General features: G+C 43.6%; 2 protein-coding genes across 3 annotated transcripts; both read left to right on the plus strand.

Annotated features, from left to right (window-relative positions):
- Positions 1–14,251: 14,251 nt before the first annotated feature.
- On the plus strand, positions 14,252–19,766 carry LOC147434277 (uncharacterized). Its single transcript, XM_086490828.1, has 8 exons — positions 14,252–14,418; positions 14,504–14,654; positions 14,738–14,784; positions 18,401–18,490; positions 18,764–18,922; positions 19,012–19,062; positions 19,146–19,227; positions 19,378–19,766. The coding sequence occupies exons 1-8, from the start codon at positions 14,338–14,340 to the stop codon at positions 19,467–19,469; spliced, it is 753 nt and encodes a 250-aa protein (XP_086346954.1). The 5' UTR covers positions 14,252–14,337; the 3' UTR covers positions 19,470–19,766.
- A 22,868-nt stretch (positions 19,767–42,634) lies between these two features.
- On the plus strand, positions 42,635–113,671 carry LOC147434278 (rRNA biogenesis RRP36-like protein). 2 transcript variants are annotated; one of them, XM_086490830.1, is made up of 9 exons: positions 42,644–43,029; positions 43,122–43,249; positions 43,362–43,428; positions 43,643–43,695; positions 78,408–78,462; positions 78,606–78,680; positions 112,774–112,891; positions 112,995–113,041; positions 113,123–113,671. In XM_086490830.1, exons 1-9 carry the CDS (start codon positions 42,970–42,972, stop codon positions 113,234–113,236), a joined length of 717 nt encoding a protein of 238 aa, XP_086346956.1. In that variant the 5' UTR covers positions 42,644–42,969; the 3' UTR covers positions 113,237–113,671. The 2 variants fall into 2 exon arrangements, with proteins under 2 accessions (XP_086346958.1, XP_086346956.1); XM_086490832.1 differs by lacking the exon at positions 78,606–78,680 and having other exon boundaries at positions 42,635–43,029.
- Positions 113,672–130,188: the final 16,517 nt, after the last annotated feature.

Here is a 130,188-nt window from a genome sequence, read left to right on the forward strand (position 1 = left end):
CTCAGAACGTTGCATTTTACCCAGAATACAGCCTTCACAAACATGTTTGACAGGTGCTTCAAGAGGCGGCAAAGAAGCAAGCAATCAGATTTCTGCAAACGCAGCAAACTAGCAAAATTCAGATGACCCAAATGTGCATGCCAAAGTTTTGCATCTAAAATAGCCCTGGAATCTACAACAGCATTTGCAAAATTTTGTCCACACTTGTCATACAAAGTGAGCTTATACAGCCCACGGCACAAAAGCCTAGATGCAACAATTTCATCACCAAAACTGAGATCCATAAATTTGACTACAAGTCCAAGTCTAGCAAGTGCGGATACAGACAAGAGATTCTTCTTCATCCCAGGTACATAAAGTGCATCAACAAGTGTGAAGGAGCTACCATTAGCAGCAGTGACCACCATCTGTCCAACTCCCTGAACTGGATAAGAGGCGTTGTTGGCACAAGTGACTGAATTCCCATGAGGGACAGACTCGAGAGAGGTAAACAATTCACGATGTGAGGTAATGTGCTTTGTAGCACCACTGTCGAAATACCACACATGTGAATCTGCAGCAACTGACAAGCATGCATCATGGACAACAAGATTGTAAGTGCACTCTGCGCTAAAAGCCCATTTTGCATCAACATCAGCAACACAGTCTCCTTTCACAGAAGACTCAACAATGGCTGCATTTGTAGTGGAACCAGCATTTGCAATGGAACCACCCTCTTTCTTCTTAGCCTCTTTGGCCTTCAACTTAGGACACAACTTGATCAAGTGATCATTGGCTTTACAATAATGGCAACGCATCTTCTTTTTGCCCTTATCACCAGAATTGCCTGACGAAGTGCTGCCAGCAAAATCATTAGGAATAGAATTTTTGCCACTCGCAGCAGAACCATAAGAAGTGGCTGCATTACTGTTACCACCCTTTCTTTGAGAAGCAATAAAAATCTGTTCAACTGCATGCTGCCTAGTCCTGTTTTTTCTAGAAAGTGACTCTTGCAATAGCAATGTGCATAATGCATCAAACTTGACAACTTCTGGATTTCGTTGGGTCATCAGTCTCCAAGTACTAGCAAAAGTCTGGTAGGAATCTGGTAAGGCATCAAGAACAGTCTGCACAAGTGAACTGTTTGAAATGACTTCACCTGCAGAAATAAGCTGCTCATTGATATCCTTGACACTAGCAAGGAAAGTGTCCATATCATCTTCCTCATGCATAATCTTCGACTCCAGCTCTTTACGCAGCAAAGCAATTTTAGCCTCATTGCGGCTTGCATAAAGACCTGCTAGAATATCCCAAGTCTGTTTTGCAGATTTTTCTTAATGGATGTGAGGAACAATGGTGCGCTTCACAGACAACGCAATCAATGCATGTGCGTGCGCATCCTTAACATCCCAACGAGCTTATTCTACAGTAGGTAAAACAACTCTAACAGCTGCAATCCTTGCAGCAAGACCTGCAACATCCTCAACATCGCCTACATCCTCAGAACCAGGACGTACATCAATGCCCTGCACAATGTTCCAGACACCCTTTGACACAAGAACATGTTGCATCATATAATCCCACATAGGGTAGTTGTCCCCATCCAACGTGTCCTCAGCAACAAACATCTTGAACACATCTGTGTTGTTGTTGTCAGCCATGGTAAATGCTGCACCTGATGTGAAAACTACCCGAAAATAGGAGAAGTTGAGCGGGAACAACCTGTGCTATATAGCACAGACCGTAGAAGACTATAAGGCACCTGTTATGCAGAAAACGACATTGACAGAAATTCTACACAAAATGAAAAAATAGCCTGTGCAATACTGCCTGTAGTCGAAACGGAGGCCGAAATGAGCCCAAATCAAAAGCTCACTGAAATCGGAGAAAGTGAGCAGCCGTGTGCTGGAGCAGCTGGCGACTAAGCCCAGGAGGACGTGACCTTCTCTGATACCAATTGTTGGAATTAGGGTTGCAGAGAAACACACACAGCTTGGAGAAGACGAAGGAAGCTCAAGGCACACAATAGAGAGTGTGTTACTTAGTGTGCAATGGAAAGATAGATAGCCCTAGAGTGATGGGCGTATATACAATGATCGGGGGAAAAAACCTCCTAAAGAGGGGAAAAATGCCCCAGCGGTCCTAGTGTGTTCACACACATCACTACCACATGTATATGGTAACAAAAAATACCTTATGGATCAGTTTCTTCTAGCAAGTCAGGCTTTCAAAACTTTGAGTCAATTGCTGACCCAAACAAAACCTTTAGGGAGACACCCAGAAAAGCAAAGAAATTTTAGCCCAAGTACTGAAGAAAGCAAAAGATAGTCAAGCAAGTGTTCGTTCCGAGCAGTTTAGTCAAAGTCAGTGATCCAGTTTGGATTAAAGACGGGAAATCAACACAAAAAGACAAACACATGGGATGCATAGCATCAGAATGGAGCTTAAAAGAACATGAGTACTATAGAGGTAAGAGACAAATATGGGTACCAAAACCGCAGGTAAGGGAACATGAAGTAATGTCAAGACCCTCCCAAGAAAGAAGGTCCACTAGGTATCAACCTCGACAATATCCTAGGATACCCAACAAGTAGGTCTACAACAAAATGACATCAGCTGCTATAGTCTACCACAACTCTCAAGAGGATACAAAACAAAGAGTGATCTCAAAGAATCTTCCTCTTAGACAAGGATTCTACAAAGGCTATACAAAGATTTGGCAACTAGTCAGCCAAAGACCAACTGCAAATACAACAGAACTGAATGAAGATCTCAAGAGCTCAACAAGACATAGTGCCAAGCAAAGTCAACAAAGAAGCTATGAAGGTAATGGAGAGATTTGGATTCCTAAGTCTTCCAATGATTTGAGTCAAAAGTCAAATGAATACAATCAACATAGGCCTACAACAACCTCAAAGACTCCTTACAATAATAGGCCAGATTGGAGAACCAAGCAGACAATGGAGTCTTCACAGTCCAAGAAGGACAATGATCGACAAAGCTGTAGATTCCAAGATAAAACAGGTATGGCAAAAGAAACCTTTAATGCCAACTTGGTCCTTCAATAATCCTCTTTTTGAAGATTCAAGCTTACTTTTACTTGAGTAAATGTTCGTAGTAGTAAGCTCAAGAATGTGAAAAGTCAAGTCGCCAGGGTGCAAAAAACACTCTTTGGCATAGTCAGAGTCGAATTGCTAAGCCACAAAATGAGCAAAGTGTTAGTCCCAAAGCTTCAAGTCTTATTAAACTCTATGCTAAGAGTCATAGTTATTAGGATTACGCTCAAGCTGGCTCGCTCATGCTGGATGAGATGAGCATAAGAGTCGAAGTCTATTAACTTAATCATGGTGGAGTGACGTTGAGAGCAATTATCCTCGACAACAAAAACCCTTCTTAAACGGGTGCCAGCTTGTAAATCCAATTCATATGATTTTATAGCTACACCTTCTTTCTGAAGAACCCCTCAAAAGTTTTTCATGCACATCATATTGTTTTCAATGAATTTTTGTGTATGCATATAAAGGATGTTCGATCATTGGACATATGCATTAGACACTCTTTTTTGCTTCCACCTATGCACCTTGAGTGGACTACAGTAGGCAAACACATGTTTCATCATGCCACCCACATATTTGCTACCCCTTTAATTGTATATCCCTCAGCAAATAATCTCTTTGGTACTTTATTAATATTTCCCATGCTAATAAGTACTCCAATAATGTGCGTATCTCCAAGGCACTTTTTTTCCATTGGATTTTTTCCCTTTGTTCATCCAGGTGTTAGACCCTAATTTAGATCCTCATCAGTCTACTTCTCTTGTACATACTCTTAATAAATAAACAAAGCCTCGCCATATGCTGCTACAATGGACAAATGCGACATCATCTCTCACATCAGAGACAAACTTGGACTAATGAAGATGTTACTGTGAAATGAACCTCATCAACAAATTCAACAACAAATGAAGACATCCCATCATCAGCCAATCAAAAACGTTCCACAGCCTCCACGGACACTTTTCAACAATGCCCGAGGACGGACACTAAAATCGAAAAGAGGGAATGTTAACTGATTCGACGTCAGTTAATAGAAGCTGCTAAAGACTGAAGGTGTACAAATGCACATCAAAGATGAATACAGAGAAGCAGTGAAGATTGGGTTACACAATTTTTTACACTTTCCCAAGCTGTAAAGAATAGGTCAGTTAGTGTGCCTAGATTGCAGATTCAGTAAGTGGTGGAGCCCTAAAGGCCATGGACGCTCGAACATTGCATATTTTTACCTTAGGTATTTAAGGCAGTGTGTAAATGAAATTAGGGTTCTCAGTCTCATTTGTTGAGACCACTCTTTGGTGAGAGCTCATGAGGTGTGTGGCTATGGAGTCCTTGATGCTCATGTGATGATTAACACTAATCAAGGCTTAATTCTCTTTTACCATGCCTCTCTCATACTTTTTATGATTGTTAATGATGCTTTGATTAGCTAGATTGTAACTTATTAGTGGCTAATCTCACTCTAATCTTGTGTGATTTCCCTCTAATCTTCATGTGTGTATGTTGGTTTGAATGGAGTGTAGACTCGATATATCTATGTGTGTGCACTTGTGATTAGTGTGTTGCATGATAGGATTAGTGTTGTGTGCGTCTTGCAATCGTTAGTGTGTGTGATTGGGTTGATTTGAGGTGAAGATAAGTGGATGTGGGGATTGCCAAACATTGTGGCTTAGCTCCTCCATAGGCACTGAAGCCCACTTCATAGAGCTACCGTTTGTGTTTCCATGATTAGCTCACTAATCAATGAGTCTTTCCATTCTCTAGCCGGGTAGCCATCCCTCCGGATTGACAATTATTGTTGGTCATTGGATCTATGCTACGATGGAACCCCCAATGTTTCTTCTTCCTCCCCCTTGTATCTCCCAACTGGTTGCCATTTATGCAAGAGGATCAATGGCAAACCGCACTTGCGTGTGGTCCGATCTCATGCAATTACAAGGATCATATCGCTTGGTGATATAAACATGGTTGAAAACCTACTAGACAAATTCCTGTCAAAGGTCAACATCATCCTAGGGTCAGAAGTGGTGGCATGGAAAAGGCTCAATCCCATCTCCAATTATGGGATATAGAGCAGGAGGGCAAATTCACCTCACAAAACTACAATAAGCTCGAAAAGCCAAGCTGGATATATGTGATGTGGATATGACCAACTCCTTCTCCAAAATGAAATACAAGCCAACATACACCTCTTTTTGTTAAGTCATTATCTCATATCCATCACTATTGATAAGGATTCCAAGGTCAAGAATCAATGGTTCCATATTAGTTCCTACCCTCTTTAACCTCTCAATAGTTCAAGAGGAAGTCCAAAAAATTTGATATGAGGCATTTTGCAAATCACAACTCCAAATCGCCCGCCACTAAAGCTTGATCCATAGATGTCTCTACCACTTTTTCTTCCCTCATCCACCCTCAAAAGGCAAGTTACAAATATTAGAAAGACGAGAATAGATACCTTAAATGACGACCTGGTTGCCTTGGAATCCAATGCCCAAAACTAGCAATTTCTAGCTAAAGGTTGTCAAGCTGAGAGCTCAGTTCATACTAGATAAAGATCTCACCCTAAAACACTCCACTGCCTTTTTCATACAGTGCTGGGAGGGAAGATTAACATACTGAGAAAAAATCTAGAGAAAGAATCCCTCTATTTAAATCAAAGGAATCCCTCATATTTTTTGAGAGCTAGAATTTTGATTATTTCTCAGGATTTTGTAAGGATCACTTTGAAAATATGTTTAGGCCCCTTGAATGATGATAGAGTTTGGGCGAGAAGGGAAGACCTACAAAACAAAACCGAAGTGGGTGGCATTGGCTGATCTCCCCTTTTCCATAGCTGACATCACTTGGCCACTAACTTGAATAAAACTCCTAGCTTTGATGGGCTTCCTGCATAATTTTTCCATACCTTCAAGGACCTACATGATCCTTTACTCCTCTTGGTTTGGGAGGACTTATTGACTCACAAGGCTCTCCTGTTTGCCATCAACATTGGGGTCATCAAATTTTGCACAAGAGAGGACCTAAGGAAAACCTTCCCAATTGGAGATGCTAAATAGCGCCTATAAAATTTTTGCAGGGGTAGTTGCCAACATGATCTATATTCATCTAATGAAATGGATAGCTGTGGAGCTAAACAGATTCATGAAAGGAAGGAAGATTATTGAAGTAGCCATCTCATGTTGGTTGGGAAAGGATTGAGTGCACCCAAGAATTATACCAAGGTCATGTTTTTGTGAAAGTAGAGTTTGACAAGACATATGATAGGTTTGAGTGGTCCTTCATATTAAGAAGCTTGGAGGATATGGGCTTTGTTCCTAGCATTTTATCTTATGTACATACCGTGTTTGGCAATGCCAGAGCTAGAGTGTCCCTTAATGGTTAGTTTTTTGAGGGGCATTTACTCTCCACGTGTCAGTAAGACAAAAGGTTGCTCCTTAACACCTCTCTTGTTTGCAATAGCTGCCAACGGCCTCAAATGTATGGTCAAGGATAGGATGAGCCGAGGGTTCATAAAGGGCATCAATCTTTTAACTTTCTAGAAGCTGCAATGCTTATCCCTATTCGATGTCTCGCTTTACGTTCTAGGATCAATCAATCTAAAATTGGAGTATCCTCTTAAAAAGCATTACTTGAATGTATAACAAAAGCTAACTACAAGGTTCTAAAGGAAGGCTAGATATTTAGACTATTGGGCATCCTTACAAGATTTGTTATCTCACTCAAATAGTGTTGGGATTGCTTCTGCGAGAAGTTTAGAGCAAAGTTAAATAGATGGATTTCTAAAGCTCACTAGCTGGGAGGTTCAATCATCAACCATTTCCTCAAGCCTATCTTTTTCTTTTTCTTGTCTTGTTGAAGACCTCTTGAATCTCATCTCCAACAAACCATTAAGATATGCATAATTTTTTGTGGGCAGGGGACACTTTCACCCCAATAAATCCTCTAAAATCAACTACCATATATGATGTCTACCTAAGAGTGAGGGGGCTCTGGGCATTAGAAACCTCAAGCTTACAAATAAAAAACTTATTGTGAAGCTCATCATCTCAGTCCTATCCTCTCCCAATGATGAGTGGGCCTTGCTTCTTCTTTGGAACATCAACATATTCAAGCTCAATGATAGTAGGGGCTAGTCAAACCTCCCCCTCCCCACTCTCCTTGCTGGTAAATTCAAGGTTACAAGTTGCTGGGTCTCTTTGGCATGCTTGGGATCACAGCAATAAGATATTCAATTCAAAGGAGATTCCAAGTTGAGATACCTAATTCCACCTCTTGCCTCAGTGTGGTGACCATCCTTGCCATCCTGGTCCCTTTGCCTTCCTTCTTGCATTGGGATTCTTCATAACAAGGAATAAGGAGCTAGCCTACCCATGGGATGCTATCAATCATGACTGGTTGTCTCCCCTAGACCTTTCACTCAAGTATAGGATCAAAATGTGGGAAATTATGTTGATCCGTCAAAGAATTAGACTCTTTCCCCAAGAGCTCTAATGGACACTTCGGTAGGCTAGAACTCTTGCTAGAAGAGAGGGTTCAAACTCACACCCCCCCACCCCACCACCACCATCACCTTCACATCACCCTCATGGAAGGTTGACCTGAGTAAAAAAATGGGACTTCAACTTATTTTCTCTATGGCCCAAGACGTCCCTCCAAACAATTTGTTTTACTTTGGTTTATTCCACACAATGCTATTTAGACTAGAAAGAAGACTAACAAGGTGGGGATCAGTGCAAAAGTCTGCTCTTGTTGTCATAGAAAGCTGAAGATTTATGTCTTTTGTTTCTTTCTTTCCCAGCTAACATGCTTAAAGTTCTAGGCTTTACTCCCTCTTGGAACCATTTGTTGATGGGAGATTACTCGGGTTTTTTCTCCAACTTTTGGAACAAAGTTAGAGTTTAATTTTTTTGGGTCATGTGGAGAATTGAGGGACCTTACCATACTCCAAATTTGAGTGCTTTTTTTTAATGATATTCACTTGCAGGACATTGCTATTGTGAAAGGAGATGTCATTCTCCAAAAGAAAAGAATGGCAATGCTCAAAGATCTAGATTGACATGACCAACATCTAGTTCACATCAGGCATGCAACTAACCTCAACATTGGAGGCATGGGAGATTGAATTAAAGATAGGGTTACAAAGTAAAAAATATAGGAGAGCCGAGAGTTTTTGGCCAAGGTCCAAGCTGATGCTCTCCTTGCTTGACTATAGAATCTATATGATGCCTACTACTATGGTTGGCCTAGTGATTTGTGTTTTGGTTGAGGACCTCGGATGAAAGTGCTTTTTTTGGTAATTATATATATATATATATATATATAGATATTCCATACTCATAATTGTGAGTGGAGATGTTATATCGACTCATAAAAGAACATACAATCAGTCTCAAGCATTACATGTGCCTTGACTGGGCATCATTTCCAAAGGGGGGCCTATATTACCACTCTAGTAGTCGATGCAACTAATGCATGTTTTTGCAAATGGTAATTGTATATATTCTATCATCCTTCCTAGGGTGCTTGGATGTTACTTTTGACCTTTTGTAATATATACACACCGCTTAATTATTTAATTTTATGTCTGCATTAAGCCTTTGTCGTCTTTGTACCTCGCCTATGTCTCACACGGACATGGGAGGAGATGGGATTTATGGTGGGATGATTGAGCATCATAGTTCTCAGGCTTTTGTGGACAATGTATTAATGGAAATGGCCTATATACTTTGAGAATAACGGAATTAAGAGAATTAGAGTGAGCATTTTTATGAGATTACTTTGAGAACATAGAGGGTGAACTTAATTGATGGTAGCAACATAAACATAGTACTTAATTAACTTGGCATGAACAATACTTTTGCAAGAGAGAGAGCATTAGAGAACATGAAAATAGTTGAGGACCAGATTTACTTGGAGTTGGTCCCCCCTCCAAAAGGCGTTTGACTTGCATCAAGAGAGACTTGATACAATACAATCTTTGTGTTCCTTGTGACCTAGGTGATGCAATCAAGATGGAAATCTTCATGCATTAAAAGTATAACATAAAATTTGCAAAAAGCATTAACTATCCCAAGCCTCAGTCCTTCCCAAGGCCTCAAACACCTTTGAAGGTGAAGAGAGCTAGCGGGGAATGAGGGTAGGGAAGAGGAAGAAAAATCATCCGTAGGAGAAGGAAATAGTTCCTCACTTATCATCACTCTTCTTGATTAGCATAGCATAATAGCATAGTAATGAAGATAAAGAAGATGACAAGCTTAAGCATTGAAGCATGGCTCTTGGTTGGATTTGCATTCCATAGCCAAGAGTGTTGGTGTAGGCTCTCTCTCAACAAGCTTGGAGAAGGAGATGGAGCTCTTGCACTTTGCACTCTACACAATGAGAGTATGTGTGTGTATGTGTGTGTGTGGGAGAGTATACCCCCTTTCATGCTTGGTCCACACCTCTCTCTCTCTCTCTCTCTCTCTCTCTCTCTCTCTCTCTCTTTTGTATTATTTAATTATAACATTCGGACATGTGTCCTCTTTTTCCTCTTTGAGAGAAAGAGCTTAATTATTTATTTTTATGCATCTAAATTCTCATTGGACCCCTTTAAAGCCTATCCATTAGGATTCAAGCACATCATGAGGGCCACATGGGGAGGATCTTGACATGTGTCTTTTATGCTTCTTAAGATATCATGTTTGAGTTGAACACTTTAAGCACCTAGTCATTTAAGCATGGAAACCGTTTATGCCTCTTGAGAGTTTATGTTTGAATTGAACACTTCAAAAACCTTAGTCATTTAAACATGAGAAGCACCTCAAGCTTGGGAAAGATTCCCACAAACACTTTAAACACTATATTAGCAATCACGACAAGCTTCTCATGCTTGGGTAGGATTCCCACCTCAAGGTCAGGCGTAAGGTCAAAGGCACTAACCTTTGGAGGTCTTTAATGAAGCGAACCCTAAGGTCTTTTAAGCTCCATTAGATGCACATTGCTCTTTGATAGACTACGTCCTTTTGGACCCCTATTGAGATGAAACCATCTCTCCTCTTGGTCCCTTGTTGAGGTAAATCTAAAAGCACTTATTGCGCGTTGCTCTTTGGTAGACCGTCTCGTTTTGGACCCCTATTGAGATGCAACCATTTCTCCTTTTGATCCCCTGTTGAGATAGGTTTAGAAGCACATATCTATATCCTAACTCTTGCTCCCCTTTTATCTTTCCATATTAATGTGACAAAATCATTTGGTAAAGTTAGATATTATATTTTATGACATTACCTCTCTCTTGAAATCATAGTCATCCTCGATTATGAGGTAGAGAAGATAAATCCTAGTCATTAGTCCATGTTTTTTACCCTACGACATCATTCCAGAATGGATGACTAATTCATTTGTCTGCTCTTTAGTCCATATCATACTTCCAAAGTAGAGTGACAAGGTCTACTTGGTGTTTGGGAGACGCCGTCATCAGCACAAATATGATCCTAATCATGCATACTTCTTAAATTTTGTGCACAATAAAAGAAAGAGGATGAGTCTTATAAGACAAAAACATTGCTCATTTAAAATGCTCTAGTGTAGCATTGTAAGCATTGACAAGGTTCATATTATCCTTAAGCTAGGTTCCTTGCATCCATCTAGCATCTTTAAAAGGATAATTATTAAACTTAACAAGATATCATTGGATAACGTTACCGTTTCTTAGTACCTTGTCTTCGTGTCAAAGAATCAATTTGGGTTGCAACACCTCTTCTTGATCTTCGATCTCTGGCGGGTCCTCCATTATTGATACTTTTGGTGGCTCTCCTTTGTAAGGCTTCAGTAGGCTCACATGGTTAGCATTGTAAATGAGCCAATGGTTAGGCAACTTCAACTAATAAGCCATCTCATTGATTGGCTTAAGAATTTTAAAAGAAAGGACCATAGTATCTTTTTGCTAGTTTAGCATAATACTCTTGGGGTGGCTCGTAGGATTGTTGCCCGTAGTATGCCTTAGTTAAGCCTTGAGAAACTTTAGCAAGACCCAATCATTTTTCTTTGATGATAAGGCTCTTCTGTGCTTATTAGCAGCATCCCTTTTTGCCTTTGCTGTGAAATGGATATAACCTTTTTAATCTTTGAAAAAGATTCTTGTAAGTCTCGGCTATATTCATCAACAACGAAGATCTTCCCATATACTTTAAGTAGTAAGGGACTTTTGGATCTTTCCTCTTTATCCTTGAAAGGTACTTTCTCCATAGAAGTATGTACAATGTCATTGTACGTATACTCTATAAGAGGTAGGTACTTCTCTCATTGAGAATGTTGATCTACTTTTATGACATAGGCTTTTAGTAGATCAAGAATCGTTAGATTAGTTATTTCACTTTGGTCATCCGTTTGTGGATAGGCCAAAAGAGAAATTTAATCTAATTCCTAGATTCTCAAAGAGACTCTTCCAGAAATTATTGGTCATTCTAGGATCTTTGTCCAACACTATGGATGTTGGCAAGCCATGATACTTGAAAATTTGAGATCTGAAGAGGGTTGCCATTTGATGTGCCTTAATAGTCTTTTTGACGGGAATAGAGTGTGTTTTCTTGCTAATCCTGTCGATTGAAACAATCCAAGTTGCTTCCCTCATTGACTTTTGGCAGACCATGCATTTTGAAATATACTCTTCATGATATGTTTACTTTTCATGGTAGGCCAACAGAAATACATTTTTAGATTATGGAATCCTTCTTTACCCCGCATAATGAGAAGCATGGAATTCATACTTGACTTTCTTATTGTATGGGTGAGTAAACATAGCCTATTTCCGTTTGGAAGATAACCATCCTCCAAGGTGAATGGTTCTTTTTTTCCTTCCCTAATGCAAAGGCTGTAGTTACGTACTTAAAGTCTCAGACATTAGCACACTCATCTATCATAAAAGATAGATCATTGTGAGTTTCTATAGACACCACATTTACCCTTGGTTGTCGTGAAAGTGCATCAACCACTTGATTGTGCTTGCTAGCAATGTGAGCAACATGAAATTTAAATTGCAAAAGAAAATTTGTCCACCTCATTTGTTTGTCGGAGAGCTTGGTTTGCATCATGAAGTTTTTGAGGCTTTGTGATCCATTCGTAGGATGAATGGAGTCCCCAATAGATAGTGCTTCCATGTGTCTAGGGCATGTAGAACAACTAAAGCTCTTTTTCCTATATGCCCAAGACCCGTTCATCGGCATTGAGCCTTCGGCTCTCATATGCTATGGCATGTCCTTCTTGAAGCAAAACTGCTCCAAGGCAATCACCACAAGTATCACATTGGACCTCAAATGGCTTTAAGAGAACCGGAAGCATAAGGACTAGTTGGGAGATAAGCTTCTCTTTGAGCTTGTCAAAGCACTTCGTTCTTTAGCAATCCATGAGTACTTAACGTTCTTCTTTTTTAAGTCATGCAATGGTCTTGCTATTTGATAAAATTTTTCTATGAAGCATGCACACATACCAATAAAGCTTCTTAGCTCATGTAGATTCCTTGGATTAGGCCATGCTTTTATTACCTCCAACTTCGATGGATCCATACGGATACCATCTTGAGAGATAATGTGACCTAAATATTGAATCTCTTGTAGGAAAAATTCACTTTTCTTTTGATTAATGAAAACCTTATTCTCTCTCATAACTTGAAAGATTACCTAGAGGTTGTCACTTGTACTCCTTAAGAGAATTTGAGAGGCCTAAAGATTATTGTCTATCGTGAGTTTGAATGCGGATGGAGCATTTGTCAGGCCAAAACTTGTAACTTATCAAATAGATCTTCTATCCGCGGTACGGAAAATCTTTCTTTTTATACTGATCCTATTTAGTGCTCTATAATCGACACACATGTGATATGTGTCATCTTTCTTTTGCACTAAAAGTACTGGTGAACCGAATGGAGAGGAGCTAGGCCTCACCATCCTTTTCCACTAATTCATGCACTTGCCTCATGATCTCCTCTTGGTGAGCTTATGAAACTCTGTGTGTGTATGTGTGTGGGAGAGTATACCCCCTCTCATGCTTGGTCCACCTCTCTCTCTCTCTCTCTCTTTCTCTCTCTCTCTCTCTCTCTCTTTTGTATTATTTAATTATATCATTGGACATGTGTCCTCTTTTTCCTCTTTGAGAGAAAGAGCTTATTTATTTATTTTTATGCCTCTTAATTCTCATTGGACCTTTAAAGCCTATCCATAGGATTCAAACGCATCATGAGGGTCACATGGGGATGATTTTGACATGTGTCTTTTATGCTTCTTAATTTGTCATGTTTGAACTGAACACTTTAAGCACCTAGTCATTTAAGCATGGAAACCGTTTATGCCTCTTAAAAGTTTATGCTCGAATTGAACACTTTAAGAACCTTAGTCATTTAAGCACGAGAAGCACCTCAAAGTTGGGAAAGATTTCCACAAACACTTTACACACTTTAGTTAGCAAGCACGATAAGCACCTCATGCTTGGGTATGATTCCCACCTCAAGGTGAGCGCTAGCTTGCCTAAGGTCAAATGACTTTTTAACACTAACCTTTGGAGGTCTTTAACGAAACTAACCTTAAGGTCTTTTAAGTTCCATTAGATATACGTTGCTCTTTGATAGACTACCTTCTTTTGGACCCCTATTGAAATGTAACCATCTCTCCTCTTGGTCCCTTGCTGAGGTAAATGTAGAAGCACTTATTACACATTGCTCTTTGGTAGACCGTCTCCTTTTGGACCCCTATTGAGACGCAACCATTCCTCCTTTTGGTCCCCTGTTGAGATAGGTTTAGAAGCACATATCTATATCTTAACTCTTGTTCCCCTTTTATCTTCCCATATTAAATGATCAATTTAATATGAGAAAATTATTTGGTAAAGGTAGATATTGTATTTTATGACAATGTAAACTCGGGTACAGTGAAAACTTTGATCCTCGAGTTTATCATCCGCCCCTCGAAAGGCTTGAACCCACAACTTGGGATATGAGAGCCATTTGGCCTAACCACATCGCTCGCTCACATCATTTGTAGAATGTAGATGTTTTTATGGAGTTTTGATGTGCAAATGTTTCGGGGCAAGAAAAAGTAAACTCGAGTATTCGAAATTACGAAAATATCCCAGTTTACTTTGACGACAAGATCTACGACGGACGTCTAATGTCGGGGTCCAAAATTGATGGGAGCATCTCTCGCGTCCGTGTTAGCTGTACCCATGCCCGTGTTAGCTGTACCCATGCCCGTGTTAGATATAGCTCAGGGTCACTCTTGAAGTGTCAGTCTGAATAACAGTTTAGTTTAAGTCAGTGATCCAATCCAGTGAGCGAGACATGGCGGCGTTGGACGACGCCATTACCTTCTTGGATACTCTCATCTCTCGCCTGCGAACATCCACTCCTTCTAGCGCACGGGTTATTCTCTGCTTCTCCATTGTTAGAGAGAGAGAGAGAGAGAGAGAGCGCATGCATGCACACATGCTCACATATTTTTATTCAGAAATCTGTAGCCGAGAAGACTCTAACTGCCTTATCGAACAAAATCTCTGCTCCATCCGAAGCACCGAGTGGGGAAGCTTTTGCAGAGAAGAACCAAGCTGTCTCATCAGACAATCTCTCTGTTCCATATCAGTCAACGTCCCCTTCAGAAGGTAATCTTCCTATTTAATGCACCCAACAAACCATTTGTGACTTACTGTGATTTGAGAGTTCATTTTTTGTATGTGCATCCCAGTTGACAGGTCGGATTCTGTAGAAGATTTCGATAAAGCTTTTCTTCAGGTTGGTACATCTTGTGTCGTTGAATACAGTTTATCCTTTGAGTTTAAAAGTTGTCAATGCTTGCACTAAAATTATAAAAAGGTTAGGCAAAGCTTAAGCAAAGTTTTTCCGAACCAAAATCTCATGGGAGTGTGATGGATTGTAGTGCAACTTTTCTTTCAGGCATTTGGGTTTGCTTTAGCAAGAATCTAGTGATATGGTGCTATTGAAAATATGCCATTGCTATAGGTGCCTTGTGTTAAAGTTATGCATCTCAAGTGAATGCCCAATGTGATCTTATTTATTTATTTTGTCATATTTAGGTATTTTTTTACTTATTTGACATGAGACAATTCAGTTTTCTCTACATCGTCGACTTTGACATGGTATTAGAGTTGTTCCCACGCTCAAAGGGACAGCACTTTAACCCTTTTTGAATTGGAGCTCTTCAGCGCAATCTCGAACCCTGAATGGCCTGCGGTTCAAATGCCAACGACAAACTCATCGGAGACAACTATGCTCATTGGAAATTGATCATGTATGTGTGGTTTCTATGAAAAGACTTATGGGACATTGTCGATGGTGTGGAGACAAGACCCATGAGGTCTGGCAACAATAGGTGGACTTGACTTTAGGATGATGAGTTTATTCAATCATGGGTTGATTGGGATGCGAGTGATGCGAAGGCCATGTTAGCCATTGTTCAGGCACTCACGAAGGAAAATTTTCCCACGGTATAGACTTTGCAAATTGCGAGTGAAATATTGTCAAATCTAGGAGATATGTTTGATTGAGACTCTAGAATGTGAGTAATTACTCTTCTTGGACAATCATTTTCATAAAATTAGAGGCCGAGACTTCTTTGCAGTCATTTTTTATGAAGGCAAAGGTCGTCCATGATCAACTCTCAGCTATGGAAAATGCATCTACTAGTCACTTAGCTGCCTTGGTACTTACGAAGTTGTTTGAGGAGCACGAGATCATTATGGTTGCAAATCATGAAGGAAAGGTGAATTTTGATAATATGAGCTCTTTTCATATTGACTAGGAAGCTGTCTTACTCCCTCAAGGTAAGGTTTGAGTTTTGAAAAAGTGATATATCGTTAGCAACAAAAATTGAGTTTTAAAGCTGATGTTACAACTGTGGAAAGCGTGGTCTTTTGTCACAGGATAGTACATTCAAAGGCAAAGGCAAGAGCTCTCAAAAGGAACCACTGACTCAACCGAGTGTGGTGGTGTGGTACATACTACATTGTTAATAGCTCCAAGTTTCTAGTTCATTGGTGGGTGCCAAGAGATGCTTCAGCCAAAGTGGCACGCGAGCGACAAGTAATGCTCCTGACACTTGATTTGGAAAACGTGTTGGAGGTCATTTGTATATGGAGCAGTGTGTCGGAGTTTAAAACAGATAGTATTTTGAAGGGTATATAAGAGATCCAAGATGGGTATATAAGAATCCCCCTCCCCCCATTGCAAGATTCATATAATTCATTACTAAGTTGGTTCAAGCATTCTCTCTCTATCTCTACGCTTCCGCATTGTCTACTTTGACAGCTTCCTAGGTTGCATGTCATCATTCATGGTTGTATGGCTAGATTGGATGTTTGTATGCATTTGAGTCCATTTTGGTTCCTTATTATTGCCTTGGGCCTTTTATTAGTCAATTGACCCTTTGTTGGCTCAATCCATCCCACTGACAATGTGCACCACAATTATCATCAAATAGGAAGAAACAACATGAAACAACGTAACTCACACACGTCAAGCAAAGAAAGCAAAAATCAACAAAACACAATCAACCGGGAAAGATGGAAGCAACAGAAAGCAAAACAAAAACAAACAAGCAATGTAAGGTGCAACGGAATTGAAATGGTGAAAAGATCTAGACTTCACACTTCCACAAATCTTTACTTTTTTCCTTGCTTGAATGTGTGCTACTTGCACGAATGATGGTTCCTTTTAGAAAGAGAATGAGAGAGGTAGAGATGTGTAGAGGGGGGAGAGAGAGAGAGAGAGAGAAAAGGAGAATGGCACTTGATAAGGTCTCACCAACCCTCTCAAAGTCCCCCCTACACCGTTGCTGATGTGGTATTAGCTTTTGATTGCGTAAAGGAATGTACAGACATGTAACACCTCAAATGCAGATTCTACTGAATTGAAGGGGGAATGTCGCCGTTGTAACTCTTTAAAATGAAGCACTTCCGAGGTTGATTTGATACACCTTTGGATCAGTTCCGATGAGGGGTTACCGATGGTCATCAAGGGGTAGATATGGGGCTGATTTGCACTCCTGATGTGAGAGGAATGAAGGGCTAAAGGCTGGCTGCAAAAACGCAGCCGATCTGACGCGTTAAGCAGAGCGGAAAATGAATTTGATGATGGACAATGATGGGAGCACTCGATGCGGCAAGGGAACAGTCGAGAAGAGGCTCAATGGGTTGCCGAAGGTCTGAGGTGTAGCAGAGAGTTTAGCCTTAGCGGATCCAACATGTCCAGTGAGGAAAGGGGGTGAAAACTGAAAACACTAAGGATGCTGGGCTGATCTGGCTCGTACTTGCGTGGTGAGCAAAAACGTCAAGCTGTAGCTCAAAAAAACCATGGGTTGATTTGCTAGCGTTTGCTGAAAATGATGAAAAAAATGTTAGCATGATACTTCGTTATATTGACTTTTGAGGGGCAAGTTGGGAAAATTGTGCCAGGTCAGAAAAATGTGTAAATGTGTGCACATGGAAGTTTTCAATGGGCTCGTCCTGCTATAAGAGGTCGAAACGGTTCCTTGCGGGAACCCATTGGTGTTGGGGTGTAGGTCAACCACTAGGGTCGCCAAATTGACGTGGTGGTCCTTGGCGACGTCGACCATGGACCTACTGCTAGCCTCCTCTGTCTGGGCACTAGTCTCTGAGGAAGAGCCTCCTTGAGTTCCCTGTGTCTCTGTCTGCTGGGTCTGGCCAGCCTTAGGAATCTGGGTCTTGGTCTGTGCCGCGGCCTCCTCCGTGGACAAGCCTTCGCAAGATGGCCCATCTGTCAACAAATGAAGCATTGATTCAGAAGGCCCAGATACTCCACATTCTGATAGAGCCAACCACCACTCACCCGAGGTAGTAAAGCGACCTTCGGGAGGGTGTGGGTGTCTCAAACGAGAATGCGTACTGTAGGTATGCCTTCTGCCTTGGCAACAACAAAAGTGCCGTGCGAGATGTCTCTAAGACAGTCCCAATCTCTGAACCTATTCTGAAAAGGAGTGGGATGTACTCTCTCCTCAGGCGAGGGAAGCAGACTGAGATGGGTTAAGTCTTCCTCCTCGACAAGAGCATTGGTAGCCGGATCAAAGCCATGGTGCCATTGTCATCTTAAATTGTGTAACCAGAAAGATTTGGGCATGGTTTTGTCATAAATCTTTGCAAAGGTGTTATTAGTGGCATAAAGCTTCAGAAACACATATAAGCCAAGGTGACAAGCAAGGGCAGTGGAAGCAACTTGAGGTTGACAATAAAGTGCACCGACAGCTCTATTCTACTCTTTGAGCGTTTTCAATTTACATAGGACAGGCCGTCTTAGTTGCATAAATTGTTGTTTTCTAGTAAGATCTTTTTTTTATTCCAGCTTTTTGATATTGAAACCTGGTTTTTGGATCTAGGTAGGACAGGTGGTTTCAGTCGAAGATCATCCTGTTGCTGATAAACTTTATGTTTGCAAAGTCGAGATTGCCCAAGATCAGTCCAAGCAGGTATATAAGCTCTGACATTGAATGTTTAATAAGGCCATCTCGTCTGAGCTAGGGGAGTATTAGTTAGTTTTGTAGTTACCCAAAAACACTTGATGAGCTGAAGTTGTGTCAATTGAATGTACGAAGAAGTTTAACGTGCTACTTGAACACTGATTTTATAAATCTCAATGTTTTGCCCCTTTTATCTTTTGTTTTGTATTCACCAATATTCTGGCTGAAAATGTTTATTGAATTGGAAAAATGGGGCTGAAAGCATGGCTGTTTTGTGAACAGGTTGTAGCAGGTTTAAAGAAATTTCTCCCATCATCAGAGTTGCTGGGGAAGAAAGTCTGTCTCGTTCTGAACTTGAAACCTGCGAAATTAGCTGGGCAACTAAGTGAAGCAATGATTCTGGCAGGGGAAGCGGAAATTGATGGGTCCTTGAATGTGAAGGTGCATAGTTTTCTAATGTCTCAGGCTTGACTATTTGAGCAACCACTACAACAAACTAACTTGCTTGCCTTTTCTCATCCTTTATGCAGATTTTGCAACCTCCCCCTAATGCTTCTGTAGGTGACCGCATTTATATGGAGGCAAGTAATTTTGATACTTAACAATCAGGATACAAATTTCAGCAATGCAAGTTGTCTGATATCTCCGTGGTTAAACATTCTAGGGTTCAGCTCCATCTGCAAAACCAGCCAAACAGTTGAGCTCAAAGATATGGGAGAAGCTACTTCCTCTTCTACATGTTCAAGGTGAATGGGAGAGAAAAGTCGTGGAGTGATACATGAAGTGGTTAATTTTGCTTGAGGAAATAGCTCATTTGAAGTGCTTTTCCATGACAAAAAAATGTGATCATGAGGGTCAATTGCTAGTGCTTATCTTGAGTACATCTTGCTGTGCAGGTGGAATGGCAAAATTCAATGAGAGGTGTTTGGTAACACTTTCGGGTGCAGTGACTGCTCTCGACTTACCTGATGGATCCAGCATTCATTAAAGTTAACATGCCTGCGCACACAATGTGGTGGATATTGATGGAAGTTTACCATTAAGCTATCCAGCTTCAGTCTATACAAGCACAAGCACTCCTGGTGAGATTTTTGTTATTGAGAAAAGACAATTTGGAGATGTTTTGGGCAATTTTTAACCAGGAAAAAAGCACAGACAATCGGAATTTTTTTTGTTTCTGCGTAATATTCTTTGACTTTGCAGTTTGTACCTGAGTAACGTGTATACAAAGCCGGAACCTAGTTGAGGGTTTAAGTTTCCTTAACATATATGGACTCTTTTCATCTTTTTTTTTTGTCAGTTTAAAAGGTTGTTGATTTTGTTTTAGAGTTTGGAGCTATGATGAAGGCTTAGGGCTAGTTATAGGAGGGTTTTGATGATGTGATTGAAGAAGGTGGAGAACTAGCTATTCAATGATGTACAGGCTAACAACAAGAGAGCAGGGAATGGCTTCGGATTTAAATAGAACGTGGAATTTTTGCCTTGCCAATCGATACATCAAGTTTTTGTAAAGCATTTTGACTTATTGCCTCTACTGATTTATTTTTGCATATCTTTTCATAGAAGCTGCACGTGTTGTAAATAACAAGCTAGATCGTGCTTTTTCCTTCCTTTAGGATTAAGTTCTTGTAGGTGAAACACCATCAGAGATTGCTTTCCCGTTTTGAGATGTAGAGATACATGCGAATGACATGTTCAGGAAGGGTTTTGGACCACTTTCCAGAGTTATGGGATACTAGGATCACAGATGCTTAGGTCTGTTCTTGCTTGCGTTGACGATACATGGAGATTTCTTGTTGAGGCGACCAGAGCGAGAAGACTGAACGGTAGGTTACAGATTATTTCATGCCAGCCATTACCACTAGACAGCTAGAGAGACAAGTTTTGCGGCAGCGTTCGGATCCCACCTCCACTAGAGGCACACTGATTGACCGTGCGCTGGACCTAGGGAGATCCAAACGTCCACGACTACAGAGGAGGGCTTTTAAGCATAGACGGAGATTACAGAGGAGGATTCGGATTATTTTGGCGTACCACGCATGATACCTAGTTAGGTTTTTGACCATGGAGAACATTAAGGAGATCCAATACAGACCGATGTTGGATTTACTATGAGCTGGATGATTATCCCCTTCTTAGTGGCTTAAGTTTCTTGCATCTCTCATTATTTTGTATTTTTGTATTGACTAGAGAGTCTCTAGTATTTTCCCCACTTTCACTTTCATTACAACATTTTGTTTAGGATGTTACTATCAGCACACAAACTTTGTATTAGATTCACCAAATTGTAACTTGTGGGTCTCATAGGTCATTTTGGTCTTTTGTAGATGTTACTATACCATTTTTATTTCATCTCTCTCTTTCTCCAAGTTTGAAAAGTTGTCCACTTGCAAAGCGAGAGATCTTCAAGGTATAAGTCGGAAAGGAATAAATGGATGGGAGATTTATCACATTGTTGGATGTGTGATATGCTCAACCTTGTACTTAACATGGTATGCTTTGTAATTGGGGCACTAATTGGGTCAAACTTTTTCATAAAGGAGGGAATGTAAACGTGTAAATAACTACCGGGTTTTAATGATTAGATCGTTTATGGCAAAATTGTTTGGGCTCATAATCGAAATAATTTAGTAATCCGGGTTTTCGACAATGTTATAGCATTATTGACTATCTTACACTCTTCATAGTGTCACAGAGGAAAATTGAGTGAAAGGCAAGTGAGTGTATTGTTGTTTTGTGGACTTTAAGAATATTTGATATGATTTTACGTAATAATTTGTGGAGAAAGATGAAACAATTCAAAGTTTCAAGTGAATTTATGCTTGCATTTTCTCAAATCCTATGAGGTGGTATGCTCAATTGTGCATGGGAAGAGAATTTTTTTTGCAAGCACTATTGGGATTAAACAAGGATGATGATGGAGTGCTACTATCATACACTTTAGAGGATGCTCAAAAGCTTATGGTTGTCTTTGAGAACTTTTGCTTGCATAGTGGATTGATTGTGAACGAGCCTAAAACAAAGGTTATGCTTGTGAAAACCATCCAGAAGGAGAAGCCATTGGTTAAGAGCTTTAATTACCTTGACCTCAAGGTTTCGGCCTATCATAAGTGGCATGAATGTGCTATGCATCGTTTGGAAGCTAAGAGAAAGCGTACTATGCATTTGAGAACATGTGTAATGTAGGGATGCAAAACAATGGGTTTTCAAGAAGTAGCTTTTTGACATATTGTTGACACCGGTTCTTCCTTATAAATTGAATATGGGGAGAGAGATGCACCTCAAAATTTACTTGGAAAGAGTTTGAGAATATTCCAAAGCGTTTTCTTACAAAATTTTTGCAAGTTAAGACAAAAAACACAAAATATGCTTTCACTTGAGCCGGGATCTCTTGCAATTGAGGTTATGGGCATGAAAAGGGTTGTGAAGTACATGAAAAAGATGTTTCCAAATTCCTTACATTGATTTTCTAAAATTGCATGGGAAGCAAAAAAGAAAGTTTAAAAGATACATAAAAGCAAGCCTTGAGCATGGGATGGATGCAAGACATAAAGATGGATTTGGGAGATGAGATGTATTGCACTTGCTACATGACTTCCAAGTGACTGAAACTTTTCTACAATTCCAATGTCTTATGGCTTGGGAGGAATATGGTGGGTCACATTTCATACATTACACCACCCATATTGCCCCTAACTACAAATCTATGTTCTTTTTTGAAAGAGAAAACCGTACTAACTCTTATATGCTTGAGGCTATCTCCTTTATCGGTGATCTGCACTATCGTAACCATTTGGCTTAGCTTCCATTCTCTTCGATGTGAAACATGGTGTTAGGGCAATGGAGAAGAGTTTGTACATTATGCTCGCTGCAAGTTCGAGAGTCTGGGTACTATATACTATGAGAGTGCTCAGTGTTTTCTCACATCCAAACTTGTTTCCCTCACATGTTCAGCCATGACTTAGATCTATACACTTTCCTCTCTCAGCCATAGTGTGGAATCTTCACTACGATTCTTATCAACACAATCTTGGAGCATCGAGAATCATTTATCAACCCCGTACATTGTACATTACATGTATCTTTGGTCCCATAGGTCATATTTGACCTCCGAGGACGATAATATAATCTCTCTCACTTTAGAGATTATCCCACTAGGGAACCTTCTCTATGTCTATCGACTTACCTAAGGAGCGATGTTATTAGTCTTACATCTGGCTTCAACAGCCATGTGTTGTTTGTGTTTCATATTATCTTGATTGTGTAGTGTTTCATTTGCATCTTGATTATCTAGTGTATTGTCTCTATTAGGCTCCTTGACTCTCATTTCCAACTTAGTATCAAAGTTGAAGGTTAACACTTAGGATTAGTGTTTCATTGATTGGCATCTTGATTATCTATTGTATTATCTCTAATAGACTCCTTGACTCTCATTTCCAACTTAGTTCAAAGTTGAAGGTTAACAATTGGATTAGTAATTAGATGAGTGATTAATCCATGGCTTAGCATTGACAATAGGCCTTTTTATACTAATTTCATCAAAAACCTAATTATCCTCGCTCTTGCATTAGAGAAATTAGGGTTTGCATCATCAATTATAAACGCTCATGGTTAATAATTGATGTAATCATTTAGCTTCATTAAGTCATATTCTGTTATAAGCTTTTGTAAATCAAATAATGAAAACTCACCTTGTGAAGTGAGACTTTAGGATATGCTAGTTTAGAGCTAGGATGTACTATCGAGAGTAGCATTCATGGTGTGTGTGTGTGTGTGTGTGTGTGTGTGTGTGTGTGTGTGTGTATTGGAGAGAGAGAGAGAGAGAGAGAGAGAGAGAGAGAGAGAGAGAGATCAAACAAAGCAAGATACAGAATGTAGACTCTAAATGAATTCAATATTATGCATTCGAAAAAAGAGATTACAAGCCTCTTATATAGGCATACAAAGAGGGTGACATCATAGGGTCAAATCTCACCATATACATCATCATCGTAAGTGGAAAGCTACACATGCTAACACATGGATTCATATAACATGGCTTATGCTACACAGGCCGTAAATGGACAAGGGATGATTCAGACCATGAGAGTTCGTGCACAGGACAAAGCCCATGCCCAAAAGACCTCCCCTTTGGATTTGGACAATTTTGACCAATTGCAATGAGACAACACTGCCACCTAAGTTAATCAAGTCACATAGACTATGCATGCCACAAAGGCTCTACAATGTCTCATAGAGTGAAGATCCCTTCCCTCAAACAAAAGAATCATGTAGCACCAAGCTAGCACAACTAACCAAAAAAGACTCCAATAATCAGGTCGATGATCGCCCATATCCGTTGCAAGCTGTCATTAGTCCCTTCATTGCTTCTTCGATTGGCAGCAACACCTCCGTTGCTCCATGTATTCGTATGCTGCTCTCAAAAGTCGGCCAAGATAGCTCCAGTTTTTATTCTCCTTTGAAGGTATTTCTCATGCATAGCATCATGTGACCTCTATACATTGATTTCGAGATTATATGTGTGTACTTCATTGTTGCCAGACTGTGTGAAAACCCTATTACACACCCCAATTTTAATGGCTTTTTTGTGTGTGAATGCCCACTAAAGTTACAATGTTTTCCAAAAATATTTGATATTTGGGTTGTGAAAATGTGCCCAATATGTGTAAATAACCTCTTATTCCAATTACAAAAAAAAGGCTTGAAAATATTATCTTTATTATGTCAACTTATGAGCGCTATGATTGCAAATGACTTGCAATCGTAGAATTACAAAAAATATGTTTAATGTGTGTGAATAGCCTCTTATTCTAATTACAAAAAAAAAGGCTTGAGAAATTTATATTTATTAAGTAAAATCATGAGCATTATTAAGTAAGGCCAAAAACAAGCAAGGCATGAGAGGTGCCAAAAAAGTTGAAGACTGTGCAATAAGAGTGCACATTCCCATGTGGAATCACTTTTGTTATTGTGATGGACGCATGTAGTCACTTAGGTCTAGTGGATGAGCGCCATGTCAAAGAAGCTCTAGGGTAAAGGGGCCAAGACGAGGCCACCTAAGAAAAAAATAGTAAATTGGAGGGGGGGGGGAGGGGGGAGGGAGGCCTTGTCTATAAAGACCACGGGGTCGAGTGAAGGGATCAATGGCCCCCCGTTTAATCCACCATTGATCGGATCTCCATTGGGTAAAAAGATTAGGGTCTCCATCATCACGCTTGAGACTCGAGCTCCCGATCTGCTCCTCCACAATCCCACGCCTTATCCAACCCACTTATCACGCGTCTGTGCAAGTAATGCGACTCTTGTTGTATAAAAACAAGTGAGGACACCTAAGGGAGATTCCAAGCATATTCCTAATTTTAGTCTCTCTTTTGGGGGTAGGTTCATCCACCTTTTGGGGGACGTCCACTTATTGGCCCCTTTACCCTAGGTTAGGATCCAAAATGAGGCCCCCAACTTTGAGCTATTTTCATGCCAAAATAAAGTGAGGGCAAAGAAGCTCTGAACTATTTCTATCGATGTAACAAGAGGGAATCTACAAGAGATGCAACCTTTTTGGCAATGCACTCTATACTGGTACATATTTGGGTCTAAACACCATTTCATTAATTAATTAATCAATCAGATTCGCTTTCGCCCTAACATTTTGGGTGCTCCCTGGTTCACACGCAACGACATGCTCGCACTTCACAGACCATGCACCCCCATCCACAGACCACCCCCCCCCCCCCCCCCCCTCCCCCTTTCACCGCCATGGCGACCTCGGCCCTAAGCCATGCTCCCTCTGGCGTGAAGGCGCTGAACCATTTATGCGATTCTAGGTAGAGATTGTGGGTTGCACTCAACATTTGCGTGCGGTGTTCTCTGCAGGTGGGAGATTTGTGCGTGTGTATGCATCGATACCGCACAGTGTGGGCTTGGTGATTAGCTCACAGTTTGACAGGCGTACAATTATCTTGGCACACTCACAGGAGTGAATATTGTGATGTATGCTTGTGTGGCTACGAGCTAGGTAGCCGGATTCGAGTCATATTGACTTGTGATTTTGTGCAAGGTTTTGCACGGTTATTGGTGCAAAATTTTGCATCAGATTTTAAGCCATATTTGCAGACTTTTGTTGATGCGATTCGAGCCAGTTTAGGGCTGATTTGGTTGACATTTGCTACTTATTGTTTGTTGCTCTTTTGCGAGCATTAGCTGATTTTTCATTTGACTTCCAGCGTTATGGTCTGACACAGTTTGATGGTGCAGATTTTGTTGCTTGGAAGGAGCATATGCTTGTTGCATTGGCGGATTTGGGGCAAGATAAACCCTTGCGTGGTTTATCGGCGAAGCCCAAGTCTATGCCTGATGATGATTGGCAGGATCTTGATGAGTTAGCGATGTCTACGATTCATTTGCTTCTGGTTGAGTCTGTTTACTGGCAGGTCTCAAGGGAGACTACAACTCATGCTTTATGGCAGAGTTTACATGCTATGTACGCGACATCCATGTCTGCAGGGGAGTCTAGTCCCACTTCTATGTCCATGGGAGAGATTGGTCCCACACTCAAGTCTCGACGACATAGAGACTTGACATGTTGGCATTGTGGACATAGAGGGCACATTAGGCGTCGATGTTTCAGGCGTTTGAGACAACGGAGGCGACAAATGCGTGATGCAGATTTGGGCATGACAGATGCTAGTGAGATCAGTACGGTGGTTACTGAGTATGCTTGTGACGGCGATGTCACATTTACATCTAGCTTGTCTTCAAACGATCTTATGTCTACGGATTGCATATCGAATTGCACATTGTCTTCACATTGGTTACTAGATTCATATGCTACTTTCCATGTCACGTCGCATCGTGAGTGGTTTAACACGTTTTCTAGTGGGAGACTTGGTTGTGTGCACATGGATGATGGTGTTGTGTATGACATTGAGGGTGCAGGAGACGTATGTTTGTCCTTGCCCAATGGTATGAGATTTACCTTGCGTCATGTGCGTTATGTGCCAGATCTGAGACGGGATTTGATCTCAGTCAGACAGTTACGGGATAGTGGATGTCGGGTATCGCTGCTTGAGCGATCTTTTGCGTGGCATTTGGGTTCGCTAGTGATTGTGAGAGGTGCTAGAGTTGGCACATGGTACCCATTGCACGTAGTACTAGTGCGAGATGGTCGAGTCTCAATCTTGTTACAGCCATGCAGAGAGCGAGAGACCCGGACAGTCTCTTTTGCTCATGGGTTGCAGGGTGCTTTGCATGGAGTGCAGAGTAGTGAGCTCGTTGTGCACACAGTTGGGGCACGACTTGAGCAATCACACAGAGAGGTGACAGAGTCAGACATGCATGCTTTGCTAGTGACTGAGCAAAGCAGAGAGTCAGTTGTGCGAGATACTTCTATGCAGGATAGACAGGTAGAGCGGTCTTGTTCTAGTGAGTCACGACAGGAGGACGTTGTGCAAGAGTCTATGCATACGGAGTTAGAGCATGAGAGCTCTAGTGAGTCACATCAGATTGAGTGGTCATGTTTGCAATGGATGATTGCAGAGGAAGCTGAGATGTTAGCGATTATGCAGTCATTCCTTTCTATGCTCGACAGTGAGCATGGGGATATAGTTGTGCAGGATATGTCTTCCAGCAGATACCTAGAGCAGCTGGTTTGCTCTGAGGTTGCACGACAAGTTGATGCGTCTTTTGCGGACAGTCAGGAGATGCATGTGGCTGATACGCCTTGTCAGTCAGAGATGCCTATTGCCAGGGATATATATGTTGATGCATGCTCCGTAGAGCTAGCAGGGCCCGCTAGCATTGCATTGGCATTCGGTGGTCTCATGTATGAGATGTTGATCTTGAGACCGGATATCGCAGCTGCTGCAGTGGGAGCATTTGCAGTTGGGGTTGTCAGTTGTTTGTTGACTGATGATGGCATAGTGCACGAGGGAGATATGCAGGTATTGCGTACATACTTGTAGTTTGTGTGCGGTACGTCTGGTGGTGTATGCACTTACACGGGAGCAGGGCAGCCGGATGCACACGATCACAGCTAGCCAGTGGGCATTGGTTGAGAGCGATTTTCTCTTGCTTTTTGTAGTCTTTAGACTAGGTTCCCCTGCTTAAAGGCATAGTCGCCTTTAAGTGGGAGGTTGTTGGGGTATAGGTGCCTGTGCCTTGCCCGGCCGCCCAGAGTCTAGGCGCCCACTGACTTGTATACCTTATACATAGCATTAGTGTATAGGGGGCTACTCGCTCTTTGAGTCTCCCCACCCATATCTGTGTGTCGTGTGTCTCCTTCTCTCTCTCACTCTCCATCTGTGGTGCTCTCCGATCCCCTTCAACGGCCGCGGATAGAGAGAGAGAGAGAGAGAGAGAGGCAGAGCCCAGAGGGCTCAACTCCCTTGCATTGCGACAGAGCCCCGTCCAGCTGCGCTCTGGCTCAACTGCACGCCCCACCTGTGCGATACCGTGTTAAAAAAAAATCGCTGCCTCTGATCAAGCGCCTGCGGGGACACGCGGCATCTCTCTCTCTCTCTCTCTCTCTCTCTCTCTCTCTCTCTCTCTCTCTCTCTCTCTCTCTCTCCTTTTGCTTTACTTTCCGGAGAGTATCTCAAGAGATACCCTCTAACTTGACCTGCTGCCAAAATGGCGGCGACATACTTGAGTATTTTTAAGCATGCAAGGGTTTTTGACAATATCTGAAGCATCCTACTTAACACAGCTTTCCTTGATATGTATGCCAAATGGAATGGAGTTCAAGGGAACAAGGTGAAGACTGGAAACAATTTATGGATGCTATTCCTACTGAACAAAACGGCCAAGCAGTGGTGCTAGTGCATACACGATTACCATAGGTCGTTCCATGTCAAGCTTGTGTTTGTATTTGTAAGGAGCGAGTTTATTACCATAGGTTGTTCCATGTCAAGCTTGTGTTTGTATTTGTAAGGAGCGAGTTTTGAGTGACTTCTCTCTCTCTCTCTCTCTCTCTCTCTCTCTCTCTCTCTCTCTCTCTCTCTCTCTCTCTCTCTCTCTCTCTCTCTCTCTCTCTCTCTCATGGTGGCAAACTCCTCCACCAAGTTGCCACCACTAAGTTCCAGCTCCGCTCTCCACCATCGGCCCAACTTTGCATACCCCCCCCCTCCCCCCCTTCACTAATTGACATACCCCTAGGGAGGTGGGACCAATGGCCCACAGTAGGCGTCGCGAGGCGGGTGCAATCCGGGCCATCCGATTGTTTTTTGAACTAGGTGTGAACTAAGAGTGAACTCATGAGGTATGTGCACCACACCAAATTTGGTGTGAACTCGTCGTGAACTTGAGGTGAACTAAGTGTGAGCTTGGTGTGAACTTGGGAGGGTATGCACACCACACCAAATTTAATGTGAACTCAATGTGAACTAAATGTGAACTAGGTGTAAACTTATCCGCGACGACGTGATGCATAAACTTAACACACATGCACCTTTCAATGAGCGCATGATAGCTTAGCAGTTAGAGTCGATTCCAAGGGGGAGAGAAGAAACGTGTCAAACCTCGGATCCAAAAACGTGGGAATCTTTTGCATTCCCTAGGCAATCCAATGGGCACGATCAACTAGCGACCGTGAGCCGTGGATCCCACATCCCAAAAGGAGGCGTCAATTAGTGACCAGGCCACCCTCCCCCAAACCAAAAATAAAATAAAATAAAAAAATCTTCCATGGGATACCTTTAGGGCACAGACTCCAAAATTTACTATCCCTTAGTTGTCCCTGCACCCCTCTACGCCCCCCCCCAACGAGTTGCAATATTTGCTCTTTTTTCTCACACACATCCCTACTTTGCATCCCCCGCTTGACCAAACTCACCCCCTCTCCTGCTACTCCCTCAACTCGGAAACCTTGTCCCACATCCCTCCTCTCACCTAAGGCACCCCCTTTTTTTGGAGTGTATCAGAGATCGGAGAGGGCCTTTGGCTATGAGAGATGTGCAAAAGGGAAGTAGAAACAGAGAAAATATGATGCAAATTTATATATTCTAGTGCTACCTACAACAGATAAAGAGAAATTTAGACCGATTTGAGAGATAAGAGAGAACTAATGTGTACTTTAATGAGAATCATAGTGGACAACTGAGAAACATGACAGAATTTAAACCCTTCCAACAATTAATGATTCTTGAGGGGGGGGAAAAAAATAGACCCTAGATTTGATGGAGTTCTCTGCTCTGCTTCTTCCTCATCTCCTTTCATCAAGCAGAAGCAAAATACTTTTTGATAGTGATCAAAACTGCCCAAGCATAAACAATATACCCCAAATCTCCGCTAAGCATGAAAAATAATCCTTTGTCTTCTCTTTCATTTTTAGGAAGAAGATTAAGAAAAAGAGCTTACCATATGAGCTCCCATTCCCCTTCTTCTTCCTCGCCCCTCTACTCCTTGACACTCCTTCTACTCCCCACATTTTTGAGAGCAAAAAACCTCCACCACTCATAAAAATCCACTCCATTGCATGCACTCCTGCCACCAACCACGTGCCAATACTGGCCACTAGCAAGCTCATTAGTGGGGCCCGTGTGCACTTCCTCTTGCATGAAAGGGAGCCAATGGGCCTCACACAGTGGAAAAAGCCCCAGAGGGGTTCCAGAACTGTTTGTCAAAGGCACACAATAGTCTATCAAAGGCAAGTTGCCACACCGCCAACAACTAGCCGTGCCCCCTGGCATTACCCCACATATGTTTGTGCGACCAAAGTTGGTCGATGCTTAAAGATGTGCTCCACAATACTAAGGATGTTGATAGGTGAGGGGTAAAGGGCTAAAGCAAGTATGAGCATGCAGGTGGAAGCAAAAATGTATGCATGATGTGGTTTCTTAGGCCAAAAAAGCGCTCCATGAAAAAGAGCCAATTGGGGTCGTGGCTCCATGTATTCAGAGTGCTGAATTTATGCTTGGGAATGTAGTGTTTGAAGTGCTCTAGAAGTCGGTTTAGACGGCTCCCCAATCTGAGCTCCCGTGTCAAAGTTATGATGATTTCAATGTGGAAGGTTTGGAGATGCCCGACGGATGGGGCAGATGAGGATAGGTGGCCAGGGCTGGTTTAAGTAGGTAAACATGAAGTGCTTGAGCTATGGAGCATGGGGGTCCTTTTGAATTAAGAAGCGGATCCCGATCGGGCAAGATATGGTCACTTGAAAGATTGTCGGGGGCCAGCTTGACTGCATTAGGAGGCAACGGCACATCAATCGGAGCCCGAAGTGTAAAGATAGAGCCAGTTGAACTTAAATGTTCATGATGACCATGAGTTTTTTCGTATTTTGGAGTGCTTGTGTTGAGGCCCTCAAGGAGGCAAAATGTGGGGCCAATTGGAGGGGATGAAGCCCGGTATACAGGCTATTGATGAGATTTTAGAGGGCATTGATAAGGCTATTGAGCATGAAATGGGGGGTGCTCAAATAGGTAGGAAATCAAGACTTTTTAGTGGATGAATTTTTGAAGGTTGAAGGCCAGGGCACCAAATGCTACCACGTGGCACCGTAAAAGTCCAATAGGTAGAATGGGGACCCGCGAGAGAACTCTATATATATTGGAGGTGGGAGGGCCATTAGGGATCACAAAGGGAGAGGGGAGCTCCCCTTGGAGCTCTCATGAGCTTGGCGATGGTTTGGAGCCGGCGCTGCACTTGGTGGTGGGCTTGGCCGGTGATTGTGCATTGGGCCAGTGTTGGCATGCCAGTGGCGTTTGTGGGCGGAGTTGACACTGTTGGTGGTGCTCGTTGGTGGTGATGTGGTAGTTGGTTGAAAGGGCGTTCCCAAAATGCCCTTGGGCGCACATTTTTTTATTGAGGAGGACATGCACCCAAGGGGTTGTCACGGGGCCGTGACCTCTCCCTAGGGCTCAAGAAGGAGATTCACATGCGGTATTGTGAGAGAGGGATGCCGATGTGTCCAAGTGGTGCCTTGAATGCTAAATGGGGATTGCCACAAGTGGATAAAAAGGATAGAAAAGGCTAAGAGAAGCTCTCTTGAGCTGCATGAGCAAAAACCCCCGACTGCTTTTTGTTTTTTTGAAAGTAGAACTCCCTATAAGAGGGTTTTTTTTCAAAGTTGTAAGGGCCTTTTGCCATTGCGAGTATGTAACGGGTGAAGAAGAGGAGCAAGAAGAGGATTGCTCTGCACAATTCATGGTGCTCTTGTAACCACGTTTTGAAGTGAAAGCTCGCCATTACCCCCCCTTTTTGTGTCAATTCCCCGTCCCCCCCTCTTTCTTCCATCTCATGTGCTTTTCTTGGTGTTGCCATTTTCGGTGTGTGTTGAAGCAAAGGAGACCACTCACGCCTCCAGATGGGCCAGCAAAAATAGTCTTTTTCTCACTCATTTACTTTCTGCCTAAGCTGGCGTTATAAATCCTGAACTCAAAAGAGTTGATTCTTTCTGAACTAGTTTTGTACTTAAAGAAGAGGCTAGATGCCAAAGCCCAAGACATTTTCCGAAATATTTATCTCTTTCTAGCCAAAAACCCAAATTTTCCACCTTAGCCATATAAGCTAAAATTTGTAATTATAAAAAAAGGTTGTTTTTACTTTGAAACTCACATAGTGAAGAGTATGCCTACGCTTGCGTGATCAATACTCTTTGTACGGGTAAGCATTGCTAATGAAACTTCTTGTGTTTCTTCCTCATGCTCTTGGCATCATGTACATGTTCAATGTGCTATGTTTGTGTGTGTGTGCAACACAATGAGCGGTTTTAGCTCTAAGTTGCTTAGTGTGTTTCAATGCTTGTTTTGTGTTGTTAATGGTGTTTTAAGTGAAACTAAGCATGGACAGAGGTAAGTAGGTCTTCAGAGGAGCCAAACGACCCCTCATTCGTCACTTTGGGGTGAAGTTGAGAGGTGACATCAATTGCGGTTGCTCATCTACCTGACTGTGGCTTTTGCAGGTTTTGGTGTTGGGAACCTATTGCCTATAGCCTAGATACCCCCAATCTCAAGTTTCATGTCTATTGGAGCTCATCTGACCCCTAAACGACCATTTGAGTGCAAGTTAGATTGCATGGGAGACTTATACATTTTTCACTTAGTTGCTTCCTTGCTTGAGAGTGACACCTCTCTCCTCAATGTTTTGGCATTCGGGCATTGCTTTCGATGTTTCCATGCACTAGTCGAGTTGCCTACGTCCTCAGATTGACATATTTATGTTGGTTTGAGTTTTCTCTAGGCTACATTGTCCGATCGCGGCAATCCACCAACATTGGCGCCGTTTGCCGGGGACGTAGGACTTACACTAGCGGAGGAGGTCACAGTGAGATTCTTCTTTACCCAGTGTCCAACTGTTACAGTTCATTACAATTACTTCTAGTTAGGCCCAATGTGAAACTTGAAAAGCGAAGGCTTGAAATGTATCAAAAAATTATTCAAACATGCCAAGCTTTGTTGGAACCAAGAGCAAATAAACCAGATCCTAGTCATAAGCGCGAACCCGAGCTCAAAGACCCAGCATTAGAACTTAGGATAGTATTGAATACTATGGATAACTCTTTTGAGAGATTTCACTTAGCTATACCTAAGGGTTGTAAAGACATAGAGGTTCTTGAAGAACTGTGAATACAAGTCAAAGAGGCCAATGAAACCAATGAGCTAAGCAAATAGGTAAACCAGACCAGTGACAAAAGAGGAGCGTTTCTTCCACCGATAGAGGAATTTGAGTATGGATCTCAAATGAATCTAGACATGCAACCATATTGGGGAGACCAAGAATCTGTACAATTTATGAACAACTAGTCCCAATCACTAAGAACACTATCGTTCTATATGGAGAGCACAAGGCCAAGTCAAATGTTGTGGCAGTCCCATCTCAAAGGCTCTCTTCCAAGAAAGTCATCGTTTAAGGGCTAATATACATATTATCAACACCTGTGACATGCACAATAATGCTAGCTGAGTTGCTATGGATACGACCAAACATGTGGATGATAGTAGGAAGTTTCCAGTGGAAAAGTTTGGTGTAAAAGATCCTTCATCAAGAATTGAAAAGGGGATCAAGGAACTCGAAAAGCCGCACCTCACTACCAGGCCGATACCATTGAAGAAAGTCGAAGAATATTGTGAAGGAGAAGATGGCAACATGACTCTTCTTGTGGAATTTCAAGGTGTCACCACCATGGGCAATTCTTGACAGTGGAGCTGGGGTATCCATTGCTACTAAAGAAACATAGAAAAAATGGGAAAAAATGGCTTTAAGAGCAACACGAATGAAACTGGAAAGAGATGGACTCAATTTTTGGCCTTTTAGCTCTAGTGAGAGAATGCTCCTTAGCCAATAGGAAGAAGGCTAACTTTACGTAGAAAAAGCTTTTTTTCTCATTTTGAAAATTTCCATGAAAACCATTTTGGTGAAATTGTCACTATCACTAGAAAAGTAAGGCGCTTGATAGTAACATCTTGCACAAGCACCGAGCGCCTTTTTATGACCCGATGTTGCTATCTTATCAAGTGAAGTACTTATATGTGTGCATCTCGCACAAGCATCAAACACCTTTTTATGAGCTACTCACAATTTAAATTCAAATGGATTGTACTTGACAACGATTGATAGGTGCTATTTAAGAGTATGAAGGGGTCATAACCGAGCAAATGGAGGCCCTTGAGGGATCTTTGGGGCCTCTATTCGCTTAGTTCTGACCTCATGAGGCCCTAGGCTTCTAGCTCAAGATATAATACTTCTAAGCCTAGGGACTCATGAGGTCAGAACTGAGCAAATAGAGGCCCGTGAGGGGTCTCTGGGGCCTCTATTCGCTTGGTTCTGACCTCATGAGGCCCTAGGATAAAAAATGCTATATCTTGAGCTAGAGATGTCAGATTTCAGCATTTTAAAGTGCTATCCTAAGGTTTTTGGATGTTTTTAATGCATCTGTGGTATCCTTTTTGTTTTTTTGAAAACATCTCTTATGTGTTTTCTCTCATCGTACATCACATCACTCATTAAGATTCACATACATGGATTCTTGTGTACACTTAAGTTGGACTCTCGAAAAGCATTACGAGCATGCATTTAAGTAATTGAACAAACTTATACATATATACTATGAGAAATAGAATTCCAAAAAACTACTTTAGTATTTTTCAAAATTACCTCTCTCTATGCTGCGCTGGCGTTTCTTACAAGGCCCAAAATTGAGTCGAAGTTTCTCCTAATGACAGCTTGCAGATGGGTATATGGAGAAACCCCCGGGGCTTCTAGAGAAAGTAAGTGTTACCTCTTGCACAATTGAATATGAGCATACATTTGCTATTATCGACTTTGGCAAGAAGAACAACTACGACATCATATTGGAAAGACCATTCATGAGGCAACTAAAAATGGTCCAGGATTGAGGTTCTGACCATATATACCTTGAGAAACATGGGAACAACAACCAATAACCTGAAGGACCACAGTTACAAGGATGTAACCAGAATACCGGTTGAGGAGTTTGACTTAGCTACATTAGCAGGATCAGAACTCCCATCATGGTTAGGTAAGTCCAAACAACTATGGATGTGCGGAGATTCAAAATGTGGAAGCTTAAAGCGCAAGGAGTGCATTTTAGAAAGGGTTTTAGAAGACAAAGATTACATTGTAGAGCTCTTTCCAAAAGAGAAATTAAAACCTCTAGTATGGGAACACATTTTGGCAGCATTAGATGTGTGTGCCATGGCTAATGGCCCCATAACCAAGTTTTGCAACAAAGACGGATATGATGTGATCCCATATTACGTGGTCAATGTAGTTGAGGAAGAAGAAGCAAACCAAACCCTGAAAGAACCCAAAATAGAAAAACAGAACCAAGAAGGGGAGAAAGAGTTGTTTTACGACTCTTCAAAGCCATTCAAGTATGAGAACGATGTGGATGACAAATTCTTTGACAACCTGAGCAACCAAGAAGAAACCATAGCTGATGTCAGGTTTTATTTTCCAATTAAAAAATCTAGACAGCAAAAATGGTACATAAAAAAAAGAGCCTTAAAGATGGCTAGAGGTAATCCAATGCCGAGAATAAGAGGGAAGCACAATTTCTAATGCTTGTAAAAGCAAAAGATTGTGTAAAAGACAAAATCTCACGTCAATTCACAAAAACACGCAACACAAGAACAAAAGAAAGTGCTAGGAGCTTGAGGAAGCAAGCTCAAAATACTGTAAAAGAAAAAAAAAACAAAAGAATTCGGGGCGGATGAATTTGGAGAGCCGAAATGGACCAAGGTCGAGCGTAAAAAGAAATACCAAGAACTCAAAAGAACCCCTGAAAGAAGTATGAACAACGGAGATAAAAAGTGAAGGAAGAGAAAGCATCGAGATGCAAAATAAGAACGTCCCTTCCCACTATAAAAAATTCACCATCCAGGATAGAAAAATAGTGATGACTTAACTAATCAGAGAGAAAATAGGAGATAATCCTATGATGGCTCAAAAAATGCAAAATGAATAAACCTAGTTGAACTTGAGAGGTTGAAAGACTACTCTACATAGCAAAATATTTGAGCGCAAAAGAGGAAGAGATGCTCATACAAATCCTCAAGGAGTATAGAGATGTTTTTGCATGGTCATACAAGGACCTCAAGGGGGTAGATCCATTGATGGAGCAAAAGACGTCGTGCGCACACTCACACACCCAGACAACTCAACACCACACAAGGAATTTAATTAAATTCCAACCCACAAACACCACCACTCAAGAGCTCAAAAAAAATACTACCCACAAGCTCAATTCAAACTCCAAATAGCTCGACCTACAAGCCCTTGCCTGCCCGCAGACACTACAAGGTGAGTCGAGTTAATCAACACTTGAAATCACACTTGATGGTGACCAAAATATACAAGAAAAACCATCAAAAACTCAAAAACTCCAGCCATAAAAGGCCTCTCTCAAACCATTGCAAAGCCTTCACCAAACTTCACTTTGTTGGACTCTTTGAAGTAGCGCCAACCCTAATGGCACCGATACAGGGTCACATAGTCTTGCAGAAAGCCGCACCTTCTTCCCTCAATTCCTTGCACACACACATCCATGGAAACCTTAGAACTTACATAGACTCTCCCAAGTGAGAAATTGAAGAGAGAAAGCTCTCATTCACTCTCCACGCACTCAAATACAGGACGTGAACGCAACAAGACTACACTAGACCACCTGTAGGAACCCTGATTTCTCCCACAAGAGAGAGGTGAAAGTGTTGAGCATTGGATTCAAAAAATTTTCTCAGCTTGAACACTCACGCCAACATGAATGATGTGGAAATTTGAAGCCTTTTCACATCTTTTTTTGACCTTTTGTGACCTTTTTTGGCCCAGTTTTGGCCAATTTTGATCCGCAGCGGGCATTTTTCGCGGGAAAAACCCCAAATGGACTCCGAAATTCACCAAATTTTGTAATCTTAATCCTTGATATCCAAATAAATTTTCCACATCCCCACATTCTATTTTTGATCACTTCTATGGCGGTGCACGCAGGGAAGAGGGAGAATGGATAACTGAATTTGGGCCTTGCTTCTTCTTGGCCACCGCAACGCACGGGTCACATACTAGTTAAAGATTAAATGTCCATATTAAAGCCTATAAATTCCATTTTTACCTAATCCTTGCAATAATTTGAGATATTGTGTTATTTTGGCATGTTATATGCCACACACAAGAAAAGATTGAAAAAAAGATTTTGTGATATTTGCGCACTTAGCTAAGCATAGTAGCCACATTCTAATTTTCAACTAACTTATTAATTTCTGGGTACCATATGTTATATTTATTTCCAAGTCATGTGCGGTTCAACTTTTAGAGCTGAACTTTTCAAGCAAGTTTGGGTATCTAATTAAAACTCCAAATGTGATTATTTTCTTATTTGTACTAGACACTGGTGCAAATATTGCTTTTAGATTCACCATGGTTAGGTTGCCTATAATCTTGTCACATCTCTCATAGATTTTCCTTTTTCTTACACAAATAAAGTTGTTGACATCTAAATTTGTCAGCTTGGTCTTGCCATGCCATTGCCGCTTTTTTTGACCTGAACATAAATTTTCTTTACCTTTATTGTATTTAAATTTGATTAAATAAATTGCATTTGATGATGCATAGATTTAAAGGTGATAAATTTATTGATAGTGTCATAGTATTTATGTAGACAATATAGGGAGCAACGGTTGGGGAAAATTTATGTTCACTAGATGAAGATCAATTTTTAAGGTATGCATAAACTTAAGGGACTTTTCTAATATCTCCCAAATAGTTTTTATATGCACAATTCTTGAGTAAACTATGCCTCCTCTTAAGAATATAATTGACATGTCTACATAGTACCAAGAGTGACAACATGTGTTCCTTGGCCTTTTCTTGGCAACACACTCCATAGCAGTGTTAGACTACCTAAAAATTAATGATGCCACAATCATTAGATTAAAGGTTTTATACAAAAATAATTGTAGATAATTAGGTAGATTAATCTATCTATGAATACTATTTGGCAATCGGGTAATAATTGCTAGATAATGCATGTACACATGTGTTGATATGAGAGAGAGAAAGAGGGGGGGGGGGGGGACAAGATATATGGACCCATTTCAAATAGCCCCACTATTTTAGAGCCCAAAAATTGCATTTTTTTGGGGGCTCCTTTACCCTATGTGGAGAACAATAACTTCTGGCCTTCAATCAACAATCGATAGAGTTTGACACTCTAGGCCCTAAGACAACATGTGAGCTTTGAAGTGGCACATCCTATCAAGCCACACACGTTTGCCAATAATTTGGTCCCAGTTCTTGGCCTAGTGTCTCAACCACATCACAACAACAAGAGTGTGTGTATATCATCATTGACATTCAAGAGACTACTAAATTGGCAAAAGACACCGGGGAGACCATTTCCAACATCCACGTCACAAGGACAAGGCAACTTCTAAGGCTACAAATGGTTGAAAGAAACCAAGCTACATGGACCTGCAAGCACAACTAGAGATTAGTAAGTTTTGTTTGTCTCAATAGCCAATTACTACCTAATTTTCCAAATTTGGTTTGTTTATATACATTATTTAGAGTAGATTTTGAAACTTTTTCTTGGCTTAGGGCTTGATAGTTCATATATCCTTCCCCTTAATGTTGGCAAAAGAACAACTTATAAGTGTCTTTTAGATTATTCTTTGAAAGTATCAAAAACATTTCCTTTATTTGTCCCTCATAATATCAAGCTATGATCCAATGTTCCTATCTCTTCCCACATAGTAGACCTCTACCATGACAACCTGGAAAGAGTTGTTTCTATGCAAGGTAGTGTCATTGGTCCTATCATGTGTTGATGGTCGATGCATTTTAAAGCCATATGTTGTGCCAAAGAAGGATCTTGAGATAATATGTTCATTAGTTTTTTCTTCTTTGGTGCTTGGATAGAGGTTTTGTTTATCGATAGTAGTTGGACTTTGTTATTTGGTTTCCAAACATACTTGTCTCTAGTGTCCCAAGGTTTTATGTCCATTTTGATTGCCATGTAATGAGCAAACTGGGAATAACTCTAATTTTCCATTCCTTGCAAATATTAATCTTAACATTGTCTGGCAAATACGTGAGGACAAAAGATACAAAAGTAAGTAACCATCTCTTTTGTATATTGCGAGGCTTTGCGGGTTTGTCTATTTCTTATGATCATGTAAAGAAATATGCTTATGAGATCTCAAACAAAAGGTTAGTAGCCATTCCATATCAAGCTATTGCTTGATAGCTCTAGCCTATTTTTGCTTGCAGGAATTATGCATGCATTCTTAACACTTCAAAGAATACACATTCGAATCAACCATATGCACATGCAAAGTGTAGAATAAACCATTGAGGAGATACATATTTCCCAAGGAGTCCTACCATACACCGAGCAAGATCTTCTGAGCAAAACTAAAGTCGAGAAAGTTTCAAAGAGTAGTGAAAGCATAGTTGTTGTGGCAAACCATCTATGGAAGTTCTCTTCTCAGGAATATCTTAGTTTGTCATTGTGGTTTCCTAAAGTGAATTGTCCATGAATTTTTGGCTCATCTTATAGCTATGCCACTTGGAACTTAATAATGTTGCTAGGATCTTCATAGAGATGGAGATCAATCATCAATGTCATAATGTTGAGGCCCATGCTAGACTTCATGTGATACTACCTAGGATTGATAAGCCCTTCCTTCTTGTTTTTTTAAGCCATTATTTGTATCCTACATTGGATATTGCATCCCAAGTACATCTTACTCATCGCCAATAGCAGCTCCCCACTAGGATTCCAACCTTATTTTTGTGCCTTTTTCATTATAACTTAGTAAGTTGAGGATTGTGACCATTTGGTCTCATAGGGCATTGTTGAATCGTAAAGTGCACTACTCTCTATGCTTTACATTAAGGTCTATGGGAGCATTTAAGGGTTGCCTAGGAGGAGGCACAAAGGGGCATGTGGAAGTTATAAAAGAGGGAAATGAATCATGGAATGAATGAATAATGTAAGAATTTGGTTGTCTCCCTCTCTTTTATATCTCTCCTTCTCTCTCTCTTCTCGTGACATCTCTCTAATAGCCGCCACCTCTCTCTATCTCTCCCCTACAACACTTTGGTGATCTTGTTGCTCGTCTTTTATCAGAGATGGGAACTAATTCTTGACATCGTGGGAGTTATGGTGAGGTAGTTAAGATGGAGTGCTGAAACATCTAAATGACAACGGGTTGAGTTCAAGTCTGTCTGCCTGCATAATGTTTGCCGAGTTTGCCTTTTGTGAAGGAAAAATTGAATTTCTCTGCACGCTCGGTCGAGCATTGAAACCACAATAGAAGGTCACATCCGCTTGGCTAACACCATCTCATGCTATGAAAAACTCATTTAGTGGTTGATAACCTGTACATTTTCAGTGAGTGCTGCATAACGGCGGCCAAATACAAGGAAACAATTGGCTACAATGTATCACCACTATAAAACACCCAAGTTGTTTACTGCCGCCCTTTATCGCGTTTGGAGGAGAGAGAGTGCAAAATGACCTTTCCAAAGAAGAGACAGAGGGCCACAATTGCCAGCATTTGTGAATTTAATATTATCGCGAATATTACCGTGAATATAATCGCTCATGTTACTGTAAATTAAAGTGATATTACCGCGCACCAAATATTACCACGCATACTGTTAATTTTAGCTTTGGCACTTAAACATTCAAATTTTTTCCTCTATTCTGGTTTTGCAAGAAGCATGAAAAACATGAATTTATTTTTAAAAAATAAAAAAGGAACTACCTTGCTCTTGTTGACAGCTTAATTAGCGCTAAAATATTCAGCTTTGAGTTTTTTTATTGCTAACAAAAAAACTATCATTAAATTAATCACATCCAGTATTACGTTTAAGGTTTTACTGAATTGATTAATAGAATCAGTTTCCACCATTTCACTTCTTCTAGAATCGGATTATGACTTTCTTGCACAAGCCATATCTTTGGTTGAGCATAAGTGCCTTCTTACTAAGGATGAATTCACGGCTCGGTATATCTAGTCCAGTGAGCATATGTTAAGATAAAGAACATATCCCTGTACTTTGACATTGCCCTCTTGAATCTTCTCCTTGACCCAGATCTATGGGTCAACCATATACCTATCAGGCACTTGTTGGGTTTGATGTTAAGGTATGACGGCTAAGAAGGTCCATCTAAAGACAATACAAGGAGAGAGAAGACTTAGTACACATATGAATAGCGCATTCTCATGGCGTCTAGACACATTTCCAAACCATTTGCACTCAAAGATGAAGGTATAAAAGGTTCTAAAAATCGACCTTTAGAATCCTTTTAATAGTCCCACAGTACCTGGCTTCATCACCATTTGGGTCAAAGTTACTCATGATGCCACAATCCATGGTGGTTCGACGCTCGTCTATGTCATGGGTACAAAAGTGTCAACCCCTTTGACCACATAGAGTTAAAGGAAAGACACTATAAAATAGAAAATTGAGTTATACTATCAATTACAAAAGGTAAAATTAAGAAAAAAACTATATGCAATATGATCGTAAACATATGTGTACTGTACCTTTGGCACGCAACCTCGTGCATACTCTCATTCTTTGTCGGTGATGTCCTCTCCACGCACCATAGCTTCGGTCATTCTCTCATGGATCCACTCGGCACTAATGAGTTCTGGGAAACATGCAAGGTGTTGAGGAACCGAGGGTGCCCTCCTGCCTCCATGAGCTTGCTTCCATACTTCCCTCTCTCCCAAACGCCTTGCCTTTGCTATCGTCCACAAGTCCACCCACTTGGTCATAACCTTAGTATTGAGGATGCTAAAATTGTCGATGATTTGGAGTATATCCATATCCATGTTGAGTAATTTTTCCCTTCCACTTGGCACTTCTGCCAACTCGTTCAACGCCTCACAGGTCCTGGCGGTCACACACACACACACACACACACACACACACACACACACACGCGCGTGCCTACTGTTTCTACACAGTAGTCGATGTTTCTTCAAGGTGCTTGGAGGTGGATTTCTTCTATTCATGCTCTCTCTCTCTCTCTTTGCAACACACAACACACACACATTGTGTTGCAATGACCTTTGAAATACCTTGCAGATGTTGTCACACCTTGCTATTCTCTGCGTCTCTCTCTCTCTCTCTCGTTTGTACTTCACGGAGCACTGGGACTCGGGAGTAGGTGCTAGGGAATATGAGCTTGCACTCTCTCTCTCTCTCTCTCTCAGTTGTAAGGTGCCAGGAAATACGAGCTTGCTCTCTCTCTCTCTCTCTCTCTCTCTCTCTGTTGTACTTCACGTAGCAGGTCTGAGGGCAGGCTGTTGTTGTGGGCAGGTCTGAGGGCAACAGATTACATCTACTGCAAAGAATTTGAATTTCGGCCGTCACCAAGCAACTAATGTATTTGAAAGCCTGGCAGAGCCACCACCAAGCGTCAGTATACTCATTCGAAGGCGCCGTTATAGTGAGCGTGTGCTCTTTCTTGCCAGCTCAATTTTTTTTTTGTCTCAAGCCTTCAGCTCGCATATAGCAACACGTGGCAAGGGTCTCAGAGGCGCCATATTATGTTAGTAGAGGAGGAGCATATTGGAATAGGTTTAATGATAATTTCAATAGCACTAAAAAGTGCAATGGCACTTTCAGACCTGCAGGAAACGACCGACGCAGCCCACCCCAACCACACCCCGTTCACCCACCCGCGAGAGAGAAAGAGGGCAACACGGAGAGAGAGAGAGAGAGAGAGAGAGAGAGAGAGAGAGAGAGAGAGGCGCCCTTGGAGGCAACCCATCCTCGCAGGCAGGCTCAGCGCACACCCCTTGCAGGCAGGAGTCTGCTGTGTTTGTGGAGAGAGAGAGAGAGAGAGAGAGAGAGAGAGAGAGAGAGAGAGAGAGCGCTTCGACACGCACCGAGCGAGGCAGAGAGAGAGAGAGAGAGAGAGAGAGAGAGGGGGGGGGTTTAGTGAAGGGCATTTCGGTAATTTATGTTTTGACCGACAACTCGACAACGTCAAAGACACTTTCAATTAAATTCCAACCTTGATGGCTCAACACGACAGTGAAGATGATCTTCCTTCAAGCGCCGAGGACGTTAGCGAGGAGGTACCTACCCATCATCCTTGTTGAGCGTTTTGTGTCTGTGTGTGTGTGTGGGTGTGGAGAGAGAGAGAGAGAGAGAGAGAGTCCCGCCACAGGAGGATATCCAGGGCCAGATTTCGGAAGTTCCTTTTGAGGAGCTTCAGAAGGCTCGTAGCAATGGCAGCTCCTCTTTTCGCCCCTTTCCTGCACAGAAGTCTGTCCCCAAACGTGCAAATAAGAATAGGTAAACTGTCCTTTTGTTTTGGTTTTCTGTGTGTGTGTGCTTGATTCTGGGGCTGTTTGATTAAGACAGTAAGAGTAAGGAATGTACTGCTGTACATGTTTTTGGCTTCTAGACCTGTTGAGATGTCAAGTAAAAAGCCCGTAGGCCGATTTCGGGAGGTGATTCAAGCCCCTAAACGTGTAAGTGCCTTGACATTCATGTTTTCGGTAGTTACTTGTTGTTACCTTTAATCGTTGCCATTAAGATCACTTATATTAGTGCTAAAATGTTTATTTGGTGTTTAATTGTTGTATTTGGAGCAGGGTTGAAACATCATTTTTTGTGGTTTTCTTGCCATTATACTAGTTATAATTGTGGATTTTAATTTTGTAAATCTTGCTGCTTCACAAATAGGTTTTGAGAGACCCAAGGTTCGAAAATTTGTGTGGCAGCTACGAGGAGTCTAAGTAAGTGCTGAGAGCTTTATCTTGTTCAGAGTTTTATTTCCAAGGTGTCACCTTTCTAAAGCCAGTTGGTGCTCCTAAGTTCTTCTTGGGACCTGCAAATCAATGTAGTAATTGCGACTTTGATTCATGTGCTAATCTAGGTGCAAGATTTGACTTTCGCTTGTAAGAATACGTTGTAGCAATGAAAGCTTGAGAATGATAAAGTAGTCTTCTAGGTGACATGCCTTCTCTGGCATAGCCCTTGTAGATAAGAGAGAGAAATTGGAAGCTTCCTTGTCCCTTTGAGCTTTTTGTAATTTTTCTCAAGTAATAGAAAGGGTTCATGAAACCGGCCTGTGGGGGGGTAGACTTTAGCTTTCACCCGATCTTTACTTAAATTTTACGACACAGAGGAACTTCACGAATAAACTTGTGAATGGAATTTAACACTTCAAACAAAAACACGGCTTGGCAGCTAGAGTGCTTCCAAGCGGACAACCACACCTTGTTGGCCGGCGCCCCTTATTCTTATCACACTTGATAAAAACCTGTAAGCTTCTACCGGTTGTCCCACCTTTATCGGGCTGAAATTTCCCTATTCTAACCCGATTTTGGCAACATAACCACATTAGAAGTCTCCACGGACAAAATCCCAAGTAAACAGTGACTTTCCACGTACTTCAGAGCACTTTACAAAACCTGACGAGAAATTACAGCACGCTGAATTCTCTGTTTTTGGCCTCCAAAATGCACCAAAACACCTGTTTGGTGATTCCTTGCTTCCCCAAAGCTCCTAGGACCTGTAGGCGTCAAAACTGCCCAAAACCCTAAACTTGCAAATTCACAGCAAGCTGTAATTCTTCGTTTTGCTCTCCGATTTGCGTTCCGATCACATATTGTAGCCCTTGAGCTCTCGCACCTTTAGGGTCACTTGCCCTTTGAATTAAACGAGATTCCTCATGGGAAATCTCTCTATATTGTCCTGTACAAGCACCCACGACTTTCCTAAGGCTCCCTTGGCGTTATAGGTGCGAAACCCTTAACCTGCAAAAAAAACACAGCAGGCTGTAATTTTATGTTTTGGATCGTTTTGGGTGGAGCGAACACGTCTACGCGTTAAGACGCTCCCGCACGCAATGGGATAGTTCCCCTTTGGAATGGACAAGTTTCCACGCGAGAAAATTCTCCGTTTTCGCGATTCTTTGCGATGGAACTGTGCAGACCTGTGGGGGATTAGCAATTAGCTAATCCTATACTGTTCAGAAGGCTCTTGCCTCGGCAAATGTGCATGAAACCCTCAGAATTGTACATGTTCAACTGAGAAGCCCAACTAGTGGGGCATTACCATATGTGCCAAAAAGGGGGAGATGCGCGAGAGCAAATCATCGCGCTACATGAGACAAGGGAGAAGACAAGCTTTCCATTAAAGCTGTGAAACCTGCACCCACTACTCACCCACACATCGTAAAGCACGATGCACAAAAATCATAGTAACAGGGGACGCCCTTTTTCGGGCTTCCCGTCCCCACTTTTCCGTCCCCACTTGCCGTCCCGCCCTCTTTTTTACACTAAAATCCATTTGAGCCCCGTCCCCCGTTCCCCGTCCCGAAATGCGTCCCTTGTGACTATGACAAAAATCAGCCTCCACTCTCAACTTTGGGTGCCCCCTCTTGGATGAGGCTTCCTGGAAACTGTGTGTTGGCCTGTATACAACTCCCCTATTGCCAAGTGTTCTTTTGACTCCCTTTGGTTTTATTTCCTAGTACCCACCAACTTAAAAGTCTTGCCAAGGGGCCTAAATGACTTTAAATTGAGCCTAGCCAACTCTTTACTGCTCGAATTTCAATGCCGATTGCCCCACCATCTCGTGGAGACCTACCCTTCTGAAACTCTCGGTCAACAACCGTTTCACAGTGGCCATGCAATGTCTGGGCATTTTTGATTTTAACAAGAGGGTCCCAAAATTCAAAATAAAAATCAAGGGAAAGAACCAACAAATATATATAGCGGGTATCACAATCTTGTGACAGTTCAAGCCCCCCCCTCCCCTCCCCTCCCCCCCCCTGCCTCTCTCTCTACACACACACACACATACATACATACATACATACATACGTACGTACATACATACACATACACACACATACACACATACAGACATACACACACACATACATACATACATACATACAGACACACATACATACATACATACATACATACACACATACACACATACAGACACACATACATACACACATACATACGCACACACATACATACATACACACACATATACATACATACATACATACATACATACATACATACATATATATATATATATATATATATATATATATATATATATATATATATATATATATATATATATATATATATATATATATATATATATATATATATATATATATATATATATATATATATATATAGAGAGAGAGAGAGAGAGAGAGAGAGAGAGAGAGAGAGAGCTCCATTTGGTGGGCCCTGGATGCAATGGATTGATTTTGCACTATGATGAACGACTGCCCACCTTAAGCAACCACCGTACTTTTAACTGCGGTGGACGCTTAAGGTTTATAGAACCGCAAGTGCTCTACTTGGTCGCCTTCATCAAACATCTATTTTAACAAACTTGGACACCCCAATTCCGGAATTTGGCACGACATACGAGAGAGGATCAGTTTAAAGTTTAAACACTTCACACTTAAATCATAGTTCAATTGAGTCAACACGGCCCGACGTAGTTTCGTGCTCAGAGAGATTGGCCCAAAGATTGGCGTCCCTTTCAGTATTTCTTTTTGTATTAATAATTGAGCAAAGCACAGTTGCCCTTGGGTCGCCTCTGCTCACTGGCTCGTGAGCGCAGTGAGCCAGAGTGCCCAAAGGGCTTATTTGAAGGCCCTTGGCCTAGGGGAAAAGCAATACATGAAAAGCTTGCAACTTAAAAGCACTGGCCTCCCAAAAGCTAGCGTCCAAATCAGGGAGCACAAATTGCGTTTTTTTGTACGGTCTGCCACGTCATCACAGCTAGCGCGATATGCAGAAATCCGTACGAACAATCACGTCAGCATCTCACCGTGTTGTGGAAAATCCATACACCAGCCAATCCGCGTTCTTCTATTTTTTCCTAGTGTCCCTAGGGCCTTATCGACAGGTGCCCTACAAGTTGGGTACACTTATGGACATGCCATGTCATCAATTTGTGACATACCTGTCAAAAATTGTTGACGTGTCAAGCCATCGAAGAATGGAGCCAACCTACAGATCTCGGCCAAGGGGCCTAAACCTTAGAAGAAGCAACAAAAGAAGAAGTCGTCCTACCAACTTATGGGACCTCGTCCGATGGGGCCCAAGTGACATAAGCTGGACCCTCACACACACAAAAGATAGCGTAACCAGCTGATGACGTGGCAGAGCAGTATGGATTTCCGCAATTTGCGCAGGACTGCGGTGGACGTGGCAAAGAATACAGAATTCTGCAATTTGCGCTGATTGTGCTGACGTGGTAGTTTGTACGAACTTCCATAAAACGCGTTGGCAGCTTTTTAGGTGCAACGCTTTTGGACCAAATGCTTTTGAGTTTACTGCTTTTCATGTAACTGCTTTTGAGGCCAAGGGCCTTTAACACATGTGCAAAGGGCTCATTCTCTGACACGCTTCAGCACGGAGGTGCAGAGCGTGGAGTATCGGCATTGTACTGAGCTCAAGTGGCGCCAAGGTTTGGAGCAAATGCTCTCTTGGGTGGAACTTTGCCACTTTCTGTGTCGTCTATCTCTTTCCGTTTAGTCGTGATTTAAAGTGCTAAAAGTTTGTTCAGTCTGTTCTTTTCCGTGGCATGTGGTGTAAGTCTTGTGACACATACCCCCCCTCTTGAAAGAGTTGTAATCACCCTTGATTACGCCTGCAAAACAGATAGAGGCCATAAACCAATTCAGTAGACACTGACTCTAAGTACCGACGCACTAGACCAACACAAATCCAGTTTTGCACAAAGACGACTCAGTCAGTGCACATTCACATCATATCAATCACATAGAAATTGATTCGTGTGTGAGAATCTGTTGCCTCAAGCACTATCGTGTGCAAGAATCGTTTTCGGGGATCCCAATCCATCACTAAGTTCATACTGAATAGAGTGGTCCAGTCATTCATTCCATTGGATCAGTCGTGATTCATGATTCGTTATCAGGTTCATTCGGGACCTGTCATTGCTCCATCTCATTCTTAACTCTGCTCCTTTTTTCTAGAATTAACAGTTTCTTTCATAAAACATTAGTTTTATTCAAAATTTAAAATCATCTTTCAAAAAAGTCTTGTTTCTTAAATTCATAAAGCAAAATAATGCTAGTTCAAAAATCTGTTCTGGAACGAGTATTGCCTCTTCCTATTGTCCTTTCAATCTGCCGGTCATCCTGATTCTTGTGCCCTTTTGGGGCACTGTGTAGCGATATGTCCTTGTTCTCCACATTCAAAACACTTTCCTGCTTTGAAATGTCCATCTCTTTGGTCTTCTGTGAGTGAAGGTCGTTTATCTCTTCGTCGGTTGTTTCTGCTATGACTCGTGGAAGGTTCATCTGATGGGTAAGTCAAGTTACCCGAATGTATAGCAAATCTCCGCTTTGAGTGTCCCATCAACTGTTGTATAGACTCGGACTTCCTTTCGAGACAGTAGTCTTGAATTTCGTTGGGAAGTCCACAACAAAATCGTTCAATCTGCTCCTTACAACTGATCTTCTTAAAGGATGAAACAGGTAGAAAAATTTCCGAGAATCTTTTACAATAAGAATCCAAAGATTTTATCTTGACCATCCGAACATGGTTCTAGTCAGTAATCACGTCTCATTCGTATTCTTGTGCGAACCTGTAAAAGACTTGGACACTCCAACAAGTCAAGAATCTACCGCGACATCACAAATAAATACTTCAAAACGGTTCACACTTCACAATTGACTCGACACTGGCCAGACGGAGTTTCTTGCCTAGAGATATTAGCCCCAAAGACTGGCGCCCTTTCGGTATTTCTTTTTGTATTAATCTGAGTTCAAAGTACAAGAGTGCGGGCAGGCGCTCACACTCAGACTCTGCTTCCGGATGCTCTGAGTTGTGAGAGGCCTACCTCAGAGTTACCCGGAACGCGGAACGGGAACGGCGACGGGCCTCCCTGCGGAACGGGGGAACGGGAATGGGCCCGGAACGGGAACGGCGCGGAACGGCAGGCTAAAAAAACACCCAAATATTTTTTTTTTAGCGTTATGTGTTTGAATACAAGTAGTATTAGAGTCCTTTGACTCTAATAATACCCACAAAAAACACGATTTGAAGACCATTTAACCTTATTATGACTTGATTGGGATGTGAGGCGCCCAGAGTACATAGCCAGATGAACCACAATGAGCAAACACAATGCCCATAGTACATACACAATGCTCTCAAATAATTGCAAGAGTAGTAGTTAGAGATAACACTTTGGAATTAATTATGGCTAACATAGTAACAAGCCTCAAGGGCCGCCAGCGGCCAAGGTGCTACAAAAAAACCAAAGGGGGACAAAGTTCAAACCATACTTCAGTGACCACAATACCAAAAGACTGAAGGTGACAAATACCATAAAGATGCTAGTAGCTACAAATGGCAAAGAGGGCAAGGCTCAAGCAGCCATACAAAAAGGTAAGGATAAATGGCAAAGACTCAAGACTCAAGAGCCACTAGCCTGAGAGGCCTCCCAATCCGTAGTAGCCGGCTGTAAATCATGCACATCCTCCCATTCCTCATCATCGAGGTCTAGGTCCGGCTCGATCTCAGCCACAGATGAAGTACCTGGTGTTGGTGGATGTGCATCTCCACCCGCCTGAGAAGCCTCTTGCTCCATCTCCCACTGTGTAAAAGGATCTGTCTGTTTGTTTGTACTCTTGCAAAGCATTTTCAAATTTGCGTTGACGAAGACAAGATCATTAGCCTTCTCCACTCCAAGCCGATTCCTCTTCTTGGAAGCAATGTGGCTAAAGGTACTCCACAATTGCTCCAAGCATGAGGTACTAACTGACTGGCTGAGAATACGGATCGCCAATCTCTGAAGCTCAGGGCCATCATAGCCATAGTCCTCCCACCAAAGCACTGAACCTATTTTCCTGCGATCAATTTGAGCATCTGGACTGCCAAATGACCCCCGCATCTCTCTGTACTGTCTCAGCTGACAATGCGTCGCCCATCTCTGTCTAGAACCATCTTGTTTAAGATCTCTGTAAATTGGTTCATGACTTCCCTATCTGTCTCTTGCCTTGCACCTTGGAACTCTGGATCCACCATGTACGCTACCCCGTGTAAAGGAGAGGCATATGAATTCCACCTCGAGTTGCAAAGCGCATGGATCTCCTCATATCGCTCTGCGTTCAGCTCAAGCTGTGCAAGCTGCTCAATCATGCGGTCCATTGCCTCATAAATCTTGCCAATGCAAGGATCCATGCCATCCAGAACTCGAAGCAAATGAACCACCGGTTTTACCTATGCATCTAGACTCTTGAGCTCCTTCCAGAACTCAAGATCCTCTGCCTTATCCTTGCACAAAATCCCTGCAACTGTCTTTGCATAGGGGGAGGTGGTGAACTCATCATTGATGAAGACCTGTCGGACCGCATTTTGACATTCAGACAGCCTGCGCACAAGAAGAAAGTTGAATGCGAAGCGGGTATCTGAATACTTTAGAAGCACTTTGCCGCCCGACCTCTTGAGGTACTCACTCCGAACCAAGTTGTGATTGTTGATGAAAGTAACTATCTTCACTGCATCAGCAATGACTGGAGCAATCCAGTCTAGCTTGCCAATGTCTTTTAGAAGGTTGTTCAAGCAGTGTGCCATGCAAAAGCACACTGTCACATGCGGATAGTGGCCCTCTATGATAGCTGCTGCCGCCCTGTTTGATGCCTCCCCATTTGTGACAAAGGCCACCACGTGTTGCTCACCGATGGTTTCTATGGCCGCTGTCCACTCTGCAGAGAGGACATCGGCGGACTTGCCACTCTCAGTGGCATCATGAGAGTGCACAAAGTACATCTCTCCACTGGAGTATGCGACGAGACCATGGATAGATCTCTTCCTTGTATCGCTCCACCCATCGACAATGAGGGAAACGCCATGTTTTGCCCAAAGACGCTGAATGTTGAGGGTTGCTTGCTCCACGATAGCCTTCTCTCGATCGAGCAAGGTGGTTCAGAGAGCCTCTGAAGATGGCGGCACATAGCCGGTGCCATACTCTCCTATCAGTTGCACCATGACTTTCCAATACTCCGACCTATTTCGATCAAACATAGAAGAGGTTAGTATCAAAAAAGTGGAACCGTCGATAACGGAAGAAGTGAGAGAGAAGATTGATAAATCATAAAACAATGAACATACCTCGCTGCGACAAATGGGATATGGTCGTGATAGAAGAATCGGGCCACGGCCGCATCCACCTCTTCCTTCTTCTTTGGGTCCCAAGAGGTGGCAAGGGTCTTTTGGCGACGAATTGGACCTTGTGAAGATGCACCAACACCTACACCGGGTAGAGAGGAAGAAGGGAAAATGAGGGTCTTTGGATCAATACCTTTGCGTGCCGGCTTGGCTTTATGGTTGAATTGCCGATCCTTTTCCTCGAGCTCCCTCCTCTTCTCGATGGTTACGTTGGCACAAAATTTCACCTCATGTCCCGACACTCGAAGAAAGTGTGCCCTCACTTTGTCATGCCCCCCTTTCTGTGTGTAAGAGCATAGCTTGCATCCCCATGCACGAGAACCTCCCGCCGCCGACAAGGTGCCCTCCGAGGTCACTTCATCCCACCACGACCATTCCTTCGCCTTTTGAGTGTTGCCCGCATGAACGGAGGGGGTTGAACGAGAAGAAGAGGCCATGGATTATCCGTGAAAGAGAGAGAGCTTGATCTTTGAGGATTTGAGAGAGAGAGATAGCTTGAGAGAGGGCTTGAGAGAGAGAGAGGCTTGATTCCGTTCTTGCTTGAGGCTTGAGCAATGAGAAGTTGAGATAGAGAGCTTGAGAGAGAGGCTTCACCTCTTGGAAGTTGAGACCGAGAGAGAGAGTTTGACCCTTGAGCCTTGAGGGTTAGCCCAAGAGAGAGAGAGGTTGAAACTTGAGAGCTAGAGGCTAGGCCCCTATGGCTTGAGACTCAAGAGTTGAGAGCAAGGGAGAGATGGCCCCCTTCAAACTTCTTTGATGCTTTGGTGAAGAATGGGGGAAGGGGGAATTTATATAGGGCTGTAAATGGCCGTTGGCTGCCCAAATTTCCCAAACAGCTACATTTTTAAAAGTTGGAAAACTGCCCGTTTCTGCCCGTTGCTGCGGTTCCGGCCTGTTCCGGCCCGTTCCGCCCCGTTCCAGCCGGTCCGTTCCGGTGATGGCCTGTCTGTCGGAACGGCAGTTCGTTCCGATGCGTTCCAGGGATTTTTGACCGGCCGGAACGCCGTTCCGGCGTTCCAAGCCCCCATATAGGCGTTCCCCGATAACTCTGGCCTACCTGCTTATTTATAGATTACAAGGGATGCTAAAAGCAAAGCCCAAAAGCTGAAAATCAAAAGCTTTTAAAATAAAGCAAAAGCCTTCTACTTTTCACCATCTGTGTGTGTGTGTGTGTGGAATAAAGCAAACAAAAGCTCTCTCTTTATTCAATTGCGTAGCATAAAGCAGCAAAAGTTGCCGTTGATCAGCCCGCCAAACACGGAAGTTCGTACAGTTGCCGAAAATCATGGGATCCCGTACGACAGTGCCACGTGTCAGCCCCGCCGAAAATCTGCAGCCACGTCAGCATTTTCTATCGGGGTGTCCTCTGCCGCCCAAGCATGACACGTCACCAATTTGTGACATACCCCCCTCTAAAAAGCATTGTAATCGCCCTTGATTACGCTTGCAAAACAGACAGAAGCCATAAACTGTCTTATCAGACACTGGCTGTTAGTACCTACGCATTAGGAGCACACATCTAGTACATGTAACAATCGACAGTCACATCACACAACATCAAAGGACATCACATGACAAATCACATTCAACATTCATTCGGATCTTAGACCATGATTTATCGGCAATGCAGTTAGCAATTGCATCTAGATCCACTCAGGACCTCATAGATGCCCGATTGACTAACCCCTATTGCAACCATGCCTATTCAAGATTATTCAGACCGAAATGATGCAGTCATTTCGTCTATCAGTTCCTGCACTTAAACAAGTCAAGAACAAGTCAGTTTCATATTTTCCCGTAATTCCATTTCATAAAGTCATCCAGCAGAATACTGTCAGCTCTCAATATCCGTGAAGCTCAAAGAGACATCAGTGACTCTAGTATTAAAAAATCGAGGCATTTGTTGACAAAGGAGCGGAGTAACTCCCCTCTTGTGCAAACTCATTGCACCAGATCTCCGGCCAAGCTGAATTTTGGGTTCCATTTGGAGTAGAACCAAAAGTTTCAAGGTAAAGATTCACATTCCGAGGAATATCTGCTAGGTCTTTCTCCTCCATTCGCTTCGGCATCCATTGCGAAGTAGGTCTTGAATTTAACCAAGAACCGTAAGTTCGCTTTACCTTCTTTCTTTCTTTCTATGCCAATTTCTGTTCTGGAACGAGTATCTGCTCGTGTTCGTCCAATTCGGGTTGCACATCTAGCTTCCCATCATCGGGCACATCGCCTTCAAAGGCTTTAAGAGACTCACATGAAAAACATTGTGAATCTCGCAAGTATTCTCGCAGCTTCAATCCAAAGGAGATATCATTTATCTTTTCGGAAAATCTGGAAAGGTCCACACTATGTCATGCTAAGTTTTCAAAGAAGCCGCTCCTTTCCCTTTTTTTTCTTTCTCAGGAGTGCCTTCCCATAATGTGAGAGCACTCGATCATTCTCCTTCAATTTCAAATCGCGACAATGGCGATCTGCTGCCTTTTTCTGTCTTTCCTGAAATTTCTGCAAAGCCTTCCGGACCAAGTCCCTCGTGAACTGGTCAGCTTCAAAGAAAAATCTTATCTTTCGTGCTAAGGGAGGGTGGAACTTTCGTAGCAAATTCAAGAATCTCAAATGGCACCTTCCCCATCAATGAGTTAATCGTGTTTCACTGAATTAGTAATCTCTGATTGCCCGTCAGTCTATGGGTGGAACGAGAATTGCAACCGCATGCCTATGTTCTCCCAAATAGCCGTCCAAAACAAACTTGTGAACCTGGGGTCTTGTCGGAGACAATCGTCTCAGGCATGCCATGTAATCTGAAGACCTGGGCAATAAACAGTCGTGCCCACGCGGTGTTCTCGGGAGATGAAATCCATTGCAATACTTTCCTTGGGGCGGGTGGGTATGGGTAAAAGGCTGTAACATTCCCTGTGCTTTATGCCTGTCAAACTTGACCTTCTGGCATACCAAGCAACTGCGCACAATCTCGTCCACATCCTTCTTGAGTCTCGGCCAAAAGAAGTATCTCTCTACCCCTTTCAAGGTGGTAGCAATGCATCGGTGACCCGTAAAATGCGGACAGTGGCATTCGGTTAGAACCTTTTCCCCAACGGCTGTGTAACGCACAACATGGTATTCTTCATCAAGTAGGCATCCTGAATGGAATAGTCTGCTACTATCTCCCCTTTATGTATTCAACTTAATACATCTGCAAAATTTGTTCTGTGGCGTACTGACCGACCATATCCTCGAAGTTCCTATGATGTATCGCGGAAATAGCCAAAACCAACGGCTTTCGGGACAAAGTATTTGCCACCAATTTCTTCTGTCCCTGCACATGGATAATCCATAAGTAAACCGTACCGCATCTGCTTTTTCACAGCTGCTTCTGTGACAAGAAGTAGCGTAACTCCCATCAACTGTGAAAAATCGTAAAATTGGCTCCAAGTCGGTAATGTCGCGACTGAATAAGAGCATGGATAGCCGCCAAAAGCTCTTTCTCACAAATCTGTGCTGTCAATTCCGGCCTTGAGAACAATCATCTCTCTTAGGCAATGACATTGGCCTTCTTGCATCAAGACTGCATCCAGACTACGACCATAAGTATCACAATATACTTCAAACGACTTCTGCAAGTCCAACAAAGTCAAAACTGGTCCCGTAGTCAATTTCTCTTTCAAGGTTTGAAAGGCAGTCACCTTTGTGGGTCCCCACGAGAAAGGGACTCCTTTCTATGTCAAGATATGCAAAGGGGAAGCAACCTTTGCAAACTTTCGAATGAACCGCCTGTAGTACGAACACAATCCCAAGAAGCTTCTAACTTCCTGGACATTCTTCAAATCGGGCCAATCACGGATAGTCTCTATCTTGACTGGATCCATATGCACTCCTGCTGATGACACAATGTGTCCCAAAAAGTGTATCTCTGGTAGGAAAAAAATTCACTTTTCTTTGCATTAATCACTAACTTGTGATCTCGTAATGCGTGAAAGACTTGAAGCAGATGATCTCTATGTTCTGCCTCATCCTTGGAGAAAACAATGATGTCGTCAAAGAAAGTGCCAACAAATAGTCTATACTCTCGAAAAATCCTTGCCATCATCTGGTTAAATGTCGCAGGAGCATTGGTTAAGCCAAACGGCATCACCAAAAACTCAAATAACCCAAAAGTTGTCCGAAAGGTTGTCTTTAGACGTCTTCTGGCGCGATTCGGATCTGATGATATCCACTCTTCAAATCAATCCTGCTAAAACACGAGGATCCCTGTAAGTTGTCGAGTATATCATCGATCCTAGGAATCGGAAATCTGTTCTTGATGGTGATTTTGTTGAGAGCTCTATAATCGATGCACATTCTCCAAGATCCGTCTTTCTTCAAAACCAACAACACTAGAGAGCAATATGGTGAAGTACTAGGCTGGACAAGACCCTTTTCCAAGAGGTCTTTCACTTGGTTCATAATCTCTTTGTTTTGGGCTCGGCTGTAACCAGCCCGTAGGGTGGTAGGCGTTGGCTTTCACCCGAAATTCTTTACTTTAGACACACACACAAAGCATTTTGCAAAGAGAACCTGCGACGGGAATTAACACTTGAACACACACACGGCTCGGAAGCTAGAATGCTCCGAGCAGACGCCGACAACCTGTAGGCCCCAAAATTGGCGCCCCTTTCGGTATTTCTTTATTCTTTAGGAGGGTAAATTACAAGGTAAGGTCCTGGGAATCCTTCACGTGTATCCACCTAGATACCATTTGATTTGGCCAAATTTCGGCAGCATAACAGCCCCAAAACTTGCGCGAAACCAATTCCCCTGCTAGAACTCACTTGCACGGGCTTATACCCTCTGATTCCTGCCCAAAAACAGTAAATTCAGCGTGCTGTATTTACTGGTTTTGCCCCTGTTTTCAGCCCCAAACAGTCCCCTAGCTGTCCTCTGCCAATGGGGCACGATTCTCAAAGGTTCTGGCGTCCGTATGGCTGAAAAACAGTAAAATTACAGCGCATACACAGCGCTGATTTTGCACCTGTGTGGTGAGGTTATGACCCTCACCAGTGCCTGCTTTGGAGTAGCAGCTAGCTACCCCTGTTCCTGCTCAAGGAGGCTCTTGCCTCAGCACAAAAGCATGAACCCACACAGCTGTACATCAGTCAAATGAGGAGCCCTCTTGTGGGGCATCACATAACTGCACGTAGGGGAGAGAGAGCAGTGTGTAGTGTGCAGGGCATCACTCCTAGCACCACACTGTACATGAGAGGGAAAGGAAGCACTCCATAGCTCTTATCCTGTGATAGATTGCATAATGAGGCCTTCCCAGCTTAAAAATTCAGCGCCCATTTTTCTGGAAGAGGCAAGTGCATAAAAATGTGACACTTGGCGCATTTACAAGCATTTTCCCGTTTCGGGTTCGTCGCTTAAAAATATCCCAACCGACGCGTCAGTTGACTTCGTGGCAGAGTTATAAAATGTTCCCCTAGTCATACCGGAGGTAATGACGCGAACACATTTCACGGCCCAAAATAGCAGTTCCCTAAATTTTAGGAGATGCTTCTGTTGGGCTTCCACTGGTCTTCTGACCATCTATCCTCAATGGGACCGCATCCAAAAGTGCAATGTGGCCCAAGTATTGGATACTTTCAGTTGGTAGTCACACCTTGACTTTACGCCTTAATTGAGTTCACTTCCTAGTATCCACCAACTTGCTAAGTGCGACAGGGGGACCTTTATGATCTTGCTTTGAGCCTAGACATCCTCTTACCATATGAATTCCAGTGCCGACCATTTCCCGTCTGCGGGTGAATCTACCATTCACATTGGCCATACAATGTCCGACCGTTTGCTACTTCAAAAAGAGGGTCTCAAAACAAATAAAATAAACCCCATTGGAAAGAAACCAACAACCAAGGTTAGCAGTTGCCACATCTTTGTGACATGGTTAATAACTGCCACGTCCTCGTGACATCGGCTCACACGGTAAGGTAGCCGGTTCGGTGGTGTGCTTCCCGGTATCAAATCAATAGTATGATCTTCAGGATGAGCGGGTGGTAACTCGCCTCACAGGCCCTCTGAAAAGCAATCGGCATGAGTGTGGAGAAAAATCTTGGCGTTCTTTTGTTCAGGTCAAAACATATTCGACCTTCATCCATCGTTCAGTTCTCTCCCCAAAAAAAAAGTGAGTAAAGAAACTGAAGTTCATCAAGTACAGCCCTTCATTTGTCAAAGTCGCATTCTCGGCCCTGTAGTCAACCACGACGTTGTTCTTGTGGTACCAAGGGATTTCGAGTAGAACGTCACAACCTTCCAAGGCAATTACGTAAAACTCCGCTTGCCCTAAACACCCCAGTCATTGCAAACGAAGTTTGCCAATGCTCGGTGTAATGGCAACATCCCGTGCGGGTGCCACTCGAAGTTCGAACTACCTCCGCCTGTGGCCTCAGCCTGTTCGGCGTAATTCCAAATCGAGCCACCAATTCAAGAAGTTGACCTTAGCTCCTTCGAAAGAGCTTCCTGATCTTTCCCTTTGCCCGACAAAGTTTGTACTTTTATTCATTTGATTCGGTTCATGCCCCACGCAATGTGGTACCCATTCTACTTTTTATCTGCCTTTTTTGCCACGTCCCTCAGCTGCTTTAGAACTTTCTGGCCTTTCTTCATCCTGTTCATTCGGTGCCTTTTTAGGGCTCTTCGTGGAGATATGCCTAGTTTCCCCGCATTCAAAGCACTTCCCCTCCTTTATGTAGAGAGCCCTCTCTTGAGGAGTAAGCTTGGGTCGTGCATCCTTCTTTTTTGTGTTGCTCTTTCTCTTTCTACTTTCATTTGTCGAAGTCTGTTTAGCTCTTAGTGTCACGATCTCATCGGTGGGGTAGGTCAAGGTGCTTGAGTGAATGGCAAAACTGTAACAGACTTGGACACTCCAAGTCAAGAATCAACCGCGACAGCACCAAATAACCACTTCAAAACAATTCACAGATCACAACAGATTTGCACTGGCCCGGCGGAGTTCCGTGCATAGAGATATTGGCCCCAAAGACTGGCGCCCCTTTCGGTATTTCTTTTTATATTAATCAATCATCAAAGTACAAGAGAGCGGTTAGGGTTTCACTCTCAGACTCTGCGTCCAGATGCTCTGAGAAGTGAGGCCCTCACCACTAATTTAAAGGTTACAAGGGATGCCCAAAAGGAGAGCCCCAAAAGCTTTCAAAATCAAAAGCATCAGTTCTCTCTCTCTCTTGAGAGTCTTTTCTCTTTTTTTTTATAAAAAAAGCAAAAGCAAAATTCGCGTCGCTCATCATTTTCCAAATTTTTTTTAAAAAAAAATTTAATAATCCGCCTCCGCGATTTCCGGAAATTAGGGTTTCTGGCAGAAATTAGGGTTTGCAGGAATTTTAGGGTTTCTGGCAGAAATTAGGGTTTTTGCTGTCCGCCACGTCATCACTTTGTGACATACCCCCCTCTTGAAAGCATTATAATCGACCGCGATTACGCCTGCAAAACCGACAAAAGCCATAAACCGTCTTAGTAGACACTGACTGTTAGTACCTACGTACTAGGAACACACATCTAGCACATGTACAAAATCGACAGTCACATCACACGACATCACAGGACATCACCAGACATTACAGGACATCACATGACATTCAACATTCATTCGGATCTTAGACCATGATTTATCGGCAATGTAGCTAGCAATCACATCTAGGTCCAATCGGGACCTCATCGATGTCCGATTGACTAACCCCTATTGCAACCATGTCTATTCGAGATCAATCAGACCAAAATGCTGCAGTCATTTCGGCTACCAGTTCCTGCACTCACAAGAAGTCAAGAACAAATCAATATCATAATCAGGAATTCCATTTCATAAAGTCATCCAGCAGAATACTGTCAGCTCTCAGTATCCCTGAAGCTCAAAGAGACATCAGTGACTTTAGTATCAAAATCGAGGCATCTGTTGACAAAGGAGCGGAGTAACTCCCCTCTTGTGCATCCCACTGCACCAGATCTTCGGCCAAGCTGAGTTTCTGGGTTCCGTTTGGAGTAGACTATGCTAAACCAAAACATCGAGGTAAAGTTTCACAATCCGAGGAGTATCTGCTAGGTCCTCCTCCTCCATCCACTTCGCATCAAATGCAGGAAAGTTCTTGAACTAAACCAAGAACCGACTTTGGACTTTACCTTTCTTTGTATCATTATGTGCCAAAATCTGTTCAGGAACAAGGATCTCCTCGTTTTCTTCCACTTTGGGTTGCTCATCAGGCTCCCAATCATCAGGCACATCACCCTTAACAGGGTTCAAGAGACTCACATGCAATGCATTATGAATCCTCCAAGTATCTGGCAGTTCCAATCGGAAGGAGACATCATTTATCTTGTCAGTAATCTGGAAAGGTCCGTAGTATCACATACTAAGCTTTGGAAAAAAGCCTCTCTTTTCCTTTTTTCTTTCTTAGGTGTGCCTTCTCAAAAGTAAGAGCACCCAATCATCCTCCTTCAATTTCCAGTCGCGACGATGGCGATCCGCTGCCTTTTTCTGTCGTTCTTGAGACTCTTGCAAAGTCTCGCGAACCTTGGCAAAAGCCATATCCAAATCTCGCGAATATTCATCCGCTTCAAATTTCTAATCTTTCGTGCTCAGGAAGGATGGAACCTTCGCAGCAGTTTCAACAATCTCTCATGGCGTCTTCCTCGTCGAAGAGTGTATCGAGTTATTGTAGGCAAATTCCACCAAAGGTAAGTTCTTTTCCCATTGAGTCTTCTGATGCGAGATAGAAGACTTCAATAAATCTAAAATCACTGAATTGGCAATCTCAGATTGCCCGTCAGTCTGCAAGTGGAACGATGACGAGAACTGCAACCGCGTGCCAATGTTCTCCCAAATTGCCTTCCAAAACAAACTCATAAATCTGGGGTCTCTGTCGAAGACAATCGTCTCAGACGTGCCATGTAATCGGAAAATCATCGTGATCATTCTGTGTTCTCGGGAGATCAAAAATGAAATCCATTGCAATACTTTCCCAGGGGTGGGTGGGTATGGGTAAAGGCTGTAACAATCCATGTGCCTTATGCCTGTCAAACTTGACCTTCTGGCATACTGAGCAACTGCGCACAAACTCTTCGATATCCTTCTTCAGTCTCCGCCAAAAGAAATCTCTCTCTACCCCTTTCATGGTGGTAGCAATGCCGCGGTGACCCGTAAAAGGTGGACAGTGGCAATCAGTCATAACCTTTTCCCTCAACGGCTGTGTAACGCACAACATAGTCTTTTTCATCAAGTAGCCTTCCCGAAGGGAGTATCCCGCTACTGTCTCCCCATCCCGTATCCGTGTGAAAATATCTGCAAAATCTGTATCTATGGCATACTGATCGACCATATCCTCGAAGCTCCTATGATGTATCGCGGAAATAGCTAGAACCAACGGTTTCCGAGACAAAGCATCTGCCACCACATTCTTCTGTCCCTGCACATGGACAATCTGGAAGTGGAACTATGACAAGATGTTCGTCCACCGCATCTGCTTTTCCAAAAGCTGCTTCTATGACAAGAAGTAGCGCCAACTCTGATGGTCTGTAAAGACAGTAAAATCCGCTCCGAGTAGGTAATGCCGCCATTGAGTAAGAGCGTGGATAACCACCAAAAGCTCTTTCCCATAGATCTGTGTTGTCATCTCCGGCCTAGAGAACAAACGGCTCTCGTAAGCTATGACATGGCCTTCTTGCATCAAGACCGTACCCAGACTACGACCACAAGCATCACAAAATACTTCAAATGACTTCTGCAAGTCCGGCAAAGTCAAAATAGGTCCTGTAGTCAATTTCTCTTTCAACGCCTGAAAGGCAGTCACCTCTGGGGGTCCCCACGAAAAAGGTACTCCTTTCTGTGTCAAGATATGCAAAGGGGAAGCAACCTCTGCAAACTTTCGTATGAACCGCCTGTAGTACGAACACAGTCCCAAGAAGCTTCTAGCTTCATGGACATTCCTCAAATCGGGCCAATCACGAATAGTCTCTATCTTGGCCGGGTTCATTTGCACTCCTGCTGTGCTACTGACACAATGTGTCCCAAAAAGTGTATCTCTGGTAGGAAAATTCACTGTTCTTAGCATTAATCACTAATGTGTGATCTCGTAATGCCTGAAAGACTTGAAGCATATGATCTCTGTGTTCTGCCTCATTCTTGGAGAAAACAATGATGTCGTCAAAGAAAGTGCCAACAAATAGCCTGTACTCTCGGAAAATCCTGTCCATCATCCGGTTAAATGTCGCAGGAGCAATGGTTAAGCCAAAAGGCATCACCAAAAACTCAAATAACCCAAAAGTCGTCCGAAAAGCTGTCTTGTAGACATCTCCTGGCGCTATCCTGATCTGATGATATCCACTCTTCAAGTCAATCCTGCTAAAGCACGAGGATCCCTGTAACCTGTCGAGTATATGATCGATCCTAGGAATCGGAAATCTGTTCTTGATGGTGATTTCGTTGAGAGTGCTATAATCGATGCACATTCTCCAAGATCCGTCTTTCTTCAAAACCAACAACACTGGAGAGCAATACGGTGAAGTACTAGGCTGGATAAGACCCTTTTCCAAGAGGTCTTTCACTGAGTTCATAATCTTTTCATTCTGTACACGGCTCACACGATAAGGTGGCCGATTCGGTGGCGTGCTTCCAGATTTCAGATCAATGGTATGATCTTCAGGCCCTCTCAAAAGCAATCGGCATGAGCGTGGAGAAAAAAAAATCTTGGCGTTCTTTTCTTCAGGTCAAAACATTTTCAACTTTTATCCATCGTTAAGTTCTCCCAAAAGAATGAGTAAGAAAACTGAAGTCCATCAAGTACAATCTCTAAGCCCTTCATTTATCAAAGTCGCTTTCTCGGCCCGGTAGTCAACCACGGCGTAGTTCTTGTGGTACCAAGGGATCCCGAGTAGAACGTCACTCGCGTGCCCTGAACACCCCTGTCATTGCAAACAAAGTTTGCCAATGCTCGGTGCAATGGCAACATCCCATCCGGGTGCCAGTCGAACTACCTCCACCTGTGGCGTCAGTCTGTCGGGCGTAGTTCCAAATCGAGCCGCCAATTCCAAGTGAAAAGAAGTTGGCCTTGGCTCCTTCAAAAGAGCTTCCTGATCCTTCACTTTGCCCCAAAAGCGGCAAAGTTTGTACTTTCATTCATTTGATTCGGTGCAAGTCCCACGCCATGTGGTACCAGTTCTGCTTTTCTATCTGCCTTTTTTGCCACATTCCTCAGCTGCTCTCGAACGCTCAAGCCTGTTGTCGTCTTTATTATTCTGTTCTTTCTATGCCTTATTAGGGCACTTCGCGGAGATATGTCCCTGTTCCCCGCATCCAAAGCACTTCCCCTCTCTGATGAAGCGAGCTCTCTTCTTAGGAGTAAGCTTGGGTCGTGCATCATTTTTCTCGGGGTTGCTCTTTTTCTTTCTACTTTCATTCCCAGAAGTCTGTTCGGCTCGTTGTGTCATGGCCTCATCTGTGGGGTAGGTCAGACTGCCAGAGTGAATGGCAAAGCCCCGCTTCGCATGACTCATCAACTCCTGAATAGAAGCCGACTTCTGTTCCAAGCAGTGATCTCGGATCTCTGTAGGTAGACCCAAGGTAAACTGCTCAATCTGTTCTCTGAATGAGATCTTCTTGAATGAAGAGGCGGGTAGAAAAGAGCTCCAGAATCTTTGACAGTAAGAATTCACTGTATCGCTCTTGGTCATCCGGAGATGGTTCCAAGCAGCTCGTATATCTCGCTCAAACTCTTGAGTCAACCAAGAAGAAATAAAAAGCCTCTTGATTTTCAGCCATGTAACTGGCACAGTCTTGCTTAATAGAAGCGTGGACCACCAAGTGCGAGCATTCCCCTTAAAGTAAGAGGCAGCTCTCCGAATCTTGGAGTGCTCTGAATAGCGTCCTCCCGCGAAAGCGATGTCAACCTGCTGTATAAAAGACAGCCTTCGAAGCATCTGAGTATCCTGAAAAGTATCAAACTTGATCGAGTGGCCACCTTCCTTAAACTCTCGGACTTTCTTGCTTTTATCTTCGAGAAAGTCATACTGGTTGGCTTTGTAAAAATTCTTCTTGTTCGCATAAAACTTTCCGTCATCGGAATCTGAGCTGTCTGTAGACGAGTCCTCAGTAGAATTGTCGGTCTCTAGGCGAGATGTAGCCTTCTTTGCCTTTTTCTTGCCCTTTTCGAAGCTTTGTGTCTTGCTTCGCTTTTTGCTTTTTCTGTCTTCTTCGCTCTAATCCGAGGAGCTAGAAGAACTGTCAGAAGAAGAAGAAGAAGAACTGGGTACTCCTTCAAATCGAACACGCTTCTTCCGTTTCCTTGCCTTGTCAAATGTCAACCGACGACCCAAATATCCCGGGAAGTCAGTGCCTTTCTTCTGCTTTTTTGCCGTGTTTTTTGTCTTTCTTTTGCACGTCGAAAAGCTGAGCAATCCGTGCATCAACCACGTTCTCCAGTTCCTGCTCCGTATATTTTTTTGGAGGCAGAAGGTTTCTTGATAGTGGGTTTCGAGAGTGGTGTTGTGGTTCTCTGCCACTCCATCTGTACCTCTTTCAAAGAGGTCTGGTTTATATATTTTGCCATCTTCGGATCCTTGGCAACATTGAGCATCATCTTTGTTGCATCGCTGATCAGACGCTCTATCTCTCGCCGCTCCGCCTAAGTAGGCCAAGGCGGGCCATACTCTCTGCCTGAATCTTCGTTGTGATCCCAGCCCGCATCTCCAAATGCAGAGGGAGTCGACTGATCATTGCCTGAAGCCATAGGTGTCGCGGAAAAAAAATTCGGGGATCGGATTTCTCGTAGAAGAGAAATCGGCCGTGCTCTGATACCACTGTAACAGACTTGGACACTCCAAGTCAAGAATCAACCGCGACAGCACCAAATAACCACTTCAAAACAATTCACAGATCACAATAGATTTGCACTGGCCCGGTGGAGTTCCGTGCCTAGAGATATTGGCCCCAAAGATTGGCGCCCCTTTCGGTATTTCTTTTTATATTAATCAATCATCAAAGTACAAGAGAGTGGTTAGGGTTTCACTCTCAGACTCTGCGTCCAGATGCTCTGAGAAGTGAGGCCCTCACCACTAATTTAAAGGTTACAAGGGATGCCCAAAAGCAGAGCCCCAAAAGCCTTCAAAATCAAAAGCATCAGTTCTCTCTCTCTCTTGAGAGTCTTTTCTCTTTTTTTTTATAAAAAAAGCAAAAGCAAAATTCGCGTCGCTCATCATTTTCCAAATTTTTTTTTTTAATAATCTGCCTCCGCGATTTCCGGAAATTAGGGTTTCTGGCAGAAATTAGGGTTTGCAGGAATTTTAGGGTTTCTGGCAGAAATTAGGGTTTCTGCTGTCCGCCACGTCATCACTTTGTGACATAAAACCCCGTTTCGCACGACTCATCAACTCCTGAATGGAAGCTGACTTTTCTTCCAAGCAGTGATCTCGGATCTCTGTAGGTAGACCCAAGGTAAACCGCTCAATCTGTTCCTTGAACGAGATCTTCTTAAATGAAGAGACGGGTAGAAAAGAGCTTCAGAATCTCTCGCAATAAGCGTCCACTGTATCCTTCTTGGTCATTCGAAGATGGTTCCAAGCAGTTCGTATGTCGCGTTCATACTCTCGAGTCAGCCAAGAAGAAATAAAAAGCGTTTTAAATTTCAGCCATTTAACTGGCGCAGTCTTGTTAAATATAAGCGTGGACCACCAAGTTCGAGCATTCCCCTTAAAGTAAGAGGCAGCTCTCCAAATCTTATAGTGTTCTAAGTAACGCCCTCCCGCGAAATCGATGTCAAACTGCTGTACAAAAGACAAAGCCTTCGAAGCATCTCTATAACCAGAAAACGTGTCAAATTTAATTGACTGTCCACCTACCTTCCGTAAACTCTCGGACTTTCTTGCTTTTGTCTTCCAGAAAGTCATACTGGTTGGCTTTGTAAAAATTCTTCTTCTTTGCATAAAAGTTGCTGTCACCAGAGTCCGAACTGTCTGTAGACGAGTCCTCTGTAGAACTGTCAATCACGGGGCGAGATTTAGGCTTCTTTGCCTTTTTCCTGCCCTTTCCGAAGCGTTGCTTTTTGCTTCGCTTTTTGCCTTTTTTGTCTTCTTCGCTCGAGTCAGATGAGCTAGAAGAACTGTCAGAAGAAGAAGAAGAACTGGGTACTCCTTCAAATCAAACACGCTTCTTCTGTTTCTTTGCCTTTTCAAATGTAGACTGACAACCCAAATAACGCAGGAAGTTAGCGCTTTTCTTCTGCTTTTTGTCATGCTTTTTAGCTTTGTTTTGCGCGTCAAACAGCTCAGCAATTCGTGCATCAACCACCTCTTCTAATTCTTGCTCTGTGTATATCCTGGGAGTAGAAAATTTCTTGGATGGTTCTGTGGTCTGCCGCCACTGCGCGTGCACCTCCTCGAAAGAGGTCTTGCTCATATATTTTACAAATTTTGGGTCCTTCGCAAAATTGAGCATCATCTTTGTTGCGTCGCCGATCAGTCGTTGATGCTTCATCTCTTCGAGCTCCGCCTGAATAGGCCGAGGCGGGCCATACTCCTCGCATGAATCATCGTTGTGATCCTTTCCCGCATCTCCGGATACAGAGGGAGTTGATTGATCTTTGGCATCAGTGCGGCCCAAAACTGTTTATTGTACTCTTCCAAATTCGCACACTGTTTAGCATTCAACTCGTGCCATTCTGTCATCACATCCACTTCAAAAGTGTTTGTCAACCATGCAGGCGCAAAAAGCTGTTTGAATTGGACCCACGTTGTTGGGGCTTGACCCCGGTTCAACAATGCGGTCCACCATTGAAGCGCATTCCCTTTCAAGAAAGTGGCAGCCTTGCGTATCTTTGAAGATTCCGTGAAGTTGCCTCCAGCATAAGCTGCATCGAACTGCTGTATGAAGGTCAAAGCCTTTAATTGGTCCTCAGTTCCTCTGAAAGTTTCAAACTTCACTCCCTGCCCACCTTCCTTGTAATCCTTAGGCTGACTCAAAGGAGCCACATTATCATAAACAGGTGCCTGAAACAGTGGTGCTCCATGAGTGTTCATTCCAGCACTCGCATCAACTGTTTTCCTTGTCATATCTGCATTTTGTACGTATGGCTGCGAAAAACCAGCCATACCAAATTGTGTTCCAGGCACTCGAAACTGGCCATAGGCACCCTGAAACCTGGTTGGACACCCATGTTCGCATACATAGGGTTACCCATGCCTGTTTGCATTGTCCCGAACACATTCCCTGGCATATAACCTGTGGAAGGTCCAGCCATAGCTTGAAACACTGAACCACCTCCAAAATAATCAGGATAAGTATTAGGTAATGGAAGGGTCTGACGCATAGTCTGTTCATTGCTCCCTTGACCATTCACAAACGGTTCCTGTCCAGCTAAAGCAAGTTGCTTTGGATCATTGGACACCGCTAGTTGCTCAACCACATGGGCTTTCCCTCGAGCATCATGAGTCCTCTGCGCATTGGAAATCTCCTTTTCCTGCAACGGCTCAGTCATTCCCTGTGTAGGAGGCTTAAAACCCTGTGTCGGAGCCTGTAAGAATTCCTGCATCCTTGGGTTGTTAGCCAACTGCTGAAACATGTCCATGCAGCAACGCAGTTGAGTTCTAAACAACCTGTCCTCTTCTTGAAGAGTTGAAGGAATTTTCTCTGTGCCATGTGAGGAAGATCCCTCTTCAGGTATTTGGTCTCTCTTCTCTGCCATATCGACAAGCTTTGTGTTGCTTTCACCCACAACAATCCACGCTGCACTTTTTGAAGAAAAAGTGACTATTCCGTCGATGGAACCATATAACCGGCCTATACAACGTAGAGGGCGGTACTATTTCAATTACCTGTTAACTTTACACAGAGAACTGAGAAGGGAAGAGAACACAGTTGCGTCCAGCGACTAGAATGTCACTGCGCACACGAGACCGACACCCTGTAGGCCCCAAAGACTGGCGCCCCTTTCGGTATTTCTTTATTCAAATTAAGGTAGACGATCCGACCACTTAGCACAAGCTTTCACAAAGCTGTCCAAACTTGGCGAGGGATGAAAACGCAGGTTTTCGACCGGATTTCGACAGCATAACGGCGCAAAAACCCCTGTAGGTCAAAAACACTTGTCTAGGACGGATTCCCTCGATATCTGGAAGCTTTCTGGTGAGCTGTCACAGAAATTCAGCGGGCTGTAATTCTCTGTTTTTCACTGCCGGGAGCCCAAAAGCATGTACACGCATCCCAAGGCTCTCACGAGGCTCCCCCGATGTTCCCTTGCAGTTTAGGTGCGAAACGCTAAACCTGCAGAAAAACACAGCAGGCTGTAATTCCCTGTTTCGGATCGTTTTTAGCGGAGCGAACACGCCTACGCGTGTCCCAAGGGCTCCCGCACGCAATGGGACAGTTCCCCTGTGAATTGGACGAGTTTTCACGCGAGAAAACTCTCCAAACTCGCAATCTTTCGTGATGGAACTGTGCGTACCTGTGGGGGATTAGCAATTAGCTAATCCGGTTCCTGTTCAGAAGGCTCTTGCCTTGGCAAACGCGCATAAACCCCTAGAACTGTACATAGGTCAAATGAGAAGCCCACTAGTGGGGCATAACACACTGTACGTAGGGGAGAAAGAGAGCAGTATGTAGCGTGCGGGGCATCACTCCCGTCACCATATTGTGCATAGAGGGCAAGGTAAGCATTCCATAGCGCTTCTGTACCTGCTACAATCCACCTGAGGCTGAAAATGGCGCCCCCTTTGTTGATATGCAGCTCGTTTTTGCCTCCCAGAGTGGCAGAATCGCTCACAGGCTGACACGTCGCCCAGTTTCCGAGTTTGGGCTTTCCTTGCTAAAAATATCTCAACTCAACTGGTGCGTCAGTTGACTTGGCAGCAGAGCAATAAAATGTTCCCCTTGTCATTCCAGAGCTAATGACGCGAACACATTTTCTGGTCAAAATAGCAGGTCCCTAAATTTTAGGAGATGCTTCCATGGCGTCCCTATCGGTCTCCTGACCATCATTGAAGACTACCATTTGACCACCATCTACAATGTGGGTTAATTTACTGGCCCCTTTCAACTTATAAAGTTGCAGTGACTTGACGAGTGGCCCAAATTCCAGTTTGGCGCACACGAGCTTCCATACTCATCAGAATTCAGTGCTAACTGGCTCGGGCAGTCCCTGTCTGACCGACCTAGATCCCCGATGTGAGAAACCTATTTGGCTGCAGCCGTTTCACACTGGCCATGCAATGTCCACTTGCACCTTTTCAAGGGTTCCGGGACAAACAAGTAAAAATAAAATAAATATATCTAATACTTATTTACGGAAGGCAACAGGAAAAATACACCTCCTGGTGACACACCCCACCCTTGAAATACTGCAAGCGACCTCTCTTGCATGCCAATAATACATGCAGATATCTCTTGATATCACATATATTCTATGATGGAAATCCAAGATATACATGCTTCCGGAAATGTAGCGTTGGACAATTAAACAATCCCACCAACCTGGCTACGACACATATCAAGCATAGAAGTCTTCTAGTGTACTCTTGAGCACAAACTTCTCTAGCTAAATTCTGTATGGAAAGAGTAGATACAATTGCTTAACTACTCTCTTGAGCATCATGAACCATGCTCTTGCCTTGCTCCAAAAAGGTTGCATCAAGTCACTGTGGGTTCCATTTGAAAGGCTTCAAGATACAATTGCAATAGCTGAGGTGAATCAAGCAATTCAAACTCTTCCATCCATTTGGCATCTAATGATGGATAGTTCTTGAACTTCACCAAATAGCGTCTTGCAACTTTTCCTCGGACCTTTCTTTCTTTATGTGCCAATATCTGTTCAGGAACAAGGATTTCATCCAATTCTTCCACTTCGGGTTGTTCCTCATCAAGCATATTCTTTCTTTCTTTATGTGCCAATATCTGTTCAGGAACAAGGATTTCATCCAATTCTTCCACTTCGGGTTGTTCCTCATCAAGCATATTCTCTGGCACATCACCAACAAAGGGCCTTTAGAAGGCTGACATGAAAAGCATTATGTATTTTCCAGCCTTCTGGTAGCTTTAACCTGTAAGCTACATCGTTGATCTTTTCTGAAATCTGAAAAGGACCATAATATCGCATACTGAGCTTAGGAAAGAAGCGTTCCTTGCCTTTCCTTTTTCCTTAACCTGGCCTTTTCAAAGCGCAAAAGTACCCAATCACCAAGTGAAAATACAAGTTCACGACGGTGACGATCAGCAGCTTTCTTTTGCTTAGCCTGAGTCTTCTCAAGAGCAATCTTTATCTTCCTGTATGTTTCATCCATATCTTGCACATACTTGTCTGCCTCAAATATCTTGTCCTTTGTCTGTTTTTAATTGGCCCCTTTACCCTAGGAGGCTTCTTGATTGCCGTATTGATTGGTGGCTAGATGGCTTTCTACCACTGAGTGTGCACTTCACGATGGATTGCTGAGACAAAAATTTTGCAAACCGAGGGTCTTTCACAAATTGAATCATCTGCTTTGTGCACTCGCCAACCTGCTGTCGACGTTGCATCTCTTGAAGTTCATACTGAGTAGACCGAGGTGGCCCGTACTCTTCCTCTGTTAAATTGTTATAATCTTCTGCATGGTCTCCTCCTGCATCTGCAAATGCAGAAGAAGTCGACTGATTCTTGTCGGAATCCATAAGTGTAATCTGGGATTCTTAATGGCTTTATGCACCATAAGACAGAGCGTTGAAGACGAGAGCCCGCCCAATGCGCGATGCAGTAAGGGTGGGAGTGGCTAATAAGCCCGGGGTCGGAGCACGTGTCTTGTCTCCTTTTTAGTAGGACCAATATGCTTTGAGAAAAGCACATGCCTGATGCTCTGATAGGGGTCGGAGTACGTGCCTTGTCACCATAAGACAGAGCGTTGAAGACGAGAGCGCGTCCGATGCGCGATGCAGTAAGGGTGGGAGTGGCTAATAAGCCCGGGGTCGGAGCACGTGTCTTGTCTCCTCTTTAGTAGGACCAATATGCTTTGAGAAAAGCACACGCCTGATGCTCTGATAGGGGTCGGAGTACGTGCCTTGTCTGCTCTTTAGTAGGACCGGTAAGCTTTGAAAGAAGCACACGCCTGATGCCTTGATACCACTGTAACAAACTTAGACACCCCAAGTCTAGAATCTGTTGCGACACGAGAGAGAATCACTTAAAATACTTCACAACTTTAAAATCACAGTTCAATTTGGTCGACACGGCTCGGCGTAGTTCCGTGCCCAGAGAGATTGAACCTAAAGACTGGCGCCCCTTTTGGTATTTCTTTTATATTAATCTTTGAGCAAAGTACAACCCCGCAGGGTCCTCCGCTCTCAGACTCTGCGTCCAGATGCTCCGAAGAGCGAGGACAATAGGCTCTTTTATTCTTACAAGGGATGCCAAAAGTAGAGCCCCAAAATCAGTTAAACTCAAAAGCAAAAGTTCCAAAAGCTTCAAACTTAAAGCAAATAAGTTCCAAAAGCAACCAGTCCTAAAAAACTGGCAAAAAGCAGCCAGGCAAGTTACGGAATTTTGTACAGTTGCCACGTCAGCATGCCAACACGAATTGTGGGCGTCCGTACAGTTGCCATGTCATCAGCCAGGCAACGCAATTTTCGGGCAGTCCGTGTAGGGTTAAGGAGGATGTGTTAGTGTGCCATTCATGGCATAAGCATGCTTGGAGAGGTTAGTGTAGAGCTTGAGAGAGAAACTATTGCACAATACGATATAGAGTATAATTGCAAATGATAAAGCTTACAATGCCTCTATATAGGCTTATACAAATAGACAGCCTTTTGACACGAGCATAAGAGATGGTTGCCTATGCACAAATACAAGTGGTGGTGCTTTACACAAAGGTTGTAAGAGATTCTTCACATGGTTTGACACATGAGGTGGAAGAGGTTGTTCACACAAGAGATGCAACAAAACCTCGCATCCCACAATCCTCCCTTATGTGGGTTTTGGTTGCATATTACTCACACAATCCTCCCCTCAAAACACACTAGGGTGAGGCACACAATTCACAAGCCTCCCCTTGAACACAAAGTTACCTCCCCTAGACATACAGGGTGTAGGTATAGAAAACATCAGGGTGTAGGCACACACAAGCCTTCCCTTTCACACATAGAGGGTAAGGTACAATTGAGAGAATGCTCACAGTACATCATCATAAACCAAGTCAATATTGTTGTCGTTATCTTCGTCAGAATTTCCAGAGGTGGCAAGGTTGATTTTTGCGTTTGTTTGATCTTTGAAATGCTCTTTGTGATTGTTAACTTGTGAAGATTTATTGTTGAGTTTGCAATACTTTGTAGCATGGTTGTTTTTGCCACTGATTTGTCCTGCCACAATGTGTGCACTTTAAGTTGCTTTTGTGATTGCGGTTGGATGAGACCACATAAGCACCACTTGTCTGTTGTCAACTGCCTTTGAGTTTCTTTTCGTGCTCTTGAAGAGAGTTTATCATATCTTCAATTTTGGGGATTGGGTCTTTCTCTTTAAGTATTGTTACAATTTGCCCAAAATCTGCATCTGGTACTGCTTTGAGAAGCACAACAATTTGGTCTTTATTATCTACATGGCATTTTATATATGTCAACTGTGTGCAAATACTTTTAGGCCTATTGACTAGAGATGACACATCTTCTCCAGGCTCCATAAGCAATCCATAAAAGTTGAATTTTTAATGCAATTTTGGAATGCTTGGCAATAGCACCAAAATGCTGCTCTATAGTTATCCATGCATCATGTGCAATGGTGCAATTATCTAAATAATGCACAAAGTTGTCGTCAAGTGAAGTGAGTAAAATGCCAAGAGCTTGCTCGTCCTTAGTTGCAAATTGTGCTAAGCTTTGTTGTGTTTCGATTCTGTCATCATCACTTACTGGCTTAATGACATACCATAATTGCTTTCGCATTAAGTAGCCCTTGGTTTTTGCTTGCCACGTGTGGAAGCCATGGCCATTGATGTTTTTATCTCCCCCCATCATGTTGCACCCTTAATTGTGCGTAGGTGTTGACATATGTACGACACATACATGCTCATTGTCAACCTTGGTGTATTCAACACCTCGTCGACACATGTATTGCCTGCGTGTGAACCCTGTCCCAATGACATAGTGGTAGCTTCGCACGCTGCCATTGCTTTGAGTCACTAACTTTCCAATGACAAAATGGTAGGCATACATTTTGTCACTGTCTTATAGTACACATTGGGCCCAGTAACACTTTCGAGCATACCCAAACCGACAGTTTAAGAATGCAGTTACACATGTACCCTTTAATAGAAGCAATTACTGTATCCTTGACAAACTGACAAGAAATACTCACTTCTATAGCACTAACCAAACTTTTGGACATTCCATAAGAGCAATTGCCAAACTGACAACCTGTACAGCTCTAACATTCATGTAACAGGTATTTCATTTGAGCTCACTTTAAATACCATGTACATCATTTCTTTCAGAAGCCATTGTCACACTGACAATCCATGTAGCTTTGAAACTCAAGGGGTCGAGGTAGGTTGCAAATCGAAGGCTTCAAGCTAAAGTGATAACACAGCTGGTGACTCTACAAGTTCACCTTCTTCCATCCACTTAGCATCCATTGGTGGATAGTTTCTGAACTTTACCAAGTAACGCCTAGCAACCTTGCCTTTCACTTTTCTTTCTTTATGTGCCAAAATCTGTTCCGGGACCAAGATCTCGTCAAGTTCCTCGACTTCCGGCTGATCTTTAGCTGGCATATCTTCTGGCACATCACCCACATAGGGTCTGAGAAGACTCACATGAAACGCATTGTGAATCTTCCAACTGTCAGGCAATTTCAGCCTATATGCAACATCACTGATTATGTCGCACACTTGAAAAGGCCCATAGTAATGCATGCTGAGCTTCGGAAACAGTCTTTCCTTGCCCTTCATCTTCTTTAACCTTGCCTTTTCAAAGCGTAGAACCACCCAATCACCAAGTGAAAATATCACTTCATGACGGTGACGATAAGCTGCTTTCTTTTGCTTTGCCTGAGTCTTTTCTAAGGCCACTTTGACCTTCTTGTACATTTCATCCATGTCCCGAACATACTTATCTGCTTCAAATATCTTGTCCTTTGTATGCAGTATGGGAGGAACTTTCTTGCCACCTTCAACTATCTCAAAAGGTGCCTTGCCAGTTGATGAATGCACTGTATTATTGTATGCATACTCCACCAATGGCAAATACTGCTTCCACTTTCCTTTATGCTCTGACACGTAGCACTTTAGCAGATCTAGGACAATAGAATTTGCCTCTTCTGACTGCCCATCTGTTTGAGGATGAAATGACGAAGAGAATTTGAGCGTGGTGTCCATATTCTCAAACAAGCCTCTCCAGAACAAACTTGTCATGCGTGGATCACGGTCGCTAACAATCGACTGTGGCATGCCATGATACTTGAAAATATTGCTCATAAACAAGCGTGCCATCTGATCTGGCTTTATCTTCTTTCTGACAGGAATAAAATGAGCTTGTTTGTTGAATCTGCAAATGATGGTCCAAATACCATCGTTTCCTGACTGCGTTCTCGGAAGATCAAAGATAAAATCCATAGCAATACTTTCCCATGGTTTATCTGGAATAGGTAGTGGTTGCAATAACCCTGGTGCCTTTTACCTGTCAAACTTGACCTTCTGGTAGATTAGGCATTCTCGCACAACGGCATCCACATCTCTTCTCAATGGAGGCCTGTAGAAGAATGTCTCAACCGCTTTAATTGTAGCATCGATACCATGATGCCCTGCATACGGTGGGACATGACTCTCTTCCATAACTTTGTGTCGCAATGGCTTTGTGACACACAATCTGCCATGCATCATCATGAACCCATCTTTGAGAAGATAGTGTTCATGACGTTGGCCATCCATTAGCTGCTCGAAGACCCTTGCAAAATCTTCATCATTTGCATACTGTTCCCTCATATCATTAAGTTCATGATGATAAGGAATTGACACAGTTGAAATTTGTGGCTTCCTTGACAAGGCATCAGCCACAATGTTCTTCTTGCCTTCCACATGCACAATCTGAAAATGGAACATTGACAAGATATTTGCCCATCTCATATGCTTCTCAGATAACTTTGCCTATGTCAAGAAGTATCGCAAGGTTTGATGGTCCGTTTGGACAACAAAGTCTGCACCTAGCAGGTAGTGTTTCCAACTTAGGAGCACATGAATCACGGCCTGCAGTTCTTTTTCATAGACTTGCATAGTCTTTTCTGGCCCTTGCAAGATTCTACTCTCATAGGCTACTACCCTGCCATCTTGCATTAGCACTGTACCAATGCTACTACCGCTTGTAGTCATCCAGATTCTTGCAAGTGGCAGCATTAAGCTGGTGCCATTCTGTCATGACATCTGCTTCAAAGTCATCAGATAACCATGCCGTTGCAAAAATCTGCTTGAAGTAAATCCATGTGGACGGAGCTTGCCCTTGAAGCAATAAAGTTGTCCACCATTGTCCCGCATTCCCTGTCAAGAAAGTGGCTGTCTTGTGGACCTTTGAAGCCTCTATAAAGTTTCCCCCTGCATAGGCCTTGTTAAACTGCTGGAGGAATGAGAGAGCCTTCTTCTTGTCATCAAACCCTGTAAAGGTCGTGAATGTCACACCTTTGCCACCTTCTTTGTACGGAGTTGGCCTCTCCAGCGGCGTTAAGTTGTCATATGGAAGTGACTGAAACATGGGAACACTGTTAGGGTTCATTTGTGTTCCCTGACCGCAATTAAGTTGACCTGGAAATGCCTTATTTGGCTGCTGATTTGTAATTCCAGCCATACCAAAATTTGCCGGTGGCATCCCAAATTGGCCCTGAATGCTTTGAAACCCTGGTAGCATGCCCGTGACACCATACATGTGGTTAGGCATCATTGTTTGAGCACCCCCGAACACTGTTCCTGGCGTGTAAAACCAATTTCCAGGTGCATGACCAGCCATGCTCTGGAATATCGATCCACCTCCAAAATAGCCAGGGTGTACTGAAGGTGGTGGGAAGACTTGTTGCATAGCTAAAAACCTCCGGTTCTGCATTACTTGTGTGAACATAGCCACAACAGTAGCCAACTGGGTCTTGAATATATCATCATCCGTCTGTGGTGGTCTTGAAGACTCACCCACTTCATGTGTCTGTTGACCCTGTGAAGAGGAAACCTCTTCAGTCACATCATACGGTCTGTCAGCCATAATTGCAATTCCCTGTGTCTGGTCTATGATCCCCTGTGTCTTCAAGCCCAACCTGACCAAGGCTCACTTCTATGGGAAAAAGTGATTTAATCCCGACGATGGAACCATGAAACCGGCCTGTACTTTCAAAAAGGGCGGTAGACCTTAGACTTAAACCTTATTTGCTTTCACCCATTTAATTTGTCGCCCACTTTACCTGTTCTTTCAAGACACAACAAAGGGGAAAGGGATACAGGTTACTAGATTGCACCTGTATGAGAAGACCGACACCAGATTGGCCCCTAACTTAGGCGCCCCTTTCGGTATTTCTTTATTGTTTAAAAGAGGGAATAAATGCTGTGGTTCCCTACAAGCTGCCCCGCACAAGCTTGGCTGAATTTCAACTGTTCCGGCCCGATTTCGGCAGCATAACTGGACTAGGACCCTTCACAGTCAGTATTCCCACGCATTGAATGACTGTCCCGAGGCATACGAGCACTTTGCTAAACCTGGCGAGAATCTGCAGCACGCTGAATTCTCTGTTTTCAGCCCCGAAAATGCGCTGGATCACCTGTACAGCGGTCCCCTCGCGTCCCCGAACCTCTTGGGGGTATTAGGGTTCGTTTAGGGCCAAAACCCTAAACCTGCAAAAATACACAGCAGGCTGTAATTTACTGTTTTGGGCTCCGTTTCGCGTGCCGATCGCATCCGTAGCAAGCCGTCGAGCTCCCGCACCTGTAGGGCTACTTGCCCTTTGAATCGGACGAGATTTCTGACGTGAAACCTCTCCGAATTCACCTGTACCTGTGGGGGATTAGCCGCTAGCTAATCCAGTATCTGTGCAAGAGGCTCTTGCCTTGGCAACCGTGCATGAACCCACACAACTGTACATTGGTCAATTGAAAAGCCCACTAGAGGGGCATAACATACTGCCATAGAGGAGAGAGAGGGTAGTGCGTAACGTGCAGGGCATCACGCCTGGCACCGCACTGCACATAGGAGGGAAAGGAAGCACTCCATAGCTCTTAACCTGTGACAGGAACTTGCAAAATGAGCCTCCCAACTATAAATTCAGCGCCACTTCTTGTTGCATGAGGAAAGTGCACAGAAATGTGCCACTTGGCGCATTTACAAGCTATTTCCCGTTTCGGGGTTGCCGCCTAAAGATCTCCCGACCGGTTGCCCGGTTGACTTCACTGCAAAGTAATAAAATGTTCCCCTTGTCATTCCGGAGGTAATGACGCGAACACATTTTCAGGTCTCAAAATAGCAGTTCCCTAAATTTTAGGAGATGCTGCCATTGATCCCCTTTGTACACTGCAGCCACACCCAGAATTGAAATGTAGCCTCTGTAGCAAAGGATTCCACTTTGGCTAGTCAATGACCCCACTTTGGCTAACTATAGTCCTTGTCCAACCTTAGTGCTCTCTTGCCCTCAGGCCTAGACTTCCTCTGGACAGTTCCACACTAGCTATGCAATGCAGGGCAGTTAGATTTCCCGAGGGGTGTTTCCAAAAAGTGAAAGTAAATAAATAATAAGAAAGAAATCAACAAAAAGGATAGATAGTAGTCACACGCTGGTGACAGCTGTACTGAGGTCAAGCCTTGATATTGCAAATTGAGAGCTTACCGTAGGAGACAGCTGGAAAGGGTGCTATTCTCACTTGACCTTTTTAAATGAAGTTCAATCAACCATGCTTTGTCCACTTTCGAAAATGGCTTCGAAAAAGTTGTGGCCTCAAGAGGAAGCTCCCACCAAATTAGTCTTTATAGCCACACACACACAAGTGAGCACAATTTTAATATTTTGCAATTAAGAACTTGAGGGCTTAAAATTATGCACAATGAGCATGCAGAGTTGAGTAATGAAAGTGAGCTCTCAAATTTGCAATAGAACCAAGTTAAAAGGTACACAAATTATTAAAAATAATATAATTAGTGATACTAATGACATGCGAAGTAGTGGCACTGACAGTACATATCCCATTACTAAAGGACTTGAAAAGAGAAAGGTTAACGATGTAATTGACACGATGATATGATTAATATGCAATGCAAAGGGGTATTGAATTAGCAATTACAATGGCTAAGGGAAAGAGGGCCACCACAATTGAGCATAGTGAGGATGCTTAGGATCTAAAATAGATTATCTAGTAATAGCTCTGATACCAGTTGTAGGGTTAAGGAGGATGTGTTAGTGTGCCATTCATGGCATAAGCATGCTTGGAGAGGTTCGTGTAGAGCGTGAGAGAGAAACTATTGCACAATACAATATAGAGTATAATTGCAAATGATAAAGCTTACAATTATTCAACAGAATGTGCCTCTATATAGGCTTATACAAATAGATAGCCTTTTGACACATGAGCACAAGAGGTGGCTGCCTATGCACAAATACAAGTGGTGGTGCTTTACACAAAGGTTGTAAGAGATTCTTCACATGGCTTGACACATGAGGTGGAAGGGGTTGTTCACACAAGAGATGCAACAAAACTTCGCATCCCAACAGTCCATACAATTTGCCACGTCATCAGTCTGCCGCTGTGTGTGTGTGTGTGTGTGTCCTGGTAGTATTGCCACGTCATCAATTTGTGACATAGCACTCATTTGTTGGGGGTGCGCCTGTTTGCTTTGGAGATTTGGAGTTTGATGTTTGAGATCCTTTGGTGGAGTTCTTGGCTGCTTTTCTCTTCCACTCCTTATGATCTTTTGATATAGGGCTGCTTTTTGGTGGGGGTGGGCTTGTTGGCTTTGGAGATTTGGAGTTTGATGTTGGAGATCCTTTGGTGGGCCGCTTGTGATTGCCAACACTATGAGTGGCCTACTTCTGCTACAACTCTCTTCCAGTCTTCCCGTGCTCCCCCCTCTCTAGCTCTCCTTGGTTTTATTCCTTGTATGACTGTGGCTTTTTCCCTTTGCTTTTGTAATCTTGTTATATCCTAGGGGGGCCTTTTACTACCAGCATGTTTATTTGTGATGCCTACGGGCTCTTGTAATAAATACTAAGGGTTCAAGCCCTACTCTGAGAGAGAGAGAGAGAGAGAGAGAGAGAGAGAGAGATTTTGTGTCTTTGTAGGTTTAAGACTTCTTATAAATTTCTTTATGATGAAGAACTTCCAGCCGAGAAAAAGGTAATCTTTCAAGGAGTTCTGATCTCAAATTTGGCACATCATTGCATTTTTTTTGAAGTTTTTGGTTGGTTACTTAACATATGCTTTGCATTTATCTTGATTCAGTCTGACAATATATCTCATTCACTTTTTAATGCTAGCAGCGGCAACAAGAGCTTTTACGAAAAGAAAAGTCTAGTGAAGCTATCACAAACATTCAAAAGCACATAAACTGGATTGTGAGTATTACCTTCTGATTCATCTTTGCGTTGTCGCAAAGTATGATTTTTGCACCATTAAGTAGCTTTTGTCTCCATGGCTTATGAAATGCTGAGTTTGATGTCAGTCCAACCTCCCACCCCCATCCAGCCCGACACACACAAAAAAAGAAGAAAGAAAAAGATATCTTTCCCTTTTCGTCCCCTTGTCACGCTTTATCATGCCTTTGCTACCATTCAGAGTGCAGGGTGTTTGCACCACCTCCTCTACCATCACTGCGTCTCAGCCTACCCTTAGCTTTGTTCTACGGAGATACCATTAGCTATGTTCTATGAAGAACTTAAACATCCACATAATTCATCCGCCTGCGTACATTTAGAGATCTTTCTGTCCATTATTACAAACTCCAAGAATTTCTCTCCATTTTTGGAGTGGCTAGTTGAAGGCCTTAAACCCTACATAGCTTATTAGACAAGAGCCATTGATCAAGAGAAAAGGGGAGAGCACCAGCAGGAGCAGTTTGGGGAGTGTATAGAGGTGTGGAAGCAGCCAGCCAAACATGCCTTTTAATTCAAAGGCTGCGTTCTTTTTAGATTCTCTCGCCTTTGCTTCCTTATAAGCCACTTTTTCAAAGCCCTTACTAGCCCCCATTCTCACGCTCAAAAGTATCCCACTTTAAACCCCTTCAAATTGGAGCTCTTTCTTACTTCACGTCGACCTCGAGACGGCTTTCCCTTATTCAAACGCCAGCAACAAGCTTACTTGAGACAACTATGCTTATTGGAAATCGATTATGCGGTTGTGGGACATTGTTGCCTGCTTGGAAACAAGACCTGTGTGGCCCCGACAACAATAGGTCGACTTGACTTCAAGATGACGAGTCTCTTCAAATTGGGATGCGAGTAATGCGAAGCCCATGTTAGCCATTGTTCAGGCCCTCAAAAAGGAAATCTCTCCCGAGTCTCGTTGTACAGACTTTGCAAATTGCTAGTGAAATATGGTCAAAGCTTGGAGATATGTTTGATTAAAACTCTAGGATGCGAGCAATCACCCTTCTTAGGTAGTTATTTTGTAAGGTGCAGTGGAAGTGAATGTTGAACTTTGCTCAAGATGAGTGCTCCGAACTGTGCTCGAGGATTCCTTTTACTTACGGAAGAAAGAGCCTTCCGTCCCTTTAGTGAGAGAGTGCAAATGATCACAAACAAAGTGGTAAACACGGTGAATGAAGGTGCTGAGACTGAGAGATAGAGAGAGAAGAATATGACACCAGAATGTTGTCAAACCCTCCTCCAAGGGCCCCACTCTCTATGGCGAAAGAGGTCTATGCTATTGATTGCACAAATCTGGTACAATGGTCTAGATGCAATGGACTTGCCGACGATGTCGACGACGACGAGACGGGCTGAAATCTGAAAACGCTAAGGGCTGAAATCTGCAAATCTTGTATCTGCTGTATTTTGACTCTATGTCGGTGACGACGACGGTGATGACGACGCGACGACGATGCGCTGAAAACGCAGATGCTGAAATCTGCGAATAGTGGGCTGAATCTGCAAACGTTGGCTGATCTGACCGTGCGGCGAGGATCTGCTGCGGGCAGGTGAGATCTGCGAGGTTTGGGGGTTGCGGTACGGATCCTAACTTCTGAAAATGCAAAATGCTGATGTAGAAAGTGGTTCTGTCACCAAGGAATTGCAAAACACTAGGCTGATTTGTTATTCCAAAAACGCTAGGGCTGATGTTGATATCTACTGCAAAACCTTAGAGAATCTGCTGTCGCCAGGTTGATCTGCAACTTGCAAAACACTGGGGCTGATCTGCAAATACTGAAAATACTAGGCTGTTCTTGATGGCTGAAAACGCTAGGTTGTTCCGCCGGGGGTCTTGCTGAGAAGGTGCATTGCCAGACACTTGGTCCCTGCTGCCTCTTCTGCTAGAAAGTGCTAGCGCTAGCTTTTCTTATATATTGCTTTGCTGCCTCTTCTGCCAGAAAGTGCTAGCGCTAGCTTTTCTTATATATTGCCTTAGTCAATTTGCCCTACCTAGTTTCCCAACAAAGTCAATAATAATAAGTGAAAAATGGCTAAAATAGGTTTTGTGCACTATAAAATGCTCATGATGGATTCTGACTGTAATTTGATGATCATGCTGTGTGCAACCAAAGGAAATGCAACTACTCTAAGTGCCTGGACATGCACGGCCTGCGAACAGACTCACAAAGGTGCCAGAACACTTCCTAAGTTGACCTTAACCTTGGACATGAAGTAGCTTGTCCACATGCATATAGGGTTGGATGTGCAGGTGACATCTTCTCCTTTTTAAAGTGAGGTACTGGTACGGATCTGCATGGCTTCCTTGTAGGCTGCCAACAATTCGGGGGATAATCTTTGAAAAACTCTCCATTAGCCAAACTGCTTCGTGGCTTCCTCGATCCTTGAACTTCAAAAAGTACTGTCCGATTTGTTTCTTTGAACCATGGTGAAACCGATGCAACAACACTTGCTCCGGCTCCATGACTTCAGCTTCATCGATGATCTCCGGTTTTTCTTCTTGTGAAATGTCCTTCGGAGGTGTTCCCTGAAACACTTTCAACCAAGAAACATGGAATACGTCGTGCATTGACCATGAGTTAGGCACTTGCAATTTTATTGAAACCTCATTTATCTTTTCAATGACAGGAAATGGACCATACATTCTGAAAGATAACTTTTGACACTTCTTTCCAACTTGCTTAAGACATTGCTTCATGATTCTTAAATAAACCCAATCCCCTTCCTTGATGGAAACATCCTGACGATGCTTGTTAGCCTGTCGTGAGTAAGACTCTTGAGCCTTGCTTAGCCGAAGCTTCACACTCTCAGAAAGCTCATGCAACGACTGACTTTCAGCATTGGCATCAGGCATTTGGCTGACCGAGCGAGTCAAAAGTGACCGGAGTGGAGCGGACGGCCAAAAGTTACCTCATACGGAGTTCGACCAATGGCAGAGAAAAAAGTCATTCAAAATAGCTTGAACCAATGGGAGATAGAGCTCACAATGAGACTGCTGATCATGCACATATGACTTTAAAACATCAAAAGCCAACTGATTGTAAATCTCTATCTGACCATCTGATTGTGGATGAAAAGCCGATGAAAACTTAAACTTAGTGCCAAAATTTTCAAAGAGTGCGCGCCAAAAATTGGACATGAACTTAACATCCTTATCTGAAACAATCGATTTTGGCAAACTACAGAGGGGGTACTAATGCTTTATGAACAATCGTGCTACATCTTGTGCGGTGACTGTGGCCTTACAAGGAATCAACATACAAAACTTGCTGAAACGATCAACAATGGTCAAACATTGAGTGTTCCTTGAATGCAAACTAGGTGGAAGTTTAGTCACAAAATCCATGGAAATATCCTAAAAAGGTTCATCGGAAATAGGCAGCGGAAGCAAGAGGCCTTGCTGCTTACCCCGAGGAGCTTTTACCTTTTGACAAATAGTGCACTGTGTGACATAACGAAACACATCTTTTCGCATTTTAGGCCAATAAACAAATCTTTCTATTTTTTCAAGAATCCTGTACCCACCCATGAGAGAGTCATGTGCATTGTGCAATATAGTTGTCCTGAGAGAGAGTAACACACATAGACGGTGACGAAAATATAAAAAACCATTACGAATGAGATAGTTGCTTGGCCCTTGGGAAGCAAGAGCCTGCAACCATTGCTTACCAAACTCGGAATCCACATACTGGTTCTTCATGCTGTCGAAACACACACCCTGAAGAGAAACTGTGTATCGTGACTCAAGAGCCAAGATTTGTCCTTTGCGACCTAACGCATCTGCAGCAGGATTAGCTTTTCCAGGCACATACTCAATCAAACCTCCAAATTGCTCAAAAAATTGTGATCATCGTGCTTGGCGATCACTCCAATGTGCACTAGGCATAGACTGGAGCCACTCGAGGGCTTGGTGATCTGTGCGAACTGTGAACTTTCTACCATACAAAAATTGCTTCCAATGCTTAAGAGTGAATGACAGACAAAAGTTCTTTATCATAAACTGAATGAGCTTTCGACTATGGAAAGCAACTGGACGACCATACTGCTGAAGCACAGCGCCGATGGCGACATTGCCGCATCCGTCCATACCTCAAAGGGGTCATCCCAAGAGGCAAGTATAAGACACGGCGCTTCTGTCACCGTAACCTTGAGAGCTGCGAAAGCCTTCAATGGCTGCCTCGAGTAGATCCTCGCGCTGTCGGCGAGTCTTTACCCCTTTCAAAACATCAGTCATGGGTGCGGCAATGCGTGCAAAATTCTCTATGTGCGAATTATATGCTTGACATAAACCAAGAAAAGAACGCACATCATATGCAGTTTTGGGTAAATCCCAATTATGTACCTGTATAACCTTCACGGGGTCTAGCTTGACGCCTTCTGCAGAAATGAAATAACCCAGATAAGTAACTTGGGTGAGAAACAACTCAGATTTCTTAGCTTCAATGTATATCTGACACTCATCCAGACGGGTTAGTACCCTTTCTACATCCCTTTCATGTTGTTCCCACGATGTAGAAAAAATGAGAATATCATCAAGAAAGATGAACACACATACACCAATCATATCGCCAAAACGGCCTACCATGAGACGGCTAAATATACCCACGGCATCTGTCAATCCAAAAGGCATAACAATATACTCCCATTGCCCTCGCTCCGTGCGAAAGGCGGTCTTGTAGATGTCGCCTTTGAATACCCTTACCTGATGGTATCCACTTTTGAGATCGACCTTATTGAAAACCTTTGCCCCATTGAGCCTATCAAGGATATACTCAATGCGAGGCATCGGAAACTTGTTCTTGACGGTCATCTTGTTCAATGCTCTGTAATCAACACACAAACGAGACAAACATCTTTCTTGCGGACAAACAAAATAGGAGCAGCAAAAGGACTTACACTAGGACGTATGAATCCTTTGGCCACCAACTCCGTGAGTTGCCGCTCTAACTCTTCTTCCCGAGTCTTGTTCAAAGGGTAGGGAGCCTTACTGATAGGCCGTGCTTCCTTCGTAAGCTCGATGCGATGGTCCTCCGGCCGCTCGGGTGGGAGACGGGGTGGAAGATCATCCTGCAAAAAGAGATGCTTAAACTTGGTAAACAATGCTGAATACCTGTTTGGAGTCTGAATGTTCTATGCAACTGGAGAGGCATAAATGAATGCCGCTTGTGCTCCTCGTCGTAATTCACGCTTTACATGCACATGAGAAACGAGAGGCAAAGAATGCAGACCCTCCTCACAACGAATGATCATGAGAGAGTCACTTTTGGCATTTAATATGAGTGTATTGTCCTCCCAATCAATGAGAGGGTTATGCTCACGAAACCATCTAATGCCCAAAAGCATATCACATCCTGAGAGAGGAGACACGACAAATTTCCTATGCAAAGCAGCTTGTTGAACTGTAAACAACACATCAAGGTACTCTTGCATGATGAGAGAGTCCATACCGGGAGCAAAGCTAGATACCTCGAGAGGAGATGTCGGACTAACCTCTAGGCGGGCTCTCTCTATAAGATAGACACTAATCACATCATGCATACTGCCTGGATCAAACAATATGACAAAACGCTGACCCTTCACATGATCATAACACTTCATGAGAGACTCATCAATGTGTGTGTCAAAGACATGACAAGATTTAATTTGGTTCATTAAAGTGCTTGTGGTTGTTGCGGCGGGTGCCTTAGGTTCTTTAGGTGGGACTGTCTTAGGACAAGCCTCTTTAATGTGACCCTTGACGTGACATTGATAACAACGACCTTCCTTAGCATAAATGACTTGTTCTTCTGCCGTTATGTATCCTCCTATAATTCCTTTTGCGGCTTTTTCATCCGGGGTTAGCTTAGGTTTAGCAGGTGTTTTAGCTTTACCCTTATATTCATTTTGTGAGTTCTTTTCCGAAGGATTAGAGGAAGATTGGCTAGAAGAGTTATTGTTCTTACCATTCTAAGGGTTCTGAGAAGTCTGAGAGGTACTTTGAAACGACTTGTTCTCCTTAGGCTTTCCCTTGTTGTGCTTCATCTCTTGGGAGAGAGCAATTGCTACCGCCTTGTTGAGATCCGCGGGAGTGAAGACTTCTACATCAAACTTGATATATTCGTCCAACCCAAAAAGGAAAGCCTCTTTGCGCATGATCCGATTTGCATAATTGGGTGCCAAGCTGCAAAACACGATTAGAAAAAGACATGACTGTCATACCATTCTGCTTGCGATTGCGCCAATCTTCTTTTAACCGCGCTAGGTACTCAGGAGGCATACAGTGCGCCTTGAGCTTGTCTTGGAAGTCGGCCCAATTGAAGGAAAAGGGGCACGTCTTGTCGGCTTCCTCTAGGTGCGCGGCCAACTATGCCTCTTGCCATGCGTGGTACCAATTAATGGGATCACCGGCAAGGTACATGGCTGTCGTTAAAACCTTGCTATTCCCCGTCTTCTTAGTTGTTGCAAAATAAGCATTAAATTGATGCAACCAAGAATGAATAACGCTAGCATCCATCTTACCGTTGGTACTTACTGAATGTCAACTTCGTGGTAACGGGGTTGTTGGAGTCCGAATCTCGGCTTGTGCCACTTGATGAACCACCAACATCTTTGGCCGGCTCGGGTTTCAAGGTGAGTACCTGTAGGATCAACTCTTGCATGCGTTGGTCTCTCTGCGCCTCACGCTCTAACTCCAAGGCCGCTCGTCTGTCTTCGGCCACTACCTGTTGGGCTTTGCATGTTTGCTCACGCTCAAGCTCAATAGCTTCCTTTCTTTCTTCGGCCGCCAAGCGCGCTTGCTCATGCTCACGCTCCAAGGCTACCCTTTTCTCTTCGGTCGCCAAGCGCGCTTGCTCACGCTCACGCTCCAAGTTGCCCTTTCTTTCTTTGCGCTCGCGATCCAATTCTGCTTTTCTTTCTTCGCGCTCGCGATCCAAGATTGCCTTTCTTTCTTCGCGGTCGCGCTCCAAGGCAGCTCGTTGCGCTTCTTGTTGTAACATCATGTCCATCATCGTCGTGACCAAAGCCTCCATAGGATTTGGTGGAATCCTTGGTGTAGATGGGGAAGGGGGAGGGTCGGAAAAACCTCCTGGTGGGGAAAATTCTTCTTCGCCACTTCCATGCTCATCACCTCCATGCGAAGTATCCATTCCGCTTCGGGTGATGACCATAAACTGAAGTCTTGGGTTCTTAAGTTCACGAGGAACTTGGGTTCTTGTTGTTCTTGGGTTCTTGAGTTCTTGAGGTTCTTTCTTTAGCTTGCAATCTGTGTTAGAGAAGCATCTTCTCTTATCCGAGCTCTTCTCTTTCCTGCGGGCGCACCCCTTGGCGGCCTTGCGCTCACACCAAGGTTGCTTTTTCCCACCTCACGTCAATTGGCCGGCCGCTAAGTGCACGGTCTACTCTCAATGAGTAAAAAGAGAAACAAGGGGAGGCTGACAAGCCCTTCTTTCTTGGGTTTCCTGTCACTCTTCAAAAACACGATTAGGAATCGACACACCCAAGTGGACTTGGGTTACGTGCGACCGCAACAAGCAAAAAAACTTTCTTGTGGTTCTTTCCTTGAGTGATACAGAACACTGCCAAAGCTTTGATACAAATGTAAGGTGCAGCAGAAGTGAATGTTGAACTTTGCTCAAGATGAGTGCTCCGGACTGTGCTCAAGGGTTCCTTTTACTTACAGAAGGGAGAGCCTTCCGTTCCTTTAGTGAGAGAGTGCAAATGATCACAAACAAAGTGGTAAACACTGTGAATGAAGGTGCTGAGACTCAGAGATAGAGAGAGAAGAATATGACACCAGAATGTTGTCCAACCCTCCTCTAAGGGCCCCACTCTCTATGGCGAAAGAGGTCTATGCTATTGATTGCACAAATCTGGTACAATGGTCTAGATGCAATGGACTTGCCGACGATGAGGACGATGACGAGGGCTGAAATCTGAAAACGGTAAGGGCTGAAATCTGCAAATCTTGTATCTGACTCTATGTCTGTGACGACGGCGGTGATGATGACGCAACGACAATGTGCTGAAAACGCAGATGTTGGAAACTGAGATAGAGAGAGAAGAATATGACACTAGAATGTTGTCCAACCCTCTTCTAAGGGCCCCACTCTCTATGGCGAAAGAGGTTTATGCTATTGATTGCACAATCTGGTACAATGGTCTAGATGCAATGGACTTGCCGACGATGTCGACGACGATGAGGGCGATGACGAGGGTTGAAATCTGAAAACGGTAAGGGGCTGAAATCTGCAAATCTTGTATCTGTTGAATTCCGACTCTATGTCAGTGATGACGATGCAACGACAATGTGCTGAAAACGCAGATGCTGAAAACTGCGAATGGCGGGCTGAATCTGCAAACGCTGGCTGGTCTGACCGTGCGGCGAGAATCTGCTATGGGAAGGTGAGATCTGCGAGGTTTGGGGGTTGCGGTACGGATCCTAACTGCTGAAAATGCAAAACGTTGATGCAGAAAGTGGTTCTGTCGCCAAGGAACTGCAAAACGCTAGGCTGATTTGCTGTTCCAAAAACGCTAGGGCTGATGTTGATATCTGCTGCAAAACGCTAGAGAATCTATTGTCGCCAGGCTGATCTGCAACTTAGCAAAACGTTGGGGCTGATTTGCAAATGCTGAAAACGCTAGGCTGTGCTTGATGACTGAAAACGCTAGGTTGTTCCGCCGGGGGTCTTGCTGAGAAGGTGCACTGCCAGACACTTGTCCCTGCTGTCTCTTTTGCCAGGAAGTGCTAGCGCTAGCTTTTCTTATATATTGCCTTAGTCAATTTTCCCTACCCAGCTTCCCAACAAAGTCACATAATAATAATAAGTGAAAAATGGCTAAAATAGGGAAAATGGGTTCTGTGCACTGTAAAATGCTCATGATGGATTCTGACTGTAATCTAATGATCATGCTGTGTGCAACCAAAGGAAATGCAACTACAGCCTACGAACAGACTCACAAAGGTGCCAGAACACTTCCTAAGCTGACCTGAAACCTGGACATGAAGTAGCTTGTTCACATGCACATAGGGTTAGATGTGCACGTGATATATTTTACATCAAGTTTGAAGCCCAAACTTCTACGTAGTTGAAGGAAAAGGTAATCCATGATCAACTCTCGGCTATAGAAAGTGCATTGACTAGTACTTCGTTAGCTACGTACTTACAAGTTTCGTGAGAAGTTTGAGATTGTGGCAAAGGCAATACCAAGGTTGGATTCCAAACTCGCTCCCATACCGTATGATAAATACACGTATTGGTGTGTATGCAAGCATGTAAATTAGGTTGTAGACAAATGTATGTATATATGCATACGTATGTATGTATGTCGGTGTGTAGGGATGCATATTTACATGTATGCAACCCTGCTTAAGTAGACATGAGCGCTTAACACATTTTTCGTACTGGTAGTGATTGTCAGAGTGAGCAGCGGAAGGTGGAGAGAGAGAGAGAGAGAGAGAGAGAGAGAGAGAGAGAGAGAGAGAGAGAGAGAGAGAGAGAGAGAGACATGGAAAAGGCTCGCAAGCCCCAAAAACTCCAAATGGCAAAAACTGTTGTGTACAAGACAAGATGGCAAGATATAAATGGGAGAGTGCATCCTCCCCCTCCTATTTATAGGAGAATAGGGAGTAGGTAGGGCAAACCAGAAGCCCCAACGACCATGCACAAAAAACCCATAAATGAGGAAAAAATGGAAAAGGACCAGAATAGGTTTGGCCAGGCAAAGTGCTGAGCAAAACTCTAAATGTGCCTGAAGATCTCTATCCAGGAGGTGTACGGGTGGCCAACCCACGTAGGCAGGGTGCGAAGCATTTGGAGATGAAAAATCTAACACCCCCCCATCAACGACAGATGCGGAGTCGCGGAAGAAGAAGATGCAACACACTTGGCTAATTTGGAGTGTGAAAAAGAAGAAGCACCAGCCAAACAAAAACCGACGAACTGTCCAACACCAATGTGATGATGACCGAAGCTAGGTCAGGCTGATCAAGTCGCACAAGGAAGCTGATGGAGAGGCAAATAACAGAATAAGTCGTTGAAGAAGATATATGAGGGAAAGATGAAAGACGAGCAGGGAGCTCATTGGTGGAGGTCAGCAGAAGAGAGAGAGATGGAAGAGAGAGAACCCCCCTTGGAGCAGAGCACTATGACACAAAAGGATAGAAGGTCAAGGTGGTAAACCGGCAAACCCCAAGCCAAAAAGTGATCTCGATCATAAGAGGGAAGAAGGAGGTGGATGAAACTAGAGTTTGAAGCCATCAGCCTGTGAAGGGCTAGAGATGGCGGTGGCAGACGTTTGTCGAGAAGCCGTCCCATCCTCAGGATCTGAATCCTTCTTGCGGTCTCGCCGTTGTTTTATAACATTTTGTTGCAAAATGACCTTTCTTTCCACAATAGGTACAAGTAATGTCAGGGCGCGAAGGTGTACATCCAGGTCCAAACTGTCCGGGAGCACCACCACCCCTACTGGATGTAGAAACCAATGCAGTAGAATTCGCAGAGGCGTCTGAGGTGGCTGTGTCGTGAATGCGCGAAGCTATCTGCTGCATAGCGGGTAAGAGCTCCTCCCAAGTGATAGGAGTAGGGCGCGTGGAGATAGTAAGTGACTGGAACAATGAATCATAAGTGTTGGGAAGCTTGAGCAGCAACCGAGTTGCCATGCCCTCGGAAGAGATCCGGTGAGCACAAGCTGCTAGCTCATCACGGAGCAAAAGCATGCGGGATATGAAGTCCTGGATGGTTGAAAATGACGAGACCTGTAAGTCCATCAAAGTCTTCTCAAGAGCGAGGATCCTTTTGGGTGTCTTCGCCTCGTACATGTTGCAAAGGAAACCCCATATCTCATGTGCAGTGGTGTGAGAGCGTAAAGACGTCTAACACGCTATCCGCACAATTGATGAGTAAGAAAGAGTAAACTCTGCGATGGTTCAGATTCCATTGATCCACCATAGCCTGTGTAACCACAGTACTTGATCCGCGAGGAGCAGTACCATGAGAAGAAGTATATGAGGAGCCAACACGTGTAACTACAGAAGAAGTGGTAGCTGATGATGTCGATGTAGGAGCACCAGATGCAGGAGCAAGGCCGGGACACAACATTGGTAGGATCGGTAAGCCAGTCCCAAAGGTCAAACTGCATAAGCATCACCATGATCTTCATCTTCCAGACGACCAAGCTGGAGCCGTCAAATGTTTCATCGGGAGGAAAGATGGGCATGGCTGGGAGTGTCGCCATAGATATAGACAAAAATCGCGGAGAAGTCTCGTGTGTAAAATCAGAAGCAAAGGTGAGGATATGATCGGAAAACCACGCCGGATAGAACGCCAGAAGACCGCGAAGTAGGGGGTAAGTGACGGGAGAGGCAAGCGAAACCCGAAGGGATGCGGATGAAGCAAAGTCGAGGTGCTGCTCAAACCCGAAATTGCAACAAAAGGGAGCTTGAAACACCGCGAGAACGCAGGAGTTTGAGCAAAAACGCCAAGTGATGAACACCGGATGCCGAGAAGTTAAGGTGAGGGCTGTAAATGCACCAAAACAGGCTGAAAATCTGCAGGTAACTAATCGGGAAATCACCGGCAATAGTCACAACTCTTCAGATTCCAAGCGGGAAGACCAAGGGGCAAGGAGCGGGGCTCCGACTGTTCAAGATCCGCAAGAAGAAAACGCTGAAGTGAAGGTTAAAAAATGCTGGTCCAGTGGTGTCCTAACTGCCACAAAAAACGCTAGAAATGCTGGCTGCTGTCCTGCCCAAAAATGCTAGGGATTAGGGCTGAAAAATGCAGATCTGCGGGCTGCCGTCCTGCAGGAAACGCTAGATCCACAGGCTGGTTGAAAAACGCTGATGCAAGGGAGTCCCTCCTGCAAAAAACGCTAGGCCAAGGATGGGGAAAAACGTTGGAGCAAGGAGATGTAGAAGGTGGCGATGAGGTAGAGGGAGGGAGGGCGAGAGCAGAGGTTGTAGAAGATGATGCAGATTCACAAAACGCTAGGGCTGAAGCAGAAAACGCTGATCCTAAAAAAAACGCTAGTAGATCTCAGCAAGTCTTCGCCATGGAAATCTTCGCAGTGTCCTCCCAGGTGAAGGCGAGACTGATCCAAGCCTAGAGCTCTGATACCATGTCAGAGTGAGCAGCGGAAGGTGGAGAGAGAGAGAGAGAGAGAGAGAGAGAGAGAGAGAGAGAGAGAGAGAGAATGGCGATGGGACACACAAGAGACAGATGGAAAAGGCTGGGAAGCCCCAATAACTCCAGATAGCAAAAACTGATGTGTACAAGACAAGATGGCAAGATATAAATGGGAGAGTGCCCCCCCCCCCCCCCCCCGCTATATATAGGAGAATAGGGAGTAGGTAGGGCCAACCAGAAGCCCCAACAACCATGCACAAAAAACCCATAAATGAGGAAAAAATGGGAAAGGACCAGAATAGGTCCGGCCGGGCAAAGTGCTGAGCAAAACCCTAAATGTGCCTGAAGATCTCTGTCCAGCAGGTGTATGGGTGGCAAATCCACAACCAAGGGCCAGTGCACGTGATGTGTGTGAAGCCTGTAGGTTGGGTGTGAAGCATCTAGAGATGAAGAATCTAAGAGTGATTACCCATACTATACAACATTCTTTATCGTTTTTTCATATTGTATTTTGCGGAGCGGTTGTTATAACTATGAAAATCGTGCTCTTTTGTCTTGGGATTCCACATCCAAAGGCAAAGGCAAGAGCTCTCAAAAGGACAAAGGCAAAGGAAAGCCTAATGAAGACAGCAGTGTGACGAGTCTACCAAGGACTGAGTTTGCTGGTGTGGTGCAGACTACATTGGCAATAGCTCTAGCTTTCTAGTCCATTGGTGGCACGGAAAAAATAAGGGGCTATTTATAGCCCAATTGCTGTTTTTTAAGGATCTTTGGGATTTTTTAGATATTTTACAAAATTCCTTTGTCAAAACATTAGCCGAAAATTTCCAAACATTTGTGGTTTTGGGAGGTAAATTCGCCAAAAATCCACCATTGCCTTTTTTGGTAGAACTTCAAAGGATTTGCCCCAAGTCCTATACATAGAGGTTTATGGATAAGATATATTCTCCAACCCATCTACACACACATTCTTCAAGCGGTGTTACTTTTTACCTTGATAACTTGGTGGGTACGGCAACATCCTTCAGCCAGAGAGAGGCACGTGAGCGGCAGATAGGTGCAAGTGGAGCTCCCAATACTTGATTTGGACCTGCGTCTCGGAGTTCAAGTCATCAGTGACCCGTGTGGTGGAGTTCAAAGCACATTGCATCTAACAAGGAACTAATGTGACATATACAAAACACTTTGTATATGCTGCAGACAATAATTCATTGGAAGCATCCATCAACACAGAGATACTAGTTTATTAAACCTCTTAGGCTTGTCCAACATTGGACTTCACATATTCATCCAGCATTTCACATTGATTTCACCTCTTGATTCTACATTTCACAATAGAGATCACACCTTGGTTCGACATTTCACATCAAAGTTATCAAATCCATTAAGATGAACAATGGACTAGGTTATCCAGAGATAGTATGCTGTAGACATACATCTCTCATAGAAGTCTCACGTACAGAGTACTGTCAGCCCAATACCTCGGGTGTGCTAAAGACCGCAACCGTGACTCATTACTATGTTCACACATCGGTCCCTCTGTGACAAAAGAGTGGAGTGCTCTGCTCTATGCAGCAGGTATTGCACCATATCAATTACTGAAACGACTTGGCTGAGCCTTAGCCTTTCTCCTGGAAGCTCCAAAACCAAAGGCTTCAAGGTATAGATCCCAAACTTAAGGGCTATCTCCCAATTCACCCTCCACTCAATCCGATTTACTCGGCATTTCCAAGTCACACTTTTCCCAGCCTTATATAATTGGGAAAGATCTACCCTTTACCTTTTCTCGCCCTTACAGATACCTATCCAAGTGTATCACCACTAAGTATTTAGAGGCCAGTTACTGGATCTGTCCTGTCCTTCTTCTAAAAATAAAGTGAGAATCCTTCAATTATATGCAGCTATTGCTTTCATGAAAGAAGCTTCTTTGTTAGAAGATCCTGACCCAAAATATTCTTGATGTATCTTTGCATATACTTTTTTTTTTTTTTTCATTTGAAACTGCCGATGCAGGTACAACTAGGATTGACTAGCCCCTTGAACTTAATGCTCAATAAGAAGTCTTTTCCTTTGTCCCGTCAACCATCGATTTTGGCTTCTTTCCCTTGGGCTCCTTCACAACTTTAGAGGTCTCGGGTTTGTCTTGAGAAGTTTTAGTAGGGCATTCAACAAACTTAAGTCCAGTTCTGTGCATGTGAAGCATTTACTCGATCTTTTCTTCAGTAGTTTCATGTCCTTGGCTAAATTTTCTCTTATGGAACTTCTTAGTGGTCTTGCTGTTGGGACTGATTCTTGTTCCCGGATTGATCTTTGGACTTCTTCTTCTTGCCAAAAGTCAGCTTTCCCACAAGGAGATTGTATCCGTCCTGTGGATGGGCCATCATCTGTTGAATGCTTCTGGCCTTATGCTTCAGACAATAACATTTGAGCTCTTGAGGAAGCCTGCAACAATCCTTCTTCAGGTGCTCTTCCGAGGTAACTAGTCAAAAAGAAGCTACAGTAGATAAGAGCTTCAGAATTTCTGATCATAGTCCTGAAGGGGATACTATCCTCCTCTTCAAAAAGTAATTGATTTCAAGCTGAGAGAACATCTGCTCCGTTATTTGTTTATTTTGTCACTTCTAGGTATTTGTTTAAATATTTGACATGACCAGTTGAGGAGTGTATAAGAACCCCCAGCCCCCATTGTATATCATCTAATTCATTGCCAAGTTGGTTGGTTGGAGCAATCTCTCTCTCTCTCTCTCTCTCTCTCTCTCTCTCTCTCTCTCTCTGTGCGCTTCCACATCGTCTACTTTGACATGGAGGTGTTGGGCTTGGTGGATGGTGTTGGAGGATTCAGTGGTTGGTGTTTTTAGCCTCATGTGTAACTCTTTGCCCCGCCTGCCGGTGCCATGTGGTACAGTTGCATTTATTTGCTGGGGTGTGCCTGTTAGCCTTGTAGTCTGCTCTTGGTTAACCTCTGGTGGAGGTTTTGGCTGCATATGAGTGCCAACACTATGGGTGTCCTGTTCTGCTATAGCTCTCTTCTATAAACCCCCCAGTCTCCAGCTCTTGATGTATTTTCCTAGTTTATTAACTTTATTCCTTGTATCACTAGTGGTTTTTCCCCTTATGTTTTGTAGTCCTGCTATATCCGAGGGGTTTCTTCAGTACCAGCCTAGTGATGCCTAAGAGCTTTTGTATTGCCTTTGGGCTCTTTTGTGATTTTGCAAGTGATACTTGAGAGAGAGAGAGAGAGAGAGAGAGAGAGAGAGAGAGAGAGAGAGAGAGAGAGAGAGAGAGAGAGGAGGAGGAGGAGGAGGAGGAGAAGAGAGTTTTAATGTCGTAGGAAACTATCCCAAGAGACTTTAAAGATCTAGCCGACGAGGAGTTGAACTCAAGACCTGTTATTTCAAAGGGAAATGGCATAACCAATCTACCACACTTGGGTGATAGAAAGGTTATACCATTTTCGTCTTTTTATTAGCGCGCGCGCGCACACACACACACACACACACACACACACACACACCCACCCACACACACACACACACCCACCCACACCCACACACACTCGAGAAGAAGAGAGTTTTAACGTCGTAGGAAACTATCCCAAGAGACCTTAAATATCTAGCCGACGAGGAGTTGAACTCAAGACCTGTTATTCCAAAGGGAAATGGCATAACCAATCTACCACACTTGGGTGATAGAAAGGTTATACCATTTTCCTCTTTTTATTAGCACACACATAGACACCCACACACACCCGAGAAGAAGAGAGTTCTAACGTCGTAGGGAACTATCCCAAGAGACCTTAAAGATCTAGCCGAGGAGGAGTTGAACTCAAGACCTGTTATTCCAAAGAGAGAGAGAGAGAGAGAGAGAGAGAGAGAGAGAGAGAGAGAGAGAGAGAGAGAGAGAGAGAGAGAGAGAGAGAGAGAGAGAGAGATGTGAGGCCAAAGTCGGCCTATGAGACAAATCGAGTATACATGTGTGTATGTCCTCAGTTTGTCGGAAAAGACAAAATAGTTCAGAGACTGGTACAAAATAAAAGAGAGAAGGACATCTGGTGGGTGATGAGATCTATGGGGATGGTGGAGCTCTAGTACTAGGGATATGTGCATGTCTATATGCTGAGGGTAGTACAATCATGCAAATGCATCAATGTAGCTAGCTCCATCCTATGCTAATGGGGGGGTGTAAAATGTAGTATACGGGGGGGTCGGGAGCAAGGCTGCCCTGATGAACGCCTCTGGTTGAGCCATCTTCTGAGCTTGTCTCTACTGAGCAGCTCGATGTGCTCGAGTCCGGATCTCCTCGATCTGTTTGCGGTGGAGTCGTGGGGCTTGGTCTCTGGTAGCTCGCGGGCGTCGTCGAGCCCGGCTCGCCTCAGCCTGCTGAAGGCTCACTCCCCTCGGTGGGTCTGGGAGTGGAAGGGGTATAGCTCTTTGAAAGAAATCTGTAAGCTGTGACTCTCTCTCTCTCCCACCCCCCGCTCGGGGTCTCTGTAGGTGGCTGTAGAAGTGTGTCCCTGTGCCTCTGTATCTCTAGCAAGTAGTGTCCCAATTGTCTTTGATCTCGAGAGTGCATGATATCTTGAAGGGTAGGCTACTCGATAAATAGGGGCTCGTATCGACCTCTGATATCCGCATAAGCTCTGTATTTGCAAACAAAATGCTCCTCACTCTCCACTTCCTCTCTGCATACTCCGCACACTCTCTCCTCCATGGGAATGTCATGAGCTCGCCCCACCTCGATCTCTAGTCTGTGTGATGACATTCTGAGGTGACCAATGGCCACCCGTGAGACGTGTGGCATGTAGGTGTCCATATAGTGTGGTCGATGTATGAACCTGTCCTCTAGTATGGTAAGAAAATGGTCTCTGTAGTGACATCTTCCGTTGGAGGGGAGATGTGATCCAAGTCTATCTGATATAGAGTTGCCAGAGGTTCCAGCGGATCACTATGTTTCTCTCACTCTATGAGAGATGAAGCTGGGGTGAGTCGGGCCCGTACAGGAAAGGTGGCAAGCTTTCCCAAGATTCATTGTGAGTCCCCTATCTGTACAAAACTCATCCAAAGCTCTCAGATGGCTCTGTAGGCCCTCTGGTGACTCTGAAATCAGTACAATGTCATCATCATATAGCATGATGTGGACTAGGTACCTGCTACTAGCAGGAGCATTGGTCAAGCCGAAAGGCATTACCAAGAATTCATATAGTCCAAAGGTTGTGCGGAAAGCAGTCTTATGGACATCCTTAGGGGCGATCCGTATCTGATGATACCCACTCTTTAAGTCTATGCGACTAAAGACACTTGCACCCTGCAACTTATCAAGTATATCATCAATCCGAGGGATCGGAAAGCGATTCTTGATTGTGATCTTGTTTAAAGACCGATAGTCTATGCACATTCGAAACGTGCCATCTTTCTTCTGCACCAGTAGAACTGGAGAGCAGTAGGGTGAAGCACTTGGCCGTACTAACCCTTTCTCTAGAAGCTCGTTGACTTGCTTCAAAATTTCCTCTTGCTGAGCAAGACTTACCCGATAAGGGGGTTGATTGGGAGGCGAGCTACCCGGTATGAGATCTATGCGGTGATCTTCCGGGCGTACCGGAGGGAGTTCATCAGGAAGTGTTTCCGTGAAACAATCCTTGTACTTTTCAATAAATTGAAGACGCTTAATTTCCAGACTAGAGAGAGAGTCCCTACTAGTCTTATCCTTTGCAAAAATCAAGTAAGCAGAGACACACTTCTTCATTTCTTTCTTAATGGAGATATGGCTTACAATTGGGAACTGCCAATCTCCTGCATCAGCTTGAATCTTTATTTTCTTACCCCCATGATCAAAAGTGAGGGTCTTTTCCACATAATCAGGAATAGGTGTCATGTGAAAGTGCCATGGCATACCCAAGATGATATCACATCCCTCGATAGGTGCCATAAAAAATGATTCGCGGTCCTTGTACTCGCCAATCCGAAGATTGAGCTGTCCTTGCACGGGAGTTGCATTGGTTGTCAACCCCTCGAATGCCGATCCGGATGTAACCGGTGTGCCAAGCTGAGCCGGTGTGAGGCACAAACGTTCCGCAGTATCCAGGGAGATGAAGTTATCCGTGGATCCTGGATCATAAAGAATCAGTACTCGCTGGTTGTTCAAAGACCCCCAGCCCTTCAGAAGTTGACGCTTCCCTTTCTCCATTTCTGTGTTTCCTTGAACATCTAGAATGGAGTTCGAGCTTGGTGGTGCGGGTTCCTTCCTTGCTTTCTCTTGCCTTGTAGAGGCTTGCTCTTGCTGTTGCTGCTTTAGCGGGCAGTCCGGTTTCATATGTCCTTTCTCGCCACAGTAGAAGCATCTTCCTTCCTCTCTGAAAGTTTGAAGTTGAGTAGGAGAAAGGTACTTAGTTCGCTTGCCAGTGCCCTCTGGCTTCTTAGAACGATCATCGTCTCTAGATGGAGGACGTTTTCTTCCTTGGCCCCCTTGGTCATCGTAGACCCCTCTTTGTCTTGCACGGTAAGTGCTATGCTCCATCTTTCTGGGCGTCCCAGTTGAGTGCAAATCCTCAGCAATGATTGCTGACTCCATCATCCTCTGAAGAGTATCATGCGGATACACCTTCATACTCTTTCGGAGCTGCGGTTGGAGACCCGCTTCGAACTTTCTTTTCTTTTCCTCGTCGGCAATCTTCATGAAGGGGGTGACCTTCAGAAGAACCGACCAATACTTGTCCACGTAAGTCGTTACTCTTTCATGTTCCTTCTGGGCAAGCCAGTCCCATTCCTTCCGTATGTCCTGCTCGAAGTCAGGGGGAAGAAATTGTTCATAAAATTCAGATTTGAAGCTCTCCCAAGTTCTGGCTTGAGAACCTTCCAGAATCTTGGCTAACCACCAATTAGTTGCCGTTTCCTTGAGGTGCATCCCCACATGGCGTAATTTGGATTTTTCTGTGAAGTGCCCATTGGTAAAGGCAACTTCAAACTGTTTGATGAAGGACAGTGCTTTGGAGATGTCCCTCCGTCCGTTGTAGGTTTCGAACTTGATGTCCTTGTCGCCCGATTTGAAGACTCTCATGCGATGTTGAGACTTGCGACCATGCTTCTTGAATCGAGGCTTATCTTTAGGTTGATGTAAGGTATTGGCAGTAGTAGCTGCTTCCTTCTTCTGACGAGATGATCGAGAAGTAGAAGTATAATCAGGAGAGTAAGATGGAGAAGAGATAGAGATGTCCTTGCTCTCGTCTAGCAAAGAGAGCGCTTTTTCTTGGCCTTTCTTTGAAGTAGGCCGTTCATTCCGATCCAAAGATCCTTTGCGCACCTCGGCACGTTCTTCTTCTCTTGCCTCCTGTGGTCTCACGCCAACAGTGTTGTCTGGATGCTTGGCTGCATCAGTTCCATTTGTTTTCTTCATTCCGCCCAAAAGCTTTTGGACGTCTGGCAACAGTAAGATTTGTTGCAACTCCGCAAGCTGAGCTTGCACTTGTTGAAGCTCCTCTTCAACGCTTCTCCCTTGGCTCGACATGATGCTTCCCGTTCTTCCCGGAATCGTCCTTCTTTGCAGAGAAAGAGAGGAATCCGAGCTCTGATACCACTGTCACAAAATGGGAACGTACACGAGCACTTAGAAAATCTGAAAATTATAATTCTTTGAAAACATGAGAGAAGGGAGAAGATCGACACAGTATTGGGGACCAGAAGATGGGCTGGTCCCCCCCCCCCCCCCCGTTAAGAGTATTCTTTTATTCAGGGAGAATTCTTATACAAGCACGAGAACCCGAGGAAACCCCTCCGTTCTGTAATCTTAGGCCCGAAGGTCGTGCTTTCCCGTAAAGGGCTTGGGCACCAGGCCGTTCCTTCCCGTAAGGGACTTAGGCACGAAGCCGTGCTGTCCCGTAAGGGACTTAGGCATGAAGCCGTACTTCCCGTGAAGGGCCTTCCCGTGAGACGGGAGATTCCTGCAAAACAAACCACACAAAGCAACAATTCTCAAAGCGTACCAACACCTTATACCTGTCGCTTCTTGCTCGGAGAATCGACCCCCGTACTCAGTCGTCACGCGAATACTTGCAGTTTCCGTCGCCAGACTCTGCTCCAAAACCCTAGCGCTGGTGCTTTTCTGCTGCTTCCAGCTCTCCCAAACTGAAACGCTGGCTACCCTTTTATAGGGTCTAGCACCCGGCAAGAATAGGGGTCCAAAAGCAGAGCTTGGTGCTCCTAGAGAGAGGAGAGAGAAAATCGCGTTTTTTTTATAGCAAATCAGTCCCTTGCCTTGGTTTTAGCGCTGGTTTTCTTTATAAGGGCCTTGCTTGCTTTATTTTATTAATAAAGGGGCTGGCCACTTTATAAAATAAAGTGTGAACCTGTTCAAACTTTAAAAACTCACTCAGTTAGTTAAAATAATGCTACACGGACACATTCCAGGCGTCCCCGGGTGCAGGACACGACACAGATGCAATGCAGACACAGACTCCTCGTGGGAAAACATCTGTCCTCCCGCGATCGTTCCTGCTTTTCGTAAAAAGTGTCATTGAACCCATCTTTATTCTTGTGCTTGCGTTCTTACACGTATTTTCTTACTCAGTTCGGATTTCCTCCTTAGCCTACGGGATACCCCCTTACTGATGCACCCGTCACCCATCATGTGACGCATCAGGGGCACTCGTAACCCGGCCCTTTCCACCGAACTTACGGAAACTCCTTCGCGATGTTTACCGTCACCCATCAAATGACACATCAGAGTTGTCCGTTCCTGATGGCAGTTCCTGTAGCTACAATCTTTTTAACAGTTCTTAGTGCACATAATAAAATATCCTAAAAAAAGAGATTTAATCATTAAAAATAAGAAAATAGTCCAATTAGCAACAGATGCAACAGGACCACCTAGAGTCAGGAAAGCTGGTAAAGAAGGGAAGAAGGCGGTATACTTGCGGCCTATGGGACACATGAAGAGATCCACCTCGCAATCTGGAAGTGCAACGGGGATCTATTTACACATCAGAAAGGCTTGAGGAGGTGATGAGAGGACGAGACATTATTCTTCTGATAGAGACACATGAGAGTCCAGAGCGGAGTCTACCAAAGATTCAGGGCTTTCAGTGGGAGTCCTCACATCGACGAGAGAGCACCCGCCAACACACCACACGAGGGTCAGGAGGGGTGGCTATACTCTTCAGACAGGGACTTCGGAGCAGGAGACAAATTGTTGCACGAGACCCACAGGCGCGTTACCTCTGGATCCATTTTGAGCTATCACAGGCCATGATTATCTACATTGCCCTTTGCTACTTCACCCCCTCAGGCTCCGGATTTGCTACCATAGAGACATCAGGGGAGAGGGAGGAGAGATCATCCCCATACACATTCCTGTCAGATGAGATTATGGAGTACTCCACACTAGGGGAAGTCTTCCTTATGGGAGACTTCAACGCCAGGACACGCAGTTATCAATGTGAGACATACGACATAGAGGACCCGGTGGCATTATTCCCTTCATCATACAAGAGGAGACCACCATGAAAGTCTCAACGGACACAACTCGCACCACAGAGTACGACCATCATTTTCTCAGATTACGCTCTCAGCACCGCCTCGTTATTTATAACGGGATGGCACAATGGTCTACTTCAAGAGGACTGACGTGCATACCACATGCATACCCAGAGAGGCCACCCACCTACTTAGCTCCTTCACCATCCCACTCATACCGATTGGAGCCGACCACACCTATCTTGCACTCTCCTTCTCTAGCGACACCACACCTCACACACCCATGACACACACCCTACACACCACGATCCATTTCACACATGAGCTAGCCCCCCTATGCTCAGCAAAGGTTGAGAAGGGACTCCTGTTGCTCCACCCCTCTACACCACTACCTATGCTTGCCTCCCTCATCACATCTGTTTGTCACGAAGTGCTGCAGGTGTGAGGCATGAACTAGAGGTAGGCTTCGTGCTGTTCAAACCCCTCGCCAACCCTAGGGTTAACCAAAAAAACTGGCTCCAGGGATCGAATTCGAAGTAAACCAGCTCAACCTTAACTCTACAGCTAGCGTTTGAGTTCCTCTCTCTCTCTCTCTCTCTCTCTCTCTCTCTCTCTCTCTCTCTCTCTCTCTCTCTCTCTCTCTCTCTCTCTCTCTCTCTCTCTCTCTGCGCGTTGCCTGTATGTCCACCTGCGCGCTGCCTTACCCGAGCCCTGTCTGCGTGCTGCCAAGCTGTCTCACCTGCACGAGCTGCACTGAGCCCACTGTTGCCTGCGCGCTGCCTTGCTGTACTGCAGGTTGCATCCCCCCCGACCCCCTCAGAGTGCCGACATGCCAAAGAATGCCTTGAAGGAGGAGACCAAGCCGCCGGAGATGACCAAGCCGGATGATAAGTATTAAGATGATGTCATATATCGCGGATATTCTCGATGTCTTCACCAATCGGCTACACAAGGCTGCTTGAGAAAGAGGTCGAAGGGTTGAGCATCAGTTTACTGTTGCTCGTAAGAGTCAAACTATGGGATTAAATATTAATTTATTGCCTAAGGTTTTGGGTTGAGAGAGAGAGAGAGAGAGAGAGAGAGAGAGAGAGAGAGAGAGAGAGAGAGAGAGAGTTCCTCCACTCGCTCCTTCCCCTCTTCCAGAGGCTCCTATTCCCATGCAGATGGATCATTCACCGCTACTACCTCTCCCTCCTCATCCTCTTTCTCCTATCCTTGCTCTCCCCCCTCCACCTTCCCCCCCCCCCCCTCCCTCAGCAGCTCATACTTACGTCCCACGCAGTTTTCTCAGCTCTTGCCCTCTTTCCTGGGGCACTCATCGGGCTGAGATGTGCGGTGACTCAGACGGACCATTGCGGGTACAGCTCTACCTTATGCATCACAAGCATAGTTATCGGGGAACGCCCCCGTTCCGGCGTTCCGGGGGGCATTTCCCTTCCCGAACGTTCCGAAACGTCCCGGAACGTTTGACGTTCCGGGTGGCCAGTGCAAACCGGAACGGCCGTTCCGGAACGTTCCGAACGCCCCTGGAACGTTCCGGAATGCCCCTGGAACGGCTAACGGCTACAAACAAATTTGGCAAAAATTGAAAAAATTGAAGTAAATGTTTGGGCTTCTTTTTGAAGTGTGAAAAGCCTCAAGGACTCATAAAATGCACCCCCCTCCCCCTTTCTCTCCACAAGCTAATCCTCAAGGCTCAAGCTCTCTCCCTCTCACACTCTCAAGATCTCTCCCTCTCAAGAGTCACTCTCTCAAGGCTCAAGGCTTTAAGCCTTCAAGCTCTCTTCCTGTCCCTCCCACTCTCTCAAATCTCTCTCTCTCTCTCTCTCTCTCTCTCTCTCATCATCTAGTCATAGCAAGGTTGAATGGTCTTCAAAACGAGTTTTTTGTGAGTATTAGAGTCAAAGCACTCTAATACTCCTTGTATTTAAACACAAGGAGCTAAAAAATGCACTATTTGGGTGTTTTTTATAACTCCCGTTCTGCGCCGTTCCCGTTCCGAACCCCTTGCCGTTCCCCCGTTCCGCGGGGATCCCGTCGCTGTTCGCGTTCCGCGTTCCGGGTAACTATGATCACAAGACAGGTTGTGTTCCTTCTTTGATTGGTAGTCGCTCTCAGCCTACGCATTCCTTTTTCCTTCCATTCCACGCTGCTCAGGAATGGTCCGAGGATCAGGTTCTCCATTTTGTGCACGCCCAGACTATGGCTCAGCTACATTTATGGTTGTCTACTTCTGCCCCCGATGTTTTGTCTCCTCACTATCCTTCATGTATTGGTGCTATGGAGTGGAGTGATGTTTATGCTTGCTATTCACTGCCTATGGTCATTCATGTATCCTCAGATGTGGTGCTTCCTATGTCTATGCGCATTTGGGGTGTCAAGGCTGTAGCATCGGTAATGCAATGTAAACAAGCTGAGGTTCGCAATTGGTGCAATGAGACACCATACTTTAGAGAGGGCTTGCGGGTTGCTTTCCTACCGCCTGAAGCTCACCCCTTGGATGGTCCAGCTGCCTCCAAGAAGATGCGCAGTTAGTCAGATACTATACCTACTCTTTCATGCAGTCTATGGATTTACATGTACTTTCTTGGAATGCTAATGGTTTACAGAGTTCTCGGGTAAAAGGTTCTCGTAAGCTTTTACTTCGCAGAGATTTACACACTCATGTAGTGGGCACTGTGGATATACTACTAGTATAGGAGCATAAGATTGCCACTCCTTTTGGCAATCTCATGCCATCGGGCGCTCGCACTTTTTGGGAGCGTGCTCTGGTCCTTCATGGTCAGAGTTGCGGTGTATGCATCTCAATGGGGCCACGTTACTTGGCCTCAGTTCAGCAGCATGGCACTCTAGTCACTGGCAGAGCAGTTTATGTTTCTATTCGGATTCGGGAATCTATCATTGGTTTTATGTCAATCTATGCACCCACTACCCCTCGGGAGAGGGCTACTTTTTGGTCCTCCTTGGTTGCTGCTCTACCTGCTGTAGACTCTTGGGTTGTTGGAGGTGACTTCAACAACGTTGAGAGCGACTCTGATTGGCGAGCCACCACACCTCCCGTTCTATCATCCATTTCTCCCGATGAGCAGCCAGCTTGGGATCGATTTCTTCTAGCTATTCAAGGTGTTGACACTTGGCACATACCCTCTTTTGGTCATCACTCTGCTACTCTTCATTACTCTTGGGGGTTTCAGCGACAGCAGGGGAGATTATTAGAGCGACTTGACCGTTTTTACATTGGCCCTTGGGTAGCAGCTCTAGGCGGATTTACTACTATATGGAGAGGAACCAGCCTCTCAGATCATTTTCCCACATCATTATTTATCACCTTCACTAGATCCTCTGCTCAGAGACGAGGCTGCCGCATCCCTGAGAGTGTTCTCACCACTCAAGTATTGCAGCAGCAGATTCATGACTTGTGGTCCACGGATGCTTCTTATTGTGGACCCCCTGGAGAGTTTCTTGCTCATTGCATTTCTCAGTCTAGTATTTACTGCCGTGATCAGACTGCTATCATTCATCGTCAGTTGAGAGTACGTGAGTCTGATCTTCACATCCCTCTTGGTTCCACTCAGCGCTTGCTTGAGGAGTGGCCTCAGGATGCTTATCTCGCTGCTAGACAGACAGAGCTCACAGAAGAGATTCGTCGCGTACAAGAGGCTAGGTCTGAGTTCACGCATCATGCTTCAGTGTCTCATTGGATAGCTAAAGCTGATCGAATGAATAAAGACTTCTTCGCGGCACATAAAGAACGCCCTCCTGGCACCACTCTGCGGACTTTGTGCGATGCTCAGGGGACACTACATATGCATCCTGATGTTATTCTTGATATGTCTGCAGATTATTTTGAGACAGTGTTCACTGTTGATGTATGCACTCTTGAGGTTTTACTTGCCCGTGAGCAAATCTGGCAGCACACTCGACATCGTTGTACAGACACTATGGCAGAGATCCTGTTGGCGCCTTTCACACTTACAGAGCTCCATGCTGCTATAGAGAGTCTTGATCCATCCTCCTGTCCAGGCGAGGATGGTCTCACTAGAGCCTTCTTTTTGACATATTGGGATGTATTGCATATACCACTGCTTCGCGGTTGTCAGGACATCTTTGCATCAGGATATATGCATCCGGCTCTTTGTTCAGGTCTCATATCTCTTATTCCGAAGGGGGGTGACACCACTCAGCTCCGACAGTGGAGACCTATTACCCTACTCCCTTCAGTCTATAAGATATTAGCGTTACTGATCAGCCATCGCTTGCGGCCGTTCTTACCAGATATTATTCATACTTCTCAGACAGGCTTCGTTATGGATCGATGCATTCTGGATAATATCTTCACTTTTTATGAGGCAGTAGAGTGGGTAAGATCATCTTCTGAACCTCTCGCTTTTTTCATCCTAGACTTCGAGAAAGCATACGATCGTGTTGATTGGGACTTTCTCGAAGGATCTTTAGCCAGGATGGGTTTCCCTTTGAGATGGATTTCAGGTATTTCTGCTCTCTTCAGAACTGCCAGCAGCGCTATTACTATTGGTGGCCGTGTCAGTCGCAGTTTTGAGCTTTCTCGATCTGTCCGTCAGGGATGTCCTTTAGCAGCATATCTGTATCTGTTTGTGGGAGAGACTATGTCTGACTTTCTTCGTGCTGAGAGTCATGCATTTCGGGGATTGACCATGCCAGTACCTATAGCTCCAGACCTTATCGATCAAGAGTTTGCTGATGACACTATGCTTATGTTGCGCTATTTGCTACCCGCTCTTGATGCAATGCGGGAGGCCCTATAGGTTTTTTGCATCGCCAGTGGTGCACGCATTAACTGGCATAAATCCTTTGGGTTATTGGTTGGCAGTGATACCATACCTACTTGGGGGGTAGATAATGGTTTCACATGGCTACAGCCGGGTCAGACATGCAGATACCTGGGCTTCCAGGTTGGATTTGATGTTTCCTCACAGCAGCAGTTTGCACCTGCACCTTCACAGTGGGATGCAGTCATGCGTGGCACAGTTCAGATGCCCCCTCATTGTGGCTGGGAAGGCCTCTTTGACCAGAACACTCTCTTATTAGTTCGTTTGGACACCATGCTATTCACAGTTGATACTGACAACTCTCAGGGGATTCATGCTCGATTGACATACGCTGCCACTTCTGCCGTTCCTTCACAGTGGGATGCAGTCATGCGCGGCACGGTTTAGATGCCCCCTCATTGTGGCTGGGAAGGCCTCTTTGACCAGAACACTCTCTTATTAGTTCGTTTGGACACCATGCTATTCACAGTTGATACTGACAACTCTCAGGGGATTCATGCTCGATTGACATACGCTGCCACTTCTCCACTACTTATCTCCTCCGGCGCCCGATGGGAGGCCATACGAGTAGTTGGCTCACGCGGGAAGCGTCGTTGTGTTGACCCCCGTTTTGCTTCCGCTGACGCTGCACTTTGGAGGCTTTGGGTGTGGGAGGGCCGTGCCCTATCGTAGCTTTACTGGGACCCAGGAGAGTGGCATTGGCCTCACTCAGATCCCACAGGTGCACCTGTATCCTTCTTTGAGTACATTGTCCGGATTGGAAGATTAGCATTGATGAGGCAGCAACCACAACAGCCCACTGGTATGCGTTTCTGGCTACATTCAGGCCTCTCTCATGCCTATTTGCAGCAGTTTTGGTTCGCGATTTGGGATTTACATGTTGCTTGTCGTATTTCCTTTTTCATGTGGATGATTGCTCATGCGGGACTACCAGTTGGGACTTGGCTAGCTATTATGGGTCATGATCCGTTATGTACTCGCTGCCCTTTGCGCCAACTTGAGTCACCTGCTCACTGTCTTTCGTCATGCTCAGCTTCCCATGTAGTGTGGCTTGCAGTTTGCTCTCTACTCAGCAGATCAGGTGTTCAGCATGGATTTCTTACTTGGGGATCTGTCTCATGGTTGATGTCGATGCCCGGCCCGCATCTTTTCTACGAGGGCTCAGCCACAAATCCAGCCTTCATGCTTACCTCCACTGGTTATCGACGAGGGAATTTGGCTATGCTACCACAAATTGCTTGGCAGGGAGATTCGCAGACACGTGATGCAGTTTTCTCAGTCATCACTAGTATTACACTATGGAATATTTGGAGAGCTCGTTGTCTTCACATTCTCAGTGCGGCTCCACAGCTCCTTCAGGATATCCTCACTGCCATTTGGCTAGACACCATTCACACCCTGATTTGGCAGTGGGATTCGTCCTCCGGTACATCTAGAGCAGCCGAGGCTTGTCGATTTGCCTTTCTTCGGCGTTGGGCACGATCCCCACTTTTCTTCACACTGACAGGTGGTCAGATTACTTGGCATTATGCCCCTCCTCAGTGGTTTCTCCTCCACTCCTCACACCGACCACCATGAGATTGTTCTAGTCGAGTAGTCACTATAGTGGCTCTCCTCCTTTCATTCAGCTTGTACACCCCACGTGATAGGCTACTTTGGCATCCGCTGGGATTATTTTGTACTCAGTAATATATAGCCCTGACTTTTTCCAAAAGAGAGAGAGAGAGAGAGAGAGAGAGAGAGAGAGAGAGAGAGAGAGAGAGAGAGAGAGAGAGAGAGAGAGAGAGAGATTTGATTTGATTTGATTTGGTATTAACGTCCACGGGGGGCCAGAAATGACCCATGGGACCTCAAAGTGATACATAGTCTCCCCTCACCGGGGTGTATGGTGTGGTGTGTGTTATTCTCTTTTTGTGTTCCTATGAGTGTCTTTTGATGCTCAAGTATGCGGGTGAGGTATGTTCCGAGAGCTGCAGGGGAGGGGTCTGTCTTGGATAATAGGTCCGCAAAGGTAGAAGAACCGCTTAGAAGTGGTTGAAAATTAGCCCGGATGTGAGCGTATTCTGGGCATTCCAATGTCACATGTGCTTCATCTTCGGGAGCTCGCATTGTACATGATGTGCATATCCGTTTAGAAGCATCAATTTTCAGCCAGCCCTCTGTTTCTATTTTGAGCATATGTGACCTTGTGCGCATCAAAGAAATGGCTCTTTGTGCCATGTGGGGCATGGGTGTTCGTATGTGGGCTTGGGCTTCCATTGGGTTTGTGCTATAGCCTACGCAATACTTTGTGTTGACATGCTTGCATTAGTGTTCAAATTTCAAGCGGTGTTGCGTTGTCTTCCACTTGGTGTGGAGGCTATTTAGTAATGCAATGTCAAAATTCAGCATGTGTTCTCCCTCCTTGCCCTCCTCAATAAGCATGTCCACATATGCCTCTACATTCCATTTAGCGAACCATTTCTTAATGTCCTGTATGAGGCTCGATGACAGAAATTTGCTTTTTTTTTTTGTCTTTTGTGGTGCACATCCCGTTTCCCATGCAATGCGGGGGATTCGAGTAGTAGGCATCGCTTTGACCTTCATGATATACGTGTACATTTTTTGCAATGCTTTCATTTCTAGTGGTCTCTTGCCTATCTCCAAGAGTAGCACGGAGTATGGTGTCGTCTTTTTGACCCCCATGTGTCTACATAGAAACTTTTTCTGAATTTTTTCAATTTCATTCCATGTGTGGGCTGAAATGCTTGCTCCCCAGATTTCCACTCCGTAGAGGATGGCTTGCACCACGCATGTCTCAAAAATGGTCGCTTTTATCTCCCATCTTTTTATGCTCCCTTGTGTGCACATGTTTTCAAATTGATAGTACTTGGCATGGCCCCCCATTGTTTGTTCCACGGCGTCACATAGAGCTTGTTTGAAAATTGGCCATGTTTGTTCAATGTGTGATGGCATGGGTACATGAGCAAGTGCCTTGTCTAGATGTTCTGCATACATTCTTTTCTTGTCCACTTGCATTTTGTATGTCCATGATCGGGCATGGGGTTGTTTTTGTGCTTTTTGAGTGGGAACTTGTAGCCATACATGGATTGGGGTGTGGTCCGAATTGGGTGACCTCTTTCCAATTGTAAAATTACTTACAATATGGGATGCCTCATATGCAATCAATACATAATCAATAACACTCATGCCTTTGTTGGCCGTGTAGCATGTGCATTCTCCCGATTTTTCAAACTTACTTGTTCCATTGACGGCGATTAGTTGTAAGGATGTCATCATACTGAGCAATGCAATACCTTGCGGGTTTGTAATGAGATCTTTCGAACATCTCTCCCATGTGGGATCTAGTATCTCATTATGTTCAAGCATTGGAGGTGTCATGAGATCCACCATTTGCATTTGCGCATGTGCTATGCGAGCATTCATGTCCCCAATAAGCATAATCATCCCTTCTTGTGCATAGGCATGGATATTGGCATACAGATCCTCAAAAGGGTAATTCTTTTCTACATTGAAGGCACCATAGAATGGTGACTCTCTATGGGGGATGTAGCACCCGGCAATGAACATAGGTTTAGGTTTTGTGTCAAACTTGATCCATATGTACCGGTTATGAGCATCTGTCTTGCAAATTGTGATCATTTTTCTGAGTTTCTCTCGGTATATCACCGCGACTCCTCCTTGTCCCCTCATTTTTGTACATGGCGTCCGTAGGGAGTGTGTGACATATCCTTCAATGTGTGGTATTCTACATGCATCGTGTTCCCATGTTTCCAATAAAAAGAGAATGTCGGCTTGTGGTAGGACTTCCGTTAATCCTTCTCCTTTATGCCATGGGAAGCCTCTGCAATTCCAACTTGTCACGTGTAGTTCCGTGAACCCATGGGTCTCGCATTGTCATTTTGTTTCCTCTTTTTCTTCCCCTTTCGTGTTCGCTTAGGCTGTTTTTTTGTTCATGCGAGCTTCGTATGCTTCGCGTTTGGTCTTTTGTTGGTTTGGCGTTCTATCTTCACTGATGTATAGTGAGCTATCCTTTAAGTAGATGCGGGCGTTTTCGAGGATAATAGCTCTCTTGCGGGCATCCAGAAGTGTGCATACGATTGCCCGATTTGCTTCGGGTTTCTTCTTGCCTACTCGATGTGCACCATATACCACCACATCATGCATTCCGAAGTTAGCGGAGATCATTTCTGTGATGTCGGTGTTCAAGGTAATGACCTTCTCGTTGTCGGATTCGGGGATGCCCCGTATCACGATGTTCATTTTTCTTTTCTCTTGTTCGGTGTATTCTTTGTCATCCTCATTAGCATACATGTCTCTGTTCATTGAGGAAGTCTGAGGCATTGGTGTGTTTTTCAATGCATCTTTCCAAGAGCCCATATTTTCAGATACATTCATTTGCGCAATCTTTTCATCATGTGTGGCTAGCGTGTCTTGCATTGTAGTTGTTTGCTTATCAAGAGCACCCTGGAGCTCCTGCATCTTCTCCTCTTGGTGACGGACTCGTAGGTCTTGCATTTGGAGCTTGTGTTCTCTTGGTTTTTTAGCGCTAGGTTTTTGATTTCATCGCTCTGCTTCATGATGGTGGTATGCATCGAGGAGATGAGTCCCCATATGTCTCGTAATGAGCACGTTGGCGTGTTCCCTTCCATGATGTCCGGTTTCGGGGGGGTTGTTTGCTGTGTTGGTTTGGGTCCCATGGTGCGTGTAGGTGAGGACCCGACAGAGAGACCGCTTTTGGAAATTCGTAGGTTCACAGTGTCATTCATGTGGCCATGGTGTGCTGGTAGCCAATGTAGATAGAGAGAGAGAGAGAGAGAGAGAGAGAGAGAGAGAGAGAGAGAGAGAGAGAGAGAGAGAGAGAGAGCAGCCCCAACAGGTGGCGCGATAGCCCACAGCCCATGTGGGTTGTAGCTCGAGTAGGACCAGCGACCAGTGTCTCGACCAGGGGCTGGGTCTACTCACATTCGTGACAAGGGGCAAGTGGCCTGCTTACGCACGCGACCAGGGGCTGGACCCAATGCGATAGCTACAGCGGCAGCGCGCGCAGGTCACCAGGGTCCAGCACGCATCAGCAGGAGAGAGAGAGAGAGAGAGAGAGAGAAATGAAATGTTATATTAACGTCTTCAAAAGGCCAAAGTGACCTATGAGACTAGAAAGTTACAATGTGGTGGATCTGATACAAAGTCAGAGTAACAAGATGACAAAAATGAAATGACAGAATGACAAAATAAAATACTATGGAATCCTAAACTGCTAGGTGTGAACTAAGCAGCTAGCTGGGATATCTAGATCACAAGAGATCCAGCATCGGTCGTTGGCGGATCTCATCAATCTCCTCCATGGCAAGTAGTCTGACCGTGCGTCGTGCATGTCGATGCGAATCCTCTGATGCAGCCTCCGTCGATGCTGTGTAGTCCTCTATAGTCGTGGGCATCTGGATCTCCCTAGCTCAGTCGCTCGGTCGATCAGTGTGCCTCTGGTGTGAGGCGACGAGCTCTGCTGTGGTAGTAACTCCTCCGGGTGTCTAGTGGCAGCTCTAAAGAAGTCTGTGATCTGTCTCTGAGACTGGCCAGCCTCTCCTCTCATCAGGCTCTCTCTGTGTCTGCGCAGCTCGAGCAAAAACAAACCCAAGCATCTCTGATCCTCGTACCGCATGACTCTGGAGAATGGTCCAAAGCCCTCTCTGAACAAGCAATGGAAGCGGCCTCGCATCTCGTAGTAGACGGGGCAGTGGCATGTGTAGTGCAACTCTGTCTCAGGCTCGATGTCACACAGGGGGCATGTCCTGGCCTCTGCTGGTACTCCGCTGTATCTCCTAGTCTCGACCGGCAGCTGGTGTGAAGATGTGCGTATCTGGCCAATAGCACATCGTATCCCATGAGACAAGTGGGTGTCCATGTATCTGGGCCTCATCACAAAACCATCCACCGTAAGCTGGAGGAGATGCTCTGTAGAAAGCCATCTTCGTGCCCAGCTCCTGTGCTGGCTGTATCCATGTCCTCCTGGTGTCTAGGTCCTGGCGGATGAGCCTGGTGATCTCGGACTGTGTAAGAGTCAGAGAGGGTGCTTCAGCGAGTACTGGAAGGGAGGCAATCTGTCTATGCTGAACCCATGCGCCTGAAACCATGATGTCGTTTCCCCATACCAGCATGCTGTATCTCCCTGCATGGCTAACTGTCAAGAGGACTCAAGTGCAAGGCGGGCATATCTGTCTCTGGGAAGTTCCCACATGCGGTGCATGAAGGAGACAGATCTGGTGAGTGCCTCAACCACTAGTGGGGGGGCAGCTAGCTCTGCTCGGACAAAAGCACGTGGTACTGAAGCCTGGGCTCTAATGAGCCGCGAGATCATAGAGACCAGAGGCTTCTCCATGTCCCCCCATCCATCATTGCGGCCTGTCCTCCCGTGATGATCCAATGAAGGTCCCCAAATCTCAGCTCCATAAAGGAATGCAGAAGCCACCAAAGTGTCAAAGAGCCAGAGCTTCGTCCGAGGCTCCTGAAACTGAACCTGTGAACACATCCTTTCCAATCTACCCAATGCTGCGTGGGCTCTGGTCAATCTAGTCTCTGCTGCCTTCCTCAATGAAAATGCTGCTGACCTCCTGATCCACTGTGGGGTGGACCATGACCTTGGTTTTACCAAGGTTGACGGACAAACCACTTTCCTGCGCAAACCTATGCAAAGCATCCAAGTGACGTTGCATCCCCTCCGGAGAGTCGGAGATCAACACAATATCATCGGCATATAATAATAGTGGAATCCATGTCTCTGCCAGCTGTGCACCTCTATCACCATCTCTCTCAATGTAGTCAGAAACCTCATCCACATACATACCAAATAGAGTAGGAGAGAGTGGGAAGCCCTGCTTCACCAGTGGAGTGAATCGGTGTGGATAGACCCTCTGAGGTGCGTACATGCCCCATTACTGACCTGTATAATGCCATGACCCCCCAAATGAGCTCTGTGGGTACTCCCATCTGCTGTAATCTGCGCATCAATCTAGCTCTGGGCACTGTGTCAAATGCTTTGCGGAAATCCACAAAGCTACAATAGATCCGTCTCCCACGCGATCTGCCCTCCTCAATGATGGCTCTGAGTGTCAAGATATGGTCAAGAGTAGAAAAACCCCTCCTGAACCTTGCCTGCCTGGCTGCGCGTATCCCCTCCCTCTCTGCCCATCTACTCAGCTGCTGCTCAAGAATAGATGCGTACAACCGTGCCAATGTGTGTCCAATCATGATAGTGCGATCATTCCCAGGCTCCATAGGGTCTCCCGACTTGAAGATAGGTACAATAGTAGATAGGCTCCAAGTATCAGGCAAGCCCTCACACATGGCACGGTTAAACATAACTGCTAGAAGCTCTGCTAGTAGATCTCTGGCATGCGTGAAATGCTCAGCCACTAAGCCATCATGATCGTATGCTCTCCCAGTCCTCATCCTGTCAATAGCCTTCCTCACCCACTCTCACCGCGTGCGCGAGAGAGAGAGAGAGAGAGAGAGAGAGAGAGAGAGAGAGAGAGAGAGCGGGGGGGGGGGGGGGGGGGGGGGATGGCATAACCAATCTACCACACTCGGGTGATAGAACTTTGATCGTGGTCCATTACCATTCTACTTGTCAGCTGAAATGTTGCATTAGACAAAGAGTTCTTGAATTCTATAGGAGGTGGTTTATTAACAGGACACACAGCTGAGAGAGGAGCAGCTACGGCGAAAGCGGGATCAAAAGTCAAGTGAACAGAAGCAAAGGGAGAAGGAGTCAGTGAAACAGGGGAAAAAACCTTTCTATGCGAAAAAGTGTAAGTAACTCTGTTTTGACGTCGATTTAGAAGTCTTTTATGCACATGTTTGCCACATCATTCTGCACATTCTTGGCACTGAATATCTGGACTCTTCTTTCAGCTGAAACAAGAAAACAGGAGCTAATTGCGAAGTATAAGGAGTTAAAGGTGGTACTTATTCTGTTATTTCTAATCCAAGGCTTCAAAGCTTCCTATGCATGCTCGCTGAATGTGTCTCGCATATTGCAGGCAAGTGGGAAGCTTGAGGCTTTTCTTGCAAAGAGGCGGCGCCAAAATGCTGCTAAAGACCATCGCTATATGCCTTACCGACGACAACCACATGATGCTCAAGCAGATAGTTGAATAGCGATATTGCTCCATGTTTATGTAGTTATGGGCATGCGTGCAGTTGCAAATGTTCCAATGCAGCCATACTTTGGTTTAGTGATGGAAGTGAGTTGGATTAAGAGGCGGCCAACCTGGAGATACCCACATTATTTTTCCTCTGCTGCCAGAAGAGAGAGCAATTCATAGATGCTTGGTTAACATGCTGGATCTTTGAGAAGATCAAGAACTGGTATTCCACACACCACGCTAGTGTCTTTTAGCTCCCTTTTAAACCTCTCTTTGGACCTGTTGATGTTGTATTAATTCTTATACCCTTTGAACTACCCTATAGTCAAATGTATTATCTCGCTCTTATGTCTTATCTTGTGCCGTTGCTTCGTGAGCAAACAAGCAGCGGATTGTAGTTGAAAAAAACTAGATATGCAATCAAAGTTCTAATCTTTTGGGTTATAGTTGCAATGCTTGTAACAACATGTATGTATTTCATGTAGATAGAGATATATTCGAGTTTTTTTATCGTGCGTATTATGTACATGAGAGTTTGCGGTTTGAACATTGAAGTTGTGTTTTAAAGGGGAGAAAAAAACAAAACAGAATGGAACCCGACGAGCACCAAGAAATGACAGAGGAATTGCTGCTCCAAGTACCCAGTGCTGTTGAAACGGAGATTGCTATGGACAAGAGACTCAAGTATATTAGAAGTCAAGTCTTCAGATGTGGACAGATCAAATGCAGCAGTCGGTAGAAACAAAACTAGAAGGTAAAGAGAAAATGATTGACTCACAGGGAGAATTTACAGACACACATGTAGGCATGCATGATCAGGAAGTGGACCTAGGTATGCCAGCTAAAGGACCTGAAGCCTCTAAAGTATAATGGTTCATTGCCTACTCGCATTGTTGTTACAGTTGAGCACTGGTTCTTGAAATGAGAGCAATGCTTCTGTTTTTGCAATATAGATGATAATAAGGCAAGAACGCATCACGCGACTCGTAAGTTGTTCGATGTAGTAGACCACAAGTTCGAGGATGACCATAACGTGCTTAGAGCTTTGAAAGTATTATATCATGTTCAATAGTAACTTGTCACGAATTTTTTTTTTTGGTTCAAGATTTTTGGAAAAATAAAGTCTTTCAAAACATATTAAGTGCGTAAGTGAAGGGTGAGTTTAGGAAATGAAAAGAAAGATGAAGGTGGAAAGTCAAAAGATCGTTTGTGTCCATATTAAAGGTGGTCGATTTAGAATGTATATTTGTGTTTCTATTCTCCTATATTTTTCTTCTAGTGTTTTATTCTCTTGCAAGTGTCCTCTCTCTCTCTCTCTCTCTCTCTCTCTCTCTCTCTCTCTCTCTCTCTTTTCTTCTCACGTTTAGTTGAGATTGTTGCAAATCTACGTACTTCATCACTGTCCGTTCGTTGTGTGCTACATTTTGAACATTGTTTTCTTGTTATTGAGGGAATCTTTCAATTAGAAATACCATTAGGAGTATGTTGACGGATTGTTTTAAAATTTCCATAGCCTTTTCTAGATTTTTGCAAGTGTATAAGTTTGATTTAGGTTTGAAAGAGATGTTAAGGCCTCTTGGGAGTAAAGGAAAAAGCAATACTTTGAAAGAGGTTCTTGTCGTACAGGATGCCAAGAAGACCTAGTGCACTAGTGTTTAGTGAGAAATCCTCATGGAAAAGGTTTCTCGTCCTTCCAATTGAAGCACCTTTGAGATGTAATCTAAGTAACGGGGAAAGGAAGTAAAGGAACCGTGTATGATGACAACTCTCAAGTATCAAAGAAAGAGAGAGCCGATAATTGTGAGGATATACTTGCTCAGTGTTGACCTCACATTAGAGGGGAAAGGTTACGAAGGAAGACTCGTGCTATGGATGCATTAGGTGTCATAGATTCAAGGAATGTCCTAAGAAATCCAAGATGGTAGCCAACATGGTCTTCAATCCTTCAAGTAAAGAAGAAAATGAGAATAAAGAAAATTTATTGACAGAATCTGACACACGGCTGTTGATACGTAGTGGATTTTGGTAATATTGGCCACTAAGAAAGTGCTAAGTTTACGAGATGTATGTTCATCTCTAAGTACATAGAAGGGATATTAGTTCCTAGATACTCCACTCATAGATTTGAATGGTTATGACATAAGATTCACTCACAACTTTATCAATTACGCTTGTTAAAAAATTAAAGCTTCATATGGAGCACTCTAGCTGCAACAATCTAAATACAAGTATACTAAGGGGCTAACTAATGGCAAGGGAAAATTTTTGGGTATTTGCGATCAATGAGTGGCCAATGTTCCTCTCAGAATTCCGCTCTATGAGGAGAAGTTGGATTTTGAGATTACTTGTCTTACACGATTTGACTTAGTGTTAGGCACGCATTGGCATGCCCAAAAGAAGCCACTTGTGACTTCGTGACTCATGTCTATCAATTTGGCACTAAGGGAGTGAGTTTTGATTCTTGGAGAGCCAAATTTTCCAAGGTGAACACGACACATAGTGGGGATAAAGATCAATCTGCTCAAGCTCTTTTTGAGATGATCACTTAGAGATAAATGGTCAAAACAGGAAAGAAGGAATAACCAATTTTGGAAGAGATGCTTTGACGCTATGTTTTGATAAACAAAGTGATTGGGATTCATATCTTCCATGGGATAGTCTTAAGCATATGAGGCAACTTCTTTTCTAAAAGGGGTTTTCACATTGCCAACATATTCTATTTTCTGTATTTTTGTACTTCAATGACTACTATACATCTTTCTTATGAAATTTATATTTGTAATAGCCAGAATATCCCCTCCTAGATTTTTTTGAACAATGACGAAAAAGTCTTAGTGCAACATGCTCAATACAGTGAAGCTGTGCATGAGATAAGTCATACACAAGAAATCAAAGAAGACGCTATACCCCGAGTATAGAAAACTAGCACATGACATATTGAGAGTGATGCTTTAGAGCATTTATATGTTCTTGGAAATCATGCCTTTGATGTCGGTTTTCCTCATGATGAAAATATATTTATGAGTACAACGATAAAAAAATGTTGGTGTCGGCCATACTCATTATCAAATTAGAGCAGCGGATATCAATGGATTTGGTGGTGAAAGCAACAATGTCAATGTAAGGCAACGAGAAAGTAAGCACATTATACATCCTACTACTTTTGTGGTGGATGATGTGTATAAAACACTAGTTGAATGAGGCTCCCATCTTGCATCATATTAACACTTGCAAACTCATCATCCATGCACTTTTAGATTCCTTCTCGATGATTGTAGTTTACACTGTTTGGATAGAATGATATTTAGATTGTGTTTTTGTGATACACATCTACGGAGATGTGCAGTAGAAAGTACTTTTGAGGTGTTTGGCGGTAGGTATTGTTGTTCAAAGGGAAAAGTGCACTTTCCTCCTTTGCACAATCCTCCAAAAGCTTTGCAAGCCCTTTTGAGTGATAATGATTAGCATAGCAAGATGTTTAAAAGAAATATAAGAGCATATAATTTTTCTTTTATCTTTTGTATCCTCGAGTACTCATTTAGAAGAGCGAGTAACTAGAAGGTGGTGTTTATACATTTTATAATCAATGGAATAGTATTTCATTGCATTGGATCTCTATTGCCTAATGGTCCACAACAACATTGTTCAAGATACACATCATTATATGTGTACGACATAGACCATGAGTTAAAATAACAGACTACAAGGAACAACAATTGTGGGAGATGACGCATGTATATTATCCATTTGCCTTATGTGTACGACATAGACCGTGAGTTAAAATAATAGACTACAAGGAACAACAATTGCGGGAGATGATGCACGTATATTATCCATTTGCCTGTGTGCTTTCTCTTGTGAGACACCCTTTGTAAGTGACACCACATATGAACATAAGGATGGGTATTGTGCTAAGACTCAAGCCACTTCTAGATACCATTTTTTTCCAATTCAAAGTGAAGATGCAAAAATCATGACTGGTCATTGAGATATTCAAGTCTTTATTAACGTAGAAGTTGCAAAGAGGATTTCAAATTTACACAGCTCATATATACCATTGGCGTATGTAATATTATTTCCAAAAAACGAATGGCTGGCATGTATGGATTCCTCGTTGTGGTGGAAATTCTAGGTACGTAGTGAATCAATTTGATTTTTATGCCGTCACGTACAGAGGAAATGATGTGCCAAGAAATGTGTTAGGGAGAGATATAAGAAGAAGAGTTGTTTTACCATCTTCTTACATAAGAGGCCAAGATTTATGTATCAAATTATGAAGAATCAATTGCAATAATTAGAGAACAAGAAAAAATTGTCTTTATAACTTGCACTTGCAATCTAGAATGGGTTGAGATTAGTGATGCATTGTTGCCAAGGCAAACTACTCAAGATTGACCATATTTGACTACATGAATTTTTTATGCTAAACATAACGACTTGATGAAATTGTTAATAAAAATACTCTTCATTAAAAGGGCTTAAAATATGTATCCACGATTGAATTTCAAGAGATGGCTCCCACATGCTCACATACTCTTAATATTGCGAAGAGGTCTCAAGCTTGGTGGCGTGGCATATTATGATAAGTTTGTGTGTGTAGAGCTTAATAATAAGGAAATGTTTCTTAAATCATGGTGTGATATGCTACTCAGTATTCATGGTCCATGCGGTGCCTTCAATAGGAATTCTCCTTGCATGGTAGATGGAAGATGCAAGCATCATTATTCTAAATGGTTTTCAATTATGACTATCGTCGATGGAAATGGCTATCCTTCTTATATGCAATGTGATAATAAGCTAGATGAAACACATTGGATTCGAGATGTATCGTGCCCTCATTGTGCCACATAATCCCTTTCTATTCTTGCAATATAAGGCCCTCTTCAATATTGAAGTGTGTTCTACAATTACAACGATCAAATATCTCCATATATATATATGTATAAGTGATGTGAAAGGGAATTTAGGCACTTGTGGGATGTAGAGGGTGTCATTGATGAGATTACTTTGTACTTGGATGCAGGGTATGCATTTACTTTAGAGGCATGTTGGTGTATTTAATATGATACGCATCTTGGATTTGTAGGGTATGTACCTACTTTAGAGGCATATTGGTGTATCTACTCATATGATATGCACCATGAGAAGCCACCTATACACCTGCTGTATCGAGGTTACAAGTTCAATTTCCTTTGCAAAAAACATGAGTTCTCAAATCATTGAAGATAATTTACGAGATGTGTCAAGAGAAGATGGAGAAATCAACGAACAACTCTCTTAGATTGGCTTTAAATTAATGAATTGGACAAAGATGATTCATGGTTATTCTATACATTAATTTTTCATGCAAGTGAGTTCGGAACAAAAGGTCAAAGGAACGGATGAGAAGACAAGAGAATTGTGATTGGGTGGACGAAGGAACAATGTTTGCCCTAGTGTTCGTGAAAAGTATTAGTTATGCGCGTTGTTGCATGCTATTGATGGAAAAATATACTCTTTCTTCAGAGTTGCTGCTTGAAAGTGATGAGGAGTGGAGTGAGTGCTTGACGAAAGTTGCACTACACCAAACTCGTGCTCAATTAAGATAGTTAATTGTGATTACCTTGATATTCTTTGCTTTGATGCCTCCTCAAGAAGTTTGGGATGTATTTTTTTTACCAAGTTTTAGAAGACTGCACACATGTAGTTGCACATAGAGAATATCTTGCGAAAATATGGAAAGCATCTACATGACATTGAAGGCATGCCAACACTCAACATCAATAAGCAGAGAAGCTGGATCATTGTGTGAAAAGATGACATTTCATGTTGTAGAACAAGGATATCTAAGTGCCAATATGAAAAGGGCACTATATGGTTCACCAAAAAAGAGTATAATGGTAATGGTGGTGTTTTCTCTTTAGATGGTCTTACTGGATTGGTAAAACATGCTTTCTCTCACAGTTATGGAGTGAAGGTTTTGTGGCTTTGGAATGTGTATCCTTGGGTATAACATATCTCTTTGGTCAAACACCTCACTCCACATTTAAAATTCCTATAAGGTCCCCAACCTGGAGGTTGGGGCAACTTGATAGGTCTTCCTTTGTTATTGGGTTCCATTGACAAAATCTCACTCCAATTTAAAGAATCAAGGATACAAACATTACAAGTGAGGAAGGCTACTATCCTTCACAGATGTGGATGTAAGGGTCTTACACCACAAGCCATGTCAATAACCTGAAGGTTTATGATGGAAACTAACATCCTATTGTAGCAAGAATAAAGTCTAAACATGCTTAGGGTCTATAGATGATGCCTTTCCTCCCACTTTGAAGAGACATGACCGGCATCCATAATTTGATGATACGCTCCCACTTTCCACACCACACTCACACATTCCTCTTGTTTTTAAATTACTGCCACACTATTTTACGTAAACAATCAGGGTTCCTTTATTAAATTTTTGCTATAGTTTCATTCATATAGCCCTTAGAACATCACCCAAACAACTTTTTCTCAAGAGGGTTCTAATGAAAAAAATATTATCTTATAACAAAATGAATATTCAACTATTATAAGTTTTTCGCTACCCACAACCTTTTTCCTATTTAACCCACAAATCCACGGAGAATGGCATCTAGGAAGGCCTCTTTATTTGGCAGTTTGAGGAAGTCAAACCTTTTTGTATTAAGGAAATAATCAAAGAACAATTGTTGAATTCAAACATGCAAACACATCTAGTTAATCTGTATTCAACTTTTTCCATCAAAATAAAATTTAAAATATAACAAAAAACCATATCATGTAACCTATTTGTCAATATTCTAGCTACCCTCATAATCTCGTGGCAAGTTAAGAGGCTGTGCTAGACCCCATTTTCTTCCTAATCACTAACAATGAAGTCAAAAAAATCTTCCTCTTTTGCTAATCACTAAGGGAACTCGTCACCATGAGATACAAGGCTGTTAACCACACAGGTAACCATAACTTATGCTCCAATAACAATGATACTTCTTTGCTACCCACATGATCCTCTTGTTAACCATGAGTTCCATTTGGAAGAAAGATGGCCTGTCAGTAACTTTATTCTCAAGGAATTATTTTCTTGCCTCAGGAGCTTCCTTTAGAAAATTGCTAATCACATTTGCTGTGCAGTTTTGGGGTTTCAACCAAATGGTAGTCTAAAAATATGGGATAACACTACAACAGTTATCTGAAGATTCCATCCATTGATAGTGACTATTTTTGTATCAGAGTCAAAGGTGCCAATCACTTGTTGAATAACTGTGCCATCGAATGGTATCCTAGTGGCTTCTACGATGACCTCCATGCCCCATATCTTGAGCAACATGCGCTCATTGTACTAAAACACGTACTTACTAATGTTTGGATGGGGTACAAAACATTGGGATTCTGTCAATGCTACAACTTGCCTGTAACTCTTCAATTTCTTGAGATTTCTTGTCGATGATGGCCTTCATGGCTTGAGAGCTCAATGTCCTCTTTTTCCCATAGCGGAGCTCTGTGATAGGCTTTGCATCAAAAATTAAAACTCGCTCGATGAAGATGGTGAAACAAATCACAAATAGGTAGGTGTAGTGAGATGCACAATAGCTAGAGAAGGAAAAGGTGATGCAGTAGTAGTTAGGGAAGGTAAAGGTGATGCAGGAGGAAGATCTAAGGGCTCGATGTGCGTAGGAGGTGAACATATAACCACAGGGTCATGCACTCTCCTCATAGTAATCCTATTTCCAGCCATGAATGCTTCACTCTTTGTGTGCCTTGCAATTATCCCCATAATTATTGACGTGTCGTCCATGCATTGGTATGTCCTTCTAATGATGACTAGATAGATATTTAAAGTAAATTCCATCTTTAATGCATGGCTAGTGACCGTTATGCAGTTTAGATGCCCTTTAGTTCTCAACTATCTGGTCCCGATCTCTAGTATTCCCATATCATCATCTGCATCCAATCCTCTAGATATCCCTTCTCCTTTGGTCTGACCATAAATAGATCCAATAGTTGATCTTCAAAATCAAAAGTTTCATTGTTTTGCTCTTTTGGTGATGGAGGTTCATCTAATGTGGAGTATTGCAACTCGATATTTGCTCTTATATAGAGCCCACACAATAAAAATTCAGACAAATCCTTCAATCTGACTATGCTATTTGAGAATACCCAATCTATCTCATATGGTCCTGACCATCATTTCTTTAAATTAGGTTTCTATGGGCCTAACTTTGATTGGTATAGTAAGACCAAGTCTCCTTTCTTTAACTCATGGAACTTCAACGTAGTTTCATGCAAATATTTTCTTCTCTATTGGACCAATTCCTGTTCAAGCATTGCCAGCCCTATGTCTTGTAACATTTAATGACCTAGTAACTTGTGTGTAATGGAAAATAGCATGCACATAGTGAGCATTTAATTAGAATAGATTCCTAATGAGATTAACAAGAGTGCTTGGGTGGAGAGAGCAACAAAAAGCATAACACCTAGTTAGATAGCATGAACAATACTTCAAAAGAGAGAAACATTAAGCAATTGACAACAGTTGAGGATCGGATTTGCATGGAGCTGGTCCCCCTCCAAAAGGCTTTGTATTATGGTTTCTCCCATCAAGAGAGACATTTTACAATTCAATTCTTTGTGTTCCTTCAATACTAGCTAGTGTAATGAAGATGGAAAATTCATGCACTAAGCAAAACACTTATCAAACACAACATCAATTCCCTCACGATCTCAGACCCAAGACCTCACACACCTTCAAAGATGGTGAGAGCTAGCAGGGTATGAGAGTAGATTGAGAGGAAGAAGGAGTATTCTTACAAGAAGATGTACATCTCCTCAAATAATCACTCATATTAGCATAGCTTAGCTTAGTAATTAGCATGGTAGAGGAGATGAGCATGCATTGAAGCTTGGATCTTGGTTGGATTTGCATCACAAAGCCAAGAGTTGTTGGTGTAGGCCTCCCTTCTCACAAGCTTGGAGTAGGTGGTAAGATTTCCATTAAAGCTTGAGAAGGAGAGAGAGTCTTCTTTTCTTCACACCTGAGATTGTGTGAGTGTGTGTGTGATAATTCTTGCAAAAATAAGCCCCCTCTCTCTCTCTTGGTCGACCCCCCTTTCTAATTGCTCATGCTACAGCCCTATTGGACCTCATGAGGCCTAGCCAATGGAAATTAATCAGCATAAGTGATAGCCTTTTGACATGTGTCCCCCTTTCCCCTTTTGTGAGAGCTTTAGGTAATTAATAAATGCAATAAACTCTCATTGGACCCCTTTGCCTCCTGGCCAATAGGAATCAGGCAAGCCATTGGGTTGATGAATGCTCATTGGACCCCTTGGGAGACTGTCCAATAGTCTTCTAGAGAGCTTAATTCTTATTGGTTCTTTTATTAAGTGTTTTTAAATTAATTAAACTAGATTTACTCTAGCCTAATTCTTATTGGTCCACCTCCAAGGCCATCCATTAGGATTTGAGTACACCTTGTGGGCATCTGGGCTAGAGAGCTGACACGTGTCCCTCTTTCCCCTTGTGTACAAATGAAGCTTGTGAGTGTGTGTGTGAGTTTCTCTCTCATCCCCTACTTGCAAGGCTCGCCCCCTCCTATGTAGGGATTATGAAGACTTTTTGTGACACACACAAAGCATCCAATTCCCCTAGTGTTTTACTTTTGGACACAACCTTTGAATTTTGGAACCTATTTTTGATAGTGATTCTATTTAGTGCTCTATAGTCGACACACATACAATATGTGCCGTCTTTCTTTTGCACTAGTAGCACAGGAGAACAAAATGGAGATGAGCTAGGCCTAACCATGCCCTTCTCGACTAACTCATGCACTTGCCGCACAATCTCCTCTTGTTGAGCTTGAGAAACTCTATAAGGAGGTTTGTTAGGCGGTGAACTTCCTGGAAGAAGTTCAATTGCATGGTCATCATTACCTCGTTTAGGAGGTAGCTCACAAGGGATGTCATCAATAAAGACATCCTGAAACGCCTTGAGAAAATTGGATAACTCTAATTCCTTTTGATTGTGTATATTTTCTTTTGCTAAAACATTAGGTTCATTTTGAGAATCTTTAACAAAAATAATGTACACGGAAATAGAGCTCTTTATTGACTTGTTGAAAGATTGTGTATGTACAATGGGTATAGTGTTACCCATTCCCTTAGCATCTATATGCATATCTTTTTCCCTAAACTTAAAGGAGAATCAAACTTAAAGGAGATTCTCCTTTCAAGGAATTTAACATTGGCAGCCATGATCAAACCATGGTGCCCCTAGGATTACATCCTCATGCTTGAGAGGAGAGATAAAGAAGTCCTCTTTGTCCACATAGCTTTGGACATGGAGCCTCAATTTCCCAATTAAGGGAGTGACTGAAGCTTCTTGCCCCTTGAAACACCGTTTTCTGTAGGTAGGACATCTCCCATGTCGTAGGCTTGTATGCCTAGCTTGGTGGCCAACTCTATAGATATAAAATTGTGAGTAGAACCAGGGTCAAAGAACCAGGGTCAAATTGTGAGTAGAACCAGGGCCAAAGATAATAAAAGCATCATGTTCTCTTACCTTTCCCCAAGCATGGCATAGAGGAGATCCTTTGTGGTGAATTTCCTCCTCTTGGATTTCGACCAAGGTAGCTCTAGGAGGTTCATGGCCAATGTTCTTTTGGGGACAAGCGTGGTATGCATGCCCTTGCTCGCCACACTTGAAACAATGGTTATCCTTGCGATAACGATCAAGCTCTTCAGGAGAGTTTATTTTTGCCTTTATAAACTCCCTTCTCTTTAGATTTGTTGGAGTTGCCCTTAGGAGACTTTTGGACATTGTCCTTCCCCTTAGGCTCATTGGAACCCTTGTTTTCCATGGGCTTAGAATTTCTTTTAGACCCTGTTTGGAAATTGATTTGAGAGGCCACCATAGTGTGGTGTATAACCGCCGATATGCTGCGTGGCCTTTGGGAGTTGACATACTTCGCCATTTCTTCAGTTAAGCCCGCACAAAATTGTTGCTTTTGCTCTCCAAAATCCAACTTCTTGAAGACAGTGTCTTTGAGTTGTAAATCCCAAAACTTGTCTACATATTTGTGAATGGATTCGTAGGGAGAGAGCTTCAAGCTTCGCCATTCGGTGAGTAATTTGTCTTTGGCATCGGTGGCCAAAAATTGCTTCATAATGGAAGCTCTTAAAGCTTTCCATGTTTGTGGAGCTTTAGTGTTGGCCCGTAGGCTAGACCACCATTGCCTAGTGGACTTTTGAAAGTGCATAGCTACATTGTGTAGCTTAGAGGAATTAGTGAATCCCTCATCTCCAAACGCCGCATAGAATTGTTGGATAAAGCCAAGACTTTGTCCGTAACACCAAAAGTGCTATCATAGGTAAGGAAAGAGATGCTCTTACCTCCCTCTTTGAATTTATTGAGCTGGGACGACCTCTTCCACACAACATAGTTCCTATGGCCTCTTCTTTTTGATGGTTCAAAGGTTGCACCATCACTTTATTCAGAAGATGAAGAATTTGAGGAAGATGGAGAAGAGGGTGACCTCTTTCTCGCCTTTTTCTTTCCTTGATCTTCTTTGTCTTCACCATCACTTTCATAAGAGGAAGAGGATGAAGAAGATGGAGAAGAGGATGTCCTCTTTCTCGCCTTTTTCTTCTCTTGCTTTTTGTCATCCCTCTTTGAAGTATGGTGTGGAGAAGTATGCGATGGTCTTCTCCGTTTTGGAGGTGACGGAGAGCGTTTAGCCCGCCGTCTTCGTGGAGCCATCTCCGTCGAGGTGGAGGGAGACTCACTTCTTTCTCGTTGCTTCGGTGGAGGCTCTTGATTTCTCCTTTGAGAAGGAGATGCGTCATCAAGGAGCAAATTTTTGAGCCCTTCATATGGATCTTCTTCTTCTTCCCGAATCGAAGAGAGGCCTCTTTTGGAAGTCTCTCAAGGAGGCTTCCTAGGTGCTCTCTCGTCATGGTGGGGAGCTTGGAGAATCCCATGAGCACGAAGCTGCCGTTGCACTTCACTTTGGAGGGATGGATTACCCATGGCTTGTTGAAGCTTAGAAACAAGATAGTTAACAAGCATCGGGGCATCATTAGTAGCTTGCTCATTAGCAAAATCAAAGTTATCAACATTAATTTCACTCTCTTTACTATTGTCATCCATTCTAACACTTTTAGGTGTACTTTGTCACTTCAAGCCCTAGTTGCTTCTCCTCTTTACCCCTTTAGAAAAAGCACTCAAGCTACTTTACCGGTGGCTCGAATACCATTAATTGCAAGGAATAGAAGAGAGGGTCGTTCAACACCAAAACAACACCGGCTCCTGTCAACACCGGCTCGCCCCCTCCTATGTAGGGATTATGAAGACCTTTTTGTGACACACACAAAGCATCCAATTCCCCTAATGTTTGACTTTTGGACACAACCTTTGAAATTTGGAACCTTAGCATTTTGAAAGTCTTAATGGGCTGAACCTTAGGGTCTTTTAAGCCCATTGTTGCACATTGCTCTTTTGCAGATGCCCCCCCCTTTGGATCCCTATGATGGCCGGTCTGCTAGCTTAATCTATATTCTAGCTTTTTCTCCCCTGCCACTTCCCCATATGATCACTTCAACATAAGAAAATCATTTAGGAGAATTAGATATTGATTATTATGACATGTCTGATCGCATCCAGCTTCGACAACTCATATAATCGATTCTTCAATGTTTAATTATAGTCTATTTTACATTCAATGGCCATCCTGAGGCTAGGAACATCAAACTCCATAGGCACTACTACCTCTGTGACGTTTCTAGCATACATAGTATGCTGGTTAACATAATATGTATGCTGATTGACACCCTTTATGCTAGTTAACATACCTAGTATGCTAACCAACATGCTGCATAAGCTCTTCAACATAATGTTTATGTTAGTTAGCATTCCTAGTATACAAATTGTCATGTTGAGTATGTAGTTTGACGTAATGATTATGCTAGTTATTATTCCTAGTATGCAAACTAGCATGCTGAGTATGTTATTTGACGTAATGAGTATGCTAGCTACCTTTCCTAGTATGCTAACTAGCATTATGGTCATGCTAGTTAGCACATTCTATGCTAGTTAGCATACCTAGTGCGCTAATTACCATATTGGTTATGCTAAACTGCATAGTTGGTATGCTAATACGGACACCTATTATCCTTGTTAACATTCAGGGTATGCTGGTCAGAACCTAGTCGATGCTAGTTAGCATACCTTCTACTCTTCTTAACACACATTCTATGTAGTTTAGCATACCTCATATGCTAAACTACACAGTGATTATGCTTGTTAGCATAGCTAGTATGCCATTCAACATCCTGGGTATGCTGATCACAACATTGTCCATGCTAGTTAGCATACCTGCACCGTGCTTCCCTCCATGCATCATGACTACAACACACCTTCAAAGTAACGTCTCAGTATAAATTTTCAATCTCATTTAAAAGCACAATACACTTTATATAGTTCATGATGGAAGCCCACACACTTGAAGGACATCACTGTCCTTATGCTTACAAGATATGCCTGTTGGAACATGCTAACTAGCACAAAAAGTATGACACATTAACATGCTTCCACCCATGAATGTTGTTTTGGCTCTATCCTCTATTGGTGCTATCCTTAACTAAATGTAGCCACTATATTTGTCCAAAAATTGTACATCTCATGGCCAACAATCTTTGTGAATGGAAGTAGAAATGGATCTTTGATGGTCTAAGCATTCAACTTTCAATAATCCACACATACCTTCACCTTCCCATTCTTCTTTGAGACCACCATAGTTGGAAACAACCAGTCACTGCTTGCCACTTCAATGATGAATCTTGTTTTCAACAAATTGTCGATCTTGTACCTCTAGAGCCTCACTGGTTTCAGTCGTATTCTATGTTGGCATACCTCAAGATCTACACCTTTCAGGTCTGTATGCTCCCAGGAAAATACATCCTTGTACTTCTAAAATAGTTTCTTGGATATTCTTTTATCTTTGGTTTTAGATGTTTATTGACCTTGGCCATTTTTGGATTCTCATCTGAACCAAGATTCCACTCTTCAACTTGTCATCTAGCAATAACCAATTTGGTCCACCACCTTTTCTCTTTGCTAGAGATTCTGCTAACTTTGCCTCTCTATCTGTTTGTACAATGTTGCGACCAAATGTACGTGCCTAGGGCCCTATGGCCCTCTTCTTGTCTGAAACCCTCAAATGTCTAACATGATTCCTTTGGCATCCTGCCATCCAAGTTTATTGGCCTTTCTCCTAAGTTAGACTCAATAAAAATGATTTGGATACTTCTACCTCTAACATTTTGATCTCTCTTGATCCAACAACACCACATTTATGTCTATTTCTACCATAGAAAATATATTTACCGATGCCAAGATCCACTCAATCTTTTGTGTGCCCTATTTCTTACACGGTCCCTCTGGCCTCATTGCCTTCTTCCAAGCTTCTACTACCATTTTTCTTTACTTGTATTCTCCTATTGGGTCCCTCCATCATTAAAGTTTGACATGCATAATCATTAATTACTCCAACACTCTTGAGCCAAGGATGACCCAACAACATGCTATAAGCTCCTTGAACATTCAGTACTACCAGAAAGGTAATCTTAAATTTCTCCTTTCCCACTCTAATTTGTAAGTTCTCAACTAATCCATTGGCTTGGACCATGGTATGATCCACCATTTTGATTCTAAAAGGAGCTGGATTCATCTTTTGAATCCCCCTCTTTTGAGACGTTCACACCAGCCCCGCCATCCTGTATGCCATCTCACACTCGCTCCCAATGTTTTCGTAGCTTATAATTGATGTGAATGATTGGCACCCCATCATCCTTGATTTTAGATAGATACATTGACATGTCTTTAGATTCCTTTCTCCTTTGCTTTCTAAATCAACTTAGCAGCTTTTGGTAAGCCTTCCTTTGATATCATTCAATTCTATGGTTAGCTTCTAAATTCTTTCAGAGACCTTCATATAGATTTCATCTTGTTCATTTCTAGAGCTAATTTCTAAACTAGAGGATCTCCTTTTTAGGTAATCATCTTTGCACTACCATGCCTCTAATGGCCTAGTGCATCTTGGCCAAGTCTTTCGTGACTTCCAAACCTCCTCTTCTAGGCACTCTTGTGAGGCTTTCACTGGCTCTTCAATATCCTTTTTAGCTTCTACTTTACCAAATCCATCTTCTAGAGCTCCTTCCTTAGCACCTCTGGAAGATTTGGCGAAAGCCTTTGGATGGTCCTTGCCTCTAAGCACTTAGGATGCTCCGAGGTCTTCTTAGCCAGATCCTCCGTGATCTTGGCTGCCAAAGCCCTCTGCTCCTACCACTCATCCACCTCCTTGGTTTTTTCCTTGGACTTCTAGATGCCCCTCTCCTTTTCCCATCTCTGAGCCTCTCCAATTTGTTTATGTTCTTTGATCAGCTCATTATTTGGTGATTATTCAATCATGAGTCCACAACACTCTTAGTGATCACAATCACCAGAATTGGGCCTACTGCTTTCCCCAAACATCTCAATCCTCACACTCTCAAGACATTAAGTTGCAAAGTGCCCATATTTTTGGCATGTATAGCAATTGAAATTGTGATTTGCAAAATCAAGCTCTACCTCGCCCCCTATTAGTAGTGTTCTGATACCTGCCTCTTTTCTTGATCCATTGTTGGTACTGGCCTCATTGTCTCTAGCATCTGACATTACATCCTAATTTGTTGCTTCTAGGTTTGTTAGTGCTATCATCAAGACATCCTTGCGATGCATTTGAATCTTTCAATTATTTCATAAATGACCAAATGCTTCGTAGTATGTGACTGGCAATACTCATCTGTGACCTGTGTTCCTTCAATTGTCATTTCGTACACCAGGTCATGACTTTTCCTAATGTTGGTATGATATTTGATGTTTCTAAGATCTACTTTGACATTGAATCAATTTTCTTTGTCAAGGAGCCTTTCCTCTTGTTCTTCACATGATCCTATGATTTGCTCTTAGACAAACTTGAATTGGAGCTAGAAGTTGACTCCTACATTGATGAGTTACTACCACTCAAATGTCTTCTACCTTTATGGTATCTCTCCTTCTTGGCCTATTGATCCAACCTTAGAGATCTTTGTACCACGTCATGGGATTTCTTCATGGGTGCTGGTACCTCTTGTTCCCATGATTCTTGCTTTTGAACCCACTTAAGGACCAAGCATGCATTCTTTATTCTTGACGGTGGATTATTTAGTTGTTTGGTGAGTTCTTCAATCTTTTTCACATAACTCATGAGACAGACAACTTGCCTTGCTTGATTTTGTGCAATTTACAGAGTATATCTCCATCTCCCTTGTTGTCAGTGTACTCTAAATGAAACTCCTTTATCATCTGGTGTATGTTCAAGTTTGTAGGTTGGATAGTGGTAGTACCACTTCCTTGATGCATCCTTCAATGTCTATGGGAAGTACTCTCCCTAGTCGTCCTCATCAATGTCCTTTTGGAGCATTCCCTGTGTCTAGAGCTTGACCCTTAAATGCGAGAAAGGTAATTTTAAGATCATTGGAGTGTTCCCCATGTCTGGACTTGCGATGGTTTGATTCTCACTCTATGTGTCTAGACTTCTCTTTATGAGCAGACTTCTTCTCTCTATGCCTGTGTTTATTATAGTGATCTGTATCAACAACCCAACTGTCATTATATTGATCATCATTTTCAGTCACGGTATCCAGTTCATTCTTCTTATTTGACTTCTAATGTAGCATTTTCCACTTCATCGGCTACCATTATTGACATCAGTCTGGACCTTTGCTTGCCCTTTTTGTCTGATTTGTGAGACCCATGCAATTGAAAGCGTCTTTTAGCCCTCTTTGAATGCCTCCTCCTTGAATGAGAAGAGTGTTGTAGTCCCCTAGGCCCCTCAGTATCTCTTTGGTCAAGGTTGGCATCCATCTCCCCATCCGTCTCCTCAT

The sequence above is a fragment of the Adiantum capillus-veneris genome, chromosome 19, assembly GCF_014529385.1.
Source record: "Adiantum capillus-veneris isolate H3 chromosome 19, ASM1452938v2, whole genome shotgun sequence".
Classification (NCBI taxonomy): Eukaryota; Viridiplantae; Streptophyta; class Polypodiopsida; order Polypodiales; family Pteridaceae; genus Adiantum; species Adiantum capillus-veneris.

What these genes read in the sequence shown, in the direction of transcription:
- LOC147434277 (XM_086490828.1), top strand. Translation starts at nt 14,338, where the DNA reads ATGGCGGCGTTGGACGACGCCATTACCTTCTTGGATACTCTCATCTCT. An exon ending in GTCAACGTCCCCTTCAGAAG is followed by an intron (nt 14,655 to 14,737) that starts GTAATCTTCCTA and finishes TGTGCATCCCAG; the next exon opens with TTGACAGGTCGGATTCTGTA. An exon ending in CCCAAGATCAGTCCAAGCAG is followed by an intron (nt 18,491 to 18,763) that starts GTATATAAGCTC and finishes TTTTGTGAACAG; the next exon opens with GTTGTAGCAGGTTTAAAGAA.
- LOC147434278 (XM_086490830.1), top strand. Translation starts at nt 42,970, where the DNA reads ATGGCTCAACACGACAGTGAAGATGATCTTCCTTCAAGCGCCGAGGAC. An exon ending in TGATTCAAGCCCCTAAACGT is followed by an intron (nt 43,429 to 43,642) that starts GTAAGTGCCTTG and finishes CTTCACAAATAG; the next exon opens with GTTTTGAGAGACCCAAGGTT. An exon ending in CGAAGTATAAGGAGTTAAAG is followed by an intron (nt 113,042 to 113,122) that starts GTGGTACTTATT and finishes CGCATATTGCAG; the next exon opens with GCAAGTGGGAAGCTTGAGGC.